At 50.1% G+C, this 141,283-nt stretch overlaps 2 protein-coding genes and 1 pseudogene across 5 annotated transcripts; all 3 read left to right on the top strand.

Moving 5' to 3' along the window:
- The first annotated feature begins 56,848 nt into the window (after positions 1 to 56,848).
- SLC25A33 (solute carrier family 25 member 33) lies at positions 56,849 to 105,892 on the top strand. 2 transcript variants are annotated; one of them, XM_054440502.2, is made up of 7 exons: positions 56,849 to 57,166; positions 70,936 to 71,115; positions 86,910 to 86,987; positions 89,898 to 89,998; positions 96,114 to 96,180; positions 103,097 to 103,377; positions 105,417 to 105,892. In XM_054440502.2, exons 1-7 carry the CDS (start codon positions 57,111 to 57,113, stop codon positions 105,617 to 105,619), a joined length of 966 nt encoding a protein of 321 aa, XP_054296477.1. In that variant the 5' UTR covers positions 56,849 to 57,110; the 3' UTR covers positions 105,620 to 105,892. The 2 variants fall into 2 exon arrangements, with proteins under 2 accessions (XP_054296477.1, XP_063515819.1); XM_063659749.1 differs by lacking the exon at positions 56,849 to 57,166 and adding an exon at positions 57,317 to 57,454.
- LOC134738970 (large ribosomal subunit protein uL6-like) lies at positions 89,932 to 103,090 on the top strand (annotated as a pseudogene).
- Positions 105,893 to 111,546: 5,654 nt separating the features above from the next.
- On the top strand, positions 111,547 to 137,760 carry TMEM201 (transmembrane protein 201). Of its 3 annotated transcripts, none has more exons than XM_054440471.2 (11): positions 111,547 to 111,872; positions 118,729 to 118,849; positions 119,698 to 119,892; positions 121,267 to 121,443; positions 123,930 to 124,279; positions 124,895 to 125,098; positions 130,260 to 130,492; positions 132,771 to 132,842; positions 133,436 to 133,735; positions 134,682 to 134,819; positions 135,915 to 137,760. In XM_054440471.2, exons 1-11 carry the CDS (start codon positions 111,760 to 111,762, stop codon positions 136,010 to 136,012), a joined length of 2,001 nt encoding a protein of 666 aa, XP_054296446.1. In that variant the 5' UTR covers positions 111,547 to 111,759; the 3' UTR covers positions 136,013 to 137,760. The 3 variants fall into 3 exon arrangements, with proteins under 3 accessions (XP_054296446.1, XP_054296457.1, XP_063515808.1); XM_054440482.2 differs by having other exon boundaries at positions 111,560 to 111,872; positions 134,682 to 134,833; XM_063659738.1 differs by lacking the exon at positions 135,915 to 137,760 and adding an exon at positions 133,946 to 134,004 and having other exon boundaries at positions 111,561 to 111,872; positions 134,682 to 134,804.
- The last annotated feature ends 3,523 nt before the right edge of the window (positions 137,761 to 141,283 follow it).

Below are 141,283 nucleotides of genomic sequence, written 5' to 3'. Positions count from 1 at the left end.
GTTATTTTCCAAGCTTTCTCCAAAGGTATAGTTTAAATTTATGCCAGCAGCCTTTATCCAAACAAGTGGCCAGTTCCCATTCTGTCCCATATTTAAGGATGCAATTTCTAATACTGCAGCCATCAGTTGTTGCTTCTGCTGAGGTCAACCTCTGGAGCCTCCTGCTCCCTTGCCTGCAGCAGCTCACAGGGAGACCTCTGACACCAACAGCTGGAAGAGGGGTGGAGTTCGCGCCCCCAGCCCCAGTGATCTGACTAGGCCTTTCGACACCACCCAAAGTCTGTCTGATGCTCTCATAGTGACTGCATTCATGGGTTTTTTTTATTGTTGTGGTTTTTTTGAGACAGAGTCTTGCTGTGTTGCCCAGGCTGAAGTGCAGTGGCTCAATCTCAGCTCACTGCAGCCTCCGCCTCCCTGGTTCAAGGGATTCTCCTGCCTCAGCCTCCTAAGTAGCTAGGACTACAGGTGCATGCCACCACGCCCGGCTAATTTTTGTATTTTTAGTAGAGGCGGGGTTTCATCATGTTGGCCAGGCTGGTCTCAAACTTCTGACCTAAAGTGATCCTCCCACCTCAGCCTCCAAAGTGCTGGGATTACAGGCTTGAGCTACCGTGCCCGGCCCATTCGTGTTTTTCAATATGAGAGCCCAGAGGCTGTTAGACAGGGTTATCCGCTGTCCCCCACTTCCTCACTTGATTCGAACTTGGAGATCAGCAAAGATGGTGATGTTAGGCCTCTCGCCTGACCATCACCTCTGGATGCCAGCTAAGGTGTGGACAGATGGGTGGGGCCAAGCTGGGTGACTCAGGACTGCTTGGAAACTGGCTACCAAGAGAGGACCTGAGCCAAAGGACCGCGATGCATAGTTCACCCGAACTGCAGGCAAGAACAGTTATGTTTCTTTAGGGTGGTCCCGTTCCCCTGCTGGTGCAACCACGGACTTGTCAGGGAGAAAATGTTGTTTCTCTAGGGCACTCCATGCCCCTTGGAGCTGCTGGGCTTCAGAGCCAACTATCATATTTAACTCCCCTAGACCAACTCCACACCCAGCCCCTAGAATTCTTTTTTTTTTTTTTTGAGATGGAGTCTCGCTCTGTCACCCAGGCTGGAGTGCAGTAGCGCCATCTTGGCTCACTGAAACCTCTGCGTCCCAGGTTCAAGTGATTCTCTTGCCTCACCCTCCCTAGTAGCTGGGATTACAGGCATGCACCCCCACACCCGGCTAATTTTTGTATTTTTAGTAGAGACAGGGCTTCACGATGCTGGCCAGGCTGGTCTCGACCTCAAGTGATCCACCTGCTTCAGCCTCCTAAAGTGCTGGGATTACAGGCGTGAGCCACCATGCCCAGTCTTTCTTTTTTTTTTTTTTGAGACAGAATCTCTCTCTGTCGCTCAGGCTATAGTGCAGTGGTACAATCTCGGCTCACGGCAACCTCTGTCTCCCAGGTTCATGTAATTCTCCTGCCTCAGCCTCCCAAGTAGCTGGGATTACAGGCAGCCACCACCACACCTGGCTAATTTTGTATTTTTAGTAGAGATGGAGTTTCACCATGTTAGCCAGGCTGGTCTTGAACTCTTGACCACAGGTGATCCACTCGCCTTGGCCTCCCAAAGTGGTGGGATTACAGGTGTGAGCCACCACATTCAGCTCCAGCCCCTAAAATTCTAATAAACTATTCTCTCCTAAGACTTAGCCTAAAAGAACGAACAAGCCTCCCTTTCCACACTGTCCTGGGGGAACCCACCACTGGCTGAGTGCCAGCAGGTGCTGGCCTCTCTCCTGGGCTCAGCAGAGCAGGTCCTGGCTGGCCCGAAGCTTCGTCCTCTGGAAGCCTCCTTCACCATCCTGTCGTACAAGCACCTGCTCTTCCCTCCCTGCCACGCACTCGCTTTGGGCTCACTTGGCCAAACTCCAAGTTCCCAGCCAGACCCAGCAGCTGTGATGGTCAACCCTGGAAACATGGACTCTGCTTTGAAATTCCTTTAGAAATTACGGTCAAAGTTTCCTTCACGGGGACTCATTTTTCCAGGAACATTTTCTACCAATTTGGGGAAGGTGGGGTGTCTCATTCGTTCATTCATTTACCCAGAGCCTACACTGAGCCAGGTGCTCTGCCAGGTAATGGACAGGGCACAGATATTTCAGGCAGTGCCCACCCTGGACCCTATAACAAAACAGCCAGGTGCTAGAAGAGCACATTCATAAAGTGCTCTGGGAACAGAGAGAAGGAGAGAGCCAGGGTCCCGCTGAGGACCTCCCTCTGTTTATTTATGTCACAAAAACGTGTAGAACATTCTGCGCCACCATTGTTTTGCAGTGTGCAAATCTGTGCAAACCTGCCCCCAAAGTCCAAGGGAGCTGAGAGGTGGAACAAAGAGGCTGATATATCATTTCTCAGAAAGGAATTTTTTTCTCTCTCTTTGAGACAGAGTCTCACTCTGTCACCCATGCTGGAGTGCAGTGGCACGATCTCGACTCATTGCAACTTCCCCCTCCCGAGTTCAAGTGATTCTCTTGCCTCAGCCTCCCAAGTAGCTGGGATTACAGGTACCTGCCACCACACCTGGCTAATTTTTGTATATTTAATAGAGATGGGGTCTCACCATGTTGGCCAAGCTGGTCCCAAACTCCTGACCTCAAATGATCTACCTGCCTCGGCTTTCCAAAGTACTGGGATTACAGGCATGAGCCACCGTATCCAGCCTCAGAAAGGAATATTTAATAGGGACTTAGGAACAGAAGCAATCATTTCAGGCGGCTGCAAGGCAAGATGGTGGATCCCTACGCCATTCTCTCCTAGACCCAGGGCTTATACACCAATAGGGAAGCAATATATAAGACAATTGTAGAGAAAGGTAAGCATGCCAAGTGAATCCGCCTAAGAGCAGGGCTTATGGTCTAGGTTGTTCTGGGACTGGGTGTGGTGGCTCATACCTGTAATCCCAGCACTTTGGGAGGCTGAGGTGGGAAGATCATTTGAGACTAAGAGTTCAAGACCAGCCTGGGCAATATAGTGAGACCCTGTCTCTATTTTTTTTTTTAATATATTTTTTTCAAAAGGTTATTTTGACCTAAAGGCAGGATTTACCGAAAGTACATGTTCTTACACAAGAGCAGTAGACAAAATAAAAATCTTAGCAGGCATTCCTGGAACTGGTGTTAATCAGAAGTCAACACAGCGGGTTAGTGTCCTAGACAGGGCTGCTTCGGCCTGCACGCAGGCATTGTTCTGAGCATGTTCCAAATGCTAAGCCGCTTAATTCTCATAAAGGCTTTACGAGGCAGGCACTATTATTACCACATTTTATAGATATAAGGGCACAGAGAGGTTAAGCAGCCTGCCCGGGTCACACTGCTGCTAAGTGGCAGAGCGACATTTGTACCCCAGCACTCAGGCTCCAGGCCCTGCTGTTAGCCACTGACAAGGCTGCCTCTGCTGATGGAGGGGCTCTCCAGCTAAGCAAGGGTGGCCAAGCCTGAGCCAGCTGCTGGGCCACTCGGGGAGTGACACAGGCATATCTTGACACCAAGGAGCACACTGGGAGCACCCTGCTCAGCCAAGCAACCTCGAAGTCAGAGGCCGGCCGAGCCAAGGGGCTCCAAAGGGAGCTATGAACTCCCGGGCTGGACCGCTCTGTCTTTGTTCACAGCCTTCAAGGGAGAGCTCCAAGGACCACGTGAGTCCCTGCAGAGGAGCCATGGGAGGTGGCCTCCCCTCCCCAGAAAACAAGGTTTGGTGCCTGCCCTTGAGTGAACAATTTGTCCCTGAAGGAAAAACAAAACAATAAAATTCAGCTCTGGGTAAAGGATGTTCCCGCTGCTACTCCACCAGGGAGAGGGAGTGCACTCATGAGAAGGGCTCGCTTTTGTAGGAGCAGGTACGTCTTTTTCCTGGCCTGGAGCCCGTTACAACCACGTCGTAAACGCCATGCCAGAAAGGGTGCCCTGCACTGGCCCCACGCGGCCCACGTCACCTCTCCCAGAGGGCTGGCGAGCGAGCAGCGACACGGGAGGCTCCGGCAGGTCCTGGCCTTAAGGGTCACAGGCTCCCTGTGACAGCTGACTCTGCTCCTGGGAAGAGGAACAGGAGAAATCCTCGAACCAGGAGCGGATCCCATCCACGTGGTCTCTGCCCTCAGAAAGAGGCAATGCTGGAGAGAGGCGTCCCCCTCCAGGATGGAAACCACAAGGGCCCCAATTTCTGTCTGTCCTGTTTACCCACTGGGTCCCTAAAATACCACTGGGTGTCTAAAATACCATGTCACAAAGCCTCCACAATTTTTCTCTAAAGGATTCGATGTGAGAAGCTTAGGCTTTGCAGTTCACCAGTCTCAGGGCAAATCCCCCACTCTGCCATTGGAGAGCACACACGGCCTATAGCTTCTGAATGGACGAAGCCTTGTCCCAATCAAACCTCATATATGGACACTGAAATTGGATTTTCTTTTTTTTTTTTTTTGAGACAGAGTCTCACTGTGTCGTCCAGGCTGGAGAGCAGTGGCATGGTCTCAACTCACTGCAATCTCCGCCTCCCAGATTCAAGCAATTCTCCTTCTCCTCCTCAGCCCCCTGCATAGCTGGAATTACAAGCACCCACCACCACGTGCAGCTAATTTTTGTATTTTTAGTGGAGACGAGTTTTCACCATGTTGGCCAGGCTGGTCTCGAACTCCTGACCTCAAGTGATCCGCCCACCTTGGCCTCCCAAAATGCTGGGATTACAGGTGTAAGCCACCATGCCTGGCCTGAAATTTGATTTTCATGTCATTGTCAGATGTCATGAACTACTACTCCTCTTTTTTTTTTTTTTTTTTTTTGAGATGGAGTCTTGCTCTGTTGCCCAAGCTGTAGTGGTGTGATCTCGCCTCATTACAACCTCCGCCTCCTGGGTTCAAGCAATTCTCCTGCCTAGCCTCCCGAGTATCTGGGATTACAGGCACGTGCCACCACAGCCAGCTAATTTTTGTATTTTTAGTAGAAATGGGGTTTTGCCATGTGGGCCAGGCTGGTATCAAACTCCTGACCTCAGGTGATCCATCTGCCACGGCGTCCCAAAGTGCTGGGATTACAGGCAGGAGCCACTGCGCCCAGCCATGAACTATTGTTCTTCTTTTGATTTATTTTCCCAACCATTAAGAAAAGTATAAACTTGGCCAAGCGCAGTGGCTTAACCTGTAATCCCAGCACTTTGGGGGGCTGAGGCTAGAGGGTTGCTTGAGCTCAAGAATTCAAGACCAGCCTGGCCAACATGGCAAAACCCCATCTCTACTAAAAATACAAAAATTTAGCCCAGCATGGTGGTGTGCGCCTGTAGTCCCAGCTACTCAGGAGGCTGAGGCAGGAGGATCACTGGAGCCCAAGAAGCAGAGGTTGCAGTGAATCAATATCGCGCCACTGCACTCCAGCCTGGCAACAGAGTGAGACCCTGTCTCAAAAAAAAAGGTAAAAATCGTCCTTTGCTTGCAAGTTGTACAAAAACAGGCAGCAGGCGGTATTTGGCCTGCAGGCTATAGTTTGCTGATCCCTGACCCCTGACCCCTGATTTTGTGGCCACAGCCCCACGGGATCAAACCCAAACAGAAGGCTCCCAGTGCTCTGCCAATCAGGGATCCCCTGCCCCTCCGCATGGACCCCCATCTAACAACTGCAATTCTCAGTTCGTGCCTCTCCTGTGGGCTCTCGGGATCAGCTTGCCCCTCCCTTTCCAGCACTCACTTGTTTTCTGAGACTCAGTTCCCGTGTCTCAGGCTCTGGGAGCCCTCTCTGGATACCCTGTAGGGTTCTGATGCACCTCTCTTTACTGCCCAAGCCCCAGCAACTAGCCCCTCAAAGCACTTGTTGCCAAGTCTGATGGTGGCGGTTTGTTACTCAGCCTCCTCCAATGGCCCAGAAGCTACTGGAGGGCCAGGTGTGGGGCCCTCCAGCTCCCTCTCCCAGTGCTTGGAACATGGTAGATGCTCTGTAAGTGCTCATTGGGATCCTCTGTCCATCCTACTCCCTTCTCCTCTTCCTCTTCCTCCTCCTCCAAGTCTCTCAGCCTCTAAGATTGGCCAGCACAGAGCTCAAGGCCAGAGTCTGGTTTTCTCCACCCACCTTCACATCCTAAGTGAGCTCTCCCCAACTCAGGGCTCTAACGCCATCTATGTGGTGACAACTCCCAGACAAATATCTCCAGCCCCAATTTTTCCCATGAACCCCAGATCTGGAATGTTTTCAGCCCACTCTTAAGGTTGGCTTCAACTACTAACGATGAATAGATAAAGGAGGCCATTGGCCTGAAACTGGTAAACATGAGGGCGAGTCAGAAGCGTTGAGGCATCATGACCCCATGGGACAGAGGCATTACAGAAGTTAAAGAAACTGTCCCAAAGGAAACCAGTCAAATGGGGCCAGGCGCAGTGGCTCACGCCTGTAATCCCAGCACATTGGGAGGCCGAGGCAGGTGGATCACCTGAGGTTAGGAGTTCAAAACCAGCCTGGCCAACATGGTGAAACCCCATCTCTACCAAAAATACAAAAACTAGCTAGGTGTGGTGGCAGGCACCTGTAATCCCAGCTACTCAGGAGGCTGAGGCAGGAGAATCACTTGAACCCAGGAGGCGGAGGTTGCAATGAGTTGAGATCACACCACTGCACCCCAGCGTGGGTGACAGAGTGAGACTCCATCTCAGAAAAAAAGAAAAGAAAAAAAAAAGGAAGAAGAGAAACCGCTCAAATGTGTGCTCAGCTCGGACCAGAGACCAGAAGCCCACAGACTGTTTACCCCGAATATTCCTAGAGCACCCCACCTCATCTGGTTACTCCTTCCTCCTTCGCCCCCGGCAGGATGAAGATGCTCTTGCTCCTTCCTCCTTCCCCCCAGCGGGATGAAGATGCTCTTGCTCCTTCCTCCTTTGCCCCCGGCGGGGTGAAGATGCTCTTGCTCCTTCCTCCTTCGGCCCCGGCGGGATGAAGATGCTCTCTGGCTATTCCACCATCTGTTATTTGAGACTCTCCTAGGAGGAGCAGAAGGCAGGCGTGCTGGTCCTCTTCACTGAACTCGCCTCCCAGCCTGTGTTCCAGGGCCAGAGCCCTGTCCACAGCCCAGAAGACCAAGGCTGCAAACCCACACAAAAGGGTAAAAGAGGCAGGGAGCCTGGAAATGAAACATCCAAGTTGGGGAAGAGGTGGTCACTCCCGACAGAACAGATCCTGAGACTTGATCTTGTAAAACATTGACTATATCAAGCAATGGAGTGTTTCCAGGGCCCTTGGGAGACCATTATTCTCCTCAACGGGTTTTTGGCCCAGAAATCATCTTGAACCTCAGCCTATCACTTCCTTTTCATAATAGCACTTCATTCCTCCTCCTCATATCCTCCCAGACTCTCCCCAACTTCTCCTTCCATCTGGACCCTTAACATCAGCCAGCATGAGACCGCGTCTCCCCCAGGTCTGTGCCACAGCCAAGCTGTCATTTCATCTCTCCTCATAATTAGGCCCTACAACCTCTCCATCACTTTTGTTGCCTTTTCTCCTCAAAATTTCCTCCAAAGTCATCACTGAATTCCATATGGGAAGACCCGAAAGAAAGGGAAGGCCCCTGATAAGAAGCATCCTCTTTTTTCCAGGGGTGCTTTTTGGTGCGAGTACTTCGTATCAGCCTGATTACAGACACGGCTGTGGCCAGATGGAGAATGTTTGCAATACTCGTGGGTTTCTGTTCTGTCTGAGCCTGAATCCAGCCTGAGTTTTCTCCCCTCTTTCTGGCCCGCGTTTCTGCCCTCTCCGGATCCTTTCTGTCAAGCCGTAAGAGGAGACTGCTCCATTATGTCTCTGTTTCTGCCCCAAGAACATTCCATCCGAGAGCAGAGCCAGGAGCCCAGTGGGGAATCTTGGATCCCTGAGTCCATTCCCACCACCTCCTCCAGTCACTCCAGCATCCTAGGCCTCCTGTAAATGTCAGTGGAGGCCAGGCACGGTGGCCCACGCCTGTAATCCCAGCACTTTGAGAGGCTTAAATGGGAGGATCGCCCAAGGTCAGGAGTTCAAGACCAGCCTGGCCAACATAGTGAAACCCCATCTCTACAAATAATACAAAAACTAGCCAGGTGTGGTGGTGCGCACCTGTAGTCCCAGCTACTCGGGAGGCTGAGGCAGAAGAATTGCTTGAACCCTGGAGGCAGAAGTTGCAGTGTGCCGAGATAGCGTCACTGCACTCCAGCCTGGGTGACAGAGCAAGGCTCTGTCTCAAAAAAAAAAAAAAAAAGTCAGTGTAGCATCTCCCATGTGCCAAGCACTGCTGGGGAGCTTTACCACGTTATCTCATTCCATCAAAAAAAAAATTCTAGGTTTATTTTTTCCCTTTCTTTTTCCTTTTTGTTTCTTTTTTTTGAGACAGGGTCTCACTGTGTTACCCAGGCAGGAGTGCAGTGGTGCAATTACAGCTTACTGCAGCCTCCACCCCCTGGGCTCAAGTGATTCTCCCACCTCGGCTCCCCGGGGTAGCTGGGACCACAGGTGCACGCCACCACGCATCCCAGCTACTCTAGAGGCTGAGGCAGGAGAATTGCTTGAACCCGGGAGGCAGAGATTGCAGTGAGCTGAGATCGTGCCACTGCACTCCAGCATGGGCGACAAAGCAAGACTCCGTCTCAAAAAAAGGTTTTTTTTTATTTTTTGTAGAGATGGGTTTCACCATGCTGGCCTCGAATTCCTGGGCTCAGGTGATCCTCCAGCCTCAGCCTCCCAAAGTGCTGGGATTACAGACATGGGCCACCACACCCAGCCACCTTAACCATTTTTTTCTTTTTTTTTTTTTGAGATGGAGTCTCACTCTGTTACCCAGGCTGGAGTGCAGTGGTGCAATCTTGGCTCACTGCGACCTCCACTTCCCGGGTTCAAGCGATTCTCCTGCCTCAACCTCCCAAGTAGCTGGAACTACAGACGTGCACCAATGCCCCCAGCTAATTTTTTTGGTATTTTTTTAGAGACAGGGTTTCACCATGTTGGCCTCGAACTCCTGACCTTGTGATCCGCCCATCTCAGCCTCCCAAAGTGCTGGGATTACAGGCATGAGGCACCGCACCCGGCCCTACCATTTTGAAGTGACACCAATATTGCTGGCCTGAGCAAAAGGAAGGATGGGGCTGTCAGGAGCAAGGATAGGGAAGTCTGGGAGGAGCAAGTTTCCACCAGGCAAACGGAAGTGGCTTTGCAGAAGTTAGGTATGAGCTTCTCAGTGGGCCTTCCGTGGAGAGGCTGAGGAGCCAGCTGGGCATGGAGTCTGCAGTAAGGGGACACTTGGGGCTGGACTGATGACTGGGTGTTACTTAACAGCCTGAGACCTGCTGAGAGCACCTGGGAGTGAGCTGACCGGCAGAGAAGCAATCTAAGGCCATGTGAGCATCAGCAAGCCGGCAGCAGACTGAGAAGGAGCAGTCGGGGAGGCGGGAGGAGGATCCAGAGTGCTGTGGTCCCAGAAGCCAGGAAGGACGTGCAGAAGAAGAGGAAGGCCAGGCGCGGTGGCTCACATCTATAATCCCAGCACTTTGGAAGGCCGAGGCAGGCGGATCACTTGAGGTCAGGAGTTCGAGACCAGCCTGGCCAACATGGAGAAACCCCATCTCTACTAAAAATACAAAAATTAGTCGGGTGTGGTGACACGCGCCTGTAATCCCAGCTACTCGGGAGGCTGAGGCAGGAGAATCGCCTGAGCCTAGGAGGTGGAGCTTGCAGTGAGCCAAGATTGCACCACTGCACTCCAGTCTGGGCAACAAGAGCAAAACTCCATCTTAATTTAAAGGAAGGAGAATGAGAAGAAGAAGAAGACGCATTTGTTTGCTAGTCGAGTAAGACCAGGGCTGAGGCAAGGTCACCGGCAAGCTGGACAAGGCTGATTTCAGGGGAGCAGTGAGGGCAAGCGGCTACCCAGAGGAGGTTTCAAGGCCTGCCGCTCACCACGGTTCTAGAAGGAATCCTCAGACGTCCTGCCCACCTCCCTGGCCGAATGGCAGCTCCTGCATTTCAGTCTATTTTTTCAAACCCTCACCATTTTTTTTTAAATTTATTTATTTATTTGGTTTTTTAATTTTTTTTATTATTATTGTACTTTAAGTTTTAGGGTACATTGCACAATGTGCAGGTTAGTTACATATGTATACATGTGCCATGCTGGTGTGCTGCACCCATTAACTCGTCATTTAGCATTGCGTATATCTCCCTCACCATTTTTACCATTCTAAAGTGTATAATTCACTGATTTTTAGCATATTCACAATGCGGTGTTATCATCACTACTGTTTAATTGCAGAACACTTTCATCACACTGAAAAGAGATCCTGTACAACAGTCAATCCCCATCCCCACCTCCCCAGCCCTGGGCAACCACTAATCTATTTTCTGTCTTTACCAATTTGCCTGTTGAGAATATTTCATATCAATGGAATCATGCGCTATGTGGCCTTTAGTGTCTGGCTTAGCATCATGTTTTCAAGGTTCATCTATGTATCAGTATTTCATTCCTTTTTATAGCTGAATAGTATTTTTTTCTCTTCTTTTCTTTTCTTTTTTTTTTTTTTTTTTTTTTTGCAACAGAGTCTCGCTCTGTCCCCCAGGCTGGAGTGCAGTGGCACGCAATCTCAGCTCACTGCAATCTCTGCCTCCCGGGTTCAAGCAATTCTCCTGCCTCAGCCTCCTGAGTAGCTGGGATTACAGGTGCACGCCATCATGACTGGCTAATTTTTATTTTTAGTAGGGACGGGGTTTTACCATGTTGGCCAGGCTGGTCTCAAATTGCTGACCTCAAGTGATCCACACACCTTGGCTTCCCAAAGTGCTGGGATTACAGGCATGAGCCACCGCGCCCGGCCTGAACGGTATTTCATTGTGTGTGTTTTTAAAAATCTCCACATTCTAGACCAGGCATGTTGTCTCACGCCTGGAATCCCAGCACTTTGGCAGGCCAAGATGGGCAGATCACCTGAGGTCAGGAGTTCAAGACCAGCATGACCAACATGGTGAAACCCCGTCTCTACTAAAAATACAAAAATTAGTTGGGCCTAGTGGTGCGCACCTCTAATCCCAGCTACCCGAGAGGCTGTGGCAAGAGAATCACTTGAACCCAGGAGGCAGTGAGCCGAAATCACACCATTGCACTTCATCCTGGGCAACAAGATCGAAACTCAGTCTCAAAAAAAAAAGAAAAGAAATCTACACATTTCATTTATTTATTTGTTGATGAACATTTGAGTTGTTTCCACTTGGGGGCTATTATGAATAATGCTGCTAGCTGCAAGTTTTTGTGCCAACATATGTTCTCAAATCTCTTGGGTATATACCTAGAAGTGGAATTTCTGGGTCATATGGTAACTCCATGTCCAGCTTTCTGAGGAACTGCCAATCCATGGGCCATGCAATCCATTTTACTGACCCCACAGCAATGTCTGGGGGTGGGGGGTTAGGCCTGTGTGAACTGTAATGGCTCGTCACCCTGATCTGATTCCCGGGGCGTGCATATGGGCAGCACACATGTGTGTATTGTGGGATGTGAACCTGTGCTGTGGATGCCAACTCTTCAGAGTCTGCTTTCCGAGGAGCCAGTTTCATCAAGCAGTCTAGAGGCTGTCGTAGCAATCTGCAACTTCCGTGTTCTCAACCAAGCTCGCCGAGGGAAAGGGCAGGAGGCCCAGGGGCCCCCATCATACTCTCAGCTTCAGCATGGGAGGGAACAAAGTCTGCTCACGGCTGGGCACGGTGGTTCATGCCTGTAACCACAGCATTTTGGGAGGTGAGACAGGAAGATCACTTGACGCCAGGAGTTCAAGGCCGCAGTGAGCTATGATCGTGCCACTGCACTCCAGCCTGGGCAGCAGAGAAAGTCCCCACCTCAAAAAATAAAATAAGGCCGGGCGTGATGGCTCATACCTGTGATCACAGAAATTTGGGAGGCCCAAAAGTTGGCCCTCGCCTTCGCCTCATGCACGTCTCAGGTTTGCGTGTAAAGTTTCCCCCACCAAGGCATTTGGAATCTCAGCAGATCTCAGAGCGGATCACCCGGATTCAGCCCTTGCCCAGCCTCTCGGTCCTGGGCGGGTTAGCTTGGTCTCGGGCTCCCCCTGGCGGACACTGAGCCATAGACAGCCGCATCTGGAGGCAGCTGGCAGCTGGACCAAGTGTGACTTGTCCAGCACTTTCTCCCAGCCCACTGCGTGCCTCTCATAACGTGGGTCCCTTCACACTCAGATAAGGTCAGTCCCAGCCCCTGCAAAATCTCTTTTTTAATTGTTAAGAACATTATATTATGGAGAGTTTCAAACATTAAAAAACAGAATAATCTCACGAACAATTAACAACACTCGGCCGGGCACAGTGGCTCACACCTGTAATCCCACCACTTTGGGAGGCAGAGGCAAGTGGATCACTTGAGGTCAGGAGTTCGAGACCAGCCCGGCCAACATGATGAAATCTCGTCTCTACTAAAAATAAAAAAATTAGCCGGGCATGGTGGTGGGCACCTGTAATCTCAGCTACTCAGGAGGCTGAGGCAGGAGAATCGCTTGAATCCCAGAGGCGGAGGTTGCAGTGAGCTGACATCATGCCACTGCACTCCAGCCTGGGCGACAGAGCAAGACTCCATCTCAAAAAAAAAAAAAAAAGCACTTGACCAATCTCATTCTCATTTCATATTCACCTGCATCCACTACCCCCAACTGTACTATGTTAAAGCAAATCCCAGATAACACATTATTCCATCTGTAAATATTTGTGCATGCATAAAAGATAAGGACTCTTTAACATCACCACGATGTTATTATACACACCTAAAACAAATTTTTCAACACCACTTACTTATCAGTGTCATATTATCAATAGTCTTATCAATGACAAAAATGTTATTTTAAAAAAATTTTTGTAGGGCCTCACTATGTTGCCCAGGCTGGTTTTGAACTCCTAGCCTCAAGAGATCCTCTTGCCTTGGCCTTCCAAAGTGCTGGGATTACCAGCGTGAACCACTGCACCCAGCTGTTCTTTTTTTAAAGTTAGTTTGAATCAGGATCCACTGAGATTGGTTGATCTTCCATTTAAATCTTTTTATCTTTAGGTTCTCTGTTTACCTTTTTGTTTTTACTTGCAATTCATTTGTTGAAAAAACTGGCTTTTCTATGTTAACACATAATTTAGATTTGCACATGGCCTAGGATTGCAGTTGTGTTCATGAACAGGGTCATGTGTTAATGAACTGAGGCAGCGAATTCTGTAGTCGGAGGTATAAGGGCTTTATTCGTCTTTCTGTCCCAGTTTCCCCAGCTCTCTGTGATTCGATCACTTTTATTATAGAAAAACCATTTTTTAAACAGAAAGTGTACCTGAGGCACTGGTGGGTGCCTGTAGTCCCAACAACTCAGGAGGCTGAGGCAGGAGAATGGCATGAACCCGGGAGGCAGAGCTTGCAGTGAGCCGAGATTGCACCACTACACTCCAGCCTGGGCAACAGAGCAAGACTCTGCCTCAAAAAAAAAAAAAAAAAAACAGAGTCAGCCATCCTCCAGCCCTGATCACCTGCCACAGAGCCAGTTTCCTAGTGGCACCCCGATTTCCAGGGGGACATCAGTGCAGTGACATTAAACTTCAATATTGGCTGGGCGCGGTGGCTCACACCTATAATCCCAGCACTTTGGGAGGCCGAGGAGGGCAGATCAGAAGGTCAGGAGTTCAAGACCAGCCTGGCCAACATGGTGAAACCCTGTCTCTACTAAAAATACAAAAATTAGCCAGGTGTGGCGGTGCACACCTGTAATTCCAGCTACTCTGGAGGCTGAGGCAGAAGAATCACTTGAACTCGGGAGGCAGAGGTTGCAGTGAGCCAAGATCGCACCATTGTACTCCAGCCTAGGCAACGAGAGCAAAACTCCATCTCAAAAAAAAAAAAAAAAATTCAATATTGTATATTGTGACCAACTCAGATGTCACTTTGGGCCAACACAACCCTTTGAAATTTAGACAAACATGGCTCAAATGCCCTGATTTCACAGCCTGTGCAGGTCCAGACTAAAACCACAAACATATTTGGGAAGCCGAGGCGGGTGGATCACTTTAGGTCTGCAGTTCAAGACCAGCCTGGCCAACATAGTGGAATCCCATCTCTACTAAAAATACAAAATCTAGCCAGGCGTAGTGGCACGCACCTGTAATCCCAGCAACTCGGGAGGCTGAGGCAGGAGAATCGCTTGAACCCAGGAGGCGGAAGTTGCAGTGAGCTGAGATCACACCACTGCATTCCAGCCTGGGCGACAGAGCAAAACTCCATGTCAAAAAAAAAAAAAAAATCACAAACACAGACACACAATTTCTTCCAGTTCTCAGTTCACTCCCATCACGGTTCCCAGCCTGCTCTTCCTGCTGTGGCTGTGGCCACCACCCAGCTGTGGGTCAGCTCACCTTCGCCTGTTGGCCAGTTGCCTCCAGAATCCAGTCACACTCAGGATGTCCTGGAATTCACGCCTTACTAACAAGGAAGACCTGGGGAGAAGGGAGGACTTCAGGGCTCCCTCAAAGGAGGACACAGCGGTGGCTATTAGCTGGCCTATGGCCAGGGGCCCATTTACATGAAAGATGTCATCAGCCATTGGAGGATAATACCAGAAAATAATACAAAAAGATGTTATTGGGCAGGTGCGGTGGCTCACACCTGTAATCCTAGCACTTTGGGAGGACGAGGCGGGCAGATCACTTGAGGTCAGGAGTTCAAGACCAGCCTGACCAACATAGTGAAATCCTGTCTGTATTAAAAATACAAAAATAAGCTGGAAATCGCTTGAACCCGGGAGGCAGAGGTTGCAGTGAGCCAAGATCATGCCACTGCACAGAGCAAGACTCCATCAAAAAAAAAAAAAAGATGTTATTAATAAATACTTTATCCTCGACCAGGCGAGGTGGCTCATGCCTGTAATCCAACACTTTGGGAGGCCAAAGTGGGCACATCACGAGGTCAGCAGTTTGAGACCAGCCTGACCAACATGGTGAAACCCCGTCTCTACTAAAAATACAAAAATTAGCCAGGTGTGGTGGTGGACACCTTTAATGCCAGCTACTCAGAAGGCTGAGGCAGGAGAACCACTTGAACCTGGGAGGCAGAGGTTGCAGTGAGCCAAGATCGCGCCACTGCACTCCAGCCTGGGCGACAGAGTGAGACCCCATCTCAATAAATAAATAAATACTTTATCCTCACAAATGGGTTTTTAAAAGTGAAATTCTAGAATTTTTCCCTAATGGCTCATCCATTATTTCACCAGTAGATTATTGCTTTCTCTTAATTTCTTCCTTCCTGAATTAAACTATAACCATCAACTTGAGAATTTAAAACACATACTTTGCTAATTTTTTGAAATTATTATTTGATAGCGAGGCGTGGTAGCTCACGCCTGTAATTCCAGCACTTTGGGAGGCCGACGTAGGCAGATTGCCTGAGCTCTGGAGTTTGAGACCAGCCTGGGCAACATGGCAAAATCCCGTCTCTACTAAAAATACAAAAATTAACTGGGTGTGGTGGCTCATGCCTGTAATCTCAAGTACTGGGGAGGCTGAGGCACCAGAATCGCTTGAATCCGGGAGGCAGAAGTTGCAATGAGCTGAGATCACGCCACTGCACTCCAGCCTGGGCAACAAAGTACGACTTTTTCTCAAAAAAATAAAATAAAAATAAAAATTCTTATTTGGAGTTGCTGGGAGAGAAGGAGGGGGCAGGTAAACCCTGGCACCCTCTCCTTTTAGCATCACCTCTGCGTGTCTTAACACTCAGCCTCCCTCAAAAACCAGGTGGCAGAGCCCTTCCCTGGACTTCTCGCTCATAGAGGGAGGGTCCTGGGAGGGGGCCTCTCTGCATTCCCCACCCTGGCAGCTCTGGTTTAGTGAGCGGATGGGCTAACCTGGGCTGCTGTGGGCATTCCGGGGGGAGGAGGTTTGCGTCTCTCCGCCGCTTGGGGTGTGTCCTGGGAGAGCCCGAGGGGCAGAGCGGGAAGGAGAGGGGCTTGGTCTTCGTCCTGGGTAAGGTTGGTAGTGGCTGGGTAAAGGGCTTTAGGGTACCATCTTCCAGAGGGGCCACCAAGGGCCCACCAATCTGGTCCTGGGGATGGCGGCTCAGGACCCTCGAGAAAGCAGGCGGGGAGAAAACTCAGCGTGGCTACCACTGGGGACCTTGATTAGTAGGTCATACCGCAGTGTGGCCGCTGCGGACGCGAGGGCAGTCCCGCCTCAAGTAGCGCCCCAGAGCGGCCGCTCCTCGTGCGGCCACCAGGGGGCGCAGCAGCGCCGGCAGGAAGCGCGGGAAAGCGGCCGCGATGGCCTCCGGAGAGGATGCGCCCCGCGCCGCCCGCGCTGTGCCATGCACTGTTACCCCTCGGTCCTCACCCGCGCTACGGGTGCTGGGTGGCAACTTCCCCAGCTGGAAAGTGAGGGTGCCGAGACGCAAGCCCGGGGCAGGCTCTCAACTGCCCCCGCCCTTGCTTCTCAATCGCCCTGCACACAGCCTCCCCCGAAACCAAAATCCCCCAGGAGAGTGTGGTACCTCCATTACAATCGACACGTCATTGTCACTAAAGTCAGAGCTGACATTGGAGCTCACTCCTGGTAGTGTTCATTCCACGGGCTTTGACAAATGTGAAATGCATTATGGCGTGCATCCACTATTGTAGCGGCATAAGAATAGTTACACGGCCCGAAACATCCTGTGTTCTTTGCCTGTTCACCCCTCCCTACCACCCCCAACCCCTGGCCACCACTGAACTATTTACTTTCTGCATAGTTTTGTCTTTTGCAGAATGTCACATAGCTGGAATCGTGCAGCATGTAGGCTCTTCAGACTGGCCTCTTTCACTAGACAGGCACTCAACTTCGTTCTGTCTTTTCTTGACTTGCTAGCTCATTTCTTTTCAGCACTAAGTAATATTCCACTGTCTGAAGTTCCACCGTTTTGGGGTTTTTTGTGTTTTTTGTTTGTTTGTGAGACAGAGTCTCACTCCATCACCCAGCTGGAGTGCAGTGGCGCAATCATGGCTTACTGAAGCCTTGAACTCCTGGGCTCAAGCAATCCTCCCGCCTCAGCCACCCAAGTAGCTGGGACCACAGGCACACACCATCATGCCTGGCTAATTTAAAAGAAAAAAAAATTTGTAGAGATGATGTCGGCCCGGGCGCAGTGGCTCATGCCTGTAATCCCAGAACTTTGGGAGGCCAAGGCGGGTGAATCACTTGATGTCAGGGGTTCAAGACCAGCCTGACCAACATAGTGAAACGCTGTCTCTTCTAAATACAAAAAATTAGCTGGGTGTGGTGGCGCATGCCTGTAATCCCAGCTACTCAGGAGGCTAAAGCAGAAGAATTGCTTGAAACTGGGAGGCGGAGGTTGCAGTGAGCCGAGATTGCACCATTGCACTCCAGCCTAGGCAACAAGAGTGAAAAATCCATCTCAAAAAAAAAAAAAAGAGAGAGAGAGAGAGATGAAGTCTCACTATGTTGCCCAGGCTGGTCTCAAACTCCCGAGTTCAAGCAATCCTCCTGCCTCGGCCTCCTGAAGTGCTAGGATGACAGGAGTGAGCCACCATGCCCAGCCCCAGCATGATATCTGTGGAAGGGAAAGGTGATCAAGATGACTGTGAACTAAACTATGACATAGGGCTGGAGAGCTGATATACCTATCAGCCGAGACCGCCAAGGGGCATTGCTGGCCTTACCAGCTGGATGCAAACTGCTTCTGCTGGGCCTTATGGACAGGCATAAAGAGAAAGGCATTCGTCAGATCAACAGCTGCATGCAGTAGCAGGGACCAGAGATGTGTGAATTTTGGAGTCACCACTTGGTTAAGTTTACAATAATCCACTATCAGTTTCCAAAGTCCATCTGTCTTCTGCACAGGCTAAATCGGAGAGTTGAATGGGGATGTGGTGGGGGTCACCACCCCTTCCTCCTCCAAGTCCTTGATGGTGGTGCTAATCTCTGCAGCACCCCAAGGATGCAATGTTGCTTTTGATGTACTATTTTCCTAGGCAGAGGCAACGCTAATGGTTTCCACTTGGCCTTTCCCACCATAAAAGCCCTCACCACACAAGGTAGGGAACCAGTGTGGGGATTCTGCTAGGTGCTAAGTATGTCAATTTCGAACCTGGAACCAGGAAATAACCCCACGATGGGTTCAGGGATCCACGGGAGCCACCACAATTTGGACCTAAGCTAAAACTCCATTGAGCACCTGACATCCATAAGATGTCCCTATGTTGCCCAGGCTGGTCTCATACTCTTGTGCCCAGTGATCCTTCTGCCTCGGCCTCCCAAAGTGCTGGAATTACAGGTGTGACCCACCGTGCCCAGGGACCCACAGTTTATTTATCTCTTCACCTGCTGGAGGACATCTTGGTTACTTCCAAGTTTGGGTAATTAGGAGTAAAGTTTCTATAAACATCTATGTGCAGCTTTTTGTGTGGATGTAAGTTTTCAATTCATTGGCTGGATTGTATAGTAAGAGTATGTTTAGTTTTGTAAGAAACTACCAAACTGTCTTCCAAGGTGGCTGTGCCATTTTGCATTTCCACCAGCAGTGAATGAGGGTTCCTGTTGCTCCACATCCCCACTGGCATTTGTGTTGTCAGTGTTGTGGACTTTGGCTATTCTTTTTTTTTTTTTTTTTTTTTTTTTTTGAGATGGAGTCTCACTCTGTCATCTAGGCTGGAGTTCAGTGGCACAATCTCAGCTCACTGCAAGCTCTGCCTCCCGGGTTCAAGCAATTCTCCTGCCTCAGACTCCCGAGTAGCTGGGATTACAGGCGTGTGCCACCATGCCTGGCTGATTTTTGTATTTTTAGCAGAGATGGGGTTTCGCCATGTTGGCCAGGCTGTTCTGATCCACACACCTCAGCCTCCCAAAGTGCTAGGATTACAGGCGTGAGCCACTGCACCCAGCGACTTTGGCCATTCTAATATGTATGCAGTACTTTCGTTTTTGTTTTACTTTGCAGTTCTCTAATGACAAATGATATTGAACATCTTCTCATATCCTACTTGCCCTCTGCATATCTTCTTTGGTGAGGTATTGGTCAGGCATTTGCTCCATTTTAAAATCAGGTTGCTCATTTTCTTATTGTTGAGTTATTTGTATATTTTGGTTTTTTGTTTGTTTGTTTTTGTTGTTGTTTTGAGACAGAGTCTTGCTCTGTCACCCAGGCTGGAGTGCAGTGGCACAATCTCAGCTCACTGCAACTTCTACCTCCCAGGTTCAAACAATTCTTGAGTCTCAACTTCCCAAGAAGCTGGAATTACAGGCATGCGCCATCATGCCTAGCTAAATTTTGTATTTTTAGTAGAGACAGGGGTTCACCATGTTGGCCAGGCTGTTCTCAAACTCCTGGCCTCAAGTGATACATCCCCCTCGGCTTCCCAAAGTGTTGGAACTATAGGCGTGAGCCACCGTGCCAGCTTATTTGTATATTTTGAATAACAATCGTGTGTGTGTATGTTGGATTTTGTTTTTTGTTTTTTGAGACAGGGTCTCATTCTGTTGCCCAGGCTGGAGTGCAGTGATGTAATCACAGCTCACTGCAGCCTCAACCTCCCTGACTCAAGCAATCTTCCCACCTCAGCTTCCCAAGTAGCTGGGACTAAAGGTGTGTGCCACCACACTCAGCTAATTTTAACAGTTTTTGTAGACAGGGTCTCCCTATGTTTCTCAGGCTGGTCTTGAACTCCTGGGCTCTAGCGATCCTCCTGTCTTGGCCTCTCCCAAAGTGCTGAGATTACAGGCATGAGCCACCACTCCCAGCCCAATCTTTTATCAGATATGTCTTTTGCAAATATTTTCTCCCAGGTTATGGCTTGTCTCTGCATTCTCTTGACAGTGACTTTCACAGAGTACAAGTTTTTAATTTTAATGAAACTAGTCTATCAATTCTTTTTTTTATGGATCATGCCTTTGGTGTTGTGTCTGAAAAGTCCTCACCATACACAAGGTCATCTAGATTATCTCTTATTTATCTTCTAGGAGTTTGATTGTCTTATGTTTTACGTTTAGGTCTATGACCCATTTTGAGTTGACTTCTAATGAAGGCTGTAAGATCTGTATCTAGATTTTTGTTGTTGTTGTTGTTTTGTTTGGCATGTGGAAGTCCAGTTGTTCCAGCACAATTTCTATTTTTTTTCCAGCACCATTTCTTGAAAAGACTATCCTGGCCGGGTGCAGTGGGTCATGCCTGTAATCCCAGCACTTTGGGAGGCCAAGGTGGGTGGATCACCTGAGGTCGGGAGTTCAAGACCAGCCTGACCAAAATGGAGAAACCTTGTCTCTACTAAAAATACAAAATTAGCCTGGTGTGGTGGTGCACACCTGTAATCCCAGCTACTCTGGAGTCTGAGGCAGGAGAATCGCTTGAACCCAGGAGGCGGAAGTTGCGGCGAGCCCAAATCACGCCATTGCACTCCAGCCTGGGCAACAAGAATGAAACTCCATCTCAAAAAAAAAAAAAAAAAAGAAAGAAAAAGAAAAGAAAAGACTATCTTTGCTCTATTGTATTGCTTTTGCTCTTTTGTCAAAGATCAGTTGACCCTACTTATGTGGGTCAATTTATGGGCTCTCTATTCCATTCCATTGATCTATTGATCTATTTTTGTATTCTCTCACCAATACTACAGTGCATTGATTACTGTAGCTTTAGAGTAAGTCTTTTTTTTTTTTTCCTGAGACAGAGTTTTGCTCTGTTGCCCAGGCTGCAGTGAGGTGGCGCCGTCTCAGCTCATTGTAACTTCTGCCTCCCGGGTTCAAGCAATTCTCCTGCCTCAGCCTCCCGAGTAGCTGGGATTACAGGCACACACCACCACGCCTGGCTAATTTTTGTAATTTTAGTGGAGATGGGGTTTCACCATGTTGGCCAGCTGGTCTCGAACTCCTGACCTCAAGTCATCCGCCTACCTCGGCCTCCCAAAGTGCTGGGATCACAGGCATGAGCCACCATGCCTGGCCAAGAGTAGGTCTTGAAGTAGTGTCAGTCCTTCAACTTTGTTCTCCTTCATTGAGTTGGCTATTCCGGGTCTTTTGCTTCTCCAGAAAAACTTTTGAATTGTTTTGTTGATATCCACAAAGTTAAATGCTGAGAATCTATATATAAAGTTGGGAAGAACTGACGGCTCAGTTCACAATATTGAGTCTCCTATCCATGAACATGGATTATTTCTCTATTTATTTAGTTGTTCTTTGATTTCTTTCATCAGAGCTTTACCATTTTCCTCTGATCTTGTACATATTTTGTGAGATTTATATCTAGGCATTTCTTTTTTTGAGACAGATTCTCTCCCTGTCACCCAGGCTGGAGTGCCATGGCATGAACTAGGCTCACCACAACCTCTGCCTCCTGGGTTCAAGTGATTCTTGCGCCTCAGCCTCCCGAGTAGCTGGGACTACAGACACACACACCACACCTAGCTAATTTTTGTATTTTTAGTAGAGATGGTGTTTCACCATGTTGGCCAGGCTGGTCTCAAACTCCTGACCTCAAGTGATCCACCTGCCTCAGTTTCCCAAATTCTGGGATTACAGGTGTGAGCCACTGTGCCTGGCCTTATTTTTGAGGGATGCCAAAGTAAATGGTAATATGTTTTTAATTTCAAATTCCACTTTATTGCTGGCATTAGGAAAGTAATTGATTTTTGTATATTAACCTTTATCCTGAAACCTTTCATCATTAGCCTTCTCCCAGGACTGGCATCTCACCCTTTAGAGTAGAACCCCATGACAGCAGGCAGTGGCACTGGGACGTCTGGAGGCCTGGACAGGGCTGCCCTGTATAGGTGCGCAGGGTATGCACACTGCACACTGAAGAGAGAGCCATTCACATCACCTACATACTGGACATTGTAGATTTGTGTGTTTTTGGTGTCAATTTCCTAGCAGTCAAGGGTCTTGAGGAAGAGATACTGTTTTCTAATTCTCACAGAGGAGGCTCTGATCCCGCGATGGCCCTGGTCAAGGCTGGAGTGAACTGGCTGCCTCATGTGCTGGGTGATACTGAGGACACTAGGCTGTGAGTGAAGACAAGGGAAAGGGCTGGGAGGGAGAGCGTGGGTTCAGATGCATCTGCTGGCCTGCGGTTCCCTCTGTACTATACTTTCTGCCTCTGGTGTTGCCCACTGGGCCAAAAGCAACCAGCTACTGATTAACAGAGTCCTCCGGGCAGCTGTGTGTGGTTTTTTCCAATGAACCAAGTGCGTAAACTTTTTCAAAGTCGAATGTGGGTCAAGAGGCATTAGGCAGAGAGGTTAAGAATAAGGCTCGTGGAGTGTGACAAGCCATGGGTCTAGTCCCAGCTGTCCATGACCTTCGACAAGTTGTCTGATTTCTCAGTGTCTTTGTCTGTAGGCAGAGTAGGTAGCAAGGGTACCTACCCTACAGCCTGTTGTAAGGAAGAGATACGATTTTGCATGTAAATCACTTAGCATGGTAAACCTTGATAGCAGAAACGATTAAAAAAATAAAACAGCGAAGGGAGGGTGACACCAGCACCCCCAGGACTGACTCAGCATTTGGGCCCAGGGGCTCTGATACATTTAGGACCCAGAGAAAATGTTTTAACTCCTTTATAAAATCGGGAGAAAATGTCCATAGTAGCTCACTCCTGTAATCCCAGCATTTTGGGAGGCCGAGATGGGCAGATCACTTGAGGTCAGGAGTCTGAGACCAGCCTGGCCAACACAGCAAAACCCCCTCTCTTTAGCCAGGCATGGTGGTGCATGCCTGTAATCCCAGCTACTTGAGAGGCTGAGGCAGGAGAATTGCTTGAATCCGGGAGGCAGAGGTTGCAGTGAGCTGAGATTGTGCCATTGCACTCTAGCCTGGGCAACAAGAGTGGAACTCCGTCTCAAAAAAATAAATAAATAAATAAAATTTAAAAACACAAAAATAAAATAAAATAATTAATAATAAACAGGTGTGGGTCTCTACTAAAAATACAAAAATTATCCGGGCATGGTGGCGCACACCTGTAATCCCAGCTACTCGGGAGGCTGAGGTAGGAGAATCACTTGAACCTGGGAGGTGGAGGTTGCAGTGAGCCAAGATGGCGCCACTGCACTCCAGCCTGGATGACAGAGGGAGATACTCTCTCAAAAAAATAAAAATAAATAAAAAATAAAATCAGGAGGAAAATATGAATATAATAATAAATGTATATGAATAAATATATAAATATATAATAAATATATATACTATAATAAATATATATGAATATAATCATAAATATATATCATAATGACCCCACTTGGATTTTATCTGTAAAATCGTATGTAGCTACAAAATATAATTTAAAAAAAATTTTAATGGAGAAGGTACTCACGAAAGAAAAAGTACCCAGGGCCTGTGAAAAGCACAGCACAGCCCTAAGTCCTATAAAATACGTTTTTGAAGCCTTACTCTCCAGGGACTTCAGTCTACTTTGTAAATAAAAATGAAACTCCCGGCTGGGCGCAGTGGCTCATGCCTGTAATACCAGCACTATGGGAGACTGAGGCAGGAGGATCATATGAGCTCAGGAGTTCAAGACCGGCCTGGGCAACATGGTGAAACCCCCATCTCTACCAAAAAAAAAGAAAAATTAGCCAGGCATGGTGGCGCATGCCGGTAGTCCCAGTTACTTGGGGGCTGAGGCAAGTGGGTCGCTTTACCCTGGGAGGTGGATGTTGCAGTGAGCTATGATTATGCCACTGCACTCCAGCCTGGGTGACAAAATGAGACCCTGTCTCAAAAAAGAAAAAGAAGAAGAAAAGGGAAGAAAAAGAAGAAAGAAGAGAGAAAGAGAGAAAAAGAGAGAGAAAGAGAAAGAGAGAAAGAAAGAAAGTAAGAAAAGAAAAGAAAAGTTTCGATATGTCCATCTCTGAGAAAGGACACCAGCAGGGGCAAATTCTAGGGAGATGCTCTTGGGAGCACCGCCCCCTCCAGCCCATAGCTCCACTGTTTCCTTCCCACAGTCAAGGCATTTGTCCAGAGGAAAGGTGGAAGAAAAACCTCACCTTTGAGCTTTTGAGGTCTCGAATGTGTTTGGTGAGCAAGTATTGATCCAGTGATTTGATTCTGGGAATCCGTCCATACTCAGACGCAGATTCTTATTGGAGAAAAAGAAAAAGAAAAAACTTGGCACCGGTGACCCAAACAAGCCAGTCTGATCCAGGCACACTGGAGGCAGCCGGGGCTTATAAATAAACACGCTGACCAGGCCCAGAGGAGCCTGGGCCGTACAGTCTGTCCCATGAGAGGCCAGCGGCTCCTGGGCCCTAGTTTCACCCCATGGCATCAGCCGAGCTGTTATTTCACTCCAAGGAGAGGAGGGAACACAGGGTGGTGGCTCAGGTGACTCCCGGGTGCCTGTTTTTCATTTATTCTGGCCGGATAGGTGGACGAGCTCCCCAGCTGGCATTGGAAAGGTCACGGGGCTAAAGATCACTTGCCTTGAATGAGCGTTCCTCAGAGCCCTGCACCCCAGGACCCACACCTGTTTATTATTAATGTTTTTATTTTATGTATTTTTTTAATTTTATTTTATTTATTTTTTTTTTTTGAGATGGAGTTCCACTCTTGTTGCCCAGGCTGGAGTGCAATGGCACAATCTTAGCTCACCGCAACCTCTGCCTCCCAGATTCAAGCAATTCTCCTGCCTCAGCCTCCCAAGTAGCCAGGATTACAGGCATGCACCACCACACCCGGCTAATTTTGTATTTTTAGTAGAGACAGGGCTTCTCCATGTTGGTCAGGCTGGTCTCGAACTCCCGATCTCAGGTGATCCGCCTGCCTCGGCCTCCCAAAGTGCTGGAATTACAGGTGTGAGCCACCGCACCCAGCCTATTTTTTTATTTTTATTTTTTTTATTTTTTATTTTTATTTTTTTTATTTTTTTGAGACGGAGTCTCGCTCTGTCGCCCAGGCTGGAGTGCAGTGGCGTGATCTCGGCTCACTGCAAGCTCCGCCTCCCGGGTTCATGCCATTCTCCTGCCTCGGCCTCCCGAGTAGCTGGGACTACAGGCGCCTGCCACCAGGCCCAGCTAATTTTTTATATTTTTAATAGAGACGGGGTTTCACCATGTTAGCTAGGATGGTCTCGATCTCCTGACCTCGTGATCTGCCTGCCTCGGCCTCCCAAAGTGCTGGGATTACAGGCGTGAGCCACTGTGCCCAGCCTATTTTTTTATTTTTAAGACAAAGTCTCACTCTGTCCCCCAGGCTGGAGTGCAGTGGTGCGATCTCCACTCACTGCAACCTCTGTCTCCCATGTTTGAGCGATGCCTCAGCCTCCCTAGTAGCTGGGATTATAGGTGTGCACCACCATGCCCAGCTAATTTTTTGTGTGTATTTTTAAAAGGAATAGGGTTTCACCATGTTGGCCAGGCTGGTCTCAAACTCCTGACCTAAAATTCACTCTTGAGATTTTTTTCATTCACTCAGATGATCCACCCACCTCGGCCTCCCAAAGTGCTGGGATTACAGGCATGAGCCACTGCACCCGGCCAAATTTTTTATTATTTAAACAACCACTGCTGCTTTCTTCTGGGGTTCCAGGGTGAGGCATGAGGGGTGCAGGTGGGCAGCCTGGGGGAGAAGCACCACTGTCCTTACAGGCTGTGGCTGTGGGCAGGGCCAGGCTGGGTCCCCCCCATCACAGGGGTCTCAATGAGCCCACCACACCCCGGGTCCTGTTTGTCACATGGTCCCTTCCGAAGCAGCCCTGTCTGTGTACTGCCAAGCCTTCAACATCCACCATACCTCCTGTTTCCACACACCCATATCAAGACATGGGCCAACATTTTCTTTCCATTCATACTCAATGCCACACCTATACCAGGAGGGGCCGGGTCTCCAGGATCACTTCCAGTACTGACCTCTCAATTGCCACCAAGCATCCCTCTCCCATCCAGGGTACTTACTGTAGGGATCTGCGGGGACAGGAAGAGGAGCTGCAAGAGAAGTCCTTCCAGGCTGGGAGGGGGGCTCACGCCTATAATCCCAGCACTTTGGGAGACCAAGGTGGGCAGATCGCCTAAGGTCAGGAGTGCAAGACCAGCTTGGCCAACAAGGTGAAACTCCATCTCTATTAAAAATACAAAAATTAGCCAGGTGTGGTGGCACATGCCTGCAATCCCAGCTACTCAGGAGGCTGAGGCAGAAGAATTTCTTGAAGTGGGAGGCGGAGGTTGCAGTGAGCCGAGACGGCAGCACTGCACTCCAGCCTGGGCAACAGAGTGGGACTCCATCTCAATTAAAATAAAAAAAAAAAAAAGATCTTTCCAGGCAGGGCCACGAGAGTCTTTCAGCATCATTTCCAGGCCTTGCCACTGAAGGCTTGAACGTAACCCTTTAATCCTCCCACAGCCTCTCAGGCCCGCCCCTGGAGTGCGAGTCAGTGCACAGAACTGAAGATCTCAGGGACAGGGCCTGGCCGGTGGCTATACATGTTAGATTCTCTGTGCTCCCGTATCAGGTGGCCGAGAGCAAGAGCCCTGGAGGGAGCCACAGCAGGCCCCACCTGCTCACACAGCAGGGCCCCACCAGCCAGTTCTGCAGCCAGGACACTCACCCAGTCTGAGCCGCTCTCCTGCACTGGCAAAACCGGAATATAACAGCATCTACCTTACAGATTATTCCAAGGATTAGACAGTGTAAATAGATAAAAGGCTTAACCTACATAGTCCCCAGCCTATGGTAAACGCTGCTTTATTTGACAGTACATTATTGATGAGGTGCTGAGACCCAGAAGAACTGTATTAATTTCCTGTGACTACCGTAACAAATGGCCATAAACTGGGTGGCTTAACACAATAGAACTGAGTCTCTCACAGTTTCAGAGGCCAGAAGTTCAAATCAAGGTGTTGGCAGGGCCGCACTGTCTCTGAAGGCTCTGGGGCAGCACCCTTCCCTGCTTCTTCCAGCTTTGGGAGGCCCCAGGTGTGACTTCACCTGTGGCTGCGTCACCCAACCTCTGCCTCTGTCTTCCCAGGGCCGTCTCCTCTGCATCTGTGTCTCCCCTTCTGTTTTTTATAAGGACACCAGTTATTGGCATTAGGGTATAACCAGGCATCCAGAATGATGTCAATTAGAGGTTCTTTTTCTTTTTGCTTTTTCCTTTGAGACAGGGTTTCACTCTGTTGCCCAGCCTGGAGTGCAATAGTGTGATCTCGGCTCACTGAGACCTCCGCCTCCCGAGTTCAAGCAATTCTTCTGCATCAGCCTCCCGTGTAGCTGAGATTACAGGCGTGCACCACCATGCCTGGCTAATTTTTTGTATTTTTAGTAGGGACGGGGTTTCACCATGTTGGCCAGGCTAATCTCGAACTCCTGACCTCAGGTGATCCGCCCACCTCGGCCTCCCAGAGTTCTGTGATTACAGGCGTGAGCCACCCCGCCCAGCCTTATCTAGAGGTTCTTAATCACATCTGCACAAACGCTTTTTTCAAATAAGGTCACAATCGCAGGTTCTGGATGGACATATATTTGGGGGGCCACCGTTCAACCCACTATAGTGCCTAATGCCCAGGTGAGTTCCTAGTGAAAGAGAAGCTAAACCCATTTCCTTCCACACCCATGGGAGGCACACGGGGACAGCAAGGTCAAGAAGGGCAGCACGTGTCCAGGGTGCCCACTGACACAGAGAGCTTATTGTCAGTGTTATTCAGGATGGTCTTGATCTCCTGACCTCGTGATCCGCCTGCCTCAGCCTCCCAAAGTGCTGGGATTACAGGCGTGAGCCACCGCTCCTGGCCTACCGTGATGTTTTCAAGGTTCATTCATTTCGTAGCATGCATCAGTACTTCATCCGTTTTTATATGTATATTCCATTGTGTGGTAATATACTATGTTTCATTTTTCCATTCATCAGTCGATGGACATTAGCATTGTTATGTTGTTTGGTGTGATGGTTAATAATGAGTGTCAAATTGATTGGATTTGGATGCAAAAGTATTGTTCCTGGGTGTGTCTGTAAGGGTGTTGCCAAAGGAGATTAACATTTGAGTCAGTGGACTGGGAGAGGCAGACCCACCCTCAATCTGGGTGAGCACCATCTAATCAGCTGCCAGAGCAGCCAGAATAAAGCAGCCAGAAGAAGGTGGAAGGACTAGACTTGCTGAGTCTTCTGCCTTAATCTTTCTCCCATGCTGGATGCTTCCTGCCCTCAAATATCAGACTTCAAGTTCTTCAGCTTTTGGGATCTTGGACTTACACCAGTGGTTTGCCAGGGGCTCTCAGGCCTTCGGTCACACATTGAAGGCTGCACTATTGGTTTCCCTACTCTTGAGGTTTGGGGACTCAAAACGGCTTCCTCGCTCCTCAGCTTGCAGACGGCCTATTGTGGGACTTCACCTTGTGATCGTGTGAGTCAATACTCCTTAATAAACTCCCCCACATAAATACATCTATCCTATTAGTCCTGTCCCTCTAGAGAACCCTAATACATTTGGCTGTTATGAAAAATGTGGTGGGAGTATTTGTGTAAGCAAGTTTTTAAACTATTGCTTTTTGGCTGGGCACCATGGCTCACACCTGTAATCCCAGCACTCTGAGAGGCCCAGGCAGGTGGATTACCTGAGGTCAGGTTCAAGACCAGCCTGGCCAATATGGTGAAACCCCATCTCTATGAAAAATACAAAAATTAGCTGGGCATGATGGCACGTGCCTGTAATTCCAGCTACTCAGGAGGCTGAAGGATGAGAATCCCTTGAACCTGGGAGGTAGAGGATGCAGTGAGCCGAGATCAAACCACTGCACTCCAGCCTGGATGACAGCAAGATACCAGCTCAAAAAAAAAAAAAAAAGTATTGCTTTTCTTTTGGAATCACCAGCCAGATAATGTACAAATGTCCTTAAGAGAACCACAGGCACCGTCTTCTCTACAACACAAGGAGAACTTGGGTTCTAAACTCCTGCAGGTGCTTCGCGCAGGGGCAGACCCAGCTTAAGCTGCAGGGACTCCAGCAATGGGCCTCTCCTGGTCAAATGTTTTTGCCAAACTTGCAAAGGGAAAGTGGTTAAATATGACCCCTTTCCATTTTGACCTCCCACTATGCGTTGCCCCTCCTGTCAGGGATCATTACAATGGATGCAGGTGTTTGGAATCTGATGAGAAGGTGGGTTAAGTTTGGTGGTGAATATCTGTGCGGTTTGTGGTCAAGTCTGTGTATGTAAAATTCTTATAGAAAAGGCTTCTGTAGCCAGGTGTGGGTAGTGCAGGCCTGTAGTCTTAGCTACTCAAGAAGCTGAGGCAGGAGGATTGCTTGAGGCCAGAGTTCAAGGCTACAGTGAGCTATGACCACTCCGCTGCACTCCAACCTGGGCAACAGAGCAAGACCCTGTCTTTGAAAAAAGAAAAATGTCTGGGCATGGTGGCTCATGCCTCTAATCTCAGCACTTTGGGAGGCCAAGGCGAGACGATCGCTTGAGCCCAGGAGTTCAAGACCAGCGTGGGCAACATAATGAGACTGCATCTCTACAAAGACATTTCAAAAATTAGTCAGGCATGGTGGCATGAACCTCTAGTCCCAGCTACTCAAGAGGCTGAAGGGAAGACTCACTTAAGCCCAGAAGGTCGCTGTTGCAGTGAGCCGTGTTCACACCACTGCACTCCAGCCTGGGTGACAGAGCAAGACTCTGTCTCACAAAAAAATAAAAAATAAAAAATAGAAGAAAAGACTTCTAGAAACACTTTCACCATCCACTACAGCTCACCCTGAACAATGACATGTCAGTGCAGGGCCAGAAAATGTGCGGCCAAGTGTAGGGGAAAGAGTGCTGGGAACGCCAGGCTGCTGATTGATTTTTTTAAAGATTGTTTTTTTTTTGAGGCAGAGTCTCGCTCTGTCGCCCAGGCTGGAGTGCAGTGGCATGATCTCGACTCACTGCAAGCTCCTCCTCCCGGGTTCACGCCATTCTCCTGCCTCAGCCTCCTGAGTAGCTGAGACTACAGGCACCAGCCACCATGCCCAGCTAATTTTTTTTGTATTTTTAGCAGAGACGGGGTTTCACCGCGTTAGCCAGGATGATCTCAATCTCCTGACCTTGTGATCCACCGCCTCGGCTCCCAAAGTGCAGGGATTACAGGCATGAGCCACTGCACACAGCCGATTTTTAAAAGATCTTTTTTCTTGGATTAAATGTTTGTTTATACTGTTCCCAACTCCAGTCTTCTGGTCTCATGGAGGGCAACAAGAGAATAAGGTTGGTTTGAGTTCTGTTGTTTCACAGGCACTGATTTTCCATCCTAGCGGGACACTCCGTGGAGGTCAGGTGGAGCTGATGCTCAAAAGGGAAGTCAGGGCCGGAGGAGTCAACAAAGACCCCCCCAGCACACAGGTGCTTATTAAATCCCGGAGACAGAACGAGTCACCAGACAGACACTGCAGAGTGAGAAGTGATACAGGAGTTAAGAAGAAATTACTTAGGCAGATAGTGAAGGTACAGAAGTCTCAGTAAGGTTTTCCTTTTAATGAAAAGCAGCCCCAAATTATTTTCCCTTCTAACAAAGAGCAGCCTGTAAAATCGAGCGGCAGACACGGATGCCGGCCATTGTGCCAATCGTGTTCAAGATGGCGGCTCCATCTTCCCTTCTCTTTGTCGACCACATGTGTAATAAGGAGCAGACAAGATGGCCCCGGCCAAGGGGAAAGTTCATTTGCATAATAAGATTAGGGTGGGGCAGCCAGCCTTCCCTGCACACTATGTAACTGTCATACTGTATCCGGAATTGGTGGGTTCTTGGTCTCACTGACTTCAAGAATGAAGCCGCGGACCCTCGCCATGAGTGTTACACCTTAAGAGCTGCGCATCTGCAGTTTGTTCCTTCTGATGTTCGGATGTGTTCGGAGTTTCTTCCTTCTGGTGGGTTCCTAATCTTGCTGGCTCAGGAGTGAAGCTGCAGACCTTTGCGGTGAGTGTTACAGCTCTTAAGGCAGCATGTCTGGAGTTGTTTGTTCCTCCTGGTGGGCTCGTGGGCTCGCTGGGTTCAGGAGTGAAGCTGCAGACCTTCACGGTGAGTGTTACAGCTCATAAAGGCAGCATGGACCCAAAGAGTGAGCAGTAGCAAGATTTATTGCAAAGAGCGAAAGAACAAAGCTTCCGCAGCGTGGAAGGGGACCCGAACGGGTTGCCACTGCTGGCTTAGGCAGCCTGCTTTTATTCTCTTATCTGGCCCCACCCACGTCCTGCTGATTGGTAGAGCCAAGTGGTCTGTTTTGACAGGGTGCTGATTGGTGCATTTATAATCCCTGAGCTAGATACAAAGGTTCTCCAGGTCCCCATCAGATTAGTTAGATACAGAGTATGGACACAAAGGTTCTCCAAGGCCCCACCAGAGCAGCTAGAAACAGAGTGTCGATTGGTGCACTCACAAACCCTGAGCTAGACACAGGGTGCTGATTGGTGTGTTTACAAATCTTGAGCTAGATACAGAGTGCCAATTGGTGTATTTACAATCCCTGAGCTAGACATAAAGGTTCTCCAAGGCCCCACCAGACTCAGGAGCCCAGCTGTCTTCACCCAGTGGATCCCGCACCGGGGCTGTAGGTGGAGCTGCCTGCCAGTCCCACGCCATGCTCCTGCACTCCTCAGCCCTTGGGTGGCCGAAGGGACTGGGCACCGTGGAGCAGGGGGTGGTGCTCGTTGAGGAGGCTCCGGCTGCACAGGAGCCCACGGAGCGGGTGGGAGGCTCAGGCATGGCAGGCTGCAGGTTCCCAGCCCTGCCCCGCGGGAAGGCGGCTAAGGCCCAGCGAGAAATCGAGTGTAGCGCCAGTGGGCTGGCACTGCTGGGGGACCTAGTACACCCTCCGCAGTTGCTGGCCCGGGTGCTAAGCCCGTCATTGCCCGGGGCCGGCGCTGCTCCGAGTGCGGGGCCCGCCAAGCCCACGCCCACCCGGAACTCCAGCTGGCCTGCAAGCGCCGTGGGCAGCCCCGGCTCCCGCTGGGGCCTCTCCCTCCACACCTCCCTGCAAGCTGAGGGAGACGGCTCTGGCCTTGGCCAGCCCAGAAAGGGGCTCCTACAGTGCAGCGGTGGGCTGAAGGGCTCCTCAAGTGCCACCAGAGTGGGAGCCCAGGCAGAGGAGGTGCTGAGAGCCAGCGAGGGCTGTGAGGACTGCCAGCACGCTGTCACCTCTCAATACTTGTTTGAACCAATCTGTGAGCCCTATGTAAATCAGACACCGCCTCCTCAAAGGTGACTATAAAACCCCTCCCATTGCCTGGGCGCGGTGGGTCACACCTGTAATCCCTCCATTTTGGGCGGCCGAGGTGGGCGGATCACCTTAGGCCAGGAGTTCAAGACCAACCTGGCCAACATGGCGAAACCCCATCTCTACTAAAAATACAAAAATTAGCCGGGCATGGTGGTGCATGCCTGTAGTCCCAGCTACTCAGGAGGCTGAAGATTGGTGGAACCCAGGAGGTGGATGTTGCAGTGAGCCAGAGGTTTCAGTGAGCCAGGATCGTGCAACTGCACTCCAGCCTCTGCGACAAAGTAAGACTCTGTCTCAAAAACAAAAACAAATTCGGTGCATCCACCACTGGCCAGCCTTTTCCTCTCAGAAGTCCCCTCTCTCTCACTAGAGAGAGAGCTATGTTCCTCTTTCTTTCTCTTTCTCTTGCCGGTTGAACCTCCACTCCTAAACACCTCGTGTGTGTGTCTGTGTCCTAAGTTTTTCTGGGGCAAGATGATGAACCCCAGGGTATTTACCCCAGACAACGTAGCCGCTTCAGAAGGGTGGGCCTGGGACCCAGCACAGGGGACAGAAGAGAAGGAGCCACAGAGGAAGCCACGCCAGGCAAGCAGGGAGGGCGGAGGGAAAGTGGCAGAGGCAAGGCCAGGGAAAAGAGAGCTTTCATCACCTAGAAGCCATGGAATCCCGTGATGGGTTCTTTCTGCCCTGCTGAAACTGCCATGACAAAATTTGAAAAAGAGCTGACCTAACCAACTCCATCTTGCTTCTAACCTCCAAGCTGCCCTGGTTCATTCTGGGGTGTAGGCTGAACTAACTTTAGGGAGAACTTAGTTTTTTTATTTTTATTTTTTTTTGAGACGGAGTCTCGCTGTGTCCCCCAGGCTGGAGTGCAGTGGCACGATCTCAGCTCACTGCAAGCTCTGCCTCCCGGGTTCACGCCATTCTCCTGCCTCAGCCTCCCGAGCAGCTGGGACTACAGGCACCCGCCACCACACCTGGCTAATTTTTTGTATTTTTAGTAGAGACGGGATCTCACCGTGTTAGCCAGGATGGTCTCGATCTCCTGACCTCGTGATCCGCCCGCCTCGGCCTCCCAAAGTGCTGGGATTACAGGCGTGAGCCACCGCGCCCGGCCATTTTTATTTTTATTTATTTATTTTTTTGGAGACAGGGTCTTGCTGTGTCACCCAGGCTGGAGTGCAGTGAGCCGAGATTGTGCCATGATCGAACCTCCACCCACCGGGTGTAAAAAGTAAAGTAGAAGTTCCTCTTGAAAGATGTTCTTCCCCGTCTAATTAGGAATAAATATTAACTTTTCTTAGAAGCAAAATTTATTCAAAGACCTGTGCTAATATTCTTGAATATCTTCTAGCCATAATAAAGAAATCAATGTACTTTATGTTCTTAGCTCCCACAATTTAGCCTAAATATTTGCCCTGGCATGCTTATACTGGTCCAAGCAAGCATTAGCTCATAGCCTGTTCCTCTTCCTTATTTGAAGGTGTTTTTACCTTTCTCAGCATTCCACGAGTTACTTCCCCCTTCCTTTGTTCTCCTCTGCCTTTGCCTCTTTTAGAAGTTTTAAGTTGCTAGCAAATCGGGACAAATACAGAATATGAGGTTCGGTTCCAGCCAGTGGAAACCAGACACAGCAGTAGGGTGGACGCATCAGGTTATAAATGACCCTGTCTCCTTTGTTCAGTGTACTTTTCATGGCAAAACTGCTGGTGAGTGTATCCTTTCTGCAGAAAGTTAAAAAATGGCCTTGCTAAGGAAATTAAATTTACGTTCAAGTGTTATTTCTTTATGGCACCGGGGAACAGGCATTCCCAACACGGGTTCAAGTGATTCTTGCACCTCAGCCACCTGAGTAGCTGAGAGTACAGGTTTGTGCCACCATGGCCAAGGTAATTTTTTGTATTTTCAGTAGAGACAGACTTTCGCTATGTTAGCCAGGCTAGTCTCAAGTGATCTGCCTACCTTGGCCTCCCAAAGTGCTGAGATTACAGGTGTGAGCCACTGCACCTTTTTTTTTTTTTTTTTTTTTTTTTTTTTATAGTTTAAAGCAAAGATAATAACAGCCCTTTCCCCAAACAAACGTTATTCTTGCCTAGGAACTAGACTGCCTTTGTAGGACTAACAGATTAGCCAAAAGATTAGGAATGATGGTTTAGGAGTCATGCAGCTGCAGACTACAAGATTCTGACCCTCCCCAAACCGCTCCTGTGGATAACATCACTATTGTAAAACCTAAAACCAGTGCTTGAGATATTTTGCAGACCCTGCACTTGATGGATCAGCTGGCATCACCGAGATCAATAAACGCTCATCTGATATTGTGGCCCCCACCCAGGAACTGATTCAGCGCAAAATGACAGCTTTGAATCCCTATGATTTCATCTCTGACCTGACCAATCAGCACTGGACTCAGTGTCCCCACCCCCACCAAGTTATTCTTAAAAACTCTGATCTCCAGCAGGGCGCGGTGGCTCATGTCTGTAATCCCAGCACTTTGGGAGGCTGAGGTGGGTGGATCACTTGAGGTCAGGAGTTCGAGACCAGCCTGGCCAACATGGTGAAACCCTTTCTCTACTAAAAATACAAAAATAATCCAGGTGTGGTGGCGGGCGCCTGTAATTCTAGCTACTCCGGAGGCTGAAGCATGAGAATCCCTTGAACCCAGGAGGCAGAGGTTGCAGTGAGCTGAGATAGCGCCACTGCACTCCAGCCTGGGTGACAGAGCAAGATTCTGTCTCAAAAAAAAAGAGGCCGGGCACAGTGGCTCATGCCTGTAATACCAGCACTTTGGGAGGCCGAGGCGGGTGGATCACTAGGTCAGGAGTTAGAGATCAGCCTCGCCAACATGGCGAAACCCCGTCTCTACTAAAGATACAAAAATTAGCCGGGCATGGTGGCACACGCCTGTAATCCCAGCTACTCGGAAGGCTGAGGCAAGAGAATCTCTTGAACCTGGGAGGCGAAGTTTGCAGTGAGCCAAGATCGCACCATTGCACTCCAGCCTGGGTGACAAAGTGAGACTGCATCTCAAAAAAAAAAAAAAGAAACTTTGGAAATGAGTGAAGACTTTAAGACCAAAGACAAACGGTGCCACTCATAAGCACTGTCCTGTAGTTGCTAAAGTTGTTTCTCATGGAATGGACTTAACAATTCAGAGCCACTATATACCACTTACTTATATTGGGATTAAACAACAAGTAAATGGATGGTGGATGGTGGGGGCCAGGTTTCTCGCTGTTGGAGAGGGGAGGTAGAGATGAGTAAGGGAAAAGGCTAGGATGAACCACGTGATGCTGGATTACAGTTGGAGACATCAGTGTTAATTCCTGTTTAGCTTAATATAAACACAGATGGATAAATATGGAAAGTATAGATATGCGTATATACACAGGTTATTTGTGTCTATATGTATATTTCCAGTTTTGTCCACCGAGAGGGTGGAGGGCAACAACACCCAAGCAGCACTGAGCAGTGAGGTCTTGGTTTCTAATGCATTCTCCCCAGTAAAAGAAACCAGGGCTCTTTGGAGAAATGACTGATTCCAGAACTGGGGCAGAGTCTTTTTTTTTTTTTTTTCGAGACAGAGTCTTGTTCTGTCACCCAGGCTGGAGTGCAGTGGCTCGATCTTGACTCACTACAACCTCCACCTCCCAGGTTCAAGCAATTCTCCTGCCTTAGCCTCCTGAGTCGCTGGGACTACAGGTGCATGCCACCGTGCTCGGTTAATTTTTGTATTTTTTAGTAGAGACGGGGTTTCATCATGTTGGCCAGGCTTGTCTCGAACTCCTGACCTCATGATATGCCCCCCTCAGCCTCCCAAAGTACTGAGATTACAGGCGTGAGCCGCCACGCCTGGCCGGGGAGGGGTCTTTATAAGATAAGCTTGAAGCATCTTGTAAAGTGAGAAAGTAAGGAAGAGTTTAAAAAACAAAATGATGATGGGGCGATGACAAAGGAACACAGAGTCAACTGAAACAGCTGAGTGATAAAAGAAATAATGTTGCATTGAATAACAACTCAAAGGATAAAATAAATATCCAGCAGCCTACATTGATACAAATAAATAACTAAGTAAATAACTGGGGAAGACAAATCTCCAGTACAGAATAATTCTAAAGAACTTTTTTTGCTAGGCGCAGTGGCTCACACCCCTAATCCCAAAACTTTGGGAGGCTGAGGCGGGTGGATCACTTGAGGTCAGGAGTTCCAGACCAGCCTAGCCAACATGGTGAAACCCCGTCTCTGCTAAAAAAAAAAAAAAAATACAGGCCGGGCGCAGTGGCTCACGCTTGTAATCCCAGCACTTTGGGAGGCCAAAGAGGGCGAATCATTTGAGGTCAGGAGTTCAAGACCAGCCTGGCCAACATGGTGAAACCCAGTCTCTACTAAAAATACAAAAATAGCCGGGCATGGTGGCAAGCGCCTATAATCTAGGCTACTCGGGAGGCTGAGGCAGGAGAATTGCTTGAACCTGGGAGGCAGAGGTTGCAGTGAGCTGAGACTACACCACTGCACTCCAGCCTGGGCAACAAGAGCAAAACTCCGTCTCAAAACAAAACAAAACAAAACAAAACAAAACAAAAATTATCCGGGTGTGGTGGTGCCTGTCTATAGTCCCAGCTACTTGGAATGCTGAGGTAGGAGGATAGCTTGAACCCGGGAGGCAGAGGTTGCAGTGAGACGAGGTCATGCCACTGCACTCCAGCCTATGCAACAGAGCCTCTGTCTCAAAAAAAAGATAGAAAAGATAAACGATAAGGCCGGGCACAGTGGCTCACGCCTGTAATCCCAGCACTTTGGGAGGCCAAGGCGGGTGGATCACAAGGTCAGGAGTTCAAGACCACCTTGGCCAACATAGTGAAACCACGTCTCTATAAAAAATACAAAAATTAGCTGGGCATGGTGGCGCGCACCTGTAATCCCAGCTACTCAGGGGGCTGAGGCAGGAGAATCACTTGAATCCGGGAGGCAGAGGTTGCAGTGAACCGAGACCGTGCCATTGCCCCCCAGCCTGGGTGACAGAGTGAGACTCCATCTCAAAAAAGAAAGAGAGAGAGAGAGAAAGAAAGAGAAGGAGGGAGGGAGGGAGGAAGGAAGGAAGCAAGGAAGGAAGGAAGGAAGAAAGGAAGGAAAAGATAAACGATATGAATGTTAGGGTAGGCAGATAGCTAGACATAATCAAAAGGGAAAGCCCCTGAGAAAAAGGGCAAAAACAAAAGAAGAAAAAGAAGAGACAGCAGGTGTGCTACTGTACAGAGAAATAGCATGTGAGAACACAGCAAGAAGGCAGCTGTTTGCAAGCCAAGAAGAGAGGCCTCACCAGAAACCAACCCTGCTGGCACACTTCCAGCCTCCAGAATTGTACAAAATAAATTTCTGTTGTTGAAGGCCGCCAGCTGCGGTACTTTGTTATGCCAGCCCAAGCAAACTAATGCATTAGTTGACCTGACATTTGTAGCTCTGAGAACAAGGAGTGACATTTACACCTGAGACAGGTGTGTTCCTCAGCTGAGCTAACTTCGTGGCTGTTCAGGGGTCACATTGCAGTGACACAACTGCCCCAGAAGTGCGTGGCCTTACAGGGGGCTGTGACCACCACATCTTTCAGGCCTAGGCATCGGTGTAGCCTGGATCTGGGAAACAAGAGCATTTAGACCTGTATGTGAAACCAAGTGACCTTGTTTGTTGGTTCATTATTCATTCATTCATTCGTCAGGCACATATGTATTGAACATTCAGTGCTGCCCAGCACCGTGCTGGGTGTTACAGATAAGCAGCATCATTAACTCCTTTATTGCCATATTCTAACCCAAGCCTCAGTGAACGCTTTGTAAAGGGCCGAATAGTAACTATTTTCAGCTTTGCAGCCACACAATCTCTGACCTGACTACTCAGCTCTGCCATGGGTGTGGCTAGGTCCCAATAAAACTTTATTTGTAAGCAGGAAATGCGAATTTCTATGCCTTTCACATATTGCACAATATTCTTCTTTTTTTGCTTTTTTTTTCTCCCCAAGCATGTAAAAAGGTAAAAATCATTCTTTTTTTTTTTTTTGAGACGGAGTCTCGCTCTGTCGCCCAGGCTGGAGTGCAGTGGCGTGATCTCAGCTCACTGCAAGCTCCGCCTCCCGGGTTCACATCATTCTCCTTCCTCAGCCTCCCAAGTAGCTGGGACTACAGGCGCCTGCCACCATGCCCGGCTAATTTTTTGTATTTTTAGTAGAGAAGGTGTTTCACCGTGTTAGCCAGGATGGTTTCGATCTCCTGACCTCGTGATCTGCCTGCTTGGGCCTCCCAAAGTGCTGGGATTACAGGTGTGAGCCACTGCGCCCGGCGGTAAAAATCATTCTTACCCAGCCCTGGAATACAAAAACAGGCCTACTCATGGGCTGTAGTCTCATGAGCCTCATGCTAATTTAAAAATCCAGATGTATAATAAATGTATGTCCTGACATATGACCCTGAGACGGATTACTCGGTTTTTCTTTGTTTCAGTCCCTGTGGATGGATCTGATTCCTGATGTCAAATCTGAGCTATGAAATATATAAAAGTTGGCCAGGTGTGGTGGCTCATGCCTGTAATCCCAACACTTTGGGAAGTGGGTAAATTGACTGAGCTTAGGAGTCCGAGACCAGCCTGGGCAACATAGGGAGACCCAGTCTCTATTAAAAAAACAAAACTTACTCAGACATGGTGCCATGCACCTGTAGCCCCAGCTACTTGGGAGGCCAAGGTAGGAGGATCACTTGAGCACGAGTGAGCCGTGATTGCGCCACTGCACTCCAGCCTGGGCGACAGAGCAAGACCCTGTCTCAAAAAAAAAAAAAAAAAAAAATCTATATATGGTTAAGTTAGGACTATTTCCACAAATAGATGCCCCTACATCCACCCCCTCCTGGGGACTTGATATTTGAATGAAAACACGTGATCATGGTCACCTTCCCAGCTGCTTCTCATTCAGGACTTGTGACTTAATCTGCCATCCAGGAACAAGATGCTTCTAATGTTCTGGGGCTGGAAATGTGATCCATGATCATCAGGGGTGCCTGCGAAGGTGCAGAGGAGGGGGCCAAGTCCCCGCCATGTCCTCATTGTACAACCAGGGTGGAAGAGCCAGCCCAGATTCTGGGCCAGAAAATTGGCTTGTCTCTGTGCTTGCCTAAGAAGTGCTGGCAACTCCAGGCTTCTCCTGGAGGATTAAATGACCCCCCCACCACACCCTGCCTCCCTTAGAGGGAAAGCCCTTGGAGTGAGAGGGAACAGCTGTAGGAAGAAAACATCACCAGCCCTTTCCTAGGACGCCAAGTTCCCAGGGACCGCAGGCATTCTGCCAGGACAGGCCAGTCTCCCATGGACTCGCAAATAGGGAAGGGAAGGCAGCCCCAAGTCAGCCCCACATGCCTCAAACTAGGAGGTGCGTTTAAAACCCCACTGAATATGCAATGACTTGCAGTTCGATTTTTAAAAAACTAAAACAAAATATACTGGTGCCCACAGCTTGAAGGGAGACTCCATCTAAAATCCACAGATGATTTTAAAGAAATGAAACGTTGGCCAGACGTGGTGGCTCATGCCTGTAATCCTAGCACTTTGGGAGGCCAAGGTGGGTGGATCACTTGAGGTCAGGAGTTCGAGACCAGCCTGGCTAACATAGTGAAACCCCATCTCTACTAAAAATACAAAAAATTAGGCAGGCGTGGTGGCACATGCCTATAATCCCAGCTATTCGGGAGGCTGAGGCAGGAGAATAGCTTGAACCCAGGAGACAGAGGTTGCAGTGAGCCAAGATCGTGCCATTGCACTCCAGCTTGGGCAACAAGAGCAAAACTCCGTCTCCAATTAAGAAAAAGAAATGAAATGTTATGATGTTCATGGACACAGGTTCTTGAAACCAAGTTCTACCTCTGTTTTGCAGTAAGACTCTCCCTTGATGAAGGGATAAGATTGAGGTTGGGGGCCAGACGCGGTGGCTCACGCCTGTAATCCCAGCACTTTGGGAGGCCAAGGTGGGCGGATCACGAGGGCAGGAGATCGAGGCCATCCTGGCTAACACGGTGAAACCCCATCTCTACTAAAAATACAAAAAAAATTAGCCAGGCGTGATGGCAGGCGCCTGTAGTCCCAGCTACTCAGGAGGCTGAGCCAGGAGAATGGCGTGAACCCGGGAGGCGGAGCTTGCAGTGAGCCGAAATCGCGCCACTGCACTCCAGCCTGGGAGACAGAGCGAGACTGTCTCGAAAAAAAAAAAAAAAAAAAAAAGAGGGAGGTTGGGGAGGGCACACCTTCCACAATCCTGTTAGCTGTTCATGTTACACAGACGGTGCAATAAAAACCAGAGCAGGAGAGACACACAGAAACAAATGAGTCTCCATTGGGACATCGCTGGGGCATTGAGGGCGCAGGCAGAGGAGTGGTTAGCGAGGGTTGGGGAAGGAGAGCGGCCAGGGCTCCACAGGGAGGTGGCATTGGAGTTGACTCTACCAGCAGGAAAGGGCAGGCAGGGGGCACAGCATGTGCAAAGGCTCAGAGGCATGGCAGATATCACATGGTGAAAGGATCTGCAATGATATACATACATAATTTTTGAGGTGGAGTCTCACTCTGTTGTGCAGGCTGGAGTGCAGTGGCATGATCTCGGCTCACTGCAACCTCCGCTTCCCGGGTTCAAGCGATTCTCCTGCCTCAGCCTCCCTAGTAGCTGGGATAACAGGTGCCCATCACCACGCCTGGCTAATTTTTTTGTATTTTTAGTAGAGATGGGGTTTCACCATGTTGTTCAGGCTGGTCTTGAACTCCTGACCTTAGCAGATCTGCCCACCTCAGCCTCCCAGAGTGCTGGGGTTACAGGCGTGAGCCACTGTCCCCGGCCAGATCTGGAAATGTTGTATGTCAGCGAGTGATTTGAAATGGTGAATTTGGGTTCACATTCTGCTGGGCTCCTCAGACAGAAACCCCATGTTGCTGTTGCTGAGGATGCGGGACTTCTGCGAGATTCCCCAAGCACTGTCACCTGGGACTGTTTCACTGAACAGGTCAGACTCATCAGACACCCACCTCTAACCCCTCAGCCAGCCCCAAGTCACCCTGCAGGCTCCTGTGGCTTCCCCATCCTCCAAGAGGACACTCCCCCGCTGTGGGGGGCACACGGGCTGAGGAGTCAGGAGCAACCCTGAACTAATGAGGATTGAGACTCAGTGGGAAACATCCTGCCTCCTCGCCTCCCAGAGGGACCTTCTGGGCTGCGTCTGCACAGTCTCTCCGGGGCCCTGTGGGATTGAGCACCAGATCCCAACAGCAATGACAGCGGTCCGTTTGCTCTCCCTCACCTGCTTGCTCTCTCCCCTCCTTCCCCTCCCTGTGCTTCCTGGAACCACATCCCAGACATGCACTAACTCCCAGATTCCTGTGCACCACCCAAAAGGTGGTGCTTTTGGGAAACCAAAGGCAAATGTAACTTTCCAATGTGCTGCTCTCTGCATCACAAAAGCAGTATAAATTGCAGCCCCAGACACACTGAGGCAGGCCAGGATGGAGTGCAGCGGTTCGATCCCGGCTCACTGCAACCTCAACCTCCCAGGTTCAAGCGATTCTTCCGCCTCAGCCTCTCAAGTAGCTGGGACTACAGGCATGCCACCATGCCCCGGCTAATTTTTGTATTTTTAGTAGAGACGGGGTTTTGCCATGTTGGCCAGGCTGGTCTCGAACTCCTGACCTTGTGATCCGAGGGCACACATTTTCTTTTTTTGTTTTTTTGTTTTGTTTTTGAGACGGAGTTTCGCTCTCGTTGCCCAGGCTGAAGTGCAATGGCACGATCTCAGCTCACCACAACCTCCACCTCCCAGGTTCAAGCGATTCTCTCGCCTCAGCCTACCGAGTAGCTGGGATTACAGGCTTGCGCCACCACGCCCAGCTAATTTTGTATTTTTAGTAGAGACAGGGTTTCTCCATGTTGGTCAGGCTGGTCTCAAACTCCTAGCCTCAGGTGATCCACCCACCTCAGCCTCCCAAAGTGCTGGGATTACAGGCATGAGCCACCGCACGGCCTAGGCACACATTTTCAAAGGAGCTTTCTACCCTCCCTCCTTGAGTGCAGATGGACAGGCCGACTTCCTCATCTACCTTTGCTAGCAGGTGTGGGAATGTTCATGCCTCATAGAGGCTGCAGCCCCTGGAGGGCCCCTTACCTGCACCAGTACTTCCTCGGCCACCTGAACCTGCACAGTGGGGCTACAAAGTTCAGCAAACAACTCAAGGGAGGGAGTTCTGACCCCTGGAGATTTCTCATGGTTTTATGAAAAATACTATGGGCAGTTCCTTAAAGAATTAAACATAGAGGCCGGGCGTGGTGGCTCACGCCTGTAATCCCAGCACTTTGGGAGGCCAAGACAAGCGGATCACCAGGTCAGGAGATCGAGACCATCCTGGCTAACACGGTGAAATCCCGTCTTTACTAAAAATACAAAAAATTAGCTGGGCGTGATGGCGGGCGCCGGTGGTCCCAGCTACTCGGGAGGCTGAGGCAGGAGAATGGCGTGAACCCGGGAAGCGGAGCTTGCAGTGAGCTGAGATCACGCCACTGCACTCCAGCCTGGGCAACAGAGCGAGACTCAGTCTCAAAAAAAAAAAAAGAGAATTAAACATAGAATGACCAGGTGATCCCGAAATTCCACATCTGGGCACATACCCAAAAGAATTGAAAACAGGGACTCAGATAGATATTTGCACATTCACATCAGCATTATTCACAATGACCAAAAGGTGGAAGCAATCCAAATGTTCATCCATGGATGAATGAATAAACAAAATGTGGTCTATCCATACAATGGAACATCATTCAGCCTTCAAAACGAAGGAAATTCAGGCCAGGCAGGGTGGCTCACACCAGTAATCCCAGTACTTTGGGAGGCCAAGGTGGGTGGATCACCTGAGGTCAGGAGTTCAAGACCAGACTGGCCAACATGGTAAAACCCTGTCTCTACTAAAAATACAAAAATTAGGCATGGTGGCGAGCACCTGTAATCCCAGCTACTCGAGGCTGAGGCAGGAGAATCGCTTGAACCCAGGAGGTGGAGGTTGCAGTGATCCAAGATCGCCCCGCTGCACTCCAGCCTGGCAACAGAGAGAGACTCCATCTCAAAAAAAAAAAAAAGGAAGAAAGTTCTGACGCATGCTGCATCATGGAAGAACCTTGAGGATGTTGTGCTCAGTGAAGTGAGCCAGACCCAAAAGGACAAACACTGTGTGATTCCACTCATATGAGGTACTAGAAATTCAAATCCATAGAAACAGAAAGTAGAAAAAAAAAAAAGAAACAGAAAGTAGAATGGTGGACGCCAGGGCCTGGGGTAGCGGGGAATGGGAGTGGTGAATGGGGACAGAGCTTCAGTTTAGGAAGATAAAGTTCTGGGGGTGGATGGTGGTGGCAGTGACATGGTACTTAATGCCACCAAACTGTACACTTAAAAGTGGTTAATATGGGCCGGGCACAGTGGCTCATGCCTGTAATCCCAACACTTTGGGAGGCCAAGGCGGGCAGATCATGAAGTCAGGAGTTCGAGACCAGCCTGGCCAACATGGTGAAACCTTCCATCTCTACTAAAAATACAAAAATTAGCTGGGCATGGTGGTGCGCGCCTGTAATCCCAGCTACTGGGGAGGCTAGCGCAGGAGAATGGCTTGAACCCAGGAGGCAGAGGTTGCAGTGAGCCGAGATTGTGCCACTGCACTCCAGCCTGGGTGACAGCAAGGCTCCCTCTCGGCCGGGCCTAGTGGCTCATGCCTGTAATCCCAGCACTTTGGGAGGCCGAGATGAGCGGATCACGAGGTCAGGAAATCGAGACCATCCTGGCTAACACAGTGAAACCCCGTCTCTAATAGAAATACAAAAATATTAGCCGGGCGTGGTGGTGGGTGCCTGTAGTCCCAGCTACTCAGGAGGCTGAGGCAGGAGAATGGCGTGAACCCAGGAGGCAGAGCTTGTAGTGAGCCGAGATCCCGCCACTGCACTCCAGCCTGGGCAACAGAGGGAGACTCTACCTCAAAAAAAAAAAAAAGACTCCCTCTGAAGAAAAATAAAATAAAATAAAAAGGTTAATATGGTAAATTTATGTTTTTTATATATATATATATATATATATTTTTTTTTTTTTTTGAGACGGAGTCTCACTCTGTTGCCCAGGCTGGAGTGCAGTGGTGCGATCTTGGCTCACTGCAAGCTCCACCTCCCAGGTTGATGCCATTCTCCTGCCTTAGCCTCCCGAGTAGCTGGGACTACAGGTGCCCACCACCACGCCTGGCTGTTTTTTTTGTATTTTTAGTAGAGACAGGGTTTCACCATGTTAGCCAGGATGGTCTTGATCTCCTGACCTCATGATGTGCCTGCCTCGGCCTCCCAAAGTGCTGGGGTTACAGGCGTGAGCCACCACGCCCGGCCTTGTTATATATATTTTATTACAATTATAAATAAATAAGAAAACTGCTTTGTATTTTAAAGGAATTTACTGTCTGTAATCCCAGCACTTTGGGAGGCTGAGGCGGGAGGACCATTTGAAGCCAAGAGTTTGAGACCAGCCTGGGCAGCAAAGCAAGATCCCGTCTCTAAAAAAAAATACAAAAAATCAGCCAGGTGTAGTCTGGGCAACATGGCAAAACCCGTCCCTACAAAAAATACAAAAATTAGCCGGGTGTGGCAGCACGCGCCTATAGTCCCAACTACTTGGGAGGCTAAGGTGGGAGGATCGCTCGAACATGGGAAAAGAAGATTGCAGTGAGCCGAGATCGCCCCACTGCACTCCAGCCTGGGTGACAAAGCAATATCCTGCCTGGAAAAAAAAAAATTAGCCAGGTGTGGTGGCACCACCTGTAGTTCCAGCTACTATGGAGGCTGAGGTGGAAGGATGGTTTGAGCCTGAGAGTTCAAGGCTGCAGGGAGCTATGATTGCACCACCGCACTCCAACTTAGGTGACAGAGTGAGACTCTCTTTTATTTATTATTTATTTTTTTATGGAGTCTCGCTCTGTCACCCAGGCTGGCGTGCAGTGGCGTGATCTCGGCTCACTGTAACCTTGGCCTCCCAGGTTCAAGTGATTCTCCTGCCTCAGCCTCCCAAGTAGCTGGGACTACAGGCACGTGCCACCATGCCAGGCTAATTTTTGTATTTTTAGTAGAGACGTGGTTTCACCATGTTGGCCAGGATGGTCTCGATGATCCGCCCGCCTCGGCCTCCCAAAATGCTGGGATTACAGGCGTGAGCCACAGTGCTGGCCTAATTTTGTATTTTTTTAGTAGAGACGGGGTTTCACTATGTTGATCAGGCTGGTCTCGAACTCCTGACCTCAAGTAATCCACTCACCTCGGCCTCCCAAAGTGCTGGGATTACAGGTGTGAGCCACTGCACCTGGCCTATTTATTGTTTCATCTTGGATCTGTAGGAGTTTTGTAGTAAGGGGGGCTTTTTAGGATCTCAAATCTGTCATATTTCTAGAAGCAGAGGCTCTGGGACTATATTGGTCAGGGTTCTCCAGAGAAACAAGACCAATAAGACATAGATATGGATATATAAAAAGAGACCTAAGACCGGGCATGGTGGCTCATGCCTGTAATCCCAGCTACTAGGGAGGCTGAGGCAGGAGAATCGCTTGAACCCAGGAGGCAGTGAGCTGAGATTGCGCCATTGCACTCCAGCCTGGGCAACAAGAGCAAAACTCCATCTCAACAAAACAAAAAAGCAGAGATCTATTATGAGGGATTGGCTCACAGGATAGTGGAAGCTGAGAAGTTCCATAATCTGCCATCTGCTAGCTAGAGGCCCAGGAAAGCCAGTGGTGCAGTTCCAGTCCAAACCCAAAGGCCTAAGAACCAGGGAAGACAATGGTGTAAGTCCTGGTCCAAGTCTGAAGACCCAACAGCTAGTAGCTCCAATGTCCAAGGGCAGGAGAAGACAGATGTCTCGGCTCAAGCAGAGAGTGAAATCACCTTCCTCTGCCTTTTTGCTCTATTGAGCATTGGGCAATGCCCACCCACATAGGTGAGGGTAGATCTTTTTTACTCTGTCTCCCAATTCAAATGCTGATCTCTTCTGGAAGCATACACATACACACACACACACACACACACACACACACACAATGTTTTACCAGCTATCTGAGTACCCTTAGCCCAGTCAAGTTGACACACGAATTTAACTATCATGGGGGCCGAGCATGGTGGCTCACGCCTGTAATCCCAGCACTTTGGGAGGCTGAGGTGTAGCAGGACAAGCTGCAGACAAAACCCCTCAGACACTGAGTTAAAGAAGGAAGGGCTTTATTCGGCCAGGAGCTTCAGCAAGACTCATGTCTCCAACAACCAAGCTCCCTGAGTGAACAATTCCTGTCACTTTTAAGGGCTCACAACTCTAAGGGGGCCCATGTGAGAGGGTCGTGATGGATTGAGCAAGCAGGGGGTATGATACCGGGGGCTGCATACACCGGTAATTAGAAAGGAACAGAACAGGACAGGGATCTTCACAGTGCTTTTTTTTTTTTTTTTTTTTTTTTTTGAGACAGAGTCTCAAAGCCTGTTACCCAGGCTGGAGTGCAATGACACGATCTCGGCTCACCACAACCTCCGCCTCCCAGGTTCAAGAGATTCTCCTGCCTCAGCCTCCCAAGTAGCTGGGATTACAGGCATGTGCCACCATACCCTGCTAATTTTTTGTATTTTTAGTAGAGAGGGGGTTTCTCCATGTTGGTCAGGCTGGTTTCAAACTCCCGATCCACACGCCTTGGCCTCCCAAAGTGCTGGGATTACACGCGTGAGCCACCTCGCTCGGGCTTTTTTTTTTTTTTAATGCAAATAACCAATTAGGTCGGGGGTCGATCTTTAACTACCAGGCCCAGGGTGTGGCACCAGGCTGTCTGTTTGTGGATTTCATTTCTGCCTTTTAGTTTTTACTTCTTTCTTTGGAGGCAGAAATTGGGCATAAGACAATATGAGGGGTGGTCTCCCCGCTTAGAGGCAGGCAGATCACTTGAGGTCAGGAGTTCAAGACCAGCCTGGCCAACATGGTGAAACCCCATCTCTACTAAAAATACAAAAAATTAACTGGGTGTGGTGGCGCACACTTGTAATCCCAGCTACTCGGGAGGCTGAGGCAGGAGAATCGCTTGAACCTGGGAGACAGAGGTTGCAGTGAGCCTATCTGGGCTATAGAGTGAGACTCTGACTCAAAAAAAAAAAGAAAGAAAGAAATTAAACACACAGGGACCGAAGGATGAATCAGGACCTTGTCGGTCACTCAGAATTCCCATCAGCTCCAGAATGCAGACTCTGGAGCTAAATCTCTTCTGCAATCCTGTCCACACCGTTGGCTTTGTAAGCTGGATTGTTCTCCCCAAATGTGTGGCTCAGCCACGTCTCAAAGTCATGAGGCTTGAATGAAGATTCAGCATATGAAGGAGGATGTATGGAGACAGTCCCTGGACAGGAGGGTAAAACCAGCTTGTCCAGGTAAAAGTCCGTGTCTACACGCACACAACCTGCCTGGCCTGGCACCAACCCTGCCTGCTTCTCCGTCCCCCACATCTCTCACCCCTGGCTCCCCAGGCTTCAGCCACACGGGCCTCCTTTCAGTTCCTCACACAATCCAAGCTTGTTCTGTGAAAGGAAACTATCTTGGACCCCCAAAATCACTAAGCTAAAAGGAAAAGTCAAGCTGGGAACTGTTTAGGGCAAACCTGCCTCCTAGTCTATTCAAAGTCCTCCCTGGCCGGGCGCAGTGGCTCACGCCTGTAATCCCAGCACTTTGGGAGGCCGAGGCGGGCGGATCACGAGGTCAGGAGATCGAGACCATCCTAGCTAACACAGTGAAACCCTGTCTCTACTAAAAATACAAAAAATTAGCCGGGCGTGGTGGCCGCTGAGCTGGCAGCCGATTAGATGGTGCCCACCCATGTTAAGGGTGGGTCTTACTGAGAGTGGGTCTTCCTCTCCCAGTCCACTGACTCAAATGTTAATCTCTTCTGGCAACACCCAGACATGTTGTAGGAAAATCCCAACACTTTGGGATGCCAAGGCGGGCGGATCCCCTGAGGTCGGGAGTTCAAGACCAGCTTGACTAGCTTGGAGAAACCCCATCTCTACTAAAAATACAAAATTAGCCGGGTGTGGTGGCACATGCCTGTAATCCCAGCTACTCAGGAGGCTGAGGCAGGAGAATCGCTTGAACCCGGGAGGTGGAGGTTGCAGTGAGCTGAGATCATGCCATTGCACTCCAGCCTGGGCAACAAGAGCGAAACTCCGTCTCAAAAAAAAAAAAAAAAAAAAATTAGCCGGGCATGGTGGTGGGTGTCTATAATCCCAGCTACTTGGGAAACTGAGGTAGGAGAATTGCTGGAACCCAGGAGGCGGGGGTTGCAGGGAGCTGAGATCATGCCACTTCACTCCAGCCTGGGAGACAGAGCGAGACTCCATCTCAAAAAAAAAAAAAAAAAAAAAAAAGAAAAGAAAAAGGACGTGGCTTCTTAGGGGCCTAAATGAGTTCAGGTGCATGAAGTGCTGGCAGGTGGCCAGTGCTCAAGGAACATGCTCCTGCAAGTGTGGCCAGCACGGGCTCTGTGACCTCGGGCAAAGCACTCAGCCTGGCCAGCCTTGAGAATACTCATTCACAGGGTTGTCGGGTGGATGAAGTGAAACAGATCCACAGTCCTTTACCCAGAATTCTGAAATCCAAAAGCCCTGAAGGCTGGAGGTTAACTCCCTTGACAGCAGAGCCCAGCCTAGCTCCACTTCATTTAGAGGCAAACTGATGCAGTTTCAGGGTGTTTTTATTTTATTTATTTTATGTTTAGTTTTAGTTATTTATTTTTTTGAGACAGCATCTGGCTCTCTTGCCCAGGCTGGGGTGCAATGGCACGAATTTGCCTCACTGCCACCTCCATCTCCTGGGCTCAAATCATCCTCCTACCTCAGCCTCCCAAGTAGCTGGGACTACAGGCACCCATACCTGCCACCACGTCTGGCTAATTTTTGTATTTTTTGTGGAGATGGAGTTTCACCATGTTGGCCAGGCTGATCTCAAATTCCTGAGCTCAAGCAATCCACCTACCTCAGCTTCCCGAAGTGTGCTGGGATTACAGGCATCAGCCACTGCTCCCAGCCTCCAGGCGTGTGTGTGTGTGTTTTGAGACGGAGTCTCGCTCTGTCGCCCAGGCTGGAGTGCAGTGGTGCAATCTCAGCTCACTGCAACCTCTGCCTCCAAGGTTCAAGCGATTGTCCTGCCTCAGCCTCTGAAGTAGCTGGGATTACAGGCATGCACCAGCACACCCAGCTAATTTTTGTAGTTTTAGTAGAGATGGGGTTTCACCATGTTGGTCAGGTTGGTCTCAAATTCCTGACCTTGTGATCCGCCCTCCTCAGCCTCCAAAAGTGCTGGGATTACAAGCGTGAACCACTGCGCCCTGCCCCCTTTTTAAGGATTGTATATGTTATTTTATTTTAATTTTTTGAGACGGAGTTTCTACTCTTGTTGCCCAGGCTGGAGTGCAACGGCGCGATCTTGGCTCACTGCAACCTCCACCTCCCAGGTTCAAGTAATTCTCCTGCCTCAGCCTCTTGAGTAGCTGGGATTACAGGCATGCACCACCACACCTGGCTAATTTTTAGTAGAGACAGGGTTTCTCCATGTTGGTCAGGCTGGTCTCAAACTCCCGACCTCAGGTGATCTGCCCGCCTCAGCTTCCCAAAGTGCTGGGATTACAGGCGTGAGTCACTGCACCCAGCCACAGGACGGGTGGATCACCTGAGATCAGGAGTTCGAGACCAGCCTGGTCAACATGGTAAAACCCTGTCTCTACTAAAACTACAGAAATTAGCCAGGTGTGGTGGTGTGCACCTGTAATCCCAGCTACTTGGGAGGCTGAGGCACAAGAATCGCTTGAACCTGGGAGGCAGAGATTGCAGTGAGCCGAGATCACGCCACTGCCCTCTAGCCTGGAGAAAAGAGCAAAACTGTTTCAAAAAAATAAAAATTAAAAATACACACACATTAGAAACATAAGTCTGGGCCTCTTAGACTTGAGATAGTGCACGAAAGTTGCCTCCTTATAAGAAATGATCATGAACATTTGTGCGCAGGGACAAAGAGCTCACAGAAAGTTGGAAAAACACATTCCAGCCTTCTAGGCACAGAGCGGGACTCTCAACAGGCAGCGGCTTTTCCTTGTCAGAGCTGGAACAACACAGGCCTTTCATTAACGAGGCTTGACTTGCAGTCTCATTAGGCCCATAGCTGGAAACCTGGCTCAGGCTGGATTGGTTGAGGAGAAATGAGAAGAGGACCAGGGACCTGCTGGGTATTTGTCCTTTGCCCCCAAATCGCACTACCTGCTCCTGCTGCCCCTGGGCAGAAACAGGCCTCACAGCTTCCTCTCCCCCTAAGTGAGGCCTCCCGGGAGGTCCAGCCCCAGCCTTTGGCTCTCTGCTAAACTGAAATGCTCCTTACAATCCCCTGCAAAGAAATGAAACCCCAAACTTTTGGGAGAGCATGGAGGTTTTTCCAATAGCCAGCAGTTTTTGCAGAAAAACAAGGATTAAAGAAGCAATTAGTGGTTTGCCAACAAGCAGTCAGAGGAGAAAGCAAAATAAATCCACAACAGGGCAGCAGGAAGCCTCAGGCCCTTCAAATTTGGAATGGTTACAAAAAGCCCAAACAAGCTTCTCCTCTCCCACCGCACCAAGTCAGAGACCCAGGAACACCTAAATGAATCTCTGAGTGTAACTGTCTGTGAACTTCCTCCCCTCTACACCTGGCATGTCATACATATATACATATATTTACGTCTGTAATCCACCTTGCTTTTTTACTTTATAAGTCAACTTTCTGTCTTTTCTTTTCTTGACAAAAGTCTTGCTCTATTGCCCAGGCTGGATGCAGTGCAGTGGCACTATCTCAGCTCACTGCAACCTCCACCTCCCGGGTTCAAGCAAACCTCCACCTCCTGGGTTCAAGCAATTCTCCTGCCTTAGCCTCCCAAGTAGCTGGGATTACAGGTGCCTGCCACCATGCCCGGGTAATTTTTGTACTTTTTTTTTTTGAGACGGAGTCTCGCACTGTCGCCCAGGCTGGAGTGCAGTGGCGCGATCTCGGCTCACTGCAAGCTCCGCCTCCCGGGTTCACGCCATTCTCCTGCCTCAGCCTCCCGAGTAGCTGGGACTACAGGGGCCCACCACCAAACCTGGCTAATTTTTTTGTATTTTTAGTAGAGACGGGGTTTCACCGTGTTAGCCAGGATGGTCTCGATCTCCTGACCTCGTGATCCGCCCGTCTCAGCCTCCCAAAGTGCTGGGATTACAGGCTTGAGCCACCGCGCCCGGCCAATTTTTGTAGTTTTAGTAGAGACGAGGTTTTGCCATGTTGGCCAGGCTGGTCTCAAACTCCTGGCCTCAAGTGATCAGCCCACCTCGGCCACCCAAAGTGCTGGGATTACAGGCTGAGCCAACTCGCCTGGCCTACTTTATGGTCAACTTTTCTAAAATACATTATAATTAACATAGAATAAAATGCACTCATTTTAAGTATGACTTTCAACGAGTTTAATTCTCACTGTATGGACTGGGCGCGGGGACTCAAGCCTGCAATCCCAGCACTTTGGGAGACTGAGGCGGTGGATCACCTGAGGTCAAGAGCTCGAGACCAGCCTAGCCAAAATGATGAAACCCCATCTCTACTAAAAATACAAATAATTAGCTGGGCATGGTAGCAGGCACCTGTAATCCCAGCTACTCAGGCGGCGGAGGCAGGAGAATTGCTTGAACACGGGAGGCGGAGGTTGCAGTGAGCCGAGATGGCACCATTGCACTCCAGCCTGGGCAACAAGAGCAAAACTCCGTCTCAAAAACAAAAGATTCTCATTGTATGTATATGCCCTGATCAGGGTATGAAACATTTTTGTCACCCTTAAGAAGTTTTTTCCAGCCTCTTTGCAGTCAGTCCCCTCCTATCCCCGGCCCCCGGCATCTATCCACTCATCTGTTCTCAGTCACTGAAGATTAGTTTTACCTTTTTTAGCATTTCATATAAATGAAATCATATACTTTTTATGTCTGGTTTCTTTCTTTGCTTTTTTTTTTTTTTTTTTTGAGATGGAGTCACGCTGTCTCCCGGGCTGGAGTGCAGTGGTGCATTCATGGCTTACAACAGCCTCAACCTCCCAGGCTCAAAAGATTCTCCCACCTCAGCCTCCAGAGTAGCTGGGATTACAAGCACACACTACCATACTCAGCTTATTTTTAAAATTTTTTATAGAGTGAGGGTCCGTCTGTGTTGCCAGGCTGGTTTCGAAATCCCAGGCTCAAAGCAATCTTCAGCCTCTCAAAGTGTTAGAATTACAGGCATGAGCCACCACGCCCAGCGTCAGGGCTTAAGCCATCCTTCTGCCTTAGCCTCTCAAGTAGCCAGGACCACAGGTGTGTGCCATCACACCAGGCTGTAAAAATCATTTTACACTTGATCTTAGCCAAAAGGTCGAGAAGGGATGTAAAAATAATTTTAAAAAATTTTTAATATTAAAATAGAGTTGGGTGCCAGGTGTGGTGCCTCACGTCTGTAATCTCAACACTTTGGGAGGCTGAGGCAGGCAGATCACTTGAGGTCAGGAGTTCAAGACCAGCCTGGCCAACATGGTGAAACCCTGTCTCTACTAAAAATACAGAAAAATTAGCCAGGCGTGGTGGCATGTGCCTGTAATCTAGCTACTCGGGAGGCAGAGGCAGGAGAATTGCTTGAACCCGGGAGGCGGAGGTTGCAGTGAGCTGAGATCATGCCACTGCACTCCAGCCTGGGTGACAGAGTGAGACTTCATCTAAAAAAATAAATAAAATAGAGATGGGGTCTTGCTATGTTGCCCAGGTTAGTCTAGAGCCAAAATGATCCTCCCACCATGGCCTCCCAAAGTGATGAGATTACAGAGGTGAGCCACCACACCCAGCCTGTAAAAATAATTTTTTTCTTTTTTGACAAGGAGTTTCACTCTTATCACCCAGGCTGGAGTGCAATGGCGCGTTCTCAGCTCACCACAACTCCCGCCTCTCAGGTTCAAGCGATTCTCCTGCCTCAGCTTCCCAAGCAGGTGGGATTACAGCCGCCCACCACCATGCCGAAGTTAATTTTTGTATTTTTAGTAGCAGCTTGTGGGCCAGGTTGGTCTCGAACTCCTGACCTCAGGTGATCTGCCTGCCTCGGCCTCTCAAAGTGCTGGGATTACAGGCGTGAGCCACCGCGCCTGGCCTAAAAATAATTTTTAAAATTTTTATATTAAAATTGCTGCTAGCAAAACCTTTTTTTTTTTGGTATATTGACCTTATTTCCTGTGATCTTGCTAAATTCACTAATTAGTTCTAGTAGTTGTTATATAGATTACTTAGAATTTTCTAGTAAACAGTTACATCATCTATGACTGAAGACAGTTTCACTTCTTTGTGATCTTTACACATTTTTTTTCTTTTTCTTGCCTTACTGCACTGACTAGGGCCTCTAGCACAACATTGAGTAAATGGTAACAGCAAATATCTTTGCTTATTGCCAATCTTAGGGGCAGGTGGTCAGTTATTTAATGTTGTGTGTGATGTTAGCTATAGGTTTGGGGTAGATGCTTTATATCAGATAGAGGAATTCCCTCCTGTTCCTTGTTTGCTGAGAGCTTTTTTTCATGAATAGGTGTTCAGTTTTTTCAAATGCTTTTCTGCATAAATTTACATGGTCATCAGGTTTTTTTCCATCATTCTGTCTTTCTCTTTCACTTTTTTTTTCTTTTTTTTTTTTTTTGCTGTTGACACAGCCCCAGGAGGTCCTGGGAACGTGTGTCCTTGTTGTTCTCTTAATATGCTGAATTATATGGATTGATTTTTTGAATGTTAAACCAATCTCTAATTCGTGGGCATCTCTCATTTCGTCCTGATGTATTATCCTTTTTCTATATTGCTGGATTTGATCACGAATGTTTCATTGAAGGTTTTTATCTATTGGAATCTTTGTTGTATACCCAGTACATGGCCATGGACGATGCCTGAGCTGGTGTCAGAGGAGCTCTAGAAGTCTAGGAAGGGGGCCATCCTAGTCAGGGAAAATAGCAGGTTCAAGCCAGGCGTGGTGGCTCACACCTGTAATCCCAGCACTTTGGGAGGCCAAGGCGGGTGGGTCACCTGAGGTCAGGAGTTCGAGCCCAGCCTGGCCAACATGGAGAAACCCTGTCTCTACTAAAAATACAAAAATTAACCAGGCATGTTGGCGGGCGCCTGTAATCCCAGCTACTCGGGAGGCTGAGGCAGGAGAAACGTTTGAACCCAAGAGGTGGGGGTTGCAGTAAGCCGAGAACACGCCATTGCACTCCAGCCTGGGCGACAAGGGTGGAACTCCGTATCAAAAAAAAAAAAAAAAAACCAACAAAAATTAGCGAAGCATGGTGGCATATGTCTGTAATCCTAGCTACTCAGGAGGCTGAGGCAGGACAATCGCTTGAATCTGGGAGGTGGAGTATGCAGTGAGCCAAGATGGTGCCACTGCACTCCAGCCTGGGTGACAGAATGAGGCCTCCTCTTAAAACAATAGGCCAGGTGCGGTGGCTCACGCCTGTAACCCCAGCACTCTGGGATGCTGAGGTGGGCAGATCACGAGGTCAGGAGTTTGAGACCAGCCTGACCAACATGGTGAAACCCTGTCTCTACTAAAAATACAAAAATTAGCCCAGTGTGGTGGCACATGCCTGTAATCCCAGCTACTCAGGAGGCTGAGGCAGGAGAATTGCTTGAACCCGGGAGGCAGAGGTTGCAGTGAGCCGAGATCGTGCCACTGCATTCCAGCCTGGGTGACAGAGCAAGACTCCATCTCAAAAAAATAAATAAATAAAAATTTAAAAATACATATAATAAAAATAAAAAATTATTTATTTTTACTTTTTTTTTTTTTTTTGTAGAGACAGGGTTTTGCCTCGTTATCCAGGCTGGTCTTGAGCTACTAGACTCAAGTGATCCACTCTTCTCAGCCTCCCAAAGTGCTGGGATGACAGGCGTGAGCCGCTGTACCAGGTTTTCTTTACTTCTTTTTGTCAGATATCTCATGCCCTAGTATGGCTTCCCCTTCTCCTAGGCCTGGGAGCAATGGCTTTAATAGTAACCACTGTATTTGCATTTTGGAGGACTGCTCCTAAGAGCTGTTTTTATTTAAAGAGTCCCAGCAATCAAATACAGATTGGCTGGCTAGTTCCCATGTTTCCACACAATTCCCTCCTACTTAAGCTCTCTATGTTTACACACAGGACATCTAACTGCTTGTTCTGGTCAAGGTACAGCTTTCCGGAGCTCTGAGAGACAGAAGAGAAAGGGTTGGTATGTTCTACAGGTGAATGGTGGGCTGCTGAGAGAGAGAGACAGAGAGACATAGTCCAAGGTAACAGGAAAGCTTCTGGCACTGGTGCCTGTGCAGTCAGTGGTGTCACTGCCAGGACAGGAAACAGAGGCAGAGCAGGTTTGGGGGAGGGGAAGAATGATAAGTTCAATTTGGGACCTTTATTCATTAGCTCCTTGGGCATTACTAGGTGGCAGGTACTGTGTCAGGAACAACTGTGAACAAAAGAAATAAGGTCCCTGCTCTCCTGAAGCTTGCGTTCCTGTATGGGAAGGAGAACTTAAATAAATCAACAAACTAACTGCAGAAGCCCTGGTTCTATAGTCATGCGACAGACTGCACTGCAAAGGCGGCCAGGAAAGGCTCCATCTGGGGGAGACCTAGAGTAGAAGATGTCAGGTTGAGTATGACAATGACCCAGTGACATAGCCTGAGAGAAGCAGTTTGGATATCTAGGTCTGGGTTGGAGATGATCAGAAAAGAAGCAAAAAGCATACTGCAAAATATACGCAGCATATAATACTACTTATAGGGAGATCAAAAATTACACATAATGATAATGATTATTAATTATTTGAGACAGAGTCTCGCTTTGTCGTCCAGGCTGGAGTGCAGTGGCAAGATCTCGGCTCACTGCAGCCTCCACCTCCCGGGCTCAAGCGATTATCCAGCCTCAGCCACCCAAGTAGCTGGGATGACAGGGGTGCGCCGCCTTGTCCAGCCAACTTTTGTATTTTTAGTAGAGACACGGTTTCGCCATCTTGGCCAGGTTGGTCTGTAACTCCTGGCTTCAGGCTATCTGCCCGCCCGCCTCGGCCTCCCAAAGTGTTGAGTTTGCAGGCGTGAGGGCCTCACTGATTATTTGAGGCTGTTTAGATTATGGTTTTTTAGATTATGCTTTTGTTTCCCTAAACGGGGTGGTGAGTACAGGGGTGTGAGATGTAACACGTAATTTGTACACCTTTTGCACACGTAAATATCACAAAGTAAACTTTTAAAATAAGGCAAGGCCTAGGGCCTCGAAAGGCTTCTCTGAGGAGCGAGGACCAGGCAGTCACAGCCAGTTTCCACTGCCTCCACGCTCCGGCCTAGGCCAGCCCCTCTCCCCAGTCATTCGCTCGGGGCTGGCTCCGCCCCAGAACTGCGCAACCTCCCCGCCCACATCCGCGTCCTAACCAATGGGCGCTCGGAATTTGGGTCCACACCCCCGTCACGCCCCGCCCCAGACTCGCGCGCCCGTGACATCACGGCCCGGCCCCCGCCACGTGACGGCCGCGCGCCGGGCTCTAGCTCCCCGCTGGGCTCGCGCCGCAGAGGCCGGTGAGGCGCCGGCGGCCACGCCGCGGAAGGCGCGGGCCGAGCAGAGCCGGGCGTTGGAGCCCGCGCGCGCATGGAGGCGTTGCCTGCAGCCCCCTGAGGGCAGCGGGGAGACAAGACCCGGCGACCTCGCGCATCCCTCGAGCCGCCACGCGCTCTCGCCACCGGGCGGCGACGGGCCGCGGAGCCGGCGCGGCCATGGCGACGGGCGGCCAGCAGAAGGAGAACACGCTGCTTCACCTCTTCGCCGGCGGGTGAGTTCCCGGGCCCAGCCGCGCGCCTCACCCCCTGCGGCCCCCTCGGCCTTCGCCCTGGGCGCGGCCCCAGCCTCCCGCGGCGGTTACCGGCCTTCCCGGGGCTACGGCGCCGGCGCCCGGGAGGAGGAAGTCCCGGCGTCGGGGACTGGTGGGCAGGGCCGAGGGAGGGGGTCGGGCCTTCCTCACCCCTGCGTCCTGAACGCAGCCCCGAGGGCGGCTGTGCGCCGCCGCCCGTCCTCCCCGCTTCGTCCCCAGCTTTTCCCCATTCTGAGCAGTCAGCTGCCGGTGAGTGTTGCTCGGCGGCGGTCCTGCCTGGACGCTATGGCGCGGCCCCCCCTCCCCCGCCCCCTTCTCCTGTGGCCTCTCCCGAAGCGCAGCGCCTCAGAGCCCGTGGTAGGATCGCTGATGCTCGGGTGTGCCCGAGGTTCCTCAGGGCAGCGCGGGAGGTCATCCGGACGGGCAAAAAGGTCTGCGGACGTTGGACGTCAGCAAGGCCTGGATGGTGCTGGGGAACGGTGATGCTTGCGGCCACACGCGGGTGGCTAAGCCAGGGACCCGGACTAAAATGAGGTCTGGAAGATGTGTTGAGACACTTCTCGCCGGCTGGTAGACGCTTCCAACGCCGGAGACCGCAGAGTTGTAAGGTGTTCCTTGTTTTGAAAGCTGCATTAGGTCTATGGTCAGGCACCTTTTTTCCAGCGGAGACAATGCATTTTTAGGAGGTTGAGTTCTGCGGTTAGGAAGGGAGATGATGTTTACCTCCCTGCCCCTCGCCACCTCCCCCTCTCACCCCCTGCCGAGAATAGAAGGTAAAATATTTTTGAGTATTAGTAATTTTCTTTTTTCCTTTATCACAGCTGGTGGCTTGGGGTCCTTTCGGAGTCTTCCAGATATTTGGAGTCTTAATTTGAGGACCTCATCGGCCTGGCACAGGAATTTTTGAGTGTAGGATATTTTGCATAAAATAGTTTATCCTGGGATGATCATCTTGGCTTGAGTAGTTTAGTTGCAGCCTGGATTCCTACCTGGATATGTTCCTTACAACAAACAATGGTTGAGAAACTTATCTTGGAAGATGACTGAGGAAAGCCTCTCTGAGCTTTTTTTGTACTTGTATTGTGGGCAGTCACCAGGTTACTTTAACCAAAAACTTCGGTGGGTCTTCATAGATAGGAAGAGTTTCTCATTCATCTCTTCCCTGTTATGCCCTTGCAACCCTTCCCTCCATGCCTCCATGTCTCCATTGAGACTTCCTTTTTTTTTTTGAGAGGGAGTCTTCCTCTGTCGCCCAGGCTGGAGTGCAGTGGTGCGATCTTTGGGCTCACTGCAACCTCCGCCTCCCGGGTTCAGGCGATTCTCCTGCCTCAGCCTCCCGAGTAGTTGGGACTACAGGCCCCGCCACCACGCCTGGCTAATTTTTTTTTTCTTTTTTTTTTTTTTTGAGACGGAGTTTCACTCTGTAGCCCAGGCTGGAGTGCAGTGGCGCCATCTCGGCTCACTGCAAGCTCCGCCTCCCGGGTTCCCGCCATTCTCCGGCCTCAGACTCCCGAGTAGCTGGAACTACAGGCACCCGCCACTGCGCCCAGCTTTTTGTATTTTTAGTAGAGACGGGGTTTCACCATGTTAGCCAGGATGGTCTTGATCTCCTGACCTCGTGATCCACCCGCCTCGGCCTCCCAACGTGCTGGTATTACAAGCATGAGCCACTGCGCCCGGCCACGCCCAGCTAATTCTTTTGTGTTTTGCTAAGAGGCGGAGTTTTGCCATGTTGGCCAGGCTGGCACTCCTGACCTCAAGTGATCGCCCACCTCGGCCTCCCAAATTGCTGGGATTACAGGCGTGAGCCACCACGCCCGGCGGAGACTTCCTTTCAGAGTAACGCAAGGGGGAAGCATTCTTAAATTAAGCCACTCTATATAAACTTGTCTTTCATGGGAATTTTAAACAAGTTGGCCATTTTTTTTTTTTGTCTCACACGTTTTTTAAGCCAAGAAGGATCATTTAAAAAAAAAAAAAAGGAATTTCTGCTCAGTGATTTTGACTTACTGTTTTTAGTGAGGTGGGCTTTTGTTTTTTTTGAGACATTGTCTCGCTGTGTCGCCCAGGCTGGAGTGCAGTGGCGCCATCTCAGCTCACTGTAAGCTCCGCCTCCCGGGTTCACGCCATTCTGCCTCAGCCTCCCGAGTAGCTGGGACTACAGGCGCCCGCCACCACGCCCGGCTAATTTTGTGTATTTTTAGTAGAGACAGAGTTTAACCGTGTTAGCCAGGATGGTCTCGATCTCCTGACCCCCTCTGCCCGCCTCGGCCTCCCAAAGTGCTGGGATTGCAGGCCTGAGCCACTGCACCTGGCCAGTGAGGTGGTCTTTTAAAATTTTTCTTTGTATTCCAAACCAGGAGAGTTGCATGCTGGAGCAGCCTCTATTGAGGCTCACTGTGAAATGGATGGTCCTGTCTTGTTGAATCTCCCTCTGTACCCTTCACTGTGCCCTCTGGCTGCCAGATTCTCCTACTAGGGCACCAGCCTTATACCTTGTGATGGAGTAAATCTGCAGTGGCCAGCACAGCTCTCCTGCTTGATTAAGATGTAGGTAGTTTATTAGGGTGGCGCCTGAAGCCATTGTATTTAACAAGTTTCTGTTCCTGTCTTGGCAGCAGTTTGAGACTCAAGAAAGAAAAGACAGCTTCCAAAAGGATGTTTTCAGAGTAACGAATTGGATTTTGATCCACTCTCACTAGCCTAAAATATTTTACCTCACTTTCTGTTAGGGAAGAACATGAAAGGAGCAGAGTGTAAAATGGCTGTATTGTATGGTTAAAATGAGTCCACCCAGAGGTCCCACCTACTCCGGTGGAATAAGTGCTGCCTTGCTCCAAGTAACTAGTTGCCGCTGTTGTTAAGCTGGCGTCTTTCCAGAAAACGAAGTGCACTTCCTTTGAAAAGAAGTCAGAGTCCCCACTTTAAAAATCTGTCACATTTCTCTTGTTTATTGAATAGCCGTTGGAAACCATAATATCAAACAAGTTTAAAACAAGTTTAATACTGCTAATTAATGATACTGAACAAGCATTTCTTTTTTTTTTTTTTTTTTTTTTTTTTTTTGAGACGGAGCCTCACTCTCACTCTGTCGCCCAGGCTGGAGTGCAGTGGTGCAATCTCTGCTCACTGCAACCTCCGCCTCCCGGGTTGAAGCGATTTGATTCGAGTGCCTCAGCCTCCCCAGTGGCTGGGATTACAGGCGTGTGCCACGATGCCCGGCTAATTTTTGTATTTTTAGTAGAGATGGGGTTTTGCCACGTTGGCTAGGCTTGTCTTGAACTCCTGACCTCAAGTGATCCACCTGTCTTGGCCTCCCAAAGTGCTAGGATTATACAGGTGTGAGCCACCACGCCCTGCCTGAAAAAGTATTTTTATTTATTTATTTATTTATTTATTTTTGATACTCAGTTTCACTCGTTGCCCAGGCTGGAGTGCAGTGGTACGATCTCAGCTCACTGCAGCCTCCACCTCCTGGGTTCAGGTGATTCTCCTGCCTCAGCCTCCTGAGTAGCTGGGATTAAAGGCTTACGCCACCACGCCCGGCTAATTTTTGTATTTTTGTAGAGACGGGGTTTCACCATGTTGGACAGGCTGGTCTCGAACTCCTGCCCTCAGGTGATCCGCCCACCTCAGCCTCCCAAAGTGTTAGGATTACAGGTGTGACCCACTGGGCCCAGCCCTGTCATTCCTTTTCTATTGTTTAAACCACCTCATCAAGAAGAACACAGAAGTGCTTTGAGGTGGCCATTCTGTATGTAGGCTTCATTTGCCAAAGACGAAAATCCTATAAATTTTCCCCATCAAATAGCATGGGGGTTCTGTTTGTCTGTTAGTGCTAGTGATGTCCTTCATCAGCTGGGCAGCCACTTAACATAGCACAGTGCCCATTTAGATCTACCCAGTACCTGAAATAGCTGGGTTAAGCTGTCCTTAGATTTAGAGGTTGATCCTGGATTAGATGCTTTGGGTCTTATTTTTATGGCATGCTTTTTTGTTTTGTCATCCTAGCCTTTAAAATGTATTTTAATGGGAAGATAGTATATCTTTAAGATTTTAAACTAGGCCAGGTGTGGTGGCTCACGCCTGTAATGCCAGCACCATGGGAGGCTGAGGCGGGTGGATCACTTGAGGTCAGGAGTTCGAGACCAGCCTGGCCAACATGGCAAAACCCCGTCTCTACTGAAAATACAAAAATTAGCTGGGCATGGTGGCGCATGCCTGTAATCCCAGCTACTTGAGAGGCTGAGGTAGGAAAATCGCTTGAACCTGGGAGGTGGAGGTTGCAGTGAGCTGCGATCGCTCCACTGCACTCCAGCCTGGGAGACAGAAAGAGAGACTCCATCTCAGAAGAAAAAAAAAAATGAAAAACTTAAACTATAATAAGACACAGATATTTTCAAAATTCAATGTTTTCCCACCTAGTATGGGCAGCTGTTGCCAGGTGTACTCAGGTACTTGTCCTACAAATTAAATCTTTATCAGCTAATCGTTAGTTGTTTTTTGTTTTTTTTTTTCTTTTTTTGAAGCAGCATCTCTCTGTGTGGCTCAGGCTGGAGTGCAGTGGTGCCATCTCAGCTCACTGCAACCTCCACCTCCCGGGTTCAAGCAATTCTCGTGCCTCAGTCTCCCGAGGAGCTGTAATTACAGGCACGTGCCACCATGCCTGGCTGTTTTTTCCATTTTTACTAGAGACCAGGTTTCACCATGTTGGCCAGATTGGTCTCGAACTCCTGACCTCAGGTGATCTGCCCACCTCAGCCTCTGAAAGTGCTGGGATTACAGGCGTGAGCCACCGAGCCCAGCCAATGCCAGGTTTCAAGTAAAACTTTCCAAAAATTTACAGTGTATACAGAAAAGCACCTAATGTTTTTTAAATAGCACGATAGAGGTAGCAGGTAAAATGGCAGTTACCAAACTTCCAAAGATTAGGATTGCAGGATGTTTGGCAGTATCATTTGTTGGCAAAATGTGGATAAGCTGTGAGCCTGGAAAGCAGTTTACCATCAGTGGGGTAGTGATTATTATCAGAAAGAGCATACGGGCCTTGGTTTTAGTGCCTGATATGCATGTATGCATAGGGAACAGAGGCTGTTGTTGAAGACAGTTGGTTTTTACAAATTTTCCTTGATAGTTTAAACTCAGAGTTAAAAAGCACAATTCTGTGTGCATAATTTAAAATTTTATGACTTCTGATCACATAAAGATACTTTTTTTAAAATCCCAGTATATATTATAGTAGTAACATAGTAGTGTTACTCTGCTGTCAACTGGAGGTGAGGTGCCTAAGCCACAAGGGGAAAAATTAAACTATGGCAGCATGGGTGTAAAAGGATTAGAAGGTTAACTAGATCTTCATGTAATAAATACCAGACTTCAATTTTGGAAAGGAATAATGAGAGAAGGTAGAGGAATGGGGAGGGGAGTTTTTTTGGTTTTGGGTTTTTTTGTTTGTTTGTTTTTTTGAGACGGAGTTTTGCTCTTGTTACCCAGGCTGGAGTGCAGTGGTGTGATCTCAGCTCACTGCAACTTCTGCCTCCTGGGTTCAAGTGATTCAAGGGGAGCGTATTTTTATCTCTTAAGAAAAGGAATACATAGGCCGGGTGTGGTGGCTCATACCTGTGATCCCAGCACTTTATTTTTATTTTTATTTTTTTTGAGACGGAGTCTCACTCTGTCACCCAAGCTGGAGTGCAGTGGCGAGATCTTGGCTCATTGCAACCTCTGCCCTCCAAGTTCAAGAGATTCTCCTGCCTCAGCCTCCAGAGTAGCTGGGATTACAGGCGCCCGCCACCACGCCCGGCTAATTTTTTTTTGTATTTTTAGTAGAGATGGGGTTTCACCATCTTGGCCAGGCTGGTCTTGAACTCCTGATCTCATGATCCACCCGCCTCGGACTCCCAAAGTGCTGGGATTACAGGCGTGAGACACCGCGCCCAGCCAATCCCAGCACTTTAAAAGGAGGCCAAGGCAGGTGGATCACTTGAGGTCAGGAGTTTGAGACCAGCCTGGCAACATGGTGAAACCCCATCTCTACCAAAAATACAAAAAAAAATTTAGCTGGGCATGGTGGCGCAGGCCTGTAATCCTGGCTACTTGGGAGGCTGAGGCAGGAGACCACTTGAACCCGGGAGGCGGAGCTTGCAGTGAGCCGAGATCACGCCACTGCACTCCAGCCTGGGCAACAGAGCGAGACTCCGTCTAAAAAAACAGAAAAGGAATACATAGTTAAAAACAGAAAAGGTGCAGAAAAAATTCAATTGGTAGTTTCTTTTTAGAAAATTAGGCAAATAGACGTCAAAGAATATCCCTTGTGACTGCTTTTAGACATGTAGTTTAACAATTGTTCCTAGCTTTCCTCCACTGGATTCAATTCCTTCAGATGTTTGCTGTGAATGGAATATCTCACAGAGAAATTTTTTTTTTTTTTTTTTTTGAAACGGAGTCTCGCCTTGTCGCCCAGGCTGGAATGCAGTGATGCAATCTCGGCTTACTGCAAACTCCATCTCCCAGGTTCACACCATTCTCCTGCCTCAGCCTCCTGAGTAGCTGGGACTATAGGCACCCGCCACAACGCCCAGCTAATTTTTTGTATTTTTAGTAGAGACGGGGTTTCACCGTGTTAGCCAGGATGGTCTCGATCTCCTGACCTTGTGATCCGCCCTCCTCAGCCTCCCAAAGTGCTGGGATTACAGGCGTGAGCCACCACGCCCAGCCCCACAGAGAATTTTCTTTGCAGTTTGGCATCAGTAACTGACTAGAACAGTGTTACCTTAGGAGCAAAATTAAATTAATGTCTAGGGTGTTTCCTCAGAACCGTTAAGACAAGCATGAGTCCCAGCTGGCCTTTGGAAGATTATTTATGTTAGTAAAACTCTTTAACTGCTTTCTTGAAAAGTTTAGGTATACATTTTTTTTGACTAGGCTCGTTTAGGGGGCGTTTAGTTGCAAGTAATAGAAGATTCAACTTCAAACCGGCTTGCTTATGGGTACAAAAACCTGAACTCTAAAGGGAGCACAGGCTTCAGGTGAGGGCTTAGCTGAGCAGTGTGTCAGTGTCACCGGGAGGGGCCCACCCACGCCTGCTTGGCCTCCAGTAACCTGCTTCATTCTAGGCTGGCCCTGCATAGAAGGGCTTCCAGCAGCAGCTCCTTGTATTTCTCCCACCATTGAGCAAATCTTCAGTGTAATTCTGGACCCACTAGGACATGTACCCCTTGCTCTAAACCAGTCATTGCTCCCAGGGAAATTATGCTGAGTACTTGGGCTGAAATCATATGCCCATCCCTAAACAGATAACAAGGCAAAGTAGATGTTATGATGTGGACATGCTTCAGTGAGTCAGGCCAAAACTAGACATGAGTTCAATCCTGTCCACTGTGTGACTTAAGAAATTAGGGATCTTGGCCAGGCGCAGTGGCTCATGCCTGTAATCCCAGCACTTTGGGAGGTCAAGGTGGGCAGATCACCTGAGGTCAGGAGTTCAAGACCAGCCTTGGCCAACATGGTGAAACCCCGTCTCTATTAAAAATACAAAAATTAGCCAAGCATTGTGGTGCACATCTGTAATCCCAGCTACTCAGGAGGCTGAGGCAGGAGAATTGCTTGAACCCAGGAGGCGGAGGTTGCAGTGAGCTGAGATTGCGCCAGCCTGGGCAACAAGAGTGAAACTCTGTCTCAAAAGAAAAAAAAAAAAAAAGAAATTAGGGATCTTGCTAAGACAGAGGAAGAGAGGGATGGATGCTGGGGAGGCAACCAGCAGTGCCACCAATCCATTTTACGGTTTTCAAATAGTGCCCATTTTATTGGTCTAGAACAGGTTTCTCAACTTTGGTTGGATGATTGTTTGTCTGTGAGGGATGGGCTCTCTCGTGCATTGTAGGATGTTTAGCAGCATCCCAGGCCTCTACCCACTAGATACGAGTAACCCCCTCTCCCCCATTTCAAAACCCAAAATGTCTTCAGACATTTTGTTACTGGGGTGGGGACAAAATTGGCCCCAGTTGAGAACTACTGGTTTAGAATAGTGGCTTTCAAACTTTTTTTTTTTTTTAAGTTTTTGTGGGTTTCTTGTTTGTTTTGTTTTGATTTTGTTTTTTCCCTTCCTGTCACCCAGGCTGGAGTGCAGGGGTATGATCACTGCTCACTGCAGCCTTGACCTGCCAGGCTCAAGCGATCTTCCCAACCTCAGCCTCCAGGGTAGCTGGGTGGCTGAGACTAGAGTAGCTGGGACTACAGGCGTGCGCCACCACGCCTGGCTAATTTCTGTAGTTTTTGTAGAGATGGGTTTTCACCACATTGCCCAAGCTGGTCTCGGAACTCCTGAGCTCAAGCAATCTGCCTGCCTTGGCCTCCCAAAGTGCTGGGATTACAGGTTTGAGTCGCTGTGCCCAGCCATGGCCTTCAAACTTTAATCATACACTGCTATGATTAACATGTTTGTGCATATCTTATGTATAATTATATTACCCTGTTACTTTTATACATACTATAAGACCTATACACAAAATAGAAATTAAATGGGCTGGGCGTGGTGGCTCACGCCTATAATCCCAGCACTTTGGGAGGCCCAGGTGGGCACATCACCTGAGGTCAGGAGTTCAAGACCAGCCTGGCCGACATGGTGAAACCCTGTCTCTACTAAAAATACAAACATTATCCAGGTAGGGTGGCGCATGCCTATAATCCCAGGTACTCATGAGGCTGAGGCATGAGAATCACTTGAATCTAGGAGGCAGAGGTTGAAATGAGCCGAGATCACGCCACTGCGCTCCAGCCTGGGTGACAGAGTGAGACTCTGATCGACAACAAAAAGCAAACAAACAAAACAAATTAAATGGTGGAGGTTATAAATAAAATGTTATTTCTTTCTGTATGCCAGTAGGTCATGGTGCACATCTCTTAGAGTATGTATCTCAGTTTGGAGATTCCTTGTCTAAAATACTGCTTGCCAGTCAGATTAGTCCATTTTCCAACTATGTGAGGCTAACGCTGTGTCAGCATGTAACTGGCGGTTGAATATGACTTTTCCTACTGTCTGAGCACTGGCTACTGGAGCCCTGATATGAACCAAGAGGCTCCTAGTCTAAGACTTAGGTGGAAGAACCTGCCCTGCTGCCATTGACCAGACTGTCTATGAGAGAAGAACGGTTGTGGATGTCAACATTGGGGCGTGTGGGCAGAGAGGATTTTACTATTATTGTCCCCAACTCTGTCCCCGGCCCCTAGTAGGTCTGGGCTACAGATTGAGAGAGCTTGTAAGGCAGGGAGACTGGTAGCTTGCTCTGTGGCCAGATGCCTGCTACAAGTGAGAGGCTGGTGCATCAGCCCAAGCCAGCAGGATGAGAAGGGACTGGGTAGTGTGCTTGGGAAGGACACTCAGTGACTCCCACTTTGAGCCAATCTTGTTAACTCCTAGAGGTTCCACTGGCTTGATGTCAAGGAGCATGGGGACCAGAGGAAGGAAAGGCACCTAGTTCTGCCTGCAAGCTCCCCAGGGCAAGTAAGGCAGAAGAGATGTGGGGATGAACTGCTGGTGGGATCAGTGTGGGGGATGAACTGCTGGTGGGATCAATGAGGGGGATGAACTGATGGTCGGATCAGTGAGAGTTCCCAGTGTTGGGGCTCATAGTAGGTTGAACGCCATCTACAATGAAAAAACATTCTCCAAGGCCTCCAGTACATCACAAACCTTTTTTTTTTTTTTTTTTGATACGGAGTCACTCTGTCGCTCAGGCTGGAGTGCAGTTGTGCGATCTCGGTTCACTGTAACCTCCACCTCCCAGGTTCAAGGGATTCTCCTGCCTCAGCCTCCTGAGTACCTGAGATTACAGGCACCTGCCACCACGCCCAGCTAATTTTTGTATTTTTAGTAGAGACAGGGTTTCAGCATGTTGGTCAGGCTGGTCTCTAGAACTCCTTACCTCAAGTAATCTGCCCACCTAAGCCTCCCAGAGTGCTGGGATTACAGGTGTGAGCCACCACGCCCAACTTATTTCTATATATATATGTATGTATATTTCTATATATATATTTCTATATATGTATATTTCTATATATATCTTTCCATACATAAGTCTTTCTATATACATATATATATATATATATATATATTTTTTTTTTTTTTTTTTTTTTTTTTTTTTTTGAGACGGGGTCTCACCCAGGCTGGAATGCAGTAGTGTCATCTCACCTCACTGCAGCCTTGACTTCCTTGGGTTCAGGTGATCCTCCTAAGTAGCGGGGACTACCGGTGTACACCACCATGCCTGACTAATTTGTTTTTGTTTTTGTAGAGACGGGACTCCAGCCTGGGTAACAGAGCAAGACCTTCTCTCTTTAAAAAAAAAAAAAAAGTGAGTGTGGCCTGCCACCTTGAAAGAGGTCACTGATTCGCTGTTACTAGGGCATTTGCTTTTTTGGATGAACACACCATCCTTTGATCAGTGGCATAGACTTGGATGACAGTTGGCCAAAGTAATGAGTGCAGTTTACTTAGGGACAAAACAAAGGTGGTTGACCTGTATGGTATTTGAACCTACTGGCTTTCTGATGAAAGGATTTACCCAGAAGCTCTTTTTTTCAATGATTTGGAGTTACGTTATTGAACACAAATAGATTTCAGATATTTCTTTATTTTACTATGTAGCTGGTAAGTTTCTCAGTATCTTTAAATGTTATGCTTTTTAGGCATGTGGTTATTATGACAGGTAGGAGTATTTTGTATGAATAGACATGGGTTAGAAAGTTTTTACGTCTATCATTTTTATTTTTGTTATTTATTTATTTATTTATTTATTTATTTATTTATTGAGACTGAGTCTTGGCTTTGTCACCCAGGCTGGAGTGTAGTGGTGTGATCTCAGCCCACTGCAACCTCTGCCTCCTGTTCTTAAGCCATCCTCCCACCTCAGCCTCCCGAGTTGCGGGACTATAGGCGCACATCACCACACCCAGCTAATTTTTTAATGTGTATTCTTGGTAGAGACAGGGTTTTGACCTGTTGCCCAGGCTGGTCTCCAACTCCTGAGCTCAAGTGGTCCACCCATCTCGGCCTCCTAAAGTGCTAGGATTACAGGCATGAGCTGCCACACCTGGCCAGTTCTATCTTTTTTTTAAATATTCCTTATTATAGCCTATTTTCTTTAGATATATTCTAGTGCTTGGAGCAAATTACACAAACCAATATTAAGCTAGGCCCACAACTTGATTAAAAATAGGCCAGGTGCGTGGCTCACGCCTGTAATCCCAGCACTTTGGGAGGCCAAGGCGTGTGGATCACTTGAGGTCAGGAGTTGAAGACCAGCCTGGCCAACATGGTGAAACCCCGTCTCTTCTAAAAATGCAAAAAAATACAGCTGGGACCTGTGGTCCCAACTACTCAGGAGGCTGAGCCACGACAATTGCTTGAACCCAGGAGGCGGAGGTTGCAGTGAGCTGAAATCGCACCACTGCACTCCCAGCTTGGGTGACAGAGTGAAACTGTCCCCCAAAAATAAATAGGTAAATAAATAAAATAAAATAATCCCTCATGGGGATTTTACTTCATTCATTACTTTCAGAGTGTGTGTTAGGTACTAGGTTTGCTTCTAGATTTCCAACGTTGGCCTCTGGTGGAGAAGGGAAGCTGCATAAACATTCTATACGTCCAGGCCTGTTTTTCCTTCCTGTTGTTGCCTTTCCCAGGCGGAGATGCTGGTGCTCTATCGTTTTTATTGACCCACCTATTTTATGCCAGGTGCCTGCTACACTCTAGTTGCAAGAATGTACAAACAGCTTTTCTCCAAGGAGCTCCCAGTCTAGTGAGAAAGACTTTTTTTCAAATACTTAGAAACCTTGGAAGACATTTTCCTTGAAATCTCAATTGAATAATTTCTTTGCTTGGTAAATACTGTTTAGGAACTTGGTGAGCCCTGATGCCAGGGATAGAAAGATAAGTAAGGCCCTAGGTCTGAATCTTGAGGAACTCATCAGATTATAGAGCAATGTTTTCCAGAGTGAGGCCTGTGTCACTGGTAGGCATGGGTGAGGATGTATCTATGGCCCTTGACGTTGTTAATTATAACTAGCCCATCAAACATGTTATTTCATTGGTAGAATTGTTGAAGAGATGATGGAAGTAGGTATTTTAGGATAAATAAGTGAGTTGCCTTGAAGAAAAATATTTAAATAGTAATTCAGGTAATATCTCGATATGAATATGTTATAAGGGTAATACTCAAATGATGGGCTTAGGGGAACCCTGATCCAGAGAGACAGTGTGAGTAATGAAAACACAGGATTAACTGATTAGTTGTGAATGAGGGAAACACAGGGACTTCATTGTTGAAGGTGATTAATCAGATTTTTTTTTTTTTTTTTAAGACAGTCTTGCTCTGTCACCCAGGCTGGAGTGCAGTGACACAATCTTGGCTCACTGCAACCTCCTCCTCCCGCATTCAAGCTATTCTCCTGCCTCAGCCTCCCCAGTAGCTGGAATTACAGGCGTTACAGGCATGTGCCACCACACACGGCTAATTTTTGTACTTTTTTTTTTAGTAGAGATTGGGTTTCACCCTGTTGGCCAGGCTGGTCTCGAACTCCTGGCTTCAAGTAATCCACCTGCCTCAGCCTCCCAGAATGGTAGTATTACAGGTGTGAGCCACAGTGCCTGGCCAAACGTAATTAATCAAATTTTAAGAAGGGTCTGTATTGGGGTAAATATTGATTTTCAAAATAGTATCTTCACCTGAATGAACTATTTTTGTTTAAATGTGCAAAAATACTTTTCTAGAGTATTCATTGCAGCATGGTAGTGAAATTGGAAATGATATGAATGTCCAACAGTAGGAAATTGGTTAAAATCTTGTCAATCGATAAGGTAGAGATAGTATGAAGCCATTGCAAATGATGAAGCAGGTGCATAATTTGCCATAAAAGGGCACTCAGTATACCTAGATACTGGGAAGAGGGTTAGGTGAAAATGCCAAGGATGGAAAGCCCCAAAGGATGTGCTAATGTGGGAATAGTAGTTACCCTTTAGCTCTGGGATTTTAACTTTTTTTTTTTTTTTTTTTTTTTGAGATGGAGTCTTGCTCTGTTGCCCAGGCTGGAGTGCAATGGCGAGATCTCCGCTCACTGCAACCTCTGCCTCAGCCTCCTGAGTAGCTGGGATTACAGGCATGCACCACCACGCCCGGCTAATTTTTGTATTTTTAGTAGAGATGGGGTTTTGCTATGTTGGCCTGGCTGGTCTCGAACTCCTGACCTCAGGTGATCCACCTGCCTCGGCCTCCCAAAGTGCTGAGGTTCAACTAATTTTATTAACCTTTGTTGTGTTCTAGTTTGTTGTTGTTTTTTTTTTTTTTTGGAAACGGAGTCTTGCTCTGTCACCCAGGCTGGAGTGCAGTGGCACTATCTTGGCTCACTGCAGCCTCTGCCTCCTGGGTTCACGCCATTCTCCTGCCTCAGCCTCCTGAGTAGCTGGGACTACAGGCGCCGCCACCACACCCGGCTAATTTTTTTTTTTTTTTGTATTTTTAGTAGAGACAGGGTTTCACTGTGTTAGCCAGGATGGTCTCGATCTCCTGACCTCGTGATCCGCCCACCTCAGCCTCCCAAAGTGCTAGGATTACAGGGGTGAGCCACCGCGCCCGGGGTGTTCTAGTTTTAAAGAGAGAAAAGCTAAACTTAGCATTCCATTGTGTAGAGAATAGTATAGCTTCTCTGATGTGCTTTGGTTTCCCTTCTTACAGGTGTGGAGGCACAGTTGGTGCTATTTTCACTTGTCCACTAGAAGTCATTAAGACACGGTTGCAGTCTTCAAGATTAGCTCTCCGGACAGTCTACTATCCTCAGGTTCATCTGGGGACCATTAGTGGAGCTGGAATGGTGAGACCAACATCCGTGACACCTGGACTGTTTCAGGTTCTGAAGTAAGTTGGGTCTTCTCTGCTCCTGCCACCCGCACACCCTGTACCGCCACTGTCAGCACAGGATGTTCGTCAGGCTTATCAAATGTGGTGTTCTGTTTGCATAGCCTCGGTCCTAACTTAAGAATTAGATTTCTTTCCAATACCTTTGAGCTCTGACCTTGCTCCCCAGGCAGCAGGGGTCCCAGTGTACATGTGACCATCATCCAGGGCAGTTAGAATAAACCTAGCAAAGCAAACCAAAAATCCAAGTGTAAATTGTTGCATCACATCATTGCTCTTGCTCAAAGCTTTTGAGGGAAATGAAGATAAGAGGTGGTAGAGTAAAATTTTAAAAATTGCACAACAGAAGAGTTGTGAATATTTTATTTTATTTTATTTATTTTATTTATTAACTTTTTTTGAGACAGAAGAATCTCACTGTGTCACCCAAGCTGGAGTGCAATGGTGCGATCTCGGCTCGCTACAGGTGATCTGCCCACCTCGGCCTCCCAAAGTGCTGCTGGGATTACAGGCGTGAGCCACCGCACCCAGCCGTGAATATTTTTAAAAGAAATAAAATGTTTGTTTGTTTTGTTTTGTTTTGTTTTGTTTGAGACGGAGTTTCGCTCTTGTTGCCCAGACTGGAGTGCAATGGCACAATCTTGGCTCACCGCAACCTCTGCCTCCTGGATTCAAGCGATTCTCCCGCCTCAGCCTTCCGAGTAGCTGGGATTACAGACATGCGCCACCATGCCCGGCTAATTTTGTATTTTTCATAGAGATGGGGTTTCTCTATGTTGGCCAGGCTGGTCCCAAACTCCCAACCTCAGGTGATCTGCCTGCCTCAGCCTCCCAAAGTGCTGGGATTACAGGCATGAGCCACTGCACCGGCTTTTTTTTTGCTTTTTATTGGGAAATATTTTTAAATGTATAGAAAAGTTATATTTAATATAATGAGTTTTAAAATTTGTTTTATACCTGAGCTACCTGTCCATTTTATTATTTTTTTCTGTAGAAAAAATAATTCATTTGCTTATAAAATAGCCAAATATTCTTAAGTCAAATTTGGCTTATCAGTCTATGCTTAAGGTAGAATCAAATTCAGAAGAGAACTGATTGAATATCTGATTTTTAGCTCAGGACCTTCTACTTTGAGATGCTCTATAAATAATAGTTGAATTTAACTGAGCGTGATATTCAAATCTTTGAAACTGATTCTTGGGCAAGAGTGTGTTCAAGAAAGACATCAAGAAAGCTATCAGTGTAGAGATTTATTTGGGAAATATTAGAAAAAGAAGTAATAAAATGGAGATGCTCTGTCTTAAAAACAACACATTTAGGTCTTTTTTTTTTTTTTTGAGATGGAGTCTCACTCTGTCGCCCAGGCTGGAGTGCAGTGGCGCGATCTCCACTCACTGCAAGCTCCGCCTCCTGGGTTCACGCCATTCTCCTGCCTCAGCCTCCCAAGTAGCTGGGACTACAGGCGCCCGCCATCACGCCCAGCTAATTTTTTTGTATTTTTAGTAGAGACGGGGTTTCACCATGTTAGCCAGGATGGTCTCGATTTCCTGACCTCGTGATCTGCCCACCTTGCCCTCCCAAAGTGTTGGGATTACAGGCGTGAGCCACCGCACCCGGCCACATTTAGCACTTTTAGGCACAATTTAGATAAGGCAGGATGAGTTGGAGAGTGCTTAATTTATTTTTAGGTACGTTTTATTTGTAAAACCCAACTATGAGTCACTCGGGCATTCATGCCAAATGTGTGCAAAGGTGCATCTGAGCTTACTGAGCAAAACTGAACAGCAAGACCAGATGCCAGGGAGAAGTGAGAGCATCAGAAGCCCAGCGAGAGAACAGGGAGATCGGTGTCCAAGACTCCAGGAGAAATTGGGGTTTTTGTTTGTCTGTTTGTTTGTTTGTTTTCTTTTTTTGAGACAGATTCTCACTCTGTCACCCAAGCTGGAGTGCAGTGGTACGATCTCTGCTCACTGAGACCTCTGCCTCCTGGGTTCAAGCGATTCTCCTGCCTCAGCTTCCCGAGTAGCTGGGATCACAGGCGTGCACCACGATGCCTGGCTAATTTTTGTATTTTTGGTAGAGACAGGGTTTTACCATGTTGGCCAGGCTGGCCTTGAACTCCTGACCTCAGGAGATCTGCCTGCCTTGGCCTCCCAAAGTACTGGGATTATGGGCATGAGCCGCTGCGTCTGGGTGAGAATCAGGTTTTTAAATTAAATGCTAAGAAGAGGAGTGGAGACACTGGGCAGGAAGGTTGGGGGTGGGTACAGGAGGGACAGAAGCACAGAGATGTGGAGGGACACTTTGCTCTCAGGACAGATCCGAGTCCATGGCCCCCATCAAGATGGGACTGTGAGAACACCCCTCCTGCTTTGCCTTTTCACATGCTTAGGCGGTGCCAGTGTCCTGGGTGACACCTTTCTTCTAAGGAACATGCAGTGTTTTGGACATAAGGAAACTGAGACAGGTAATGTTACTTCAGTAACATTCAAAACGAACTTCCTCTTGCCAAATAACTCATGACTAGTGAATTTGGATTTACTGTAACTGGGGAACTGTTACCCAAAAGTGTGGGTGTCAACAGGGCCAAGCCTGGAAGGTAAACGGGAATGTTTCTCCATTTTAGGTTTTACAGGATATGTGGGTTGAGTGTCCCTTATCTGAAATGCTTGGGACCAGAAGCAATGTGGATTTCGGATTTTGGAATATTTGCTTCATCATACCAGTTCAGCATCCCCAGTCCAGAAATACGAAATGCTCCAATGGGCATTTCTTTCAGCATGTTGTCACTCAAAAAGTTTGTGATTTTAGAACATTTTGGATTCTTATGGCTTTCTAATCTCCAGTAAATCCAGCCCCCCCAATAAGAGATTGTGTGTGTGTCTGTGTGTGTGTGTGTGTGTCTGTGTGTGTCTGTTCCCTCCCCTCAATTAGGGCAATTGTTTAGTAAAATTTAAATCAAAGGAAAAAGGCCACTCCATGTTTTAATACAGGAACAACTTCCACACCGCACAAAAGACAAACTATTTTCATTACAGTCCCACCGGCTTCATTGGTTAATAACAGCTACACAATAATGAGCCATCACTTACATATGAATACTTTAATCAATTAATTAATTTTTTTTTTTTTTGGAGACAGAGTTTCACTCTTGTTGCCCAGGCTGGAGTGCAATGGCGCGATCTCGGCACAACCTCCGCCTCCCAGGTTCAAGCGATTCTCCTTCCTCAGCCTCCCAAGTAGCTGGGATTACAGGAATGTGCCACCACACCAGGCTAATTTTGTATTTTTATTAGAGACAGGGATTCTCCATGTTGGTCAGGCTGGTCTCAAACTCCCAACCTCAGGTGATCTGCCCGCCTTGGCCTCCCAAAGTGCTGGGATTACAGGCGTGAGCCACTGCGCTCGGCATGAATACTTTTAAAATCAGTTTATTTTATTGACATCAAAATACAAACAATGGCGTTATTAAGTAAAATTTTAGTTATAATGTTTTGTCAGAAGGATGTTTGTAAAGTGGCACTTTTCACCCAAGAGCTATTTTATTTAAGCTTTATTTCCTCAGCTTTATTATATATTTTTAAAATTCTGGGCTGGGCACGGTGGCTCATGCCTGTATTCCTAGCACTTTGAGGGGCCAATGCAAATGGATTGCTTGAGCCCAGGAGTTTGAGACCAGCCTGGGCAAGGTGGCGAAATCCCATCTCTACAAAAAATACAAAAAATTAGCCGGGCATGTTGGCATGGACCTATAATCCCAGCTACTCAGGAGGCTGAGCTTAGGAGTTGAATATAACTGAGCATGATATTCAGATCTCTGAAACTGATTCTTGGGCAAGACTGTGTTCAAGACAGACATTTATCAAGAAAGCTACTTATTGTAAAAATGTATTTGGGAAATGTTAGAAAAAGACGTAATAAAATGCAGGTGCTCTGTTGCAAAAACCACACATTTAGCACTTTTAGGCACAATTTACGAAAGACAGGATGTCCTTGAGACCAGGAGATCAAGGCTGCAGTGAGCTGTGATTGTGCCACTGTACTCCAGCCTGGGCAATGGAATAAGACCCTGTGTCAAAAAAAAAAGAAAGATTCTCTCACACAACTATTTAATAACTTTCAAGTAAAGGACTACTTTAAAAAAATTGTGGGTACATAGTAGGTGTATACATTTATGAAGAAAACTCCTTTTACGTGGTAGTATTTCATTGATTTTTCACAGCCTTAGCAGATTAGTACTTAGGCGTGACATTACCTCTATTTTAGAGAAGAGGACATGCAGGTTAAGGGTTAAGTGACATGCCCAAAGTCATGTTCAGTGTATATCCACCTTGTTTCTAAGAAAGATTTGAAGCCGCTAAAGTAAAGTAAGAAATGAACAAGCCCCAGACACAAGGCTGAGCCTCTGCTGCTTCTCCACGAAGGCCCAGCAGTTCCCAGCTCAGAGACTCCTAGGACTGCACCCTCCTGCCTCCGTGGCTATTGCTTCTGTTTCCTTTGCTGTGCTGCAGCATTACAACCTCTGGCTGTTGGAGGGTCCAGGGCCCAGACCGTGGCCTTCTCTAGCTACTGCCACTCCTGTGGGCGCACTTAGTTTCATGGCTGTAAATACCATCTGTAAGCTGGCAGCCTTTCTGCTCTGAGCCTCACACGCTCCATCCGGCTGCCTGTTCGACAGCTTGGATGTTTATTAGCCATCCAAGAGTAACGTGAGCAAAACAGAACTCCATAAAACCTGCTGCTCCCAGAGTCTTCCCTGTCTCTGCTAAAGGCAGCTCCATCTTTCCAGCTACACAGATCTCAAGCTTCATAGTCATCCTTGGATCTTATTTCTCAGCCCTGCAGCAAATCCTATCAAGTCTACCTTCAAAATAAATACAGAATCTGACCCCTTTTCACTACTTCCTCCACCACTGTCCTGATGGAAGCCACCGTATCTCACCTATATTGGTGCATTCGCTTCCTGACTGCTGTGGCTTGAAAGCTTGCTGCCCTCTACCCTCAGTCTGTTCTCAGCAGAGCACCCAGAGAACCCTCTGCTCAGATCCTCTGCTCAGAGTTGCTGTCTCCCTCTGGGTAAGAGCTACAGCTATCCCTGTGGCCTACTAGGTTCTACACGATTGTCACCCTTCCCATTACTTCTGACTTTTCATCTCCTATTTTCCCCTTTGCCTCTCCAGCCTCCTTTTTGTTCCTTTAAAAGGCCAAAAACATTTCCCACCGCAGGGTGTTTGCAGTAGACATTGTCTGCATGGCTGACTTCCGCTGTCATCACCTTGCAGGAAGACCCTACAGTGACCATGCTATTTAAAAGCAAACTCTCTGCAACACCCCAGCCTGCTTTCCTGCTTTATTTTTATCCGTAGCACTTACGTCCATCAACATACAGTGTAGTTTACTTATTTCTATTCTTTTCTCCCTCTTCACCACCCCTTCCAATGGGACTTCTTTGGAGGTAGTGACTTTGGTTTCTTTTAATTACTGAAATCGTCCCCAAGCATCGAGAATGTTGCCTGTCACATAGCAAGCATTCCATACAAATTGAATGCATGAGTTTTGGCATGTCAGGAAGATATTGCATATAAAGGGCTTAACACCCTCCCTCCATGTAAATAATAAAAGCTGCTGTCATTATAATAGCTACTCTCTGCTTTTAAACACAAGGTTTTTGTTTGTTTGTTTGTTTTGGCTTGTAAACAACAGAAATTTATTTCTCACAGTTCTGGAAGGTGGAAGTCAGAGATGAGGGTGCTAGCAGTATTCTGGTAAGGGCCCTCTTCTGGGTTGTAGACTGCTGTCTTCTTGTTTCCTCACATGGTGGAAAGTGGGTGAGAAAGTTCTTATGAGGGTCACTAATTCCATTCATGAATGCCCCTCTAACCTCAAAACTTAATTATCTCCCAAAGGCTTCACTTCCTAATACCATCACATTGGGAGTTATGATTTCAACCTAAGAGTTTGGGGGGACACAAATATTCAGTCCATTGCAGTTACCATACAACTCAGCAATTCTACTCTTAGGTATACAGCTAAGAAGATGAAAACACATGTCCACAAAAATCTGTACACAAATATTCACAGCAGCATTATTCATGATAGTCAAGAAGTGAAAACAACCCAAATGTCCATCAACTGAGGCATGGATAAACAAAACTGTGGTATATCCATGTAATGGAATACTACTTGTCAATTGAAAAGAAGCTCTGTGGGCCAGGTGCGGTGGCTCATGCCTGTAATGCCAGCACTTTGGGAGGCTGAGGCAGGTGGACTGCTTGAGCCCAGGAGTTTGAGACCAGCCTGGGTAACATGGCAAAACCTCATCTCTACAAAAAATACAAAATTTAGCTGGGTGTGCTGGCATGCACTTGCAGTAGCTACTTGGGCGGCTGAGGTAGGAGGATCACCTGATTCCAGGGAGGTCAAGGCTGCAGTAAGCCGAGATCACGCCATTTTACTCCAGCCTGGGAAACAAAGCAAGACCCTGTCTCAAAAGAAAAAAAGAAAAAAGAAGCAGCGGCCCTGTGCCCATTAAGCGGTGACACTGCAGCCGCTAGAAACCACTGATCTCCTTCCTGCCTCTATGTTTTCGCCTATTCTGGGCATTTCACATAAATGGAATCATGCAAGATGTAGCTATTTGTCCCTGTTTTCCTTCACTTAAGATAATGTTTTCAGGGTTCAGGCGTGTTGTAACATGTATCAGTACACTTCATTCCTTTTTATGGCTGAATAAAACCAAAAAGGTCTGTATGGATGTGTAACTTGATTGATTTAAATGACCAACAAGATAGATAGAAAACTATTGATGATAACGTAGATTTCTCATGAGATAAAAGTTTCGCTGTGTTTTTTTTGTTGTTGTTGTTGTTTTAAGTATTTACTGATCATTCTTGGGTGTTTCTGGGAGAGGGGGATGTGGCAGGGTCATAGGATAATAGTGGAGAGAAGGTCAGGAGATAAACACATGAACAAAGGTCTCTGGTTTTCCTAGGCAGAGGTCCCTATGGCCTTCTGCAGTGTTTGTGCCCCTGAGTACTTGGGATTAGGGAGTGGTGATGACTCTTAAAGAGCATGCTGCCTTCAAGCATCTGTTTAACAAAGCACATCTTGCACCGCCCTTAATCCATTTAACCCTGAGTTGACACAGCACATGTTTCAGAGAGCACGGGGCTAGGGGAAAGGCCATAGATCAACAGCATCCCAAGGCAGAAGAATTTCTCCTCCTAGACAGGGCGGCTGGGCAGAGGCGCTCCTCATTTCCCAGACAGGGCGGCCGGGCAGAGGCGCTCCTCACATCCCAGACGATGGGCGGCCGGGCAGAGGCGCTTCTCACATCCCAGACGATGGGCGGCCGGGCAGAGGCGCTCCTCACTTCCCAGACGGGGTGGCCGGGCAGAGGGGCTCCTCACATCCCAGACGATGGGCGGCCGGGCAGAGACGCTCCTCACTTCCTAGACGGGGTGGCGGCGGGGCAGAGGCTGTAATCTTAGCACTTTAGGAGGCCAAGGCAGGCGGCTGGGCGGTGGAGGTTGTAGCGAGCTGAGATCACGCCACTGCACTCCAGCCTGAGCAACATTGAGCATTGAGTGAGCGAGACTCCGTCTGCAATCCCAGCACCTCGGGAGGCCGAGGCGGGCAGATCACTGGAGGCCAGGAGCTGGAGACCAGCCCGGTCAACACGGCGAAACCCCGTCTCCACCAAAAATACAAAAACCAGTCAGGCGTGGCGGCGCGCGCCTGCAATCCCAGGCAGTCGGCAGGCCGAGGCAGGAGAATCACAGGAGCCCGAGGCAGGGAGGTTTGCAGCGAGCTGAGATCACGGCAGTACAGTCCAGCTTTGGCAACACAGGGAGACCGAAAAAAGAAGGAGAGGGAGACCGAAGAGAAGGAGAGGGGAGAGGGACTGTTTTTTTTTTTTTTTTTAAACCTTAAAGTCTTTTATCTCTTAATAGAGGCAAAAAAAAAAGGGGGGGGGGAATATCGTATTACATAATTCTCATGTGAAGAAAGCATACTCACTCTTTGGGGGAAATGTGTATCTTTTCCTGTTAATAAGTTCTAAAGGCAGAGTCTGTAACACAGGACTTACATAAAAACAATATACCAACTTAGGAAGCTTTGGGGGGCTTAAAAGAGGGTGACTCCTTTTCAGGCCGCCACCATGTGGGTTGAAGCCACCATCCTCTCTCACCTGGATTATTGTACAGCTTTCTATTTCTTCATTAACCATCCCTAAGCTAACAACAGTGACGATGGTTTACAGAGAGGGTCTTTATCTAGTAAGTGATCAAACAAGAACAAGGGCACAGGCTTTTGTCTTATCTACAAAGCCCATGTTAGTTTCCTGTTGACATTTTTGGAAGACACTTTGTTATTCAAAAACCCATACAAGGCTGGGTACAGTGGCTCACCCTTGTAATCCCAGCACTTTGGGAGGCCAAGGCAGGTGGATCACCTGAGGTCAGGAGTTAGAGACCAACCTGGCCAACATGGTGAAACCACGTCTCTACTAAAAATACAAAAACCAGCCGAACATGGCGGCACATGCCTGCAATCCCAGCTTCTCAGGAGGGTGAGGCAGGAGAATCACTTGAACCTGGGAGGTGGAGGTTGCAGTGAGCCGAGATCATGCCACTGCCTTCCAGCCTGGGCAACAGAGCGAGACTCCATCTCAAAAAAAAAAGAGAGAGAAAAGAAAAAAAACCCATGCAAATAACATGGTCATTCGTTTAAAAGTTGTCTGCTTATGGCCGGGCCTGGCGACTTACGCCTGTAATCCCAGCACTTTGGGAGGCCGAGGCGGGAGGATCACCAGGTCAGGAGATAGAGACTGTCCTGCTAACACGGTGAAACCCCATCTCTACTAAAAACATAAAAAATTAGCTGGGCGTGGTGGCAGGTGCCTGTAGTCCCAGCTACTCCGGAGGCTGAGGCAGGAGAATGGCGTGAACCCAGGAGGCGGAGCTTGCAGTGAGCCGAGATCGCGCCACTGCACTCCAGCCTGGGCAACAGAGCAAGACTCCGTCTCAAAAACAAAGTTGTCTGCTTGTTAATAGTCTCACTCATTTGGGGAATACTACTTTAAAAGACTTGTCAGAGAACAGAATTTGTTTATAGGAAGTTTATTTTTCAAAATTCAGAGAAAAAATATTCTTCATTCTGTTAAAGAAAAGTATTCTGTTAAAAAATATTCTCTATTGAAGAACCTATCTCGAACCAATCTTTTTTTAAAATAGTTACTTAAAAAGCAAAAAGGCAATATGTTAACAGATTCAGGTATCTGCTATTAAATTTGCCAGAGTAATAAATAGTATATGTATTTCAGGTATCTGCTTTTAAAAAAAATAAAAATCTTCTGGCTTAATATTTTCCAGCAAAGTTCTTACTATTTAAACTGCTGAGATACATTCTTTTTGTTTTTCTTTTTTTTTTGAGACAGAGTCTTGCTCTGTCACCCAGGCTGGAGTGCAGTGGCACCATCTCTGCTCACTGCAACCTCTGCCTCCCGGGTTCAAGCTATTCTCCTGCCTCAGCCTCCTGAGTAGCTGGGACTACAGGCACGTGCCACCATGCCCGGCTAATTTTTTTTTTTTTGTATTTTTAGTAGAGACGGGGTTTCACCGTATTAGCCAGGATGGTCTCGATCTCCTGGCCTTGTGATCCACCCACTTCGGCCTCCCAAAGTGCTGGGATTACAGGCGTGAGTCACTGCGCCCAGCCCTCTTTGTTTTTTCAAGTGCCTTTTTCATCTTAAAAGTAACGTGTTAGTGATCTCCTATCTATCTTTTAGGAACTGCGGTGTTCAGATGAGACTTGTCTTGGATTAGTCTGTGGTATGCATATTATGATATAAAACTAGTGAAGAGAATAAAATGCTACAAACAAGACCCTGATTTTTTTTTTTTCCCATTTTTTTCCTAAATGAAAGTTTGTGACTGTGGGAAAATGAGTCGATCCTTCTGGGCTTGATTTTGCAGCTGAAATGTACCATTTATAGTAGGATCTTAATTGTTCCAGAAAAGTTTTATAAACATCAAGCTAGGTTAGAAGTTTGGATTATGTAACAGATTTGGCTTTTTGCCAACTGTTATTATGTGTAACTATGGAGACCGCCTTTCTTAAGTTCTTAACAGGCCTGAGTCACTTGAGGACACGAGTTCTCTACTGCATTATGGATGAGCGGCTTCAAGCTTCCTGGAGCCAGAGATTCCCTTAATTGTGTTTAAATGACTCCTGAAGCTGAACAGGGTACATTAATGGGGACCACAGAGAGGATCTAAACTTTACACAATTTCTTGATACACTTAGCGTTTGAAAATCTTGATTATGTGCTATATTATAAAGTATAGGCCACTTCAAGGTGTTACTTGAGAGAGGTTTTAGTTCAGAGAGCTTGATCTTTTAAAAGAGCAATACTGCTTGAACCCTTAAAAGAGCAATACTGTTTGAACCTGGGAGGTGGAGGTTGCAGTGAGCCGAGATCGTGCCACTGCACTCGCCTGGCGACAGAGCAAGACTCCGTCTCAAAAAAAAAAAAAAAAAAAAAAGGCAATACTCGTTGTGGTTCACGCCTGTAATCCCAGCACTTTGGAAGGCCGAGGTGGGCAGATCACCTGAACTCAGGAGTTCAAGACCAGCCTGGCCAACATGGTGAAACCCCATCTCTACTAAAAATACAAAAATTAGCCAGGTATGGTGGTGCACACCTGTAATCCCAGCTATCCAGGAGGCTGAGGAAGGAGAATCGCTTGAGCCTGGGAGGCAGAGGCTGCAGTGAGCCGAGATGCAGCCAGTGTACTCCAGCCTGGCCGACAGAGCAAGAATCCATCTCAAAAAAAAAAAAAAAAAAATTAGCAGGATGTGGTGGCTGGCGTCTATAATCCCATCTACTCAGGAGGCTGAGGCAGGAGAATTGCTTGAACCCAGGAGGCAGAGGTTGTATGGGATCACTTAAAGGGGCCTAGGCTTAACACTTGTCAGTAAGGAAAATGATTTGATTAGAAAATAAGACTACTGTCTCTGCATAATATTTTTATGTAATTTAATTATATAAATGGCCCAGGCACAGTGGCTCATGCCTGTAATCTCAACACTCTGGGAGGTCGAGGTGGGTGAATCACTTGAGGTAGGGAGTTCGAAACCAACCTGACCAACATGGAGAAACCCTGTCTCTACTAAAAATACAAAATTAGCTGGGCGTAGTGGCGGGTGCCTGTAATCCCAGCTACTTGGAGACTAAGGCAGGAGAATCACTAACCCGGGAGGCAGAGGTTGTGGTGAGCCGAGATCACGCCATTGCACTCTAGCCTGGGCAACAAGAGCAAAAACTCCATTCCAAAAAAAAAAAAAAATTATATAAATTGGACTAAGGTCTGGCTTACTACTTTTTAAAATAATAGCTTTTTTTTTTTTTTTTTTTTTTTTGAGGCAGAATCTCCCTCTGTCACCCAGGCTGGAGTGCAGTGGCGCAATCTCAGCTCACTGCAAGCTCCACCTCCTGGGTTCACGCCATTTTCCTGCTTCAGCCTCCCGAGTAGCTGGGACTACAGGTGCCCGCTACCACGCCTGGCTAGTGTTTTTTTTGTTTTTGTTTTTGTTTTTGTTTTTGTTTTTTTGTATTTTTAGTAGAGACGGGGTTTCACTGTGTTAGCCAGGATGGTCTCGATCTCCTGACCTTGTGATCCGCCCGCCTCGGCCTCCCAGAGTGCTGGGATTACAGCCATGAGCCACTGCACCCAGCTGATTCTTTAGTATTTCAACAAAAGATCATGCCATCTGTGAATAGACATAGTTTTACTTTTTTCTTTCCACTCTTTTTCCTCTAATTGCTAGCCTACTACTAGCTCTTGAAGGCACAGATATTCTTTATTTTAAACATCCACAAATTAGGAGAAGAGAAGCTAAGATTCAAAATTCTATTTACTTTATACATTCAGAGAATCTAGAGCATGAAAAGTTACATAGTGATCTGAGGAAGGAGAGCTGGAAATAGATGAAACTTTAACATTATCCAGTATGCTGTGGACCAGAATGTCAGCTGTACCTCTTTTGCACCAAAAACCAGCTTAATTTGGGAAACTTTCCCTGTGGAGAAAGTGGAAGACATAGAAATAGAATTGACAGGATTTACTTTACTATTAACTTTATAGGAACATCTTTTCCATGAAGTGAAAGATCTTTTCATCATACCTTCTGTGTGTTATAATGAAGGTAAAACATTCTATTAACTTTTTTTTTTTTCTTTTCTGAGACAGAGTCCTGCTCTGTTGCCCAGGCTGGAGTACGGTGGCATGATCTGGGCTCACTGCAGCCTTTGCCTCCTGTGATCAAGTGATTTCTGGCTAGTTTTTGTATTTTTAGTAGAGATGGGGTTTCACCATGTTGGCCAGGCTGGTCTTGAACCCCTGACCTCAAGTGATCCACCCGCTTCGGCCTCCCAATGTGCTAGGATTACAGACGTGAGCCACTGCTCCCAGCCATTCTATTAACTTTTGACTAGCATATGATTATTTGTGAGCTAGATCAACCTTAAGTGCTATCAAATGGATGGTACTACTAGTAAAGAGAAATCCTGAATAAGAAAAGGAGATTAAATTAGAGAAGACCATAATATAACAATGTAAATTCTACTGGATACCATGGAAATTGAACCATTGAAGAGAGTAAATTTAACCAACTTGAATAACTGCGTTGCTGCGGAAAAATGCCTCTAAAGAATGTTCCATACGATCCTTTTAGGATTTTCTGAGTCGCTTTTAATCGGAAACAATATTTAACTTTTTTTTTTGTGAAAAGCACATTGGCGAGGTTATAGAGAAATCGGAACCCCTTTTACATCGCAGGTGGGAATATAAGGTGGTGTAACCACTATAGAAAACAGCCTAGTGGTTTCTCAAAAAATTAGGCATAGGATTACCGTGTGATCCAGCAATTCCACTTGGATTCCACAAAAGAATCCAAAGCAAGGACTCAAACAAATATTTGTACACCCATGTTTATAGCAGCACTATATATAACAGCCAAAACATGGAAGCAACCCAAGTGTCCATCGATGGGTGAATGGATAATAAAATGTGGTGTATACAGCAGTGGAATAATATTCAGCCTTTAAAAAAAAGGAAATTCTGGGTGGGCACAGTGGCTCACACCTGTAATCCCAGCACTTAGTAAGGCCAAGGTGGGTGGATCACTTGAGGCCAGAAGTTTGAGACCAGCCTGCCAACATGGTGATACCACCTCGTCTCTTTAAAAATATATATACACAAAAATTAGCTGGGCGTGGTGGCACTCACCTATAATCCCAGCTACTGGGAAGGCTGAAGCAAAAGAATTGCTTGAACTTAGGACGTGGAGGTTGCAGTGAGCCGAGATCGCCCCACTGCACTTCAGCCTAGGTGATGGAGTAAGACCCTGTCTCAAAAAAGTAATAAAATAAAAAGAAGGAAATTGTGACACATACTACAACATGGATGAACCTCAAAGACTGAGTGAAATAAGCCAGTCACAAAAAAAAGATGTGATGCCACTGATAAGAGATATCTAGAGTTGTCAGATTAGAGACAACTCTAATCTGATTAGAGAATGGTGGCTGCCAGGGTCTGACGGGAGGGAGGGCTAGGGAGCTGGTGCTTAATGAGCGCAGAGGTTCAGTTTGAAAAGATGAAAAGGTTCTGGAGGTAGATGGTGGTGATGGTTGCACAACAGTGTGGATGTACTTAATGCCACTCAACTGTACACTTAAAAATGGTTACAATATGGCTCACACCTGTAATCCCAGCACTTTGGGAGGCCGAGGTGGGTGGATCACGAGGTCAGGAGTTCGAGACCATCCTGGCTAACATAGTGAAACCCTGTGTCTACTAAAAATACAAAAAATTAGCTGGGCGTGGTGGTGGGTGCCTGTAGTCCCAGCTACTTGGTAGGCTGAGGTAGGAGAATGGCATGAACCTGGGAGGCGGAGCTTGCAGTTAGCTGAGATCACGCCACTGCACTCCAGCCTGGGCAACAGAGCGAGACTCTGTCTCAAAAAAAAAAAAAGGTTACAATGGTAGATTTTCTATTATGTGTATGTCATCACAAAAAAAAAAAGTTTAAAAGAGAAAGCAGTTGGCTGGGCGCATTGGCTCACACCTATAATCCCAGCACTTTGGGAGGCGAAGGCAGGTGGATCATCAGGTCAGGAGATTGAGACCATCCTGGCTAATGCGGTGAAACCCCGTCTTTACTAAAAATACAAAAAATTAGCCGGGCATGGTGGCGGGTGCCTGTAGTCCCAGCTGCTCAGGGGGCTGAGGCAGGAGAATGGTGTGAACCCGGGAGGCGGAGCTTACAGTGAGCCAAGATTGCACCACTGCATTCCAGCCTGAGTGACAGAGTGAGACTCTGTCTCAAAAAAAAAAAACAACAAAGAAAATGAAAAAAAAGAAAAAGCAGTCATGGTATAATCTTTGGACTTGAGATACTAGGCTTTGGTTTTAAATAACCATCATCCATCCATGAAAATTATTAGTTTTCTATTCCTTAAATTCTGCCCTCCCCCCGCCAACTTTTTTTTTGTTTTTAATTTTTGAGACAATGGGTCTCTTTCTGTCGCCAAAGCTGGAGTGCAGTGGTGTGATCATGGCTCACTGCAGCCTTGACCTCCCAGGCTAAGTGATCCTCTTACCTCAGCCTCCTGAGTAGCTGGGACCACAGGCAAACACCACCACATCTGGCTAATATTTTTCATTTTTTATATAGATGGGGTTTATACTGTGTTGCTCAGGCTGGTCTGGAACTCCTGGGTTCAAGTGATCCTCCTGCCTGGACCTCCCAAAATGCTGGGATTACAGGTATGAGCACTGAGCTGGCTCTATTCTTTATATGTCTGTATAAGATTCTACTACATTAGATAAAGATCTAGAAGATAGGATTGTTAGAAGCAGTAAATCCAAAAGAAATCTCTGAACCTGTTTCTCAGTGAATCTTATTATGATGAGCAAATTATTCCATGTGTGGCACCCTCTGCCAGATATTCATCCTACTTTCACAGGATTTCATTGTATAGTACAGACTCTGCACAGCTTCCTCCTGTGTTGGGCCGGGCGTGGTGGCTCATGCCTGTAATCCCAGCACTTTGTGAGGCCAAGGCGGGCAGATCACCTGAGGTGAGGAGTTGAAGACCAGCCTGACTAGCATGGAGAAACCCCATCTCTACTAAAAATATAAAGTTAGCTGAGCATGGTGGTGCATGCCTTTAATCCCAGTTACTCGGGAGGCTGAGGTGGGAGAAACACATCAACCTGGCGGGGGCAGAAGTTGCAGTGAGCCGAGATCACGCCATTGCACTCCAGCCTGGGCAACAAGAGTGAAAGTCTGTCTAAATAATAATAATAAATAAATAAATAAAAATACAAAATTAGCTGGGTGTGGTGGTGAGTGCCTGTAATCCCAGCTACTTGGGAGGCTGAGGCAGGAGAATTGCTTGAACCCAGGAGGCAGAGTTTCCAGTGAGCTGAGATCATGCTACTGCACTCCAGCCTGGGCAACAGAGCGAGACTCCATCTCAAAAAGAAAAAAGAAAAAGAAAATATGTCTAACTGATGCTTTTTGAGGCATGTTTTTTCACTGTGTTAATGATAGCAGTATTCTACAGCCTTCCGATTCTGTATTGTAACCAAATCAGATAAGAGTCGAGCTTGAGATCTCTCAAACATTTTATTCTCTCAAGGAACTAATGAGAAGGTTGACTCTTCAACATTTTTAATAGGCCTTGCCTGAGGGGTTTTAAAGGTTTGTCTTTTCTTATTATTCAGGTCGATCTTGGAGAAGGAGGGACCAAAGTCACTTTTTAGAGGCTTGGGTCCAAATTTGGTTGGAGTTGCACCATCAAGGTAAGCATTAAACTTTCTAGCTAGCTTATGCTAAGCAGTATGGAATTCTGGGTCCTTTCTTACCAAAGGGTGATGCTGCTGAATGACCAGTGTCTTTTTCTGTGTTGGATTTGCCTAAATATAGCGGACATAGCAAATAGTCATTGAGAATTCTAGGTGTGTCTTCAGTGTGTGAAAGAAAGGATTCTACTTACTGCATTCTTTATATTAAGTGTGAAAATTAATCTGCTATCATTAATGTACTCTAAGTGTTTGCTACTCTTAAGTATGGCATGTGGCCAGCAGCATTAGTATTGTCTGAGAGCTTGTTATAAACACACAATCCCAGGGCACATCCCAGACCTACATCAGAATCTGCATTTTAACAGAACCCCCAGGTGACTCCAACGCAGTTAGAAACACTGATCCAGAGGAATTGTAAAGGCTTTTAACTTCATTTCTATAAAATGACATCCTCATATCTTTGCAGGGCTTCTCCTGAAAGCCTGTTTGAAATATACAGAACTGTACTGTCCCAGTACATAACGGTAGTCACTGGCCACATGGAGCAGTTTAAATGTAAATTAATCAGAATTAAAGGTTCAGTTGCTCAGTCTTCCTGGCCGTGTTTCAAGCACTCAATCTCCACATGCAGCTAATGGCTACTGTATTGAAGAGCAGAGATACAGGGCATCCCATCTTGGCAGAAAGTTCTCTTGGATAGATAGGATAGAGAGGATAACAATGTATGATTGTAAAAGTAACAGAGACAGAGAGAGAATAGCATATCTGGAAAGTAGATTAAAAACTGCTTCCAGGTCGGGTGTGGTGTCTCACCCGTGTAATCCCAGCACTTTGGGAGGCTGAGGCAGGTGGATCACCAGAGGTCAGGAATTGGAGACCAGTCTGGCCAACTTGGTGAAACCCCATCTCTACTAAAAATACAAAAATTAGCCAGGCATGGGGGCAGGCACCTGTAATCCCAGCTACTCTGGAGGCTGAAGCAGGAGAATTGCTTGAACCCAGCGGGAGGCAGAGGTTGCAGTGAGCCAAGATCATGCCACTTCACTCCAGCCTGGGTGAAAGAGCGAAACTCCATCTCAAAAAGAAAAAACAAAACAAAACAAAAAAACTTTTTCCAGAAAGGACCTCCTGAGAAGGGAACTGGGTGGCAGGGGCAGGACACTTAACTTGTCATACTCCAAGAGACTTGAAAGAAAATGAAGTCTGGCCGGGCGCGGTGGCTCACGCCTGTAATCCAAGCACTTTGGGAGGCCAAGGTGGGCAGATCACGAAGTCAGGAGATCGAGACCATCCTGGCTAACGTGGTGAAACCCCGTCTCTACTAAAAATACAAACAATTAGCTGGGCGTGGTGGTGGGCACCTGTAGTCCCAGCTACTCAGGAGGCTAAGGCAGGAGAATGGCATGAACCCGGGAGGCGGAGCTTGCAGTGAGCCGAGATCGCGCCACTGCACTCCAGCCTGGGCAACAGAGCGAGACTCCGTCTAAAAAAAAAAAAGAAAGAAAGAAAATGAAACCTTACAACAAAAATGAGAATGTTGTCTTATATAGGGTGAAGACCAAAAGCTTATAGAATTCTTCCAGATCAGTGCTCCAATTTAAACATAAATCGGCTGGGCGCAGTAGCCCACACCTGTAATCCCTGCACTTTGGGAGGCCGAGGCAGGCGGATTACTTGAGGTCAGGAGTTTGAGACCAGAGTGGCCAACATGGTGAAACCCCATCTCTACAAAAATACAAAAATTAGCCGGGCGTGGTGACATGCATCTGTAATCCCAGCTGCTCGGGAGGCTGAGGCAGGAGAATGGCTTGAACCCAGGAGGTGGAGGTTGCAGTGAGCCCAGGTCACGCCACTGCACTCCAGCCTGGGTGACAGAGCGAGAACTCCATCTCAAAAAAAAAAAAACCACACACAGATCACCTGGGGATGTTGTGAAAAGGCAGACTTTTTTACTGCTTTTGTTCCTTTAGAATTTTGTAGCAAGTATGTGTGATGTATTTAAAAACAGAAAGTACTAGTCTGTGAGATGATCTGGGGTGTGCATTATTCATAGATGGGAAACCTACTGCCCATCTGTAGTAAATAAAGTGAGAAGAGCCCTCGCTGCTCACAGGCAGTGCTCCTACAGTGTAACCCTGGTAACCTGATGCAGATTCCTGGCTGCCTCACCCATTAGGGGAAGAGGAGGACTTTTATAACACAATAATGATAAGTAGTTAAGATCCTAAACTGAAAAATATATTCTATGATTGATTCATTGACCAGCAGAAGAAAGAAACATTTTCCCTGCATTGCTGGTGAAAGCAGGAAAAATCCCAAGTAGCTCCTATTTCCCAGCCCCAACAAGAGGGGAGACAGCAGGGGGAAAAGTGAAGAGAAAACAAGGGTGACGGGACCTCTTTGTGGTAGTCAAGGCAGGGGGTGGCGGAAGGACCCTTTATGAAAACACAGGTATGATATGATGGCTGTTCCTGTGTGATCTTGAGTCATCCAAAAACAGTTCAAATTATGTTCGACATTCTCATTTTGGCACAGGGTGAAAAAGTGTGGTCTATTCTAGAAACAAAAAAAAAAATTTAAAACTTCCAATGTGTTGATGCTTAAAGGATTAGCATTTATCCAGAACAAAGAATGTGAAAGGACTTTGTAGATGTCTTCCCCAGATCTCACTTTCCTCAATTATTTCTGAACACCTCTGTCATCACTAAATCATTTCTGGAGGGACACACAGGAGCTTCCTGAATATGCCTGTGGCAGGTTTTGGTTTTAGCACAGGCGAGGACAAGCTTTTTAGTACATGGCAGCGTCTTTCCCATTTTATTTTCCGAAAATTTTTCAGGTATTCTGGAGGGACGTATAAAGTTGCACTGTGATGATTTCTTTATAATGTTCTCTTTGTTCTAACAGGGCTGTATACTTTGCATGTTACTCCAAAGCCAAAGAGCAATTTAATGGCATTTTCGTGCCTAACAGCAATATTGTGCATATTTTCTCAGCTGGCTCTGCAGGTATGTTACCCTAGTGAGTGAAGAGAGGGTTTCTCTCTCGCTTTTCTTTTTTTTTTTTTTTTTTTTTTTTTTTTTTTTTATAATTTATGAAGTATTTATTGATCATTCTTGGGTGTTTCTCGGAGAGGGGGATATGGGAGGGTCATAGGATAATAGTGGAGAGAAGGTCAGGAGATAAACACATGAATAAAGGTCTCTGGTTTTCCTAGGCAGAGGACCCTGCGGCCTTCTGCAGTGTTTCTGCCCCTGGGTACTTGAGATTAGGGAGTGGTGATGACTCTTAAAGAGCATGCTGCCTTCAAGCATCTGTTTAACAAAGCACATCTTGCACCGCCCTTAATCCATTTAACCCTGAGTTGACACAGCATATGTTTCAGAGAGCATGGGGCTGGGGGAAAGGCCATAGATCAACAGCATCCCAAGGCAGAAGAATTTCTCCTAGTCAGAACAAAATGGAGTCTCCTATGCCCACCTCTTTCTACACAGACACAGCAACAATCTGATCTCTCCTTCCTTTCCCCACACTTCCTCCTCTTCTCTTCAACAAAACCGCCATCGTCCTCATGGCCCGCTCCCGATGGTCGCTGTCTCTTCGGAGCTGTTGGGTACACCTCCCAGACAGGGCAGCCGGGCAGAGGCGCTCCTCACCTCCCAGACAGGGCGGCCGGGCAGAGGCGCTCCTCGCTTCCCAGACGGGGCCGCCCGGGCAGAGGCGCTCCTCACTTCCCAGACGGGGCCGCCCAGGCAGAGGCGCTCCTCACTTCCTCCCATACCGGGTGGCAGCCGGGCAGAGGCGCTCCTCACCTCCCAGACGGGGCGGCCGGGCAGAGGCGCTCCTCACTTCCCAGACCGGGCGGCCGAGCAGAGGCGCTCCTCACTTCCCAGAGGGGGTGGCCGGGCAGAGGCGCTCCTCACTTCCCAGACCGGGCTGCCGGGCAGAGGCGCTCCTCACTTCCCAGACGGGGTGGCCGGGCAGAGACGCTCCTCACTTCCTCCCAGACGGGGTGGCGGCCAGGCAGAGGCGCTCCTCACCTCCCAGACAGGGCGGCCGGGCAGAGGCGCTCCTCACTTCCCAGACTGGGCGGCCGGGCAGAGGCGCTCCTCACTTCCCAGACTGGGCGGCCGGGCAGAGGCGCTCCTCACCTCCTAGACGGGGTGGCCAGGCAGAGGCGCTCCTCACTTCCCAGACGGTGTGGCGGCTGGGCAGAGGCGCTCCTCCCTTCCCAGATGGGGCAGCCAGGCAGAGGCGCTCCTCACTTCCTCCCAGACGGGGTGGCGGCCAGGCAGAGGCGCTCCTCACTTCCCAGAGGGGGCGGCCGGGCAGAGGCGCTCCTCACTTCCCATATGGGGTGGCGGCCGGGCAGAGGCGCTCCTCACTTCCCAGATGGGGCAGCCGGGCAGAGGCGCTCCTCACTTCCTCCCAGACGGGGTGGCGGCCAGGCAGAGGCGCTCCTCACCTCCCAGACGGGGCGGCCGGGCAGAGGTGCTCCTCATCTCCCAGACGGGGCGGCCGGGCAGAGGTGCTCCTCATCTCCCAGACGGGGCAGCCGGGCAGAGGTGCTCCTCACTTCCTCCCAGACGGGGTGACGGCGGGGCAGAGGCGCTCCTCACTTCCCAGATGGGGCAGCCGGGCAGAGGCGCTCCTCACTTCCTCCCAGACGGGGTGGCGGCCGGGCAGAGGCGCTCCTCATTTCCCAGACGGGGCGGCCGGGCAGAGGCGCTCCTCACTTCCTCCCAGACGGGGTGGCGGCCGGGCAGAGGCGCTCCTCACCTCCCAGACGGGGTGGCCGGGCAGAGGCGCTCCTCCCTTCCCAGCCGGAGTGGCCAGGCAGAGGCGCTCCTCACCTCCCAGAGTGGGCGGCCAGGCAGAGGCGCTCCTCACTTCCCAGAGTGGGCGGCCTGGCAGAGGCGCTCCTCACTTCCCATACGGGGTGGCAGCCGGGTAGAGGCGCTCCTCACTTCCCAGATGGGGCAGCTGGGCAGAGGTGCTCCTCACTTCCTCCCAGACGGGATGGCGGCCAGGCAGAGGCGCTCCTCACCTCCCAGACGGGGCGGCGGCCAGGCAGAGGCGCTCCTCACCTCCCAGACGGGGCGGCGGCCAGGCAGAGGCACTCCTCACCTCCCAGACGGGGCGGCCGGGCAGAGGCGCTCCTCACCTCCCAGAAGGGTCGGCTGGGCAGAGGCGCTCCTCACTTCCCATATGGGGTGGCAGCCGGGCAGAGGCGCTCCTCACTTCCCAGACGGGGTGGCGGCCAGGCAGAGGCGCTCCTCACTTCCCAGATGGGGCAACCGGGCAGAGGCGCTCCTCACTTCCTCCCAGACGGGGTGGCGGCCAGGCAGAGACGCTCCTCACCTCCCAGACGGGGCGGCCGGGCAGAGGTGCTCCTCATCTCCCAGACGGGGCAGCCGGGCAGAGGCGCTCCTCACTTCCTCCCAGACGGGGTGGCAGCCGGGCAGAGGCGCTCCTCACATCCCAGACGATGGGCGGCCGGGCAGAGGCGCTCCTCACTTCCCAGATAGGGCGGCCGGGCAGAGGGGCTCCTCACATCCCAGATGATGGGCGGCCAGGCAGAGATGCTCCTCACTTCCTAGACGGGGTGGCGGCGGGGCAGAGGCTGTAATCTTAGCACTTTAAGAGGCCAAGGCAGGAGGCTGGTAGGTGGAGGTTGCAGCGAGCCGAGATCACACCACTGCACTCCAGCCTGAGCACCATTGAGCATTGAGTTAGCGAGACTCCGTCTGCAATCCCAGCACCTCGGGAGGCCGAGGCAGGCAGATCACTCGAGGCCAGGAGCTGGAGACCAACCCGGTCAACACGGTGAAACCCCGTCTCCACCAAAAATACAAAAACCATTCAGGCGTGGCGGCGCGCGCCTGCAATCCCAGGCACTCGGCAGGCCGAGGCAGGAGAGTCACAGGAGCCCGAGGCAGGGAGGTTGCAGCGAGCCGAGATCTTGGCAGTACAGTCCAGCTTCGATAACAGCGGGAGACGGAAAAAAGAAGGAGAGGGAGACCGAAGAAAGGGGAGGGAGAGGGAGAGGGAGAGGGAGAGGGAGAGGGAGAGGGAGAGGAGGGAGAGGGAGAGGGAGAGGGAGAGGGCTCTCTCTCGCTTTTCTAAAGCATGTATTGTGCCAAACAGTTTTTTCCAGGAATTAGAAATTAGCTCCTTGCTTCCTTTGCACCTAAAATTGTTTTTCTAAAGCTTTATGTTACAACTGATAGGAGAGTGAGAGTGGTTTGTAGTTTGATTTTATTTTCCTTGACCACTGAAGCTCTTTATTTGCTGTCAAAATGTACATGTTCTATGCATGCTACTGGTATTTTGTTCTTCTAAAGGAATATTCATAGGTTTTTCATGTCTTCCTGTCTGCCCATCAAATTATATATATATATACATATATATATACATATATATACATACATATATACATATATATACATACATATATACATATATACATATATATACACATATATATATATATATATATATTTTTTTTTTTTTTTTGAGACAGAGTCTCACTCTGTCACCCAGGCTGGACTGGAGTGCACTGGTGCAATCTCGGCTCACTGCAGCCTCCTCCTCCTAAGTTAAAGTGGTTCTTGTGCCTCAGCCTCCTGAGTAGCTGAGATTACAAGTATTTGCCACCATGCCTGGCTAATTTTTGTGTTTTTAGTAGAGACGGGGTTTCACCACGTTGCCCAGGCTGATCTCAAACTCCTGACCTCAAGTCATCCACCCTCCTTGGCCTCCCAGAGTGCTGGGATTATAGGCATGAGCCACTGTGCCCGCCCCATCAGATGATTTTCTAAAATTAGAGTTTCTTTCTTCAGATTCCCCACAGGGTCCCACACACCCTGTGTACAATTGGCACTCCTGTCCCCAACTATGGGTTATGCAATGAGGGTGTGGGGCTTGCCATGGAGTTTTCCAGTAGGGTCAGTGACAGCTCATAGGGCATCTATTCTCTTTTGAGGGAACCATTCCACTTCCTACTGAAAAGCCATAGCAGGACTTCTTCCCCGGGATGTACTTGCAAAACATGAACGTGTAGATTTCTGAGAGAAGGGAAGGCTTTTTTGTTTGTTTGTTTTTGAGACAGAGTCACTCTGTCGCCCAGGCTGGCGTGATCTCAGCTCACTGCAACCTCCGCCTCCCGGGCTCAAGGGATTCTCCTGTCTCAGCCTCCCGAGTAGCTGGGACTACAGGCACGTGCCACCACACCCAGCTAATTTTTTGTATTTTGAGTAGAGGCAGGGTTTCACCATGTTAGCCAGGATAGTCTTGATCTGCCTGCCTCGGCCTCCCAAAGTGTTGGGATTACAGGCATGAGCCACTCCACCCGGCCGAGAAGGCTCTTTTGTATAGAGTTCTATGTTCATTTAAACAGAAGGGTTTTTTTTTTAAATTTGTTTTGTTTTGTTTTGTTTTGATACAGGGTCTGGCTCTGTCGCCTAGGCTGGAGTGCAGTGGCATGATCTTAGCTCCCTGCAACCCCCACCTCCTGGGCTCAAGCCATCCTCCTGCCTCAGCCTCATGAGTAGCTGGAACTACAGCTGCATGCCACCATGCCCAGCTAATTTTTTTGTATTTTTTGTAGAAATGGAGTTTAACCATGTCGCCCAAGCTGGTCTCGAACTCTTGAACTCAAGTGATCCACCTGCTCAGCCTCCTAGAGTGCTGGGATTGCAGGCATAAGCCACCACGCCGAGCCTAGAAAGATATTTTAGATAACTTAAATTGGCATTTTACGAAAAATTTGCATCTCCTACCAGTCTGTAAGATGTACACACCAGTTTTGTCTGCTGTTGTTACTCCAAATACAAGTATGACCAACCTGTCTGAATATTTACAGCTAATTATTTCTAGACCCTGAATAGAAAATGTTAAAGTTGCTTTATACAAGGAAGCCATTTCTATGTAGTACAGAGCTCTGAGGAGGAAAGGCAGAGTTCCAAAACAGGTTGCTCTTCGCTTAAAGATAGGCCGGTAGTGAGTTAGCATAAGCTAACAACTATTAATCCGTTTTGTAATTTTTGCAAAGTTAACTTAGAACCCTTGATAAATAAAGCAGACCTCAAGGAAGTTCTTAAAACCAGTGTCAGCCGGGCGTGGTGGCTCACGCCTGTAATCCCAGCACTTTGGGAGGCCGAGGCAAGCGGATCACGAGGTCAGGAGATGAGACCATCCTGGCTAACACGGTGAAACCCCGTCTCTACTAAAAATACAAAAAAAAAATTAGCCAGGCGCGGTGGCGGGCGCCTGTAGTCCCAGCTACTCGGGAGGCTGAGTCAGGTGAATGGCGTGAACCCGGGACGCGGAGCTTGCAGTGAGCCGAGATCGCACCACTGCACTCCAGCCTGGGTGACAGAGCAAGACTCCATCTCAAAAAAAAAAAACAAAAAAAACCAGTGTCTTCCTAGTATCAAATTAATCTGCTTCCACAGCACTGTAGAGGGTGTGAGGTATTACAGAAGAGATACCGTATGTCAGACTAATACTACCATGGTGTTGCTTTTTTTTGGTTGTCCTAGAATGATTCACAATGTTTAGGTGAGGGAGGTTTGGCTGGGTGTGGTGGCTCATGCTTGTAATCCCAGCACTGTGGGAGGCTGAGGCTGGAGGATCACTTGAGCCCAGGAATTGAGACCAGCCTGAGCAACAAGGGAGACCCCTGTCTCTACCAAAAACAAAAAAATTTTTTTTAAAGAGATGGAGAAGGCTTACTGACCAAGTGGTTCCTATAAGCAGATCAGTCTTAAAAGTTAAATTATTTCTGGATCTGAGGCTTATAAATTGAGTTTTAGGACAGTTATAATTTTTGGTAGGAATCACATTAACACAGATATGAACAACACCACCTACAGGTTGAAAAGGCTAGAAGGGATTCTAGAAAATTAAGAGAAATTTCTTTTAGATCCAGCAATGCCAATAGATGTTACACTTAATGGGGAAACTGAAGCTTCTATCTGCAGGATAGAAATATAACTGCTTTCTACTGTCTTTTTATTAGGCCATTGAAATCCCGATTTCAAAGTTTATTATATGATAATAGACATCTTTAATAAGTATTGACTATGTACAGTGTTGACCTTTACTGTTTTTTTTTTCCAGCTTTTATCACAAATTCCTTAATGAATCCTATATGGATGGTTAAAACCCGAATGCAGCTAGAACAGAAGTAAGTTACTATTTGTTCCTTCCTTAATGAAAAGATTTCTGGGATTTTTTTTTTTCTTGCCCCAATTCCTCCACATCTCTAAGGATGAGATGTAGAGTCCTTAGCTACCCCCCACCTCGTTTTCTTAATCTAAGTGCATGCAGGATTCCTTTTGCATTGATGTTTGTGCTGTGAGCATCATGGGAAGATGAGGGCGACAGAGATGACAAACGGGAAGGAGGGGATATCTCTGGTTGTGTCCCCTGATCCGCAGTCCCACCTGTTGTCTCAGAGAGTCAGTGACTGTCTCTCCTTTGCAGACCCCACCCCAGTTGAAGTGCGGTGGGTTCTCCTCCGGATGGTCTCCCTTTCAAAAAGGAAGACAGTAAAGGCAGAACACTGAGTGTCCTCAGACCTCAGAGGGCTAATTTTAGTCTCCAAAGGCCCTCAGCTATAATAGGCTTCTGCCCTCAAGCTCCAGCCAGGGGTTTGTAACATTTTGTGGGGCTGTGGATTCCTTTGGTAGTCTGGTGACACCTGCAGGCCCTTTTTAGAATAATGTTGTTTTTTGAGGGTTTTTTTTTTTTTTTTTGAGATAGGGTCTTACTTGTTGCCCAGGCTGAAGTGCAGTGGTCCAATCTTGGCTCACTGCAATCTATGCCTCCCAGGTAGAATAATGTATTTTTTTTTTTTCCTTTTCTTTTCTCTGTTTTTTTTTTTGTTTGTTTTTTGTTTTGAGACAGGGCCTCATTTATCACCCAGCCTCGACCTCCCAGGCTCAAGCAATCCTCCTGCCTCAGCCTCACCTCCTCAGTAGTTTGAGATCACAGGTGCATGCCACCACACTCAGCTAAGATATAGCAGCAGTCTAGTAACTACCATAATTTCTAAGAAATGATAAACAGTGTCCTGTGATGTTTTCAACAAATGTGATGTGACATGAAGATATTTCTATGTGTGTCAGTTCACAGGTACTGCTGCTACTACTGTGGCCTGTTTATTTCCATTCGTAATAAATACAATCAACCCGAGATAATGGAACCCGGCGTAACGAGTGTTTTAGGCTTATTCTCAATAAAGCTAAGCTTCATCTAAGTTGTAAAAAACGCTAGCTGAAATAAAAGAAACTATGAAGGTGGCTTTAATACTTCTGAAGACACAATAGCTAAGACCCAAATTGGGATTAGATACCCCACTATGCTTAGCCCTAAACTCCAATAGTTAACAACTTAACTATTGGATTTCGGTTAGGGATTAGGGTTAAAGATGCCATTTTCTCCCCAGTCCAAGTGAAGGAACTACCAGCATTCTATTAAGAACCCCTGTATTACTGTATTGCCTAGAAATGTATGCACTGGAAACTTACAGCCAATCCACTCTGATTTTCAGCTGCCTCTAAAGAAAGGAGGCAGGCTGGGCATGGTGGCTCATGCCTGTAATCCCAGCACTTTGGGATGCCGAGGCAGGTGGATCACAAAGTCAGGAGTTCGAGACCAGCCTGGCCAATATGGTGAAACCCCATCTCTACTAAAAATACAAAAATTAGCCAGGTGTGGTGGTGGGCACCTGTAATCCCAGCTACTTGGGAGGGTGAGGCAGGAGAATCGCTTGAACCCAGAAGGTGGAGGTTGCAGTGAGCCGAGATCACACCAGTGCACTTCAACCTGGGTGATAGAGTGAGACTCTTACTGGACAAAGAAAAAAAAGGAAAGGAGGCAGAGAGTGAGCACACCCCAGGAAAGGTAGGTAGGGGCCCCAGTTCATTTTTCTTCCTAATGACCATGATAACCTCTGCATGAGTCACTGACTCCAAGTTCCCCCTTCTAACATGCATCAGGTATAATCATTTGAACAGACCACTTGCTCAGACTCTTTTGATGAATCTGTTCCTCTCAGGGTAATTTCCTAATTCAGCAGTCCTGTAATTTTCCAAAAATGTCATGTGCTTTTATGGCTCTGTCTCCCCACGTATGCTGTCCCTCACCAGAGATCCCCCTTCCCCTTCCTGGTCATGGTGTCACCTGTTGTGGAAGCCTTTGGTAATTCCTCCTAATTCCAAGTGTCCCATAGTGAACTCAAATCACTTCTCTTTAGCAAGGGATAAATGTGTCCATCAGCTGAGAGCCTGTATATGTATTCTTGTCATTCTGCCTAATAATGATGGTGCTCAGAATACCTTAGAACTTTGGGTGAGCTCTGTTAATATTTGTCTCTCGGCAGTGAATATTTGTTGCTTGCACTAGTCACTAGGGAAACAGCAGGGAATTAAGACCTAGCTTCTTCTAGGAATTTATGTGGGGAAAAGAAAGAGAGATCAGATTGTTACTGTGTCTGTGTAGAAAGAAATAGACATAGGAGACTCCATTTTGTTCTGTACTAAGAGAAATTCTTCTGCCTTGAGATGCTGTTAATCTGTAACCTTACCCCCAACCCCGTGCTCTCTGAAACATGTGCTGTGTCAACTCAGGGTTAAATGGATTAAGGGCTATGCAAGATGTGCTTTGTTAAACAGACGAAGGCAGCATGCTCTTTAAGAGTCATCACACTCCCTAATCTCAAGTACCCAGGGACACAAACACTGCGGAAGGCCACAGGGACCTCTGCCTAGGAAAGCCAGGTATTGTCCAAGGTTTCTCCCCATGTGATAGTCTGAAATATGGCCTCGTGGGAAGGGAAAGACCTTCCCCAGCCCAGACACCCATAAAGGGTCTTTGCTGAGGAGGATTAGTAAAAGAGGAAGGAACGCCTCTTTGCAGTTGAGACAAGAGGAAGGCATCTGTCTCCTGCCCGTCCCTGGGCAATGGAATGTCTTGGTATAAAACTCGATTGTATGTTCCATCTACTGAGGTAGGGGAAAACCGCCTTAGGGCTGGAGGTGGGACATGCGGGCAACAATACTGCTCTGTAAGGCATTGAGATGTTTATGTGTATACATATCTAAAGCACAGCACTTAATTCTTTACCTTGTCTATGATGCAGAGACCTTTGTTCACGTGTTTATCTGCTGATCTTCTCTCCACTATTATCCTATGACCCTGACACATCCCCCTCTCCGAGAAACACCCAAGAATGATCAATAAATACTAAGGGAACTCAGAGGCTGGCGGGATCCTCCATATGCTGAACGCTGGTCCCCTGGGCCCCCTTATTTCTTTCTCTATACTTTGTCTCTATGTATTTTTCTTTTCCAAGTCTCTCGTTCCACCTAATGAGAAACACCCACAGGTGTGGAGGGGCAACCCACCCCTTCAACTTACAGCTTCACAGATAAGATAATCAAAGTTTGGTGGGATAAGGGTGCTGAGGGTGCCACTAGACCCTCAAGAGTCACCCAGTACAGATTGGGTTAAGAGAGAGAAGGTTGGGAGGGCCTTCAGAGGCAGCAGCACCCAACTTCCATCTTAAGAATAGCCAGGTGGGCTTTGCCGTGTCTACTGTGAGAATGAAGACCATTCTCAGCAATCAGACTGTTGTCATTGCAGAAAATGTCAACATTACTCTGAAGGGATGCACAGTTTTGTGAACGGCCCTAGAGGAACCCCACAGAGGGACTTCAGTCACATCAATGTAGAACTCAGTCTAAAGAGGCTCTGGGGTGCCACACAGTGGGGTAACAAAGGAACTGGCTACCGTTCGAACTCTTTGTAGTTATATGCAGAACATGATCAAGGGTGTTACATTGGGCTTCCGTTACAAGATGAGGTCTGCGTATGCTCACTTCCCCACCAACATTGTTACCCAGGAGGATGGGTCTCTTGTTGAAATCCCAAATTTCTTGGGTGAAAAATACACCCGCAGGGTTTGGATGAGACCAGGTGTTGCTTGTTCAGTATCTCAAGCCTAGAAAGATGAATTTAATCCTTGAAGGAAACGACATCGAGCTTGTTTCAAATTCAGTTGCCTTGATTCAGCAAGCCACAATGGTTAAGGATATCAGGAAATTTCGGGATGGTATCTGTGTCTCTGAAAAAGGAACTGTTCAGCAGTCTGATGAATAAGATCTAAGAGTGGTCCAGCTACAGAAACAAGATGCCGGATGATTCCTAAGACCTATTTGTGATATTTAAATGATGCAATAAAAGACATTGATTTGGGAAAAAAAAATAGCCAGGTGGAGGTAGCAGAGAAGAGTCCTTTGGGCAGAGAGAAGGTGAATGTAGAAATCTTGAGGCAAGAAAGCGTGGTTAGGCCGGACTCGGTGCCTCACACCTGTAATCCCAGTACTTTGGGAGGCCGAGGTGTGCGGATCACTTGAGCTCAGGATTTCGAGACCAGCCTGGCCAACGTGGTGAAACCCTGTCTCTACAAAAAATACAAAAATTAGCCGGGTGTGGTGTCATGTGCCTGTAATCCCAGGGAGGCTGAAGCAGGAGAATCGCTTGAACCCAGAAGTTGGAGGTTGCAGCTGAGATTGCACCATTGCACTCCAGCCTGGGGGACAGAGTAAGACTCCATCTCAAAAAAAAAAAAAAAAAGAAAAGAAAAGAAAGCGTGGTTAGTTCTGGGGAGCTGTAAGACAGGAAGTGTAGTTGGCGTGTAGTATGTGCATCTGCGCTGGAGAAGGGAGTTAAGGAAGAATAAGGCTGGAGTAGCAGGGGAGCCCGATCCTTCCCAGGCCTGAAAGGGAGTTTGGAGTTGGGCTTTGAAGGCAGTGGAAAGTCATCAGAGCAGTGGTCCTCAGGGGATATGGAGGATGGAGGTAGGGGGTGCCCTCCAGGGGACATTCAGCAGCTAAGTTTGGAGACACTTGAAGTTGCCACAACTTAGGTGAGTGTTTTTGGTGTCTAGTGTGAATAGAGGCTGGGATGCTGCTAAACCCTACAAGGCACATGACACCCTGCTTCTCCCCAAACTGAATGGTCTAGCCCCAAATATGAATAGTGCCAAGGGTGAGAAACTCTGGATGTTTTGTTTTGTTTTGAGACGGAGTCTCGCTCTGCAGCCCAGGCTCGAGTGCAGTGGTCCATCTCAGCTCACTGCAAGCTCCGCCTCCCGGGTTCATGCCATTCTCCTGCCTCAGCCTCCCGAGTAGCTGGGAGGTGCCCGCCACCACGCCTGGCTAATTTTTTGTATTTTTTAGTAGAGATGGGGTTTCACCATGTTAGCCAGGATGGTTTCGATCTCCTGACCTCATGATCTGCCCACCTCAGCCTCCCAAAGTGCTGGAAGTACAGGTGTGAGCCACCGCACCCGGCCTCTGGATGGTTTTAAGCACGGGAGTTGCATGGTTGGACTTGTGTTAGAAAGGTCACTGCGGCTAAGGAGTGAGAACAGTCTATGCGGAGATAATAAAGAAGGGAGAGAGGCCAGCTGAGACTGAAGCCCAAGGGGCCCCAGGTCTGCGCCCGCTCGGAGGGGTCTGTGATGTGTGACCTGTGCACACCTAACTACACTCATCCGGTGGCTCACTCCTGCCTTGCAGCCAGGCAGTTCATAAATGCTTTCTGTCCTGGGGTAGGAGCCTCTAAACCACAGGGTTTTCATTTGCTGTTTTATTTTGATGTTTTATGATTTTATAAATTTAGCAATAATAGAATCTATTTGGAGACGAGTGTGATCAGAAATCTAATAAGTAGCCTCACCAACAGGTTGGAATGTTCCTATTTTCCTTTCTTACTACTTATTTTTTTGTAGACATAGGGCCTCACTACATTGGCCAGGCTGGTCTTGAACTCCTGGCCTCAAGCAGTCCTCCCACCTCGGCCTCCCGAAGTGCTGGGATTACAGGTGTGAGCCACTGCGCCCAGCCCTTGTGATCATCCTTTACCTTTAACTTAGTCCTGTTTTCCACTGAAAGCATTCCCTGTGTCTCACAGCCTTGTGACTTAATCTAGCAGACGTGCCATGGTCAGCTATCTGGATTGTTGTCCTGATTGTTTTGCAGTTGTAGTTCCTCTGATGAGCCTTACTCCTCCCTGCAGCTCTTTCTAAAATTAGGTCAAATGCTAATGTTTTTATGAACATGTTTCTATGACTCTTGATACAGATGTAGCTAGTATTCTGTGGGCCTGTCAGGTGTGCCAGCTACTTGGTCTGGCCTCACAGTGGGCTGGAGGTCAGCTGACAACAGTACAAAGATATGTGGGAAAAGCTCTCCTCAAACCATGTTTTTCCTCCACTGTCACACCACAACAGTCATTGACACAGAAGATGACTTCTGTGACCAAATGTGTTAGAGGGTTTTTCCCACACACACGGAACAGCGGACACCAGCTGGGTGTCCTCTCGTTCACTTCCGACACTGTCTACCAGGAGATAGCCCCACAGATTGGGGGCTCAGTCCCCAGGACTGCCCACCCACTTACCCACACACCAGTTGCATGTCTGGGCCTCCAGAGCTTCTGAACGACCAGCTTCAAGTTGGGGTTCCCATGACCCTCTCTTTGGATTCTATTAATTTGCTGGAGTGGCTCACAGAACTCAGGGAAACACTTAATATTTACTGGTTTGTTATAAAGGACATCGCAAGGATACAGAAGAAGAGACAGGTAGGGCCAGGTACAGAGTAAGGGGCGCGGAGCTTTCATACCCTCCCCGGGGGCCATCCTCCAGGAGCCTCCATGCGATCAGCTCTGGAAGCTCCCTGAACCCTGTCCTCTTGGGTTTTTCTGGAAGCTTCATGACAGCAGCATTCCTTCCCCCAGGGGATAGGAGGGGACTCTCATGGAGTAAGACCAACAAGGTAAGGACATTAGAGGATGGCCTTGGGGCAGGTGAAAGGAGATCAAGGGACTGTCAGAGGCTGCCCCTGCGGCCTCACACACCCCACATTATAACAAAAGACAAGGGCTATGAGAGTTAGGAGCCAGGAATGAGAACAAAAACAAGTATCCTAACACCACAAGGAAGACCTGTACCCGTTCTCCTACTGTGTGATGTCTCTGTGTTCCGCCATGATATGTCTCCTTAACAGCCTGTGTTGGTCTCTTTTATGCAGAGTGAGGGGCTCTAAGCAGATGAATACACTCCAGTGTGCTCGTTACGTTTACCAGACCGAAGGCATTCGTGGCTTCTATAGAGGATTAACTGCCTCGTATGCTGGAATTTCCGAAACTATAATCTGCTTTGCTATTTATGAAAGTTTAAAGAAGTATCTGAAAGAAGCTCCATTAGCCTCTCCTGCAAATGGGACTGAGAAAAATTCCACAAGTTTTTTTGGACTTATGGCAGCTGCTGCTCTTTCTAAGGGCTGTGCCTCCTGCATTGCTTATCCACACGGTATGTTTTGCTTTTGTTCTTCCAGAGCAGTAAAACAGCTGTCAGGTTTGTTGTTTGTGGGTATATCTAGACTTCTGTGGCGCACATTGTGGCGCAGGATCCCTGCAGGTAACGTCAGTGAGTATGAGGAAAACAGCTCTAACTGCATGGACGGAGGTCGCGTGAATGGTGAGAACTCGACCTTACTCAAATCCAGCTGATTACAGCCAAAACTTGTGCAGAAACACAGGCCCTGGGTTGCTGAACTTCTGCTGTTTTCAAGGAAGCTAAAAATCTGGATTGTATTTAATATTCCTTGAATCAAAATAATAATATGGGAGCCAAACTTAATTACTCAGCCTTAGTCGGGCATGGTGGTTCACACCTGTAATCCCAACACTTTGGAAGGCTGAGGTGGGTGGATCATGAGGTCAAGAGATTGAGACCAGCCTGGCCAACATGGTGAAACCCTGTCTCTACTAAAAATACAAAAATTAGCTGGGCATGGTGGCGCACGCCTGTAGTCCCAGCTACTTGGGAGTCCGAGGCAGGAGAATCACTTGAACCCAGGTGGTGGAGGTTGCAGTGAGCCGAGATCAAGCCACTGCACTCCACCCTGGCGACAGAGCGAGATTCTGTCTCAAAAAAAAAAAAAAAAATCACTCAGCCTCCATTCCTAATGGAGCCTTAAGTAAGGCTACTTTGGGTAAGTTTATTTTTTTAAGTTATAGAATTGTTGACCTACTGGCCTACTTATTTTAAAAAATGCTTAGTTTATTGTGCCATGAAAAACAGGTTTTATTTTCATAAGCCTACTGTACTGTCAGCTATGGCAAATGCATATGGTCAACTCAGTAACAGGTGCTGAGTCCCCTTTGTGTACTGGAGCACTAAGCTGACCCCAGAGGACATCTGAGGAAAGAGGTCAGTGATGCCTCCCAGGGTCTGAGGTCTGTTTGAGGGCAGGAGTGATGAATGTGCAACTCTAGGTGTCTGGGAAGGAGGCCCAGGTGGGCAAAGGCTGGCAAAAGGAGAAGGTGGCTTTTGAGTTGGGCAGAGTAGAAAACGTTTCCAGGAGGAGGAGAAAACTGAAAAGTATAAGAAAAGAATTCGTTGAAGATATTGCCATACTTCATACAAATTAGCATTTGCTTAATTGGGAGTAGAAAACCGTGAATTATTTTAACATTAAGTCCCATTCAAACTAAGCTTTTTTTAACCCCTTAAAAGTTATTTTGCTATAATCCCAGCACTTTGGGAGGCCAAGATGGGCACATCACCTGAGATCAGGAGTTCGAAACCAGGCTGGCCAACATGGCGAAACCCCTTCTCTACAAAAAATACAAAAATTAGCTGGGCGTGGTGGCGGGTGCCTGTAATCCCTGCTACTCAGGAGGCTGAGGCAGGAGAATCACTTGAACCCGGAAGGCGGAGGTTGCAGTGAGCCAAGATCGTACCCACTGCACTCCAGCCTGAGTGACAGAGTGAGACTCTGCCTCAAAAAAAAAAAAGTTATTTTGTACTTCCGTGTATGTGTAAGTGTCCATAGTTGACCAAATCCTAGAGTTGGAAAAGGTTCTAAAAAGAACTTAATTTTTCATTGTCTCTCTAGGTTATGTGACTTTCCTGTCCAAACAGCTGAGGTGGGAAATAGACACAGTTGTAACCTTGACAATTTTATTTTATTTATTTATTTTTTGAGACAGAGTCTTGCTTGCTCTGTGGCCCAGGCTGGAGTGTAGTGGCATGATCCTGACTCATTGCAACCTTCACCTCCCAGGTTCAAGCGATCCTCATTCCTCAGCCACTCTAGTACTAGGCGTGCACCACCATGCCTGGCTAATTTTTGTTTTTCAGTAGAGACGGGGTTTCACCATGTTGGCCAGGCTGGTCTCCAACTCCTGGCCTCAAGTGATCTGCCCGCCTCTGCCTCCTGAAGTTCTGGGATTACAGGTGTGAGCCACCACGCCCGGCCTAACCTTGACAGTTTTAAAGTTGTGTGCTGTGGATTCTTTCCCCATTTAATATGTGGCGTAAAGTAGGTCTTTGTCTCTCTGCAGAAGTCATAAGGACAAGACTCCGGGAAGAGGGCACCAAGTACAAGTCTTTTGTCCAGACGGCGCGCCTGGTGTTCCGGGAAGAAGGCTACCTCGCCTTTTATAGAGGACTCTTTGCCCAGCTTATCCGGCAGATCCCAAATACTGCCATTGTGTTGTCTACTTATGAGTTAATTGTGTACCTGTTAGAAGACCGTACTCAGTAACAGGCCGGAAAATTGTGCTCTAGAAGAATAAAACTGAAAAACTCTAGAGAATTTTTTTTCCCCATTGACGTTTAGAATGTTTGAGACTGAAACAGGAAAGGCCATAAAATATCTGGTTCATATCACCTGTTGGACATTTCCTTTTGGATTCGTGCTTTCTGGAAGGTTTAAATTCATTAACGTTCATAGTTAATTATAACTTTTTTTTTTAACTTAAGAGGATTCAGGGTTAAGCACCAACTAAATTAAATCATGCTATTTAATTTAAGTATACATTTGGCTTGTGTCCTCTTTTATGCTCACTATACTATGAAGGACTTAAGTAATTCAGATAAACCTGCCCTAGAAATGCAGAGAAAAATGATAAAGTCAGAATACAACTTGTTTTATAATCTGACTTTAAGATCTTGCACTGCTAGACAGGGAAGAAGTGTCACATTTTGGCTGGGCATGGTGGCTCACGCCTGTAATCCCAGCACTTTGGGAGGCCGAGGCAGATGGATCACCTGAAGTCAGGAGTTCCAGACCAGCCTGGCCAACATGGCGAAACCCTGTCTACTAAAAATACAAAAATTAGCCGGACGTGCGCCTGTAATCCCAGCTACTTGGGAGGCTGAGGCAGGAGAATCACTTGAAACCCAGGGGGCGGAGGTTGCAGCAAGCCGCGATCGCGTCACTTCACTCCAGCCTGGTCGACAGAGTGAGACTCCATCTCAAAAAAAAAAAAAAAAATTTGTCACATTTTGATGGTGGTGTGTGGACCAGGACAAACTTCCCAGCAATTTTTCTTCTTTATACATTTCCAATTACTTGCAGATTGATCATCTAAGCTTTCAGACTACTGAGATGAATATATATAACTTTCTGACACTAAATATTTTAAGCTATAAAAAATGTCCTGAAGTTATCCTTTTCTCCCTACTTTGAACCAAAGGCAAGAATTTTTAAAGAACTGTTTATCAATGGCCTGGCTCCTGGATATAGTTCCGGAAGTTTAAGACCAGTTGCCTTGTTAAGTGTGTTGACAGCACAGCTACCCTGTTTGGCTGTTAATCCAGAATGTGATGAAGAACCGTCATTCCCACTGAGGTCTTCAGCCCTGTTCTTGGACCTCTGCTCTTGCAGAAAAGGAGCACAATGCAGGACTATGGCTCACCCGTCAGAGAGCTCACCTTTATTCTGATAGGAAGCTCTGGGTTTGTTTAAATATTCTGGTTCAACGTTTAAAAAAAAAAATTTAATCCCAGCACTTTGGGAGGCCAAGGTGGGCAGATCACGAGGTCAGGAGATCGAGACCATCCTGCCTAACACGGTGAAACCCTGTCTCTACCAAAAAAAATACAAAAAAATTAGCCATGCGTGGTGGCTGGCACCTGTAGTCCCAGCTACTCAGGAGGCTGAGGCAGGAGAATGGCGTGAACCTGGGAGGCGGAGCTTGCAGTGAGCTGAGATGGTGCCACTGCACTCCAGCCTGGGCGACAGAGTGAGACTCCATCTCAAAAAAAAAAAAAAACCAGGATGTTACCCCCTTGGTTTTAAAGCAAATTTAATAAGGGAACAAAAAAATGATACTAAGAAGAAGGCAAGTAAAACCCCTGGTCTTCCATTAGCTCTTTCACTGGAATTTGAGTATATTGTACATGAAAGTTGGTTTTCAATTTGAATGTCTAGAAAGATACTCATTTCTAATACCTATGCACCGTAGTTTCAGGTTTACTTGCAGACACTCTGGTAGGGTTAAGAGGAGGGTATTTCCAAGTTATATTTAAATTGAGTTTACTTTTAACTGGGATTCTTGACGCTAGTATAATTGCTCCAACAACTATGTAGAAGTCAAAATGAGTGACTTTAGTGAAGCTTCTGTACTTTACAATACATGACAGGAATGCTATTCCAGAAGTTTTGTTTTATTTTTGAGATGGAATCTTGCTCTGTCTCTCCCAGGCTGGAGTGCAATGGCATGATGTCGGCTCACTGCAGCCTCCACCTCCCGGTTTCAAGCAATTCTCCTGTCTTAGCCTCCTGAGTAGCTGGGATTACAGGCATGCGCCACCACCCCTGGCTAATTTTGTATTTTTAGTAAAGATGGGGTTTCACCATGTTGGCCAGGCTGGTCTCAAACTCCTGACCTCAGGTGATCTACCCGCCTCGGCCTCCCAAAGTACTGGGATTACAGGAGGGAGCCACCATACCTGGCCCGCGCTACGCCCCCCCTTTTTGTTGTTGTTTTGAGACAAGGTATCGATCACTGAAACTGGATACAGTGGCAAGATCATAGCTCACTGTAACCTCAAACTCCTGGGCACAAGGGATCCTCCCATCTCAGCCTCCCAAGTAGCTTGGACCACAGGAAAGTACCACCATGCCCAGCTAATGTTTTTTCATTTTTTTTGTGCAAACGAGGTTTTGCTATGTTGTCCGGGCTGGTCTCAGACTACTGGCCAGAAGCGATCTTACCTCCTCAGCCTCCCAAAGCACTGGGATTACAGAGTAACATCTAATTTTAATATTCACATTCCTATTTTAATATTCATATTCGATGATGGCACTTAGCAACATCCTTCTATATCCATATTAAAACCTGTTTTCCAAGATTGTGTCTAATATGAAGGTGTAAAATTACTTTGTTTTCACTCATTCTTGAATGAATAAATTTGATAGTAACCAATTATAATTTTAGTTTTCTGCTTCTCCTGCCCCAGGGCATGGAAATGCAAGCTGCTTAGGCACCCAAAGTAGGAAAGAAGTGATGCTTCCTCTGTAAAGGGCTCATTAGCTTTAAAAATGGGAAATACCTGTGGTTTTTCTCTTAATTTTTGTGTGTATATAGGAGGTATATATATTTATGGGGTACATGAGATGTTTTGATACAGGCGTGCAACGTGAAATAAGCACATCATGAAGAATGGGGTATCCATCCCTTCAAGCATGTATCCATTGAGTTGCAAACAATCCAGTTACACTTGTTATTTTGAAATGTACTGTTAATGTTGGGGCTGGGTGGTTCACGCTTGTAATCCCAGCACTTTGGGAGGGTGAGGCAGGCGGAGGATCACTTGTGCTCAGGAGTTCAAGACTAGCCTGGCAACATGGTGAAACCCTGTCTTTATTTAAAAAAAAAAAAAAAAAAAAAAAAAAAAAAAAGCTGGGTGCGGTGGTGTGCACTTGTGGTCTCAGCTACTCCAGAGGCTGAGGCAGGAGAATGAAGGACTTGAGCCCAGGAGGCGGAGGTTGCAGTGAGCTGAGATGGCACCATTGCAGTCCAGCTTGGGTGACAGGAGTGACCCTGTCTCAAAAGTAGGATTAAATTATTATTGACTGTAGTCATCCTGTTGTGCTTTTTTCTTTCTCTTTTTTTAATATAAAGATTTTTTAAATTAAAACAATTTTTTTTTTTGAGACGGAGTCTCACTCTGTGGCCCAGGCTGGAGTGCAATGGCATGATCTCGGCTCACTGCAACCTCCACTTCCTGGGTTCAAGCGATTCTCCTGCCTCAGCCTCCCAAGTATCTGGAACTACAGGTGCCCGCCACCACACCTGGCTAATTTTTGTATTTTTAGTAGAGACAGGGTTTCACCATGTTGGCCAGGCTGGTCTCGAACTCCTGATCTCAAGTGATCTGCCTGCCTTGGCCTCCCAAAGTGCTGGGATTACAGGCGTGAGCCACCTCGAGGTAGCTCACACCTGTAATCCCAGCACTTTGGGAGGCTGAGGAAGGAGAATTGCTTGAGGCCAGGAGTTCAAGGCCAGCCTGGGCAACATAGGGAGACCTTCTCTTTACAAAAAAATTAGCTGAGCATGCTCCTGTAGTCCCAGCTACTTGGGAGGCTGAGGTGGGAGGATCCCTTGAGCCCAGGAGGTTGAGGCTGCAGTGAGCCATGAGATTGTGCCACTGTACTCCAATCTGGGTGACAGAGCAAGAGGGGCATCTGAGCCTGTGGAATGGTCTGACTCCAAAGTCAAGATCTGACAAACCATTTCATTCCATTTACTTAAGAATTACAGATCCATGGATGATACTGCTGATAAAGGTGTGCTTAAACTAATGCACGTAACAGAATTGGCCACATAAAGAGTCCTTTGGGTGGGACATGCAAACTGAATCTTCCTTGGGAAGCAAATGGTACTTAAACACAATGCCTGCTGTTTTGAGGGAAGATACACCTTAGATGATTATTTTGTTTGCTCATGGCTGGTGAAAGCATCAAGACCACATGGAAAGGCTTTTGCTGGGATACTCACAAGAAAGAGGAGGTCCAGACCCAAGTGAACCTCCAGGTTTCCTGTCTGCTTCACTCTCCAGTCCCCCTTCCCACCTAGTGAATGTGCATGATTCGGATGTGGACAGAGGACTGGCTGCAGGAGCAAAAAAACATTTGCCCTCAATCCATCACTACCCACAAAGAGTTTACAATGTTAACCTCAAAAAAAAAAAAAAAAAAAAGTTATCAGAACACTGGAACATAGTGTGTAATTAGATACAAATATTTTCTGTTTACTTTTTTAAAACGTAATTTAGCTGAAATCAATGAAACACAGTGACTCTTCCTCTTGAATCTCCTCCCACCACCAGGTAATCAGTTTGCAGTTCAGTGTTAACTATTCTCCACTTCCCACAAGCACATAAGGCTTTATTTAAGCTTTGGATATTATTTAAAAATCAATCTGCATGTTGCTTTTTCTTTTTTTTTTTTTTTTTTTTTTGAGATGGAGTCTCACTCTGTTGCCAGGCTGGAGTGCGGTGATGCAATCTTGACTCGTTGCAACCTCCGCCTCCCAGGTTCAAGCGATTCTTGTGCCTCAGCTTCCCGAGTAGCTGGGATTACAGGTGTGCACCACCACGCCCTGCTAATTTTTGTATTTTCAGTAGAGACGGGGTTTCACCATGTTGCCCAGGCTGCTCTTGAACTTCTGGCCTCAGGTGATTCGGCCTCCCAAAGTGCTGGAATTACAGGTGTGAGCCACCGCGCCCTGACTGCATGTTGCTTTTTAAAAACAATGTATCATCCATCTATGCCAATAACTCCAGATCTGGCTTTCTTTTCTCTTTTTCTTTCTTTCTTTCTTTCTTCTTTCTTTTCTTTCTTTCCTTCTTTCCTTCTTTCCTTCCTTCCTTCTTTCCTTTCTTCCTTCCTTCTCTCTCTCTCTCTCTTTCCTTTCCTTTCTTTTTTGAGAAGGAGTCTCGCTTTGTCGCCCAGGTTGGAGTGCAGTGGCGCGATCTCGGCTTACTGCAAGCTTCGCCTCCCGGGTTCACGCCATTCTCCTGCCTCAGCCTCCCGAGTAGCTGAGACTACAGGCTCCCGCCACCACGCCCGGCTAATTTTTTGTATTTTTAGTAGAGACGGGGTTTCACCGTGTTAGCCAGGATGGTCTCGATTTCCTGACCTCGTGATCCGCCCGCCTCGGCCTCTCAAAGTGCTGGGATTACAGGCGTGAGCCACCGCGCCCTGCCTGGATCTGGCATTCTTTCTAATGGTTGCATTATGTTTCGAACTATGGCTGTCCTATGATTTATTCAACCATGTCCCTATCCGTGGATGATCGTGTTTCTAAAAAGCTAGTTTTTCAACCATTAGAGCGGCTCAAGGAGCTGCTAAACAGCACTGGGCGCATAGACTGGGTTTGACTAGACAGGATTAGCGAGGGGGAAAAAGACTAATTACAAGCAGTTGCGTACTCGAGATGCTCCCCTTAGCAAAAGCTGGGTGGACTGTCTGCAGCCAGACCTCCGGGCCTGGCGGCGGGCGCGGGAGGCAGAGGGCGGGGCTTTCCCACCGGGCTCCGTGCCCCGCCCTCCCCGCACCGCCTTCCACCTCCGGCCGCGCGGGGGCGCTCCCGGGCCGGCGCTGGCGCTTCCGCCGCCGCCCCGCCCACTCGGGCTCACCCCTCGTCCCGATTGGCTGCGTGACGGGAGCGCGCCGAGTCAGGGGGCGGGCCCGCGCCCGCTACAAAGCGGCGAAGGTCACGGCGCGAGGAGGCGCGCGCCGCCGCCCCGCGTCCCGCCTGCGGCCCGCGCCCCCGGCGTCGCCGCCTCTTGCCCGCCTGCCCGCCTACCCGCCTGCCCGCCTACCCGCCTACCCGCCTACCCGCCTGCCTGCCTGCCTGCCTGCCGGCCTGCCGTCCTTCCACGCGGAGAACCATGGAGGGAGTGAGCGCGCTGCTGGCCCGCTGCCCCACGGCCGGCCTGGCCGGCGGCCTGGGGGTCACGGCGTGCGCCGCGGCCGGCGTGTTGCTCTACCGGATCGCGCAGAGGTGAGTGCACGGCTCGGCCCCACGCGGCCTTCTGCGCCTCCCGCCAAGCCCGCCCCCGCGCCGCCCCGGCCCGCTGCCCCCCTCGGCCGGGACCCGGCCTGCCCGCGGGCGCGCGGAGACCCCCGGCGCGCGCCGCCGCCCCCCGAGACTGGGTTGGGACTGCAGTCGGGAAGCGGCTGCGGAGTCGAGTGGGGCGGCGGGGACGCCGGGAACGTGGGGTGCGGGCGAGAGCGCCGCGCGGGGGCCACAAACTTCCTCCGGGAACCGCGGGGGGCTGGAGCCGGTGCGCACGGGCCGCCCCTGCCCTCAGCCCCGTGCTGGGCCCCGGTGCACGGCGATGCTGGCGATCGCGGCTGGCGCTTGCTGCTCGGCATGTGACGTCCCGGGTGTTTTTCTACACGCCTCGCATCCGCGCGTTTCAGAGTCACAGCCCCTGCTTACGCTAGAGCAGCTGAGGGACAGGGAGGCTGAGTAAATTGCTGTTAATGAGAGGAATCATGGTTTGAGCCGATGGAACCTGCAGGGCAGATCCCTAGGCTGGGCTGCCTCCCAGAGGTGGGCAAGGCCTGAGATGCCTCCAAACAGTTCAAGACGAGCCGGGGCCACCCTCCTCCCTGCCCCGCTCACGGGCCATGCGGGCCCCCGGGTTCAGATCCGTCCTCTTTCATCAGCCTCCATCGCCAGGCATAAAAGCTTAGTGGCCTCTTGCTTCAGCAGAGCCTCGCAGATAGCTTACTGTTTCTCCACTTGATCCACCTTTCCAGAGGGCGGGGGGAAATTGGGGTTGTGAGAACATCCTACAAAGAGTGGATGGGTTTGCAGCTTCGGCAAGGGATGCAGTGAGCTCACACCCTTAGGTAAAAGGGGAGAAGGGACTTGCCCACTCAGCAGTAAGTGGCAGAGCTGGGGTTTGAACCCCGGTCGTCTGGCTGGTCTGTTTGTTCTTCCTTCACCCATACCGGTGCTGCTTCTCCTCCAGGGGGAAAACAGGGAAAAAGAAGTACAGGTGGTTGAATCACAGAGGCTTCCCAGAGGAGGGAGGCATGGGAGGGACATCAGCTGTGTCTGGAGGATGGGCCAGATGTGACTGAGGAGGGTAGCTGGGGATTGAGTGACCCCAGCCCAGGCGTCCCTGACAACCCAAGTCTCTCCATGTCGGTTTCTGCTGGATTTCTGGAAGCTGAGCATCTGCAGGACCAGCTTGTCCAAGCCGGTGGTTTTATACCCAGGGGACCAAGGTCCAGAGACCTCAGGTGATTTGCTCAGATTCCCAGAGCATGTTGTCAGCTGAGCTGGTCCAGTGCCCGGTGTTCTTCCTGGATGAAGCCTTCTCTCAGCTAACCCAGGATTGGGGGTGTTGCCTCAAGGATCAGAGCCTGGGCAAGGGGATAGTCTCCCAGCCACACAGCACCTCTGTTGTGTTTATTGAGACTGGACTTGGACTGGGTGGCTCACTGTGCCACACACTGCAGCTGTCCTCAGGGGTCCTGTCTCCCCTTCCTGCCCTGCTGGCCACAGCTCTCCATCTCCTGGAAACAAGAGTCTGGGGCCTTGGAGAGGTATTGGGCTAGCTGGTGCCAGGGGAACTAGGAGGGTGCCTGAAAGTCCTTTCACGCCCCTGACGACACCAGCGGGTCATGGTATGGCATTGAGACCCTTGCTGTTGATTGGGCCGAGAAGGGCCAGCCTTTCCCAGGATGCTTTAAGATGTCCTCATAGAGCACTGGGTTTCACCTGGAGGTCATAAATTGGCCACTGTCACGATTCAGAAGCCAGACCAACCTAGCAAAAGGTTGAGCCTTCCTCCGAGGAGGAGAGTGCTGTGACAGCGAGGAACCAAGCATTGACTCTGGCTGCAGTGTGGGTTTTGAATGACCCTCAGGAGGGCATCTAAGGAGAGCTGTTTTTGGAAGGCGACTTGGCTGGGTGGGTGTTTGCAGGCTCAGCACAGAGATGGACAGAGAGGAAGATGTAGAGGGAGCGGGCAGGTCAGCCCCACCTTGTGCTTTAGGACTGGCTGAGGTGCCTGGGAAGGAGGCTGCTTCTCTGAAGGACTGAGTCCTCCCACAGCTTCAGTCAGGGCCCGCCCTGGCTTCCCCACGCGTGGAGTCCTCTCGCTTCCGTGATTGTTACTGATGGGAGCAGCTGAGGGCTGTAAGCACAGCACACTGTCTCCTAGTGAAACTACCAGGGCGGGCCCTACTGTTCTCCCATTTTACAGATGAGGACACCAAAGCTTGGGGAGGTTGGGCTACCTGCTCCACATCACCCGGCTATTAAATGGCAGGGCCCTGCCTCGCACCAGAACTTCAGCTGTCAGCCCAGCTTCAACCTCCGGGTGCTCACGGAGCCCCTTGGCTGCTTCTCTGCACCCATGGGAAGCCACCACAGTCAGCACAGTTGGGGGACAGATGCCCAAGTTTCACTTCCCCGTGTCCAGGCCGTCGTGAAGGCTGTGGCTTCCTAGGCCTCCCTGTCCCCTGGACGCTGCTGCTCGGGTGCCTGTCCTCAGCCCTCTTCAAACGATGCCCAGGATCTGTGCTCTGCCAGCACATCCCTGCACACACCACCATCCCGCCTCCGGGGCTTTGTTGGTGTTTACTGGGATTGTCTCCTTTCTAGTGTTTGGGGACAAAGAGGATGCAGCCTCCCACAGGATATGCAGCAGAGCCTCATTCTGGAAGTCAGAGTCCCCTGTAATGGCCCTTCCCATTTCCAGGCTCCCCCCTCCCACTCACTCTCCTGCTGCTGCACGCTCTCCCTGAGCAACCGCCGCACCCCGGGCACACATTGGGTGGTCCCCTCCCTCTGCCGTCTGCCCCGCTGGTGAGCACAGCTGTGCTTCAGGGCGACCGCAGATGCCCCGCTTATTGGCCTCTGTCCTGTGGCATCTGTCACCAGCTGCCCTGGGAGGTCATCGTTCTTGTCTTGCTCATGTTTGCATCTCTGCCAGCCTGGCGTGGTGCTTGCTTAACTGATGGGATGTTCCGCTCGCACCAGGAGCGACCCTAGAATGGTGGATTGGGGCGTTTTCCATCCTGATGTTGGAGTTGCTGCTGTGGATTCAAGTATGTTTTGCTTGGAGACGGGCTGGAGGCCCTGGCAGTGCTAAGTTCTGAGTTGCATTTTGATGCTGCTGTCGCTGAAGCCCAGGAGGCCTCTTCTCTGGTCCTTCTGGTTGAATGAGACACGGTGTTACCCACTTAAGCAGGAAGTGCAGGTGAGGAGCTGCTTGGGAGGCTGGCTTCTGGCTCCCTGGCCCCTGAGGGAACCTGACTCTTACAGTCTTTCCAACTCCCCACTGGGGCCAGCACACAGTGTCCCAGGTCCCGAGCAATGTGCTAAGGCCCCTGTCTGAGGAGGTGATGATTTCCCAGGGCTGGGCAGAGACTCTGGGAGATGGCCAGCCTGCTACGACCACTGAGCTCCCCAGGGCAGGGACCAAGCCCCATTCAGTGCCCCCTCTAGCAGGTGCCCCCTACCTGGTGCTTTCCTAGGCTGAGGACCCAGTGCTGGGCTCGCACCTAGAACAGAGCCCCTCCCACCTGCAAGGAATAGTTAGGCATCCTGCAGGAGCTTTGTTTTAATACATGTCCATGCTCAGGGCTCTGGAGTGGTATCATCATTAAGGACACGTGCTCGTCTTGTTTTCCCTCAGTGTGTATGTTGGGCTTGTGGACGGGGCACATACAGAGCGTGCAGCTACTCTAGCTTTTTCTTAGGGACCCATCTCCCTCTGGGCTTCCTCAGGCTTCCCAGGGGTTCAGCATCGATCTAGCGGGAGCTGGGAGAGTGGCCTCCAGGCCCTTGTGTCCACCCATCCAATGGGACCCATAGGGCCAGCTGCTGTCCCCCCAGAGCTGGGACCGTTGTGGGCAGGGGGCAGCCCCTCCAGGCCCAAGCTCCTCTCTTTCTTATGTTGCAGGGACATTCTGTCATGTTACCTCAAACCTTGTCCACCAACTGTGGTTTGTCCCAGAGTCAAGTTAAGGACGGAGGTTGTTGGCTTGCAGAAGAGAAGTGGGCTGAGGGGTTTATCAGGGAAACTTGGGGGCTTCTCCCAGAGCAAAAACAGGGTCCAGCCTAGGCTGGCTCAGAAGAGATTGGCCCAGATGCTGCCTCAACAGGCCGGGCAGAGGCAAGCATAGGCCAGGGGCCAGGACTTCCCCCACCTGCATGGGGACCTTGTCCGAGCTGTGGGCAGTGTTTCACATGCGGTCATGTGTCTGACGCCGCCGTACTGGCACCTGGGGGACCTGCAATTCATGCCCAGCTCCCCATCGACCCCTGGCCTACCTGCCTCTTGGGACCTTTCAGGGCTCGCCCCCAAAGGCACTGTGGGAGAGGACCCCCTGGCAGGTAGGGCCCACCTGGCCAAAGTGGGTGGCAGCTGCTCCGGCCACGAGAGAGCCCACCCCCAACTCTAGCAGGGATTACCCAGGGCTGAGAGTGACAGGAGTTAGAGCTCCTGGCCCCAGGGACAAGGGCTAATCCCTTGCCTCCCCGCTGCTTCCAGGCCGCCTCATTCTAGATCAGTGGAGCCATTTCCCTAGCAACAGAGCTGGAGATTCAGAATGGAAACATGACTTCCTGGGGTGGGCGGGGCTTCATGGCAGGCGCCCTGGACAGAAGCCACAGCCCCTGCTCAGCTGTCATTGGTCCCCTAGGCAGGCTCAAGGGTTGACCTTCCTTTTCAAACAGGGTAAGAGAGCTGAGGGGCCCTCCGTGGGGATAGGAAGCCTGTCACCCAAAGGCAGTTGGTGCAGAGCCTTGTCCAGCACAGGGCTCTGGGGTAGGGGGTCACACAAGCAGGTCATCACCCATCAGGATACGCCCCCGTGCACAGTTACAAAGAAGCCTGTAAAACAGGTAGTAATTAGCACAGAGAAGTCCACGTGCTTAGTTGCCCCGGAGTGCTAGATGCGGGCACCACAGCAGAGCAGGTCTCCTCCACACGCCCCAGAGTGAGTCTCCTTCCCTGGCTGTTCGTGTAGTTGGCGCCCGGTGGCGCTGTCCTAATGCCGAGCACTGAGCACCTCCCTGCATTCTCCTGTAGGATCCTCACAGTGGCCTCTCCTGGGGCAGGGAGGACGCTCAGCAGCTCCCTTTGACAGGTGAGGGATGAGACTGCAGCCCTAGAAGGCAGAGCTGCTCTCCGAGGCGGTGCCTGTTGCCATGCTGCCTGCCCAGCTGGCTGGCTCCGTTTCGTCGCTGGTCCGCAGGCCTTGCCCGCTGTCTCCATGCTGTTGACAAGATGCAGTGGTCCTTGTCCTCTGTGAGGGCTTGGGCCTGTGCTGGGGCAGGGGGTGTGGGGTGAGAAGGGTGTGGGCCGAGGCTGCTGGGGGAGATCCCAGCTGCCCCCGTGGGCCCTGGGCCTTCCCCGCAGGGCCTGGTCCCATCTCCGCTTCTCTCCCAAGCCTCCCCACCCTCCATGTAACTTGGCTTTTTTGCGTACATACTCTAGGCCAGGCACTGTTAAGTGCGTCCCACGAGCAGTCCCTTGTGAGGGAGTTGCTTTTGTCCCCAGCTGACAGGTGATCACACATCTCCCTTCATATGCCCCTGGTCAGGAGAAGGGGGTAGAGGGGAGGGCCGGGCAGCAGCAGTGGTGTCAGAAGCGGGAGCCCTGCTTCCCAGGGCCCAGCCTCCCCCTCAGGCCCCTGCCCAGCCCGATGGGTTAGCGACAGAGCTGGCTCTTTGCAGAGCACAGCACCTTTCTGTCTTGTGTCACTGCATCCTTGCAGCATGCAGAAGCCGGGGGTGCTGTGGTTGTCCCCACTTCACAGATGTGGACACTGAGGCTGAGAGTACAGGAACTTCCCAGGGCTCCGTCTTCCTTTCTCTGAGCAGCGCCTCAGGATGAAAGGCCAGAGGGCATGCTCTCTGGTCCTGTGGATGGAGGGCCGTCTGTGCAGGGAGTGGCTGCCCACTCTGGCAGGGGCCCAAGTGGTGTCCTCGAGCTGGAGGTGGCCCCTGGGGGAGAGGTGGAGAGTCGGAGCAGCAAAGCCGGGGCCCCAGGACTCCCACAGCTGCTGCCTGTTACCCACATTGTTTCTGTATTTCCGGAACTGGGGGGGTTTTTTGGGCAGTGGCGGTCTCTGCCCACCCCTCCCCAGTCCCCCAGTGTCCCACAGCCAATGAGGTGGGTAGAGGGGGGCCCAGAGCATACATCCCCCAGTGTCTGGGCTGGGATTATCCTGAGGCCCCACCTGTCACCACACGTGTAGCCAGCGAGGGCCACTGTCCCCTCCACCAGAGAGGGTTGGCCCCAGGCTAGGCAGCTGTCACTTGCTCCCTCCCCTCAGCCTCCTTGGCTCTCACATCCTGGGACTCTCTTTCTGGAGCACAGGAGGCCCCTTTCAACCTGGAAGCTCCCTGGGGCGCACTCTTCCTGCAGCCCAGGATCAAGGACCTCGTGGGGGAGGAGTGGTCCTAGAACCTGGTCCCAGTCAGCCCTGTGGTTTGGCCAGCCCTGGCCCCTGTTGCGCTCCATGTGTGAGCCCCAGGCCACCAGGAGCTGGTGGCCCTGCGTCCCCATGTGGCCACACTGGAGCCTAGGGATCTGGTGAGGCTCCAGCTGGCCTCCTCCCCTTGAAGACTGAGAAGCCCAGGTTGGCCGTCGCCTCCCTGTCTGGTCCTCCTGGGTGGACGCAGCCACACCCAGTCTGCGTTCCTCTCCTTCAGAGCCCTTGTTCCTCCTGCTGTTCTGGGGCCAGTATCTCCAGCTTTGTGTTCCCAGATCCCAGATCCCACTCCCAGCACCCTTTTCCTGGTGGCCCTGGGGCAGGGCATGGAGGTCCCTCTCCAGCAGGTGCTGGGGTCTTCCAGGCCAACCCGCTCTTTCCTTGGTCCACAGGATGAAGCCAACGCACACGATGGTCAACTGCTGGTTCTGCAACCAGGATACTCTGGTGCCCTATGGGAACCGCAACTGCTGGGACTGTCCCCACTGCGAGCAGTACAACGGCTTCCAGGAGGTGTGGGTCGCAGGCAGGCGGACGGGTGGGCACGCGGGGGTGGGGATCTTGAGATTTGCACCTTGAGACCACCCTGTGTCCCTGCCCTGCCCTGGGGCTAGTGGACCCCATACCCTCATACCCTGTCCTCTCCAGGCCCTGAGCATGGTGTTTCGTGTACATTGTCTCACTCGATTCTCACCACTGCCCTGGCGCTGTCCCCTCACTTGAGGAGGAACCCGGCGCAGGGAGCCATGGCAGTTTGTCCAAGGTTATACCACTAAAAGTGGCAGATTTGGGGTTCACACCCAGGTCTTTCTGGCTCTGCATCTTATTCTCTGTACTATATCAAGGCTAGCAAACCTTTTCTGCAAAGGGCCAGATAGTATTTTAAGCTTTGGAAGCCATTTGGTCTCTGTCACAACTGCTAACCCTGCTGAACCACCGTAGATAATACAAGAGTGAATTAGCCTGGCTGTGTTCCAATAAAACTTGATTGCAGAAACAGGCAGCTCGTCCATGGGTCATAGTGTGCTGTCCCCTGGACTAGACCAGGGTTTGCAGACTGAGTTCTGAGAGGGTAGGGCTCTGAGGACAGATGCTGGCTAGAGGTGTGTGGGTGGGCGGCAGGCTGCGGGCCCTGCTCTGTGCTCAGGCTAGGTGGCTTCACTGGGCATCTGGGCCTTTGGGTTCCATGGAGGTGTCTTGAGAAGAAAAGCAGCTGCTGTTGTGTGCAGAAGAAAAAAAAGAATGGAGATGTTTGAGATCTACCATCACTTGCCTGGAGCGGGGCGGGCCCCCAGGGACATCACCAAGCCTGAGCCAGCTGGGAAGGCCTGCCTACCTCGAGTCCCACCTCTCTCCCGCAGAACGGGGACTACAACAAGCCGATCCCCGCCCAGTACTTGGAGCACCTGAACCATGTGGTGAGCAGCGCGCCCAGCCTGCGCGACCCTTCGCAGCCGCAGCAGTGGGTGAGCAGCCAAGTCCTGCTGTGTAAGAGGTGCAACCACCACCAGACTACCAAGATCAAGCAGCTGGCCGCCTTCGCTCCCCGCGAGGAGGTGAGGCCGGGTTGGGAAGGCAGGGGTCCTGGCTGGGGCCAGGGATGCTTAGGGCAGCCAGGGGACAGGCATGTGCAGGGTGCTGGCTCTGGTCCTCTGGCTCTGCTCTGCTAGACAGCGGCTTTTCTGTTCTGAGTGCCCAAAGGGGCCCCCTCATCCTGGCCACTGCCAGCACATTCCAGGATGTGTTAGTTCTTCCGACCCCGTTGGAGCTGAGCTGCTTCTCCCCATGTCTTTAAGTCACTGCTATCTGGGTTCTAAGCCTAGGAACACCGTGGAAACCTCAGCACCTGCCAGTCCAGAGAAATTTGTCCCTGGGCAGTGGGAGGAAGGGACCTTGGGTTCCAGGTGGGGCCCTGTTAGACCCACTCTGTCCTGTTTCTCTGAATCAGCCTTGCCTGCTGGTGGCTCCGCAGTCTGCTGTGGGGTTGGTGGAGGATGCCACTGGCTTCTGGGAGGAGGAGGAAGCTAAACATTGCTGAGAGGCTTGGCATTAGGAGCTGGGCTGAGCTGGGAGCCTCGCCTTGCCTGTGCCCTCCGTGGAGTCCAAGAGCCTTGCTTACTGGCTGCTCCTTCCAGCCCTTGGCCAGCCCAGGGGGTCCTGTCACCTCAAGAGGCAGGTCCCAGCTGGGGCCCAGAGACACTGGCTTTCCTGGGGTCCAGCCTGGGAGGGAGGGAGAACAGAGGTGAACTCAGGCCAAGGCAGGGATGGGGAACCTGCGGGAAGGGGAAGGCAGGGGTGACTTGGCAGCCAGGCAGCTTTTTGGCATGCTTGGTCCCAGCAAGGGACCACACTTGTGACCCTCCCAGCCCTGCAGGCCAAAATGTTTGCTTCCTCAGAAACAGGGAGGGAGAGCTGCAGAGCTGCACGTCTAAGGGCTGGGAGGGAGGGGACTTGTCTTCTGGGCCATTTCAGAAGCCGAAAGAAACCTTCACCTGCCACAAAGTGAAAGAGACAGGCCTGGCCAGGGGCTCTCTAGCGTTCAAGAGGAAGGGCAGGCACCACAGTCTAGGTTGTCCATCTGCCCCACTCCAGGCAGTGTCAGCCCGCAGCCACCTTCCCCCATGTTCACCCACCTTCTTGGAGCTCTGCGTCTGGGGAGCAGACCCTGAGCTCCTGGCCTGCGGGTGCGTCTCTGGAGCGACAGAACCTTGTTAGTGTCCCCATCACTTGTGGGCCCTGCCCTGGATTGGCTCTAACTCCCGGTAGCCCACATGGCTGTACACAGTGGGCATTTGTCCTGTTGGGCAGAGGGGAAGCAGGTTCAGAGTGGGGTTGACTTGCCCCTGGTCATCCCCTAGTAAGTGGCAGGTCAAGATGGAGGCAGCTTGGCCACCCCTGCAGACGCCGAGCCTGTTCCCTCTACCCCACAGGGCAGGTATGACGAGGAGGTCGAGGTGTACCGGCATCACCTGGAGCAGATGTACAAGCTGTGCCGGCCGTGCCAAGCGGCTGTGGAGTACTACATCAAGCACCAGAACCGCCAGCTGCGCGCCCTGCTGCTCAGCCACCAGTTCAAGCGCCGGGAGGCCGACCAGACCCACACGCAGGTGAGAGGTGGCGTCCACAGGGTGGGGGTGGGGGTGTTGAGTTTGTTCAGGAGACCCTCCCAGGAGGCTGGGCCCCAGTGACCAGAGGGTAGCTCTTCAGAGCTGAGCCCCTTTATTTTTATTTTATTTTATTTTATTTTTGAGATAAAGTTTTGCTGGGATTACAGGCATGTACCACCACGCCTGGCTAATTTTGTATTTTTAGTAGAAACGGGGTTTCTCCGTGGTGGTCAGGCTGGTCTCGAACTCCCGATCTCTGGTGATCCGCCTGCCTTGGCCTCCCAAAGTGCTGGGATTACAGGTGTGAGCCACTGCACCCGTCCTTTTTTTTTTTTTTTTTTTTAAACAGAGTCTTGCTCTGTCACCCAGGCTGGAGTGCAGTGGCAAGATCTCGGCTCACTATAACCTTGCCTCCCAGGTTCAAGTGATTGTCCCGTCTCAGCCTCCCGAGTAGCTGGGATTACAGGCACCCGCCATCATGCCCAGCTAATTTTTATATTTTTGTAGAGATGGGGTTTCACCATGTTGGCCAGACTTGTCTTGAACTCCTGACCTCAGGTGATCCTCCCACCTCGGCCTCCCAAAGTGCTGGGATTACAGGCGTGAGCCGCCACGCCCAGCCTTTTATTTATTTTTAAATTTTATTTTTTGAGACAGAGTTTCACACTGTCACCCAGGCTGGAGTGAAGTGGCGTGATCTCGGCTCACTGCAACTTCCTCCTCCTGGGTTCAAGCAATTCTCCTGCCTCAGCCTCCTAAGTAGCTGGGATTACAGGCACACGTCACCACAGCCGATTAATATTTGTATTTTAGTAGAGACGAGGTTTCACCCTGTTGCTCAGGTTGGTCTTGAACTGTTGAACTCCTGACATCAAATGATCCACCTGCCTTGGCCTCCCAAAGTGCTGGGATTACAGGCGTGAGCCACCACACCCAGCCTTCAAATAACTGTTTCCATCATTTTGTCAGGTTCTCACCAAAAATTCCTATTGTGAGGTTTTTTTTTTTTTTTTTTTTTTTTGAGACAGAGTCTCACTCTGTCACCCAGACTGGAGTGCAGTGGCGCGATGTCGGCTCACTGTAAGCTCCGCCTCCCGGATTCACGCCATTCTTCTGCCTCAGCCTCCCGAGTAGCTGGGACTACAGGCGCCTGGCTAATTTTTTGTATTTTTAGTAGAGACGGGTTTTCACCGTGGTCTCAATCTCCTGACCTCATGATCCACCCGCCTCGGCCTCCCAAAGTGCTGATATTACAGGCGTGAGCCACTGCGCCTGGCCCCTATTGTGATTTTAATTGGAACTGACATAAATGGACAGATAACTGTGGCAAAAGTTAACCTTAAAAGTACAGTAGTAAGTTATTCAGACCAAGAACAAGGCAGTCAGAATGAGAACCAAAGGCCGCAGGAGAGGGTCCACCTAGTGCCTTGCTGTGCAGACGTGTAGCAGGGCAGAGGTGGCATGGCTGTGTCCCAGCCACAGACTGGAAACCACATATCACCAGACCCAAGTCACATCTAGAGACACAAAGGGGTGGATAGGAGTTTCTTTGTAGGGGTAGATGTTACTACTTAACCTCCTTGCTACCATATCAGGTTTTTTAAACAACCAGAATATTCTGTCAACTGAGTACTATGATAAAAATTAGTTTTAGCCAGACGGGCTTGGGCTCAAACCCTGGAGCCACTGCATACCAGGTGTGGGCTTTCTACGTGGCCCTGTGCAAGTTTCTCAGCTTCCCTGAGTGTGGTTTCCACAGCTGTAAATGGGTCCAGGGCTTAGGAGTGTACCACCAAGGCTGCTAGGAGGGCAAATGCAAGTGCCAGGAAAGTGCTGAGAAACAGGAGGGCCACCCCTAAAACCCATGCTCAGATAAGTACATAACAAACGCGTGGTGATACCAGTCACTCTCCCGGGACACCCACCCTGTCTGATGACATGAAGGGGCCTGGGGAGCAGGGTAGGGAGGTGGCCCCATGGGCATGTTGCTTCCCCAGAGTAAAGGGGCTCAACTTGGCTGGGCATGGTGGCTCACACCTGTAATCCCAGCACTTTGGGAGGCCGAGGCTGGTGGATCACCTGTGGTCAGGAGTTCAAGACCAGACTGGCCAACATGGTAAAACCCCATCTCTACAAAAAAAAAATACAAAAATTAGCTGGGTGTGGTGGTGGGCGCCTGTAATCCCAGCTACTGCGGAGACTGGGGCAGGAGAATCACTTGAACCCAGGAGGAAGAGGTTGCAGTGAGCCAAAATAAGGTCACTACAATATGGAAAGTCTTCTTTAAAAGGAGAGAGTGGTAGAGCAGCACTCCTCCCCACCCAGAAGTGAGGCGGGCCAGTGGAACCGAGTGGTGAGTTTTTGAACCAAGCCCAGGATGTGTGGGAACATGGGTCTGGCCGGAACCCTGCACAGAGTGGCACTGGTGATGGCTGGGGGTGGCTCTGTGGCCATCTCACTAACCTGTCTCTCTTCCTCCTTTGCAGAACTTCTCCTCTGCCGTGAAGTCCCCAGTCCAGGTCATCCTGCTCCGTGCCCTCGCCTTCCTGGCCTGCGCCTTCCTACTGACCACCGCACTGTATGGGGCCAGCGGACACTTCGCCCCAGGCACCACTGTGCCCCTGGCCCTGCCACCTGGTGGCAATGGCTCAGCCACACCTGACAATGGCACTGCCCCTGGGGCCGAGGGCTGGCGGCAGCTGCTGAGCCTGCTCCCCGAGCACATGGCGGAGAAGCTGTGTGAGGCCTGGGCCTTTGGGCAGAGCCACCAGACGGGCGTCGTGGCACTGGGCCTGCTCACCTGCCTGCTGGCAATGCTGCTGGCTGGCCGCATCAGGTGTGCATGGGGCCAGGGCCAGGAATTGGCGGGCGGGGGACTGTGTGCTGGATTACTGTCTAGGGCGGGGGCCAAGAGACCCCATTGGGTGCACAGCCCTAGGCTGAACTCCACCATGTTACTGGTACAAGGCTTGGTCCCAGGGGCTGGGAGTCGTAGGTGAGGTGAGGCTGCACAGCAGACGCCCTCTGAGCCAGCTCCATGCACACGTGCTGTGAGCTGGGCCTGGTTGTCTCCTCTCTCCTCCTCGGGCTCTGTCAAGTCAGGATGACGATAACCACCTGCCTCCTGGGTTGTGAGGGCTCACGTGGGAGGCTCTGGGGTTCCCTGAGTAGGAGCGTGTCCTGTGAGTGCTGTGTCCCCGTTGCCCCTGCTCACCGACTCAGAGGAATTTTCCTTAGCCCTGTTACAGGCTGGAACTTACAGGCTGGGGAGAAACACTGACCCACCTGCTCGGAGCCGGGTAGCGTGTGAGTGTGAGGCGATTCCGAGCCCACGCTCTCTCCTGGCTCTGGACTCTCTGAGCAGGGCCAGATATAGACAGGGGAGGCAGGAAGGAAGGTGTGGACCCAGGAGGTCTTGTCCCCTGGGATGACCCTGCTGCTTCCCTTTCAGGCTCCGGAGGATCGACGCCTTCTGCACCTGCCTGTGGGCCCTGCTGCTGGGGCTGCACCTGGCTGAGCAGCACCTGCAGGCCACCTCGCCCAGCTGGCTGGACACGCTCAAGTTCAGCACCACATCTTTGTGCTGCCTGGTTGGCTTCACGGCGGCTGTGGCCACAAGGAAGGCGACGGGCCCGCGGAGGTTCCGGCCCCGAAGGTCAGAGAAGCAGCCATGACTGCGGGGGGAGGACACGCGGATGCTCAGGCCCAGGCTTTGCCAGGTCCGAAGCGGGCTCCTCTCTGTCCTGCCTCTTTTCACCTGCTCATGCCCTCCCACCCCCACCATACAGCCCCAGGTCCTGGCCCAGTCCTTCCACTGCCTCGAAGAGTCAGTCTGCCCTGCCTTTTCCTTTCCGGCACCACCAGCCCTCCCCGAGTGCCCTGTGGCCACTCACCACTGCTGCCACCTCTCTGGCCAATGGCCCTTTCACTGGCCTGGTGACTGGAATGTGGGCAGCACCCACACAGGCTCTGACCCGTGGCTTCCTGCTGGCAGCTCCAGGCACCCCCCTCTCACCACGCCGTTTCCTGGTTCTGACACTGTTGGGTGAGGGGCCTGGTCCTGCTGTCTTCCCCTCTGAGCTCCTGCACAGGGGTGGGGACAGTGGCTGCAGGCTGGGCCCCTGGCGTGCCCTGACCGTGCAGCAGAGTGAGGCTGGGGCAGCACAGAGCCCCCGCCTCACCCCTGAGGAGCACCTGTGGTCTGTCTCCTTGGTCCTGCTTGTGGCTGGACCGGCCCTGCAGGAGGTGGTGGAGCCGTGAAGGGGGCGGAGCTGCAGCTCTGTCTGCTGCTTGGCCTCCTGCTCCGAGACCCTCCCGAGTCCCCGGGAATGGAGAGTGTAGTTCTTGGGCCCAGCCTGGCCTTTGCCATGAGTTTGGGGAGCGAGACCCCACCTGAGATGGGCAGCAGGAGCCTGTGCTGACCTTGGGGAATCTGAGCTTTTCCAAGGGTAAGGGGCCCAGGGTATGCAGGCCTTCAGTGACATCAGGTCGTTGTCATCCTGTCCTTCCCTGACCTGTCACGAGCCTCCCCAGGTGCTTGCTCACCATGGCCCAGCGCCACTCTGCCCTCCGACTCAGGTGAGGGGGCAGCCCACAGACCTGCTCCTCAGTAGCAGGGCCTGGCCAAGCCCCTGCTGTTCCCAGCCTCAGTTTACCATCTATGAAATGAGGTGGACCCCTCTCCAGAGCCCTTGGGTGCCAGCTCAGTGGGTGTGGGGATCACATGAGGTGGCTCATGAGGACACACTCTGGAAGTCGAGGAGCTGCCACATGCAGAGGAAGTTCCCGGCCTGGGGGCTTTATCCAGTGGTCCCAGTCGAGAGTGGCCCGAGGCCATCCCCGACCGGGCATGTTCCCTCTGGCTGCCCACTCCCTTGGGGCCCGCGTGTCCTGCCACTCGCCACTCAGCACGAGTTCACCTTCCAGATGTGGCCCGGGTGTGCCAGCTCCTCTCCTGTGCGTTGGAACCCAGGGGAGGCAAGAGCAGATCACAGGTGCATGAGGGTTACACCCGCCACCTGGGTCTGCCGGGATGGGTTGGAGGGGCGGGTGCCAGGCCTCACTGCTGTGAATCTGCCACGCCTGGGGGTCCTAGAGGCTGCCCCACCCCAGCGATTGGGTAGCAGCTCACATACTACCCAGCTTCACGAGTGAGGAGCCCAGGTGCGTCGGGAGACCCTCGGGGGCTTCTGTGACCTCTGTGCCTGATGACCTGTGTGGCTTCAGACAAGGCCCCAGCCTTACTGGGCTCAGCTTGTTGTTCTGTGTGGAGCGTGAGGTGAGAAAACCCCTCTGAAAAGATGTGGTCAGGGCCACGCTTCCCACTGGTTCTGCAGTGAGGAGTGGGGGCGGGTGAGCCCAAGCGGCCCCCAGTGGTGTCTACCTGAGGGACAGGGAACCGCCTGCCTGTCCACTCACGCCACCCCCCAGCCCACAAAGAGCCCGTCTGAGAGAAGGACGTGGCGGAGCCAGGACGGGAAAGCATCCTGTCGGCTGGCCATGCTGTTGCTTGCGTCTCGAATCTTCGGTTCTCGAGGAAGTGTTGACAGTGTGATGCTAATTTCTGCTTTTCTTGGCATTGGGTAGAAGCAGGACATCTGTGTGTATGTGTGTATTTAAATTAGATTATTTATAATAACCAGAGCCAGCCCTCGTGCTGGCCAGGATCCTCCTGCCGAGCTGATGTCACTCCTGCCCTCTGCTGGGGTCCAGAAAGACATCTCAGGAGGTAGCTCTCAGCAGAGTGAGGATTCCTGCCTTTTTTAGAGTTTTGTGTGACTTTTTAAATTATCCATGTGTCCCTTAAAGTTTCACTACGTGGAGAAAATTCCAGCACCTTCAAGTGTTGTGGCAACAGCTGAGAGAGTGCAGGCACCACTGTGTTGTGGCTTGTTGACCGGGAATGTGTCACCCCTGCCAGGGAACTCTTCTCCTCGCAGGGGACTTGGGATGGCCATCAGACCTTCTAGGGTCCTAGGTTACGGGTGACCGTCCCTGAGACATAAGCGAGGTAGATTCAGCCATCCTCACCCTCAGACTTGAGGTCCCCACCCAGGCCAAGTAGGCCCCCCGTACCCCTTGCCTGGGAGCAAACCGCCAGGACGCAGCCTCCACGCCGCACCTGCCGCACCCCGCCCTGCCCAGGAAGGAACGCGTGACCTTTCTGTCTGTGACTGTTGCTGAGTCTCTGTTTCGTGTCGTAGAATTGTGGATAATTGTCTAGTGACCCTGTCATCACTGTAACCATCGCGCCTGGCCTAGATGTCGTGTTTTGGATGCTGTGTTTTCAATAAATGCCTCTGGGGCCCTGCTTTTACCCGCTGGCGTCAGGTGCCGCGTCTTTCTTCTTTTTTCTTTCTTTCAGAAGGCCTCTGTGCCAGGGCTGGGGTGGGCGGCTGTGTTTGGGGTACAGACATGTCCACAGGAATCAGGTTTGAGAGCCAGTGACAATGACACCGGCTGGCTCAGGGCCCGGCTCGCCTCGCTCGCCTTTGCTGGATCATATTTTTTCCGTCTTAATAAACTGCTGCTTAAAACGTGGTCTCTCTCCTTCCACTCCTGATGTGGGCTGGGATTGGGTCGGAGAAGACCAGACGTCTCCCCTTGGTGTCAGATGAGCGTATCCGCACCGGCACTCCCCAGAGCCAGCATCCAGGCCTGATCCTGGCCTCTTAGTCCCTCTCTGAGATGTGGTTTGAGGGTACAGGGCAGTCGGCGGGGGGTCTCTCACCAAAGGAAATGTCAGCACCTTTGGAGTTCTCCAGGGCCCAACAGATTGGGCTCCTTTAGCTGGCGGAGGCTCGCTGGGGCCCCTGTACGGAGCCCAGCCCCTCATGCCCAGCCCCATGAGCGATTTTCGAGGTCTTGCTCATTGAGTGATGTTCCCACATATCACAGTGAGGGAGTCAAACTGCGAAGGAACTCCCCACAGCACCATCTTCAGTGGCACCAAACTGGGAACAACAGCACCTGTGCCAGGTGGCCAGGAGATTCAGGTTTTAAGCACTGAGGCAGCCCCGGGTGGTGTGAGCAGGAGCTGGGAAGAGTGGGGACGCACTGGCAAGACCCAGCCACTCCTGCTGGAGCCCAGCCTTCGGGGCCAGGAGCTGCGCGGCCCAGCTGACCACCTCATACCCACAGCCCACTAGGACCCTCCTTTCATGCATCCCCCAACAGTACTTGCAGGTCACTGGGGGACCTGGTCACCCTTGACTGACTCTTGGCTATGTCTGTGCTGTCAGGCAGGGTGGGCACAGGAAGCCCAGCGCAGAGCCCTGCCCCACAGACTGCCTCCCATGGAGGGTCATGCCCCAAGGTCCCAGCTACACCTTCACTGCCCCTGCCTAAAGGTGCCCTCAGGGTCATTCACTGAAGTCACTGCGCTGTCCCACCAAATGGAATCCGAATTCTAACATGACGACACGAACTCTCATCTTCTGTGTAGAGGTGGATCCTTCCCTGGAGTCTTGGGGCAAGCAGCGGGCGCTGGGCCTGGGAATCACAGGTCAGTGGGCGGAACAAGGATGTGTCCAGTCCGGCTGACCAGGCCCTTCCCCAGGGTCCCCAGCTCAGCTCCTGCCTTGATGCCCACATTCACCAAACGTGGCCTCGGCTTTAGTTCCGAAGTCCAGGTGGCCTCCTGGCACCTTGGAAGGCATTAGAAAGGTTACATGATTCTCCGGGAAGTCAACAGCTGGCCCCACATTTTCCTTATAAAACTTTTTTAGAGGGAAAGTAGCTGGGAGGTTGGTGGCGTGCGGCTTGGCTAGCGATCCCCAAGCATTCAGTCGTGCTGGGCACAGGTCCCTTAGGCAGCCCCCGGCTCCTGCAGGGCGTGGGCCAGCCTGCCTGCTCACCAGCACGTTGTCCACTGGGCTCATTTGTCCTTTGGCACCGAGGTAAGGCTGGACCCCCGGAGCTCCGTCCAGATGGTGGACTAATGTATTAACTGCCTCTGTCCCTCTCTTCCCTCTGTAATTGGGTGCCTTAATCAGAAGCATGGTTGACATTCTGGTGTGGGGCCATCGGGTCCTGTTGTGTGATTTGTACCATCTCGAGTTAAAGAGACACTGTCACCTTCTGTCTTTCGGGCAGCCTTGCAGTCGTGGATGGGTCTCTTCTAAGTTCAGTTTTGGCGTTGTCCCGTGAGAGCCTCTTCTAGGGGATTCCAAGGCCTGGCTGCCCCCCAGTTCTGCTCTACCAGGAACTTCAGAGGAGTTTCCAGAGTGCAAGGCCAGAGAGCAGGAGGCAGCCTCCTAAGAGCAGAGCTATGGGAGGACTTCCAAGAATCACACCTGGGAACAGAGGGTGCCCAGAGCCGTGCTGGGTCCTGACTTCCGGTGATCCAGGCCCGTCTGGGAGATGAGCCAGGGTGCCCCTGAGCCCGGCTGCTGTGTGGGAAGGCTCGGCACAGAATAAGAAGTGGCAAGGAGTCCAAGACCATTAACCTTCATTGAGTGCCTGGCACGGGGCTGGGCATTTTTGCTTCAAGGCAAAAGGGTTGGCATGAGGTTGGCAAAGGCGACAGTGTCACTTTAATGCCGAGACTCGTAGTGGAGATAGTTTGCTGTAAGCCAAGGGGATAGGAGGGGGCATGCGGGGAGGGCCGGGTCTTGCTGGCACCTCCCAGCCACCCGCTCCTAATGGCGTGAATGTGGTTGGATTGCTCTTCTGCTTTAACTAACGCACGCCTCCTCTGGGACCCCAGCTGAGGCCCCCACCTTGCACTGTGGGAGAGGGGTGGGACCCACTGCAAGGCTGCCTCCAGGACCTCACGCTGACCCTCTTCTTGTCCCGTGCCTGACGGGCCCTTGCAGGTTCTTCCCTGGAGACTCTGCCGGCCTTTTCCCCACCAGCCCCAGCTTGGCCATCCCTCACCCGAGTGTCGGAGGCTCTCCAGCGTCTCTGTTCATCCCCAGTCCGCCCAGCTTCCTGCCCCTCACCAACCAGCAGCTCTTCCGGTCTCCTCGACGGGCCTCACCCTCCTCATTGCCCAGCCGCCTCAGCCGGGCCCTCTCTCTGGGAACCATACCCTCTCTGACTCGAGCAGGTAAGGGGTGCCCAGGCATTGGCAGACAGGGCTGGGGGCAGCTGGGACAGAACTGTGGATGGGTACATAGCGTAGGGAGGGCCAGGAGTGGTTAGTGTTCCTGCTACAGAGACAGGCAGCACAGAGCTTTGAGCCTCAGTTCCCCCCAAAGAAATGGGGCTAGCTAGGAATAGGAGGCTCATGCCTTTAATCCCAGCACTTTGGGAGGCCAAGGTGGGAGGATGGCTTGAGGCCAGGAGTTCAAGACCAGCCTGGGCAACACAGGGAGACGCTGTCTCTACAAAAAAGTTGTTTTAATTAACTGGGCATGGTGGCGTGCACCTATAGTCCCAGCTATTTAGGCTGAGGTGGGAGGATCGGTTGAACCCAGGAGTTGGAAGCTGCAGTGAGCTATGATCACACCACTGCATTCCACCATGGGCGACAGAGCAAGACCCTGTCTCAAAAAAAATAAAAATAAAGTGCCCAGAATTGCCATATCATCTGGGAGCCCCAGCACGGCCCCTTAGGCCCAGCTGTGGTGACATGACCTTGGGTAAATGTGTGCACCGTGCTGTGCCCTAATCTTTTCCTCTAAAATTGCAACATGCCCCTCAGCAAAGGGAGCCACTGTAGTTATTCTAGGGGAGGAGATGCTGATAACAGCCAAGTCCCCTCTCTCATGCGGTTAGAGGGCAGGCCATTTTGCACACACGCCAAGATTTATATTAGGATGCTTTTGCTTTTCCCCTAAGCCAGAGATACCCCCCTATTTTCAGGGCACCCCAGCCTGGTGGCACTTGAATGGAACTTGGGGTGGGAGGTGCCAGAAGCAGCCCTGCCCTGGGCCTGAGCACTCTGAGTAAACTCTGCGCACTGACCAAGGTGGCAGAGCTCAGGGACTTCTGTTTCAAGCCCCTTGGGAGGGGAGCGTGGCAATCCCAGGGCCAGTTCAGGCCTCCAAGGCAGGGCCTCCCGCCCACAGAGAAGAACAGGCAATCTCCCTGTTGAGGCTCAAGGCAGGGACACAGTAGCGACCTGTCTGAGGTGGCAGCAGAGGTCTTGGGGCGCAAGCTTGTCTTGGAGTGTCCAGTGACAGATGGGACCCCAGTCTCCATTGCCAGAGTGGGTTGGGGGGAGGAGCCTGGTCTGCATCGCCAGAGGGTGGGTCTGGGGCAGGAGTTCCTGCAGGGCTTTGGCTCATGTATTCAGAGACCCGCTGGACCGGGCTCAGGCGCCGTGGCCAGAATCCAGCTTGCTGTCTCCCTGTCTGTCCTCAATCCGCTTCTCTGCCACACGCCTCATCCCTGTGTCCTGCAGCCCATGCCCAGCAGGAAGACGGCCTCTCCCAGCATCCATAGAATGGGTTCTAGAAGGACCCTGGTTGGCATGCTGGGTTCTTGTGGCCACCCTTATCCAGCCTATCCCCTGGCCTGGTGAGGGGAGGGTTATCTGCATGCTGCAGCAGACCCTTCAGAGCCCACAGGTGGCAACCGGACATGAGGCACTCCCCGGGTCCCACATTCAGCTCTCAGCCAGCCACTTGGAATTGGGGCCCCTGCCCTTGGGATACATGCACCTGATTTAGGAAAAGGCAGCGTGGTTGGTGATCCCTGGGGTCGAGAGCACAGGCAGTTGGGATCTGCAGTTATTGGAGAAAGTGGGACTAGATGGGTGGAAAAGCAGGCCCTTGTGTGGGAAGAAGAAGGGCATGGAACGAGGAATGGACAATATGCCCAGTGCTGACTCTTCTCACCACCTGCTGTGAGCCTCAGTTTCTTTTTTTTTTTTTTTTTTTTTTTTTTTGTGAGACAGAGTCTCGCTCTGTCGCCCAGGCTGGAGTGCAGTGGCGCCATCTCAGCTCCCTGCAACTTCCGCCTCCCGGGTTCAAGTGATTCTCCTGCCTCAGCCTCCTGGATAGCTGGGACTACAGGCACCTGCCACCATGCCCAGCTAATTTTTTGTATTTTCAGTAGAGACGGGGTTTCACCGTATTAGCCAGGATGGTCTCAATCTCCTGAACTCGTGATCTGATCTGCCTACCTCAGCCTCCCAAAGTGCTGGGATTACAGGCGTGAGCCACCGCACCCAGCCCGAGCCTCAGTTTCTTTATCTGCAAAAAGGGAACGTGCCCAGCACCCCTCAGATGGCAGTCCAAGGGATCCATGAGCACCTGTGTTTTCATGAAAGCACATTTGTAAAGAGCAAAGGCTGGATTGGGATTTTGGCAGAGCATTTGTGGGGGCCTCTGCACGTCATCCACAGGCCTGATGTGTCGCCCGCTTCTCTCTGTCTCCAGACTCAGGCTATCTGTTCAGCGGTAGCCGCCCACCATCTCAGGTGTCTCGATCTGGAGAGTTTCCTGTTTCAGGTGAGGAGGACAGAGAGCTAAGAGGGGGACGGGGCAGCATGAGGCCCGGGCGTTCCAGAGCACGGTGGTTTGTGTGAGCTTTGGGGTCAGAGACCCCAAGTGTGTGTTCACATCTCAGCCCTGGGCAAGTGACCTACACACCTGTGCCTCAGTTTCCTCTTGTGTGAAATGGGAATGACAGTCACTAGGGTCAGAGGGTACCATGCTGCTCTGCCGTCCTCAATGGCAGTCACAGCTGGAGCTGGTGCACCAGGTGCCAGCTGGCAGCAAGGCCTCGAGTGAGCTGGCCTTGTACCTCCAGGGTTTGCTGCTATCTGGCCTTGCTCTCAGCTGATGGTGTCCGGGGCTTTGGATGGAAATCAAGGGCAGGAGGCCATGGCTGAGGCTCCGGGATCCCTCCCCTCCCTCAGGTGCCTGGTAGAGGGCAGCCCTCTCCTCCTTCAGCTTTGCGGCAGGACTTCCCCCGTCCCCAGTCTCTGCACCTTTCTTGTCTTCCCGGGTTAATAGAAGAAAGCCCCCAGAAATGAAATAGCGCATCATAGCGTTGCAGTGACAGGAGCCCACATTCACATCATCTTCCTCCCTCCCTCCAGATTACTTCTCTCTGCTGTCGGGGAGCTGCCCCTCCTCCCCACTCCCTTCCCCAGCGCCTTCTGTGGCCGGCTCGGTGGCCTCCAGCTCCGGCTCTCTGCGCCACCGTAGGCCCCTCATCAGCCCTGCCCGGCTCAACCTGAAGGGACAGAAGCTGCTGCTGTTCCCGTCACCCCCTGGAGAGGCCCCCACCACGCCCAGCAGCTCCGATGAGCACTCGCCTCACAACGGCAGCCTCTTCACCATGGAGCCGCCCCAGGTTCCCCGGAAGCCACCCCTGCAGGACATGAAGCACGCCCTGGGTACGGCCTTCTGACCTCCCCGAGGGGCCATGGGAGGGCCTCTGCTGCCAAGAGGCCTGGCTGTACGGCGGTGGGGGGGGCTCATCCTTGCTCTGACTCCAGCGTGCGCCTTCCCACCCTGGAGCTCTAGGCACCCCATTCCGGCTCTGGTGACTCGAACCCTCTGGGACATTGACCTCTAACGGCTGATTTCAGTTTCTCCTTTTGCAGTTGACCTTCAGGGTCCTCTGTTCCTTGGAACTGATCGAAAACACATCACGCATTGCCAGGTGCGTGTGGCCACAGATAGTTTCACTCAAATGGTGCTGTACTGCAAAGCATTTAAAATTTTTAAAGTTAGCCCCCAACCTCGAAAACCTACAACTTTCAACTTTCACATGAATTTGTAGATTTCCTTTTTTTTTTTTTTTGAGATGGAGTCTCACTCTGTCGCCCAGGCTGGAGTGCAGTGGCGTGATCTTGGCTCACTGCAACCTCCTCCTCCAGGGTTCAAGAGATTCTCCTGCCTCAGCCTCCCAAGTAGCTGGGACTACAGGTGCGCACCACTATGCCTGGCTAATTTTTGTATTTTTAGTAGAGACGGGATTTCACTATGTTTCCCAGGCTGGTCTTGAACTCCTGATCTCAAGTGACCCACCCATCTTGGCTTCCCAAAGTGCTGGGATCACAGGCATGGGCCACTGTGCCCAGCCTCGAATGTTTAGATTTCCCATGTCTCTTACGATGTCAGAGATCTGGTCACCTTGGGCCTGAATACTGGCAGACAGAGGTGGCAGGACAGTTGAGCAAGGACCTGGCCCCCCACTGTCCAGGGTGGATGAGCGGCTTGGGACAGGCTGGATCACCACTTCTGACAACTGTCCTTAGAGTGGAAGTGCAGCTGCCCCATGTCTGTCCCTGGAGGGAGCCGTGAGCGCCACTGAGATGCACACCCTTCTCTCTGCAGACCTGAGATCCAAGCTGGAAAGAGGCAGCGCCTGCAGCAACCGCTCCATCAAGAAAGAGGACGACTCTTCCCAGTCATCTACCTGTGTGGTGGATACCACCACCAGGGGCTGCTCGGAGGAGGCCGCCACCTGGAGAGGTCTGCACCCTGAGGTGCGGGAGGGGAGGGGAGTGGGCACACATCCGAAGCCACCATCTCCCCCTGGTAGGTCCAGAGCGCTGACAGAAAGAATCTTCCAGGACATTGCAGTCCCTGAGTGGCTGACAAGTAACCCACCCGGCGCCTCTGAATCCAGGGTCAGGGACTCAGCAGATGGCACTCCCACCCTCGGGATTTGGGCCCAGATCTGCACTATTCCAGTAGCTTCTGGCCCCAGGCAGCTATTTAAATTAACTGAATTAAAATTAAATAAAGTTTGAAATGTAGTTCTTGAGCTGCACTAGCGACATTTCAAGTGCTCAGTAGGCACCTGTGGCCCGTGGCTGCCATTTGGGACACATACTGAAGGCTGCCATCCTGGCCAGAAGTGCCCAGAGAGCCTGGGTGCGCTGGGACCACGTCACGCTGGGGCTGCAGCCTGCCCCGGGTGCCGAGCTGCCTGGCTCAGATCCCAGGTTCTCTGCTCACTAACCCTGGGGCTCAGGGGCAAGAGACCAGATCTGTGGTCCACATCGTCACTCCCCGGCTGGGGAGGAGGGGGTGCGTGTTGAGGGAGATGGACAGATCAGCAAGCAGGGCTTTTCCTGGGCAGGTCATTTTGCACTGACTCTCAAAACCAGTGCTGCCCCAGGCTGGAGGGTGGCCCAGCAGCTTGGAGGCCTTGTTGAGAACGCAGGCTGCGGCATGCGGCAGGTGGACCTGGGTTGGCTGCTTATTCCCTTGGAGGCCTGGACGGGGTGTTCCTGTTCCCAGCCCCCATGACCTCATCTGTAAAGTGGCCATTGTGGTCACTGCCTCATCGCCCAGGTCCCAGCTCATGACAGCCCAGCCCACAGCCTTCCTGGTGGCTCAGGGTTAGGAAAAACTGTACCTTCAGGGAGGCAGGGATGGGGGGTCTTTCCTGCTAGGGAAGCCTTTGGCCAAGAGAAGAATTGGGGGTGAGCCTCACCAGTCTCGGGGAGAACCCTGGGCAGAGCCTTGAGCTCCCCACAAACTGCATGCTCTAGGGGGCTGCTCAGCTGCACAGCAACCCCACCCGCACACACATGTTCTGACCGGGTCTGTGCTTTGCAGGTCGTTTTGGCCCTTCCCTGGTCCGGGGCCTCCTGGCCGTGAGCTTGGCCGCCAACGCCCTCTTCACCTCGGCGTTTCTATACCAGAGCCTGCGCTGACCCACCATTGGAGCCCCTCGGAGGGGAGCAACCCGGTGCCTGCTGCTTCACCACTGCCGGCCTCAGGACCCTCCCTGGAGGGGCTGCCACCTCTGCCCTCGTCTCCAGGGCCTTGACCTCACTGGACTGTGACTGTCCTCAGGACACCTGCCCCTCCTCACCTAACAGACTGCAGGGCTGAGCGTGTGTCTGAGGTCACACTCTCTGCCCGCCCACCTCCTTGGCTGACATCGGTTGTGTTTGGTGCTGACACTCTGATCCCGAAGCCAGGGAGCCCCAAGGGGCTGCATGACCCTGGGGTGCCCCACACGGTTCAGCCCTGCCTGGCAGGGACGCCAGTACTACTGTAACTGCAGCAGGAGCTGCCCGGCCTGCCTTCCGGCCCCACGCCCACAGGCGTGGTCACATCTTTGTACTGTACTCCCCTGTCCCACCTGGGGCGACCTCAGAGCCCCACTAAGCTGAAGGCCCCTTGGGGGAGGGGGAAGCATGGTCCTTATCATCTGCCCTGTCTTGCCCCTTCCTGTGGAGTGGGCAGAAGGGCGCCCGGGATCCTCAGAGCTCCCAGGTCTGAGCAGCCAAAGGCCCAGCTGGGCCTCCAGGACCAGCGCGAGCCCCTGCCCCACCGTCCCCTGCTAGATGCGCCCCACTTTGTGATCTCTGATGACCTTTCTGGAAGCAGCCCCATTACCCTGAGAATGTGGAGAGCCCTGGCCCACCTCGCCCTGTGTTTCCAGGCCTGCATGTCTGGTCCTTCAGCTGCGCATGGAACTGCAGGGCAGGCTGGCGGGGGGCCTTCAGATCTCAGATGAGACTGCACCCCTTCGCCCACCCTACCGGGCACCTGCCTCCCTTCAGCCCCTGAGAACCCCATCTTCCGCTGGTTCTCCTGCCCGCTCCCCTGCTGGGGCTCCTTCCTGGCACTGAGGAGGGGCCTCCCGATGCTGTGAGGCAGCGGGGAGGGACTGTGCGCCCGTGGCTATCAGAGCTCCTCCGCTGTCCCGCCCTGGGCCTCGGACACAGGCCTGGGGCAGTGTGTGTCTGATGGTCATGTGCTGGTGCCAGCTGGGGAGGAATCAGCTGTCTCCGTGGATTCTGAGACTCACTGTGGAGCGGGAAGAAGGGTCTTCACTCTGCCATTCAGGGATAAAGTTTAATTTTATTTTTCTACACATTTTGCCAGGTCAGGCATTTTGCTAATAAGCAGGATGCCCCCAACTCTCCCTGCCATGGAGGATTCATTTTTTTAAGCTTTGGGTGCTTTTTTAATACTTTTTTTTTTTAATGTGGGGAAGGAGCTTGCTCTGACGTCACCCTCCTCTCCCCGACTCCTGTCCTGAGAGCTGCGGATGCTGCCTCCTGCCCTGCCCCCCCCGAAACGTGAGGAACAGGGGCCCCAGGACAGCATCCGGACTTTTGAGTCCAGCTGCCAGCAATGGTTTCAACTCGGAGGCAGCGCCTCTCGGTCCCCATTTCTGTATAGCAGGCGTGTGTGTGTCGAGGTTTTTTATTTTTTGCTTAACCAAACTCCATTCCCAGATGCACTTCGTCTCTGGCTCTGAGGGCACTCCCTCCTCTCAGCCGGGCAGCCTGGCCTCTCCTGCCCAGACCTGCGGTCCCAGCATCCCCCAGAACCAGGGGACAGGCCCAGCGGGAGGGGGTTTTATGTTTTGTTTCAAACAGAAAACACAACCTTATTTTTCTTTGCAAAAGCAAAAAAGGAAACCAAAAAAGTTACAGCCTTTGAATGATGCCTGCTGGCTGTCTATTCGTTTGCTTGGGCAGCTCGGGCCCTCCAGGTAGGGCAGGGTCCCTGCTAAGGGGGCTCTCATCCACTTTCTCTTTCCTCTTCAATGGGGGGCTCTGGAGTGGGGGGCTCTGGGGTTGGGGTGGCCACAATGTGACCTGACAGTGTCCCTGGAGGGGCTTAGGGATTTGGACAGGAGACTCGCTGCCTGGCTGAGCCTGGGCCGGAAGGACACCCCAGAGTTTGCTGCGCAGACAGGAAGGGTGTCCAGGCAGGAAGCGCTCAGCTCAGCTCTTCAGAAAAGCCTGAGCCCACCAGTCATCCCTGACCGTCCTTGCCCCTGGCTGCAGGGACCAGGCTCAGGTTGTGAAAAAGACCTTGTCTTCCTCAGACAGGGCTTGGAGCTGCTGCACGGCTCCATGCTGAGGCAGCGGGGATGGGGAATGGCCAGGGTGTCACAGCACAAGCTCTGGGGTCACCTTTCTGGTGAGTGGGATCTGCATTTCTGTTGGCTTCAGTTTGATACGGGAGTAACAGGATGGCCATCCAGGGCTGATATGGGGACCCTTAAGCCACAGCACAATGCAAAGGGAGTTCTACCAAGGTGGGCTGTCATTCTGGCCCAGGGTCCAGTGGGCAGGAGGACCACAGCCAGCGAGCAAGGGGACCGGCTCCCAGGGGCCAGCAGGCCCAACCTGAACCAGACCCTGAGGGCAGATGAGGGTGCAGGGCTGGGCCGGCTCCCCATCAGGAGCTGCCTGCAGCGGGAGCCACAAACGCCTCTGAGCTCACTGACCTCGGGTCCTCAAGATGTTGGGAACATCATGTTTAAACCTGAGGCTCAGACGTCCAGCAGCCTCTTCAGCTCCTACCCCGGCCTGACGAGGAGAGGCCAGGTGAGGGCAGCAGAGAGCCGAGTGCCGTCAGCTGTGAGGGTTCTCCCCAACTTGGGAGCACCAGTAGTAACGCCATCTATGGTTTTCTTATCAAAAGGTAACACATTTATGTAGAAAACCTAGAAATAGAAGTGAGCAAAAGAGAAAATGCCTCATTTCCTGGCATTAAGATATTGGCGTCTCTTCTTTGTGGTGGTTCTGTTTGAGACAGGGTCTCGCTGTCCCCAGGCTGGAGTGCAGTGATGCAGTCATAGCTCACTGCAGCCTCAACCTCAGGGGCTCAAACATTCCTCCCGCCTCAGCCCTCCCAGTAGCTGGGAATACGGGTGCACACCACCACACGCAGCTAATTTTTGTTGTATTTTTTGTAGAGAAGAGGTTTCACCATGTTGCCCAGGCTGGTTTCGAACTCCTGAGCTCAAGCAATCCACCCACCTCAGCCTCCCAAAGTCCTGGGATTATAGGTATGAGCCACTGTGCCTGGCCAGAATCTTCAGTAGAATGATTTACCTCTCAAGGATTATCCCAAGGGCCCATTTCAGTAGCTCATGCCTGTAATCCCAGCACTTTGAGAGGCCAAGGCAGGAGGATCTCTTGAGCCCAGGAGTTCAACAGCAGCCTGGGTAATATAGTGTAAACTCGTCTCTACAAAAACTTAAGAAAAGTAGCTGGGGCCGGGCACAGTGGCTCACACCTGTAATCCTAGCACTTTGGGAGGCCGAGGCGGGTGGATCATGAGGTCAGGAGATCGAGACCAGCCTGGCTAACACGGTGAAACCGCGTCTCTAAAAATACAAAAAATTAGCCGGGCGTGGTGGCGGGTGCCTGTAATCCCAGCTACTCGGGAGGCTGAGGCAGGAGAATGGCGTGAACCTGGGAGGCGGAGCTTGCAGTGAGCTGAGATCGTGCCACTGCACTCCAGCCTGGGCGACAGAGTGAGACTCCGTCTCAAAAAAAAAAAAAAAAAAAAAGCTGGGTGTGGTAGCACATGCCTGTCGTCCCAGCTACTCGGGAAGCTGAGGTGGGAGGATTGCTTGAGTCCCTGGGGGGTCATGGCTGCAGTGAGCTGTGATTGCACCACTGCCCAGCCTGAGTGACAAGAGCAAGACCCTGTCTCTAAAAAATAAGATGCTAAAGCTTTTTGTGTGTTGCATTACAGAAAGGTACAGAAAAATTAGTTTTGTACTTGAGCTGGGTTTTGCTTTAGAAACGTGCCCCTGGTTCCCAGGCATCTTCCACCGTTCAGTTGAAAGCTTATCAGAAGATCAGGAAGGAACTTGGAGAGGTGAAGAGAGGCAGGCAGGGTGCCCGGCACCACCCCTCTCTAGCAGAGAAGCTCAGTTTTCTTAGGCAGGGTTTCAACTGAGAAGAATTTACAGGTTACAGTAAAGAAATCACCTTGGGCCGGGTGTGGTGGCTCACGCCTGCAATCCCAGCACTTTGGGAGGCCGAGGTGGGCAGATCACCAGAGGTCGGGAGTTTGAGACCAGCCTGACCAACATGGAGAAACCCCATCTCCACTAAAAAAAAATAATACAAAATTAGCCAGGCGTGGTGGAGCATGCCTGTAGTCCTAGCTACTTGGGAGGCTAAGGCAGGAGAATTGCTTGAACCCGAGAGGCGGAGGTTGCAGTGAGCCAAGATCACATCATTGCACTCCAGCCTGGGCTACAAGAGCGAAACTCCACTTGTAAATAAATAAATAAATAAATAAATAAATAAATAAATAAATAAAGCCTTCTTAGTTTTGGTGGATTTTAGCCAGCTTCTTTACTGCAATCTGTTTTATCAGTAAGGTCTTCATGACCTGTGTCTTGTGCTAACCCACTTTTTTCTGTTTTATATCAGAAAAGTCTACCGATTTTTCTTTTAAGTTCAAAAACTACTATAGCATACCACTCACCATACCAACCTACTAGCCGTGTGACGCTAAACCCCTCTGTGCAACAGGAAAGGGCCTAGGTGACCCCCTGTTTCTTCTAAGGGACGATCAGAGGCAGGAACTCTCCCCCCACCCCCACCACAGGTGTCTTCTGTGAGGTCCAGAGTGGCTCTACCACTGCAAAATGCTTTCTGTGATTTCAGCTGAGGATATCTTGCTACAAAGGCAGAGGGAAGTGGGGAAAGCTGTTTTCAGTCCTTAAAGGGCTGAAGTGCAGCCCCCTGAGCTTGGTGCCAACTTGGTGTTCTCCACACACCCTTTCACCAGCCCCCAAGTGTGCATGCCCAGCCCCGTTCACTGGGTGGGACTGAGCTGGACCATAGTGAAGGAGGGGAGGAATCCGGGATTTCCACAGCAGGTTCTTTCCTTAGTTCATCCATCCTCAGCCACTGTGCAGCCATCAATATAGTGCCCCTAGCGTGGGCCAGGTTGTGCTGGGTCCACGAGATACAATGGTGAGCAACACTGAGCTGTCCCTGTCCCAAAGAGCTTACCTCGAGTAGGGGGTCAGACTTGGGCAGGCACACAGATACTTATGTAATTATCCACTTAAAAGTGCAGCAGAGGCCCAGGGAAATGCCAGCAGGGGCATCACATAGGTTGTGAATTTAGTTTTTGAGTTTTTGGTTTTTTTTTCCTGGAGATAGGGTCTCGCTCTGTCACCCAGGCTGGAGTGCAGTGGCACG

Source organism: Pongo pygmaeus, chromosome 1 (assembly GCF_028885625.2).
Source record: "Pongo pygmaeus isolate AG05252 chromosome 1, NHGRI_mPonPyg2-v2.0_pri, whole genome shotgun sequence".
Taxonomy (NCBI): Eukaryota; Metazoa; Chordata; class Mammalia; order Primates; family Hominidae; genus Pongo; species Pongo pygmaeus.
The sequence above is the reverse complement of the archived record's forward strand: the minus strand, read 5'-3'. Positions and strand labels throughout refer to the sequence as shown.

Coding starts and splice junctions, on each gene's coding strand:
- SLC25A33 (XM_054440502.2), top strand. CDS start 57,111: ATGGCGACGGGCGGCCAGCAGAAGGAGAACACGCTGCTTCACCTCTTC. Junction 86,988..89,897: donor GTTGGAGTTGCACCATCAAG/GTAAGCATTAAA, acceptor TTGTTCTAACAG/GGCTGTATACTTTGCATGTT. Junction 96,181..103,096: donor CGAATGCAGCTAGAACAGAA/GTAAGTTACTAT, acceptor TCTTTTATGCAG/AGTGAGGGGCTCTAAGCAGA.
- TMEM201 (XM_054440471.2), top strand. CDS start 111,760: ATGGAGGGAGTGAGCGCGCTGCTGGCCCGCTGCCCCACGGCCGGCCTG. Junction 121,444..123,929: donor CCGACCAGACCCACACGCAG/GTGAGAGGTGGC, acceptor CCTCCTTTGCAG/AACTTCTCCTCTGCCGTGAA. Junction 133,736..134,681: donor GGACATGAAGCACGCCCTGG/GTACGGCCTTCT, acceptor TTCTCTCTGCAG/ACCTGAGATCCAAGCTGGAA.